Consider the following 113466-nt stretch of genomic DNA (forward strand, 5'->3'; position numbering starts at 1 on the left):
CATGACTAATTTCAAGATGACCGTCAGAGCTGAATGTGTTCTTTCTGCATATAGCCTCCTCCATCGGTCTATATAAAAGCTCGTGGCCACCAATTGTCAGTGGCAGGGAGTCAGCCTTTGGATGGGAGTCTGCCCTTTGCACATGAGTGCGCGCACGTGTGCATGTGCGCGCACACACACACACACACACACACCCCAGGTTACTGGCCTCTGAAATAAAGCAAATTTTCCTTTCCACCAACCTCGTCTCTTTGTTGGCTTTAGAGCAGCCAGGAGCCAGACTCCATTTTTTGTTTCTCTCTCTCTCTCCCTCTCCAACCCCCTCAACTCCTTCTGTTTCTAACTTTATCGTTCTTTTGTATTGGCTTCATTCGCAGGCAGGCGGTTCCCCAAGGAGCAGAGGTGACCATCCCCAGGGTCAGATGTTGCCAGTTTAGCAGTCCAGTGGAAAGTAAGGTCCTTTCCCATCACTGTTTCAATAAAAGTCTGGTGCTGGACCTCTTTGGCGTGGCCAAGTCCCATTTCCAACCCTGAACCAATCACTGGGGCTCTGCCTTGCACCAGTTGCTCCTTGGGGGTGTGATCATCCCCCTTCCAGTCACATGACAGGAGCCAAGAAGAGGATACGTCTCTTACAGGCAAACCCGGTGCTGTAACCAGCAGGAGGGGGGATGGCTGCTGGGTAGACAGAGCCTACAGAAGTCTATTCCATTCACGAGTCTCATCATTCGGTTGAGAAAACTCAAGTACAGAAGCATTGTCTTGACTTGTAGCCAGATCCCAGACTCCAGACGCCATGACCTCTTTGCACATTGGTGGAGACAAATCCATCAACATGCCTTAAAGTGGGTGAACTAATAGTGGAACTTGGTCCATCTGCTGTTTGGCGCAAAGCTCCTGCTCATGGCCAGAAATACGAGCTTATATCCATCCTACTATTCTTCACATTGTTAGCTCATCTTCCACCACCCAGTAAAGCAACCAGCCATTTAGAGAGAATATATTCTCAGGCCCAGACTAAGTCAATGGTCAAGCTTTTTCATGCTCTTCCCTTAGATCTGCTAGGAGACAACAGGAAAGCCAGCCAGGTCCCAGCCTCCATTTCTTCCTGGAGTTGGCCCTGCCTGACTCCTGCTCCCCAGCTAGTAGGAGCTCAGTAGTGTTTATCCTAATCCTCCTGCTTATCTCCTTGTCTCCATCACTCTGCTTGTGGATGTCTAATCAATAAGTGTGTGTGCTACGTTGCTTCAGTCATGACTCTCTGTGACCCTATGGATTGTAACCCACCAGGCAAGGGATTCTCCAGGTAAGAATACTGGAGTGGGTTGTTTTGCCCTCTTCCAGGGGATCTTCCTGACCCAGGGGTCGAACTAGTATCTCTGATGTCTCTTGCATCAGCATGCAGGTGAGTTCTTTACCACTAGTGCCACCTGGGGAGCCCAGATCTATTCAATACATCTCTGATCTATTTAAGGCACTGTTGTGCATGTGTTCTTAAACATATAACCATTTAATGAGCACCAGAGAATTCTTTGGAAGGAATGATGCTAAAGCTGAAACTCCAGTACTTTGGCCACCTCATGTGAAGAGTTGACTCATTGGAAAAGACTCTGATGCTGGGAGGGATTGGGGGCAAGAGGAGAAGGGGACGACAGAGGATGAGATGGCTGGATGGCATCACTGACTCGATGGACGTGAGTCTGAGTGAACTCTGGGAGTTGGTGATGGACAGGGAGGCTTGGCATACTGCGATTCATGGGGTCGCAAAGAGTCAGACACGACTGAGTGACTGATCTGATCTGAGAGAATTGATACTTTCAAATTGTGGTGCTGGAGAAGACTCTTGAGAGTCCCTTGGACTGCAAGGAGATCAAACCAGTCAATTCTAAAGGAAATCAACCCTGAATATTCATTGTAAGGACTGATTCTGAAGGTGAAGCTCCAAAACTTTGGCTCACCTGATGGGAAGAGCCAACTCATTGGAAAAAGACCCTGATGCTGGGAAAGACTGAAGGCAAAAGGAGAAGGGGGCAGCAGAGGATGACATGACTGGATGGCATTACTGACGCAATGGACATGAATTTGAGCAAACTCTGGGGGCCAGTGGAGGACAGGGAAGCCTGGCATTCTGTAGTCCATGGGGTCACAAAGAGTTGGACATGACTTAGCAATGGAACAACAAAAATTTAATGCCAGGGATAGCACCTTATTTCTTTTTTCCCAAGTGACTAGTCTAGCACCCTGCATGTGGTTGCCTTTTCATAAATGATTCTGACTTGCACTAGCCCTACTTCGGGGGTATCTTAAAGATGAACAGTCAGTAGACTAAGAGAAGGAGTAATGATAGGCATTACTCATTTCTCTAAATTTTCTGACCACAGATTATTCCAGAAGCCACAGATTGCTCCAGAGTGGATGGGAACAATTCCATAAGCATTATATGGGGTATGAATTGCTCTTAGAGTTATTTTTCTAATCAAAGCATCTTTCAGTTGCATTACAGTGTATTTTTTAGAAAATAATTTCTCCAAATCATGTCCTTTCTTAGCCTAATTCCTCCCAATAAAAAGCCCCTCTTTCATATTTCTTTCCATTCTTTGAGGCCCTCATTTTTTTCTATAGATAGATATAGATGAATTAAATATATTTCATTTCCCTCAAATTTTAATGTGTCTCCTTTAGATTCTATCCCCTAGTTCAGGCTGAGAATAGGTAGTTAGAATATCCAGAGCATTAAAGATTTATCACCTCCATCGTTCTTTATGGGACTTCTCTTATTTCTAAGGAATATCTCATTTGCTTAGGTTATTTTGCAAACGAAAAAGGAATTAATATTTTCTGAAGCTCTGCATGAGTTTTCAAAAATCTGTTGGATGGTGAGTTTTTAATAACTCCAACTAATTACCCTTTTTAAGATTAGATGTTAGGTAGAAGGTTTTAGGTTTCCCTCCATTGAAAGCTACTAATAAAACCAATTTATTATGAACAAAATGTGGTTTCAATATGAACATACCTCCAGGGGATAGCTATTTGTACAAGAAAGATTTTCTTGCAATTCAGGTTTGAGGAGATCTACAGTAAATCCTTTCAACAAAGGGATGTTGGTCGGAAGTACTAAAATTATGTGAGCAGTTTTCCCCTTGGCTGAGAGCAATGGGCTGAATTAATGTGATATTTGTTTTCTACCCACTGGGTTCTAATGGTAATGAGAATGAGCGGGGCGGGGTGGGGGTGGGGGGGTTGCTGGTGGAAGATGAGAGCTATGGGGATCAGAAAGGCTTCGTTTGCCAGGTCTTGCTTTTATTACCTCTTCCCCACAGTGCCCTGGATCTAAAAAAAAACCAGAATCTAACACCCTAAGCACCATACTATGCTTACTTGAGTGGTAAAATCACCATGTAGGCAGGGTCTTGTAAATTATCCTGACTAATTCCACCCCGGGTCCATTTTACAGATAAATAAACTGAGGATCACAGAGGACCAGAGACTTGGTCAGGGTTCCCGAGAAAGTGACAATACCCATCTTTCCAAATCTCTAGTCAGTGTTCTTCCTGCACTGAGACTCGTTGGTCCTCACTCATCATGCTTTGTCATCCATTTTGGGAGGCCAAGCCGAGGACAAGACCCAAAATACTCACACCAAACCAAATGTACCTATTCTTAAACATGTTGCCTGAAACCACACTTGACATCAGAACTAGTCCAGCCTGTAGCATTGTTCAAGGGCAGTGAATCATATGGTGGAAATGAGGTGGGCCTCGATGGATGGACAGGGTTCCATGCACTGCAAAAGTGGACAAAGGAAGGGCAATGCAAGCCAAGGGCAGTGATGTTTCAGGAGACGCTTCCACGCAGCCTCTCTCCTTCCTGCTCTTTCCTCCTCCTCCCCTCCCCCACCTCCCCTCCCCTGCTGCCTCTCTGCAGCTCCTATGTATAGTGCCCTGAGGATTGCTGACGAAAGGGGAGGTGGGAATTTTCCTGTGACATCCACAAAACTGTCCTTTCGGACTGAGTACTCACTGAGGCAAAAGAAACAAATTAGTGAAATTATAAGCTGAAAACTGGGAAATTTTTCATCTTCAGTGCAGACCGGGGATAGAATCTTCCCTCAGCCATCTGCATAAATGGTTTCACAAAAATGTAGTCATATATTACTCTGCAACTTATTTTTGTCATTTTAATTAATGTAAACATCTTTCCAGATCAGTAGGTATATCAGTGTTGTTGTTGTTCAGTCGCTAAGTCATGTCTGACTCTTTGTGACCCCATGGACTGAAGCATGCCAGGCTACCCTGTCCTTCACTATCTCCTGGAGTTTGCTCAAATTCATGTCCATTGAGTCCAACCATCTCATCCTCTGTCACCCCCTTCTTCTCCTGCTCCCTCATTGATACATTGTTATCAATGTATCAGTCAAAATTATTTTTTTAAATGGTGCTAAATATTCCCTGGTGGCTCAGATGGTAAAGAATCCACCTGCAATGTGGGCGACCTGGGTTTGATCCCTGGGTTGGGAAGATCCCCTGGAGAAGGGAACAGCTACCCACTCCAGTATTCTGGGCTGGAGAATGCCATGGACAGAGGAGTCTGGCAGGCTATAGTCCATGGGGTTGCAAAGAATGGAACACAACTGAGCCACACACACATACACACACACATTCCACAAGCTTCCCTGGTGGTTCAGTGGTAAAGAACCTGCCTGCTAATGCAGGAGAACCGGGTTTGATCCCTGGGTCAGGAAAGATCCTCTGGAGAATGAAATGGCAACCCACCCCAGTATTATTGCCTAGAAAATCCCAGACAGAGGAACCTGACCAGCTACAGTCCACGGGGCTGCAAAAGAGTCAGACACAACTTGGCAACTAAGCAACGGCAAAAAAAAAACATGCCATGGTGTGGGGACCTCCCTGGTGGTCCAGTGGTCCAGAAGGGGAAACGGGTTCGATTCCTGGTTGGGAACCAAGACTCCACAGGCCACAGGGCAGCTGAGCTCTTGCGCTGCAACGGCGGAGCCTGTAGGTTCTGGAGCCGGCGCCACAACTAGAGAGTCCGTTAGCCACAACAAAAGATCCGGCATGACACAGCTAAGACCCCACGTACTGAAACTAAGACCCGATGCAGCCAAATAAATAAATTAAAAAAAAAATTTCACAGTGCAGATACATGGTGATCAACTCAATCTCTCCCTTTTCATGGATGTTCAGTGTTAATCAGATTTGCTATTGCAAAAAACAAAGAATGCAGTGATAAAGCGCTTAGGCCCGTGCCTGTGGTAGACACACCAAATGTCAGGCTCCCTGGCTTCCTTGGCTATTGGTGACTTCACAACCAGAAACGGAATTAGAATGGGAGTCCAAGTTAACAACTCCAAAAACCCACTAATCATTTTGTACAACTTTGCTTCCTGAGTTTGTGGGTATGTCTTACTTTTTGAGTTTGCGTTTGACACTAGTCCTTTCCCTAATTCATTTCAAAGGACATCTTGGGAACAACTCTAACAGCAGCAGAAAAATGCTTCAAAAGTGCTGTGGAAATATTTAGAACAGGGGGACCATCACGTGACCACAGATTAAATGTCAGGTTTAAGACGACCACTGCTTCTATTTTAAAATAGTGATGAGGAAAGACAGTTGAAGTCCTGGGAATAAATGGATCCTGAAGTTTCAACCCAAGGGACAGAGAAACATGGAAGTTTCCTACTCTGAAACACAGGAAATTCCCTTGCCTTGTTTTATTAGTATCTTCACATCCCTTCAGCCCGTACTCCTCTTTCCTTCTTCTTTCACGAAGATCCGTTTTTTGCCATGTTGGGATGGGTCTACAATTGTAAGTCAATCTTTTGAAGCTCTAATCCTAAGTGTAGACTTTGGAATACTTAGAAAATATGGATTCACATCCTGGCCGCAGTTGTTTACTAGTGATTAACACCTGGGAAATTCTTAGCCTGAGTCTTCACTTTGTCCTTGTTAAGTGGGGATAACTTAGATCTGACACCTGCTGCTGCAAGAGTTAAGTAAAAGTAATGATGAGCAAGTGTGTGATACACAGTAAGAGTTAATAATAGTCCTCTTCATTCTGGGTCAGCAGCTCAATGGAAACACAGATCGTTTCTTTCCCTAGTGTATTAAACAGTACTACATACTTTATTGTTATAGCTTATAATTTATTTCTGTTGTCCATCAGTTTTGTAGGATTGCCAAAAGGAGTTAATCCTTTCTGAGCACTTGGGAGCTAAATACTTATATCAACCCCATTTTTCGGGAAACCAAAGTCATGAAATGAAGAACTCACCCAAGACTAAAGCATTGCTGCTTCTAGGAGTGGCTGCTAGAGGCTGATGTCTGTGGGCAAGTTCTGTACAATTGCTCATGTGCTCTTTTTCCCACGGTGACACATATTTTTAATAATTATTAGTTTATAATAAGGTAATGAAGAGAATAAAAGTTCTAACAAATCTTTTAAAAATTTCCTTCTGTCTACCCCAGAATGATCAAGGTCAAATGTGATCTATAAGTTTTGAGAGTGAAACCTTGAGGGTGAAAAAAGCAGCAAGAGAGGAAAGATTGACATAGATAATAACAGGGAAGACGCTGGCACTGGAAGCGAATTCTTGGAACAGTTATGTTTGAGGCTTGGTGGTGGGTATATTACTGACACTCTCACTTAGTTGTTAAATGTTGAAGACTTATTTTGCTTCTCCAAAGAAAGAGAGCTGAATATAAAGCTACTCTCCTCTGGGCCTCATTCAGATAGCAATGTCTTTTAAAAGTGATACTTAGGCTGTTTGTAATTATGTGCTGGTACAAATATCACCATGAAGCATGACTTTATGAATAAATCTGTTTGCATTTCAGATTATGGAGAAAAATTGGAAACCATCCAAAAACTGGGAAGAGCTAAGTAAATAATGATACAGCCATATGATGGAATATTTGCAGCCATGAAAATATGTTTACAAACATAGGAAATTTTTCTCTAGAGACAAATGCAAAATTGTACACATAATTACATAAACATTTTGTTGAGAAGGATGGAAAGGGGCCAAAATGATAAAAGTACTACATTTAGTATGGGCCTTCTTGTTTCTTTATGCTTTTCTATACTCTCTAAATTTCCTATAATGTGCATTTATTACTTATTAGAGGGGAAAGTTTAAAAGGGGAAAGGGGGGAAATGTTTACTGAACTAGGTGTGATTTCAGCAGTAGAATGACATACCAGGCCTATCAGAATCTTTATAGCCCAGCTGGTAAAGAATCCGCCTGCAAGGCAGGAGACCCTGGTTCAATTCCTGGGTCAGGAAGATCCCCTGGAAAAGGGAAATACTTCCCACTCCAGTACTCTGGCCTGGAGAATTCCGTGGACTGTAATAGTCCATGGGGTCACAAAGAGTCAGACACAACTGAGCCACTTTCACTTTCACTTCTTTCAGAGTGTCTTAGTAATTAAAAAGTCCATGAGTCTATTAGTGGTATGGCCCTTAGTCATTACTTCTTCTGGCAGCTATCTTTATACTCAGCTTACTGTCCAGTGAAATGTTTTCTTATAAACCTAGCATTCTAGGCTAGGCTTTTTCTCTCCATTATATATTTGTGCCATTGCTTTGGAAAGACAGATGAGATTTCATTTTCTCAGATTCTACCATAGTCCAAACTTGCCAGGATGCTTTCGGGTATCAAAGTTGTCTTCTCATTCAAGAGCTATTTCGTTGGGTGGCAGGTCATTTGCAATTGTCTTAACCTACCACCAATATCCTCAACCAGAAAATTTATAAAAATGTCATGTAAGGTAAGATGGGGATATGCATGTGTGCTTAAGTTGATTAGTCGCATCTGACTCTTTTCAACCCCATGGACTGTTTTGCAACCCTAGGCTCCTCTGCTCACGGAATTTTTCAAGCAAGAATACTGGAGTGGGTTGCCATTTCCTACTTCAGGGGATCTTCCCCACCCAGGGATCTTCCCCACCGGTGCTTCTGGCATCTCCTACATTGACAGGTGGATTCTTTACCACTGTGCCACCTGGGAAGGCCACCTGGGAAGACGAGGACAGAGCCTGACAATTAAGACCTCCATGAGTCCATCAATGGCCAGCCTTTAGAAATGACCTCGGACAAACCCACTTGACTAAACCTAAACCCAACCCCCATTTCTCTGTCTTATCCATAAAGATCTTATGGGAAAGTGTTAGATGGCTTTTTGAAATCAGTATATAAGCATTTCTAGAAAAATATGTTCCAAGATTCTCAAGCAGCCTGTAATTTTCTCATTTTGACCAAGAGAAGACTTTTCTGTAATTCTATGGGGAATAGCATAAAGTCAGCAGTAAAGACAAAAGATTCCGAATTTAGATTAATGCATTATCACTTTGATCAAATCAGAAAATCTGCTGCATTTAAACTGTCTTAGAAAAGTCTGGAAAGAAAAAAAAAGAAAAGTCTGAAGATAAAAATGTCTTTGATCTACATTAGGTCATATGGTGAAAATTCTACTGTTATTTAAAGTAAACTGTACTACATTCAAAGTTACTTTAAAGGACCCTTATCTAGAAGCTAAAAGGATAAATATTAGAGCACTTTTATAGATCAAGTGGTAAAAGCACCCAGTTCACTATTGATCAGCCATGTGGCTTTGAATAAACCACTTAGACCCCCGAGAGTCAGTTTCCTTTTATGTGAAAATGAGGTGATATCTAGCCTTTGCTGCTGCTGCTGCTGCGTCGCTTCAGTCGTGTCTGACTCTGTGCGACCCCAGAGACAGCAGCCCACCAGGCTCCCCTGTCCCTGGGATTCTCCAGGCAAGAACACTGGAGTGGGTTGCCATTTCCTTCTCCAATGCAGGAAAGTGAAAAGTGAAAGTGAAGTCGCTCAGTCATGTCCCGACTCCTAGCGACCCCATGGACTGCAGCCTACCAGGCTCCTCCGTCCATAGCATTCTCCAGGCAAGAGTACTGGAGTAGGGTGCCACTGCCCTCTCCAATCTTGGGCTAACTAAATACTAATCAACTGGTCAGATGACTGTGTGTGTGAAGTTGCTCAGTCGTGTCCGACTCTTGGCAATCCCGTGGACTGTAGCCTACCAGGCTTCTCCATCCATGGAATTTTCCAGGCAAGAGTACTGGAGTGGGGGTGCCATTGCCTTCTCCAACCCAGCCTTTAGGGTTGTAATAAAGATTGAATGAGGCGATGGATATAAAAGTGGCACTAAATAATTACATAGTGAGGTGCTTACCATGAGCCAGACACTCCATGTGCTTTCAAGGTTCACATCATTTAATCCTCATGCAACCCTAGGTGATGGTACTTTTACCATCCCCATATATTTGAAGTGCTAAGATTTAAAGGACAACAAGGAGATCAAACTAGCCAATCCTAAAGGAAATCAATTCTGAATATTCATTAGAAGAACTGATGCTGAAGCTGAAGCTCCAATACTTTGGCCACCTGATGCGAACAGCCGATTCATTGGAAAACACCCTGATGCTGGAAAAGACTGAGCGAAGGAGAAGGGGGCAACAAAGAATTAGATGGTTGGATGGCATCACCAACTCAATGAGCATGAGTTTGAGCAAATTCCAGGAGGTAGTGAAGGACAGGGAAGCCTGGTGTTCCAGTCCATGGGGTTTCAAAGAGTCAGAGACGACTTAACAACTGAACAAGATTTAAAGGAACAGGCCCAATCCACACAAAGAGGTACCCCAAAACTAAAGAACTCTAATGATGTGTCAAAACCACTATACACTGTAACGCCTATTATATGTGAAAATTGGGAGGCTGACAACAGGCCATAAGCTTCGGTTTCCACATCTGTAAAATGGGGTTAATAACAGTATCTGTTCTGCCCATGATAATTGGGATTGAATGAGACATGCATGCAAAGTAGTAGGTTGGCCAAAATGTTCATTTGGCTTTTCCCATAACATCTTATGGCGGCAAAACCCACACCAACTTTTTGCTGAACTCGATACTTGGTACAATATTTGGTACAAAGAAAATACTGAGTATCAGCTACTAGGCAGGGGCTCAGTTATTATTTTTAGTGAAACAGCACCTAAGCAATGATTCCCATTAGGTGAACCAAATCTCTAAAATGGAAATAATTATGGCCATAATCTCCATTTTCCATGGGTAGGATTAAGTTCTCATAAGTATTATACAGGTTCCCACACTTGTTATGTAACTGTTGGACTCCATCTTGAACCTACTAAGAAATCACTTGTCCAGGGGCATGATATTATTCCTCCCACTCCAAACTGTTAAGAAGGAAGAATAACTGACTGTTTAACAAAAGAACATCTCAGCACTCAATACAGTGAACTCGGTCCTGACACTTCTAAAGCTTAAGAGTTAAGGGGGTGGATGATCCAAATGATGAAGTGACAGGCAAAGTTTTTTGCAAGGACAGTTATAAAATAATATTAACGCAGAACTTAAGATCTTTAATGGCTGTGTTTAGATCAGATGGCACTTTGGACGGTGATCGCCACTATGTGTATCCTCCCGCCATACCTGTCACTCCCTTGAGACTGGGTTTCCACCTTCTTTGTTTTAATATTCTCCACTAACCCCACTCCACAGTGATCATTACTTTGACTTAACCCTAGAAAATAATGAGGAAAATATTGTAGCAAAATAACCAAGACAAATACCCAAAGACTATCAAGTTCCGTGCAAAGTAGAAACCTTTGGAAACTGTGCCATTTCACCATTGCTGGACCATCACGTGAACTGGGACAGAACACCAGTTGAGGCACTGCCATCTGAGCCAATGGGGTTCAGTTGGCAGGGGTTGCCACAGATCGAGGAATGGAAAGAATCCCCCTCGTTGTGACAGCCGTGTGCAGGGGGCTTCAAGCAAAGCAGCCAGCTGTGTGGTCAAAAATTGATTAATCACAGGGACGTGAACAATTGACTGTACTGAAGATTAGGGCTTCCCTGGTAGCTTAGCTGGTAAAAAATCCACGTGCAATGCAGGAGACCCTGGTTCAATTGCTGTGTCGGGAAGATCCCCTGGAGAAGGGATAGGCTACCCACTCCGGTATTCTTCGGCTTCCCTGGTGGCTCAGATGATAAAGAATCCTCCTGCAATGCAGGAGACCTGGGTTCGATCCCTGGGTCAGGAAGATCCTCTGGAGAAGGGAATGGCAACCCAGTCCAATATTGTTGCCTGGAGAACTCCATGGACAGAGGAGCCTGGTAGGCTACAGTCCATGGGGTCACAAAGAGTCAAACACAACTGAAGCGACTGAGCGCAAAGGAGCACAAAAGAGAGGGAAAGCTAGAATGAACCTTTCGGAGTAGAAGTGGAACTGGATGTAGATCAGTGTGAACTTGTGGGTTTTAATACAGAGATGGATGAGGAGGAAACAGGCAGAGAGGGAGGTATTTCCTAACTGTACACTGAGAGGATTTGGCAGGAGTGATGGCACCGTGACAACACATACAACACAGCGCCCGAATCTTGGCTCTAAATGGCATTCTCCATGAGAGTGAACCAGGACACCAGAAAAACGGCTGATGCCAGGACTGCAGTGATGAAAATTCAAGATGGAGCCTGAAACATCTTGTGATGACTCAAAGTAATAAAGTGCTCAAAGAACCATGGGGATGTGCAGCCATTAAGGAAGTAAGTATAGAAATTCCTCAAAAAATTAGAAACACGATTACCACTTGACCCAGCAACGTCCCTGGATATATATCCGAGACTTGAAAGCAGGATCTCAAAAGAGGTATCTGTACACCCACGTTCATGCCAGCATGACTCACAAGAACCCAGGGGTGGAAGCAACCCAAATGTTCAAAGATAAATAAATGAATGCAGAACATGTGGCAAAGCCATACAATGAAATATTATGCGGCCTTTAAAAGGATGGAAATCCTGTCACATGCTACATGGATGAAACTTGAGGATAGTGTGCTGAGTCAAATAAGGACAAAAGGACAAATACTGTATGGTTCCACTCATTAAGTACCTAGAGCAATCAAAATCATAGAAACAGAAAGCAGGGAAGTGATTACCAAAGGCTGGAGGATTGGCAGGGGGAGGCAGGAAACGAAATTAGTGTTCAGTGGGTACAGAGCTTCAGTGTTGCAGGATGAAAATGGTCACTATCTGCTGCTGCACAATCATGTGAATGCACTCAACACTACTGAACCTGAAACTTAAAAAAGGTTAACATACTGAATTTAATGTTTTTTTTAACCACAATTAAAAAAAAAAAAAAAGAACCCGAGACTATGTCAAAAGAGCACAGAAGCCAGCTTGAAAATTAGTGAGAGCACTGCGTAGAATCAAAATGAATCATGATCGTTTATAGATTACAAAAGAGAATCCGTGTTCCACAATGACATAAACAAAGAATAAACAAATGGAGGTGAAGAGAAAATGCTTACACTAGAATGCCAAGTAAACACAGAAGCCACAGTTTAATTAGAAAATCACCATTTTGGCAAGAACTTATTCAGATAAGAATCATCCATAGATGCTAAAGCTAGAGGATAAATATTTATAAAGAACAGGATATTGACAGAGTCTCAAAGTAGCTCCCCACAAAACACTGACTGTGGAGAAACCTTGGAAACATAACCAACTGTGAAAAGCTAACATCACCAGTAATGGGAAAAACTGACTCTTATGTGCTTTCTTATCTTATACAGAGAACACAGCCTCATTTACTTCTCTGGTATTCCTGTCAAAAACCCATAACCTGAATCTAGTCATGAAGAAACATCAGACAAATTCAAAGGAAGGGCTATTTACAAAGCAACTGACCAGCACTCTTCAAATATGTCAAGGTCATAAAACAAAACAAATTTATGAAAAGGAAAAACTGAGGAAGTCCTCCAGATTTGAGGAAGACTGAAGGGAAAACATAACTAAACACATGCATCATCCTGGACTGGGCCCTAGACCATAAAGGAAAGGATTATTATAAAGACATTTTGGACCAATTCGTGACATGTGAATGGGGTTTGCGGATTAAATGGTAGAATTTTATCAATATTGTTTTCCTGACTTTGATTTGAAGTACTGTAGTTAGGTAGAAGAGTCTTTGCTTTAAAGGAAAAAACTTACTATCAAGCAGTTCAAAAAATAGTATACATGTGTGGGGTTTTCCACTAGTCATGTAGGGATGTGACAGTTGGGCCATAAAGAAAGCTAAGCATCAAAAAATTGATGTTTTTGAACTGTGGCATTGGAGAAGACTCTTGAGAGTCTGTCCCTTGGACCGCAAGGAAATCAAACCAGTCAATCCTGAAGGAAATCAACCCACAATACTCATCGGAAGGACTGATGCTGAAGTCGAAACGCCAATACTTTGGCCACCAGGTGCGAACAGCTGACTCATTAGAAAAAGACTGATGCTGGGAGAGACAGAAGGCAGAAGGGGGCAACAGAGGATGAGATGGCATCATTGACTCGATGGACATGAGTTTGAGCAATTTCTGGGAGATAGTGATGGACAGGGAAGCCTGGTGTGCTGCAGTCCATGGGGTTGCAGAGTCAGACACAACTGAACAACTATACATATGTGAGTGTGTGTAGAAAGATAAATATCGCAAAAATGTTAACAGGGGACACTAGCGGAAGGCTATAAAGGCTCTTTTAAACTTTCTGTGTAATTTTTCTGTCAGTTTAAAATTATTTCAAAATAATAAGTGAAAAAATTAGACACACACAAGTGGTCTTTGACCTATTGGGAATTTATTACTCTGGTTTTTATACTACAAAAATCTCTGCTTAATGAGTAAAACTATTCAAAAGAATAGTTGAAATAAATGTGAAGGAAGCTTTTCTTAACGGGCAGTAATGTAGATATAAGATTCTGCTTAATAGTTAAAAGTGCACAATGTTCTGAATCTTTCAAATTGCCAACATCCTCTGGATCACTGAAAAGGCAACAGAGTTCCAGAAAAACATTTGTTTTATTGACTATGCCAAAGCCTCTGACTGTGTGGATCACAACAAACTGTGGAAGATTCTGAGAGATGGGAATATCAGACCACCTGACCTACCTCCTGAGAAATCTGTATGCAGGTCAGGAAGCAATAGTTGGAACTGGACATGGAACAACAGACTGGTTCCAAATAGGAAAAGGAGTACGTCAAAGCTGTATATTGTCACCCTGCTTATTTAACGTCTATGCAGAGTACATCATGAGAAATGCTGGGGTGGAGGAAGCACAAGCTGGAATCAAGATTGCCGGGAGAAATATCAATAACCTCAGATATGCAGATGACATCACCCTTATTGCAGAAAGTGAAGAGGAACTAAAGAGCGTCTTGATGAAAGTGAAAGAGGAGAGTGAAAAAGTTGGCTTAAAGCTCAACATTCAGAAAACAAAGATCATGGCATCCGGTCCCATCACTTCATGGAGAATAGATGGGGAAACAGTGGAAACAGTGGCAGACTTTATTTTGGGGGCTCCAAAATCACTGAAGATGGTGACTGCAGCCATGAAATTAAAAGACGCTTACTCCTTGGAAGGAATGTTATGACCAACCTAGACAGCATATTAAAAAGCAGAGACATTTCTTTGCCAACAAAGGTCTGTCTATTGAAAGCTATGGTTTTTTCAGTGGTCATGTATGGATGTGAGAGTTGGACTGTGAAGAAAGCTGAGTGCTGAAGAATTGATGCTTTCGAACTGTGGTGTTGGAGAAGATTCTTGAGAGTCCTTTGGACTGCAAGGAGATCCAACCAGTCCATCCTAAAGGTAATCAGTCCTGAATGTTCACAGGAAGGACTGATGCTGAAGCGGAAACTCCAATACTTTGGCCACGTGATGTGAAGAGCTGACTCATCTGAAAAGACCCTGATGCTGGGAAAGACTGAGGGCAGGAGGAGAAGGGGACAACAGAGGATGAGATGGTTGAATGGCATCACCAACTCAATGGGCGTGAGTTTGAGTAAAGTCTGGGAGTTGGTGATAGACAGGGAAGCCTGGTTTGCTGCAGTCCATGGGGTCGCAAAGAGTCAGATACAACTGAGTGACTGGACTGAACTGAACTGAACCTTTCTCATTAGACATACTTCTCCCTACAATATGTCTGTCTCCTTTAAAAAAAATTACACATGGGAGATATTGAGAAACCTTGAGAATTTAAATCCTGTACATCTAGGTTTAAGTAATATTTTTCTTATAACAGGATTTCCATAATCTCATCAGAGACATACATCCTTTGATACTTAAGTATGAAATTTAACCCAAACCATGAGTATCTTTATGATTTGTGGTATATTTCACTACTTTTATTTCAATTATAATTTGGTATTTAATAGATAACTCTTTAATATAAAAAATCTTCTATGATAGCAAATGTCTGCCTATAAAAGAAAAGTTTTTAAATATTTGCGGGGGTGGGGGGAATCATTTAGAGTCAAATGGTAATGGCATATGTTGGGCCAAGGCCACAGTGTGTTTCTGAAATAAATTACATCTCTCATAAGCTTGGTACATGAATCTGAAGAGAAATGAGAGGTCCAAAAATAAACAAGGACAGCAGCAGCACCCTTAGAATAAAAACAGCTTCCCAGAGAGATTTGTTTCACGCCTTCACTAGTTTCCAATGAACAATTAATAGTGCCTTTTGCTAGTGGTAAAGAACCCGCCTGCCAAAGCAGGAGAGATATAAGAGATGGCAGGTTCGATCCCTGGGTCGGGAAGACTCCCCTGGAGGAGGGCATGGCAACCCACTCTAGTACTCTTGCCTGGAGAATCCCATGGACAGAGGAGCCTGGCGGGCTACAATCCATGGGGTCCCAAAGAGTCGGACATGACTGAGTGACTTTCACTTTCAAAAAAAATTACAATTGTGACAGGGAGGAAAAAAGGAAATGAATATGATAAATTGGATACTGAACATTAAAAATAACTTCAGAAAGTGATGTAGTACATCCTTATGAATCCTTTGTGTATTCTCCACTTGAAATTATCACTCAGTATCAAGTCTGAGTAGGATCCACGGAATCCAGTAACAATTTCACAAAAGAAGCACATATACTTGCGGTTCTCTTCAACAATGAGGAGAGATGCAAAACTCTCCAAACTTGTACTATTTTGCTCCTCAAAATCACATTTTAACTTCAAGAACTAAAATGAAATGGACTTGAGTAATGAAGGAAAAAGCACCAAAAAACTAGAGCTATGTGGGTGTGTGTGTGGGATGGGGGAGGTGGGCATAGAGATGGATGGGAGAGAGAAACAAAGATACCCTCACTTTCAGCAAAGTCCTCCGTGTTTATTTTGACAATCTGGGGTATTTTCTCATAAACACAATTAAGGTGGTTAGAGTGAGAAAAAGCACAAGAAGGAGAAAAACCTTCCCTTGATCCTCACCCAGGCAGCAGATCTGAAGGTTCCTCCTCTAGTTCCATGTATACATATCCATCCACTCTGTAGATGCCACGTGGCTGGATAAACAAGGGGTTGGGGTCATGGGGAGCAACCACAACCCAAACAAGCAAACAATCGACCTCTCAATCACCAACCACTATTTACACCCTTTGACTTAAGTGGTAATGAGTTCATCAATATTTAAAGGACAATAACCTTATTTTATCTAAACCTCTAGAACCTTGAAACCGAAGAAAAGTACAGGACGTGACATTTACCCTTTCTGTCCCCACCCTATCTGCCCCCCCACCCCCGGCCCCACCTTTACTGGCCATCACACAGGATGGAAGCAGTCCTCTGAGCAGGCTGTTGTTCATGCTGTTCTTACAGCAGATAAAGTGAACATATTCTCCATAAGCAAAGTGAATATAATAAGGAACCAGAGCAGTACAGCAGTGCAGGAAAAAAAAGTAGTTAAAATCTCAGACTGCAGAATTCATCTAGTTCAACACACTTATTTTAGTATTGAATTAGTGGATTCTATAAGGATTCTAGATTCATTTAGTGTCAAATGAATGAACTCTATGAAGGCTAGGTTCCAATTCCACCTCTGTCTCTGACTAGCTACCTATCTTAAGCAAATCCCTTCCCTTCCACAGGCCCATTCATTCAACATTGAAATAAGTGTGTAGAACTAGATGAATTCTACAGTCCCACTCAGCCTTAATGTTTTACGATTTTAAGTGACAAATTCCAACTACCTTTTTTCCCTATTAAAAGTGAGAGGGCTTTTTTTGCAGAGATTGGTAAGTTGATTCTAAAATCCCTAAGAAAATGCTACGGAACCAGAACAGCCTAAATAATCTTGAAAGAGAAAAAAGTTGGAGGATGTACACTTGCTGACTTAAAAACCTGATACAGTTACAGTATTCAAAACAATGTGGTACTGGCATACAGATAGATGTGGGTAGATGAACAGATCAGTGAAACAGAACTAAGACTCTAGGAAGAAAGTCATACATTCACGGGCAACTGATTTCCAACAAAGGTGGCAAGAAAATTTAATGAGGAAATCGTCTTTCAACAAATGATGCCAGCACTACTGGATATTCAAGTGCAAAAGAATGAAATCGGACCCTTAGCTCACATCATATGTAAAAGTTAATTCAAAAATGCATCAAAGACTTAAGAACTATATTTAACCACAAAACTCTTAGGAAAGAAATAGGCATAAATTTTTGTGACAATGGATGAAGCAACGGCTTTCTAAGATACAACACCAATAGTATAAGGAACTAAAAAGTAAAAAGATACATTAGACTTCATCAAAATTTAAAAGTTTTGTGTTTCAAAGGACACAAGAGACGGGAAAAAATGTCTACAAATGGGAAAAAATATTTGCAAGTCACATATGTTAAGGATTTAGTATCCAGAATACATTAAAAAAAATAAAAAACTCTTTAACTCAACAATAAAAAGATAAATAACCCAATTTAAAAATAGGCAAAGGATCTGAACAGATACATACCTACAAAAGATAAATGGCCAATAAGTACAAGAAAAGAAGCTCAAAATCATCAGTCATTAGAGAAATGGAAATCAAAACCACAATGAGATACCTCTTCATACACAGTAAAATGGCTAAAGTAAGATAATGGTTCATCAGTGCTGCCAAGGTCATGGAGAAACTGGAATCCTCATACACTCCTGGGAGGAATGGCAAATGGTGCAGCCACTTTGGAAAACGGTATGGCAATTTTTCAAAAGGTTACACAGAGTTACTATATGATCCAGCCCTTCTACTTTTAGGTATATGCTTCTTTAGACTGAAAACATATGCCCATACAAGAACTTGTACACAAATATTCATTCAGAGCAGCATTATTCATTATAGCCAAACAGCGGAAACAAACCAAATGCCTCTCAACGGATGAATGGACTAAAACAAAATGTGGTGCATCCACATGGAGTATTATTCAGCCACAAAAAGCATACTGATACATGCTACACCACTGATGAATCCTAAAGGTTATGCCAAGAGTCAGACACAGAAAAACACACACTGTATGATTGCATTTTTTTGAACTATCAAGAATAAGTAAATTCATAAAGACAGAAAACAGATTAATGGTTGCCCAGAGTTGAGAAGTGAGAATGGGGAGTGACTGTTAACAAATATGACGTTTCTTTTTGGGGTGATGAAGTATTCTGGAATTAGGCAGTGGCAATGGTTGCACAACTCTGTAAATACACTAAAAAAAAAAAACCAATGAATGTAACTTTAAAAAAGTGAATTTTAAAGGTATGTGAATTGTTATCTAAGAAAATTTTTTAAAGGCAAAGGCCCTCCTTAGAAAATAGATTTCCTCACTTCTGTTTCAGGCCACCTACTGGTTCATGAAAATAAAAAAATCTGTAATATTTGACATTTATAATCCCATTGACACAAATTACAGAATAAAATTTCTTTTTAACCAAATTATTTATAGATATCAACTGACGGTCCACTGTATTTAGTCTGCTTCTGAAAAATGATAATCTGAAAGTTCCTCTGAGCTCATGATTTATCTCAGAGTCCTTTTTAAAATTTACATTTTTCTTAGGCAACTGAGACTGAACAAATATCTTCATTTTAGAGATTTTAGTAATACTGTCATCTAGAAACAGGTGAAAACCTTGCTCCTGCATTGACATTAGTTAGCACAGCATCTTCAAGCAGCGCTTTAACATTTAGTTCCCATTCATAGGACGATAGAAAGGCAAAGCAAGAAATGATTTTTCAGTATCAGTACTGCAATGTAATATGTATAACCTGATGCTTTAAGCCATCAAACAAGTGCAAACTTTCTTTTCCCTGGAATATAAATAGAATTCTAGGCTTACTCTATTCAGCAGTAAGAGCTGAAAAGTGATTCTTTTTCAGAGCTCTACCAAAAAAACATACCCTTTATCTTCATCACCTGTAACATTGTTTTGTGTATCTGGTTTTCAGTACCAGAAGGCTATGAACTTTGCATTAGCAATCTAACCCACAGTAACACCTCTGTAAGCCTTAGAAATAGAATGAACTATTAATTCTTGTCTGATATCACTGGGTTGTACTATGCATAGTTCCATATAAGTTAAACAAGAAGACTGATTCTTCTAAAAATGCTGAAGTGTAGAGAGAGGTGGGGTTAAATAATTAAGAAGTAAACATCAAGGTCTGTCATGATTAAGCTACATTCTAAAAAAGCACCAACAGATTACAACAGGGTGACATGATTTTCATTTTTAAGTTCAATGCAAATTGCATGTACTGTTTTTACTCTTAAGCACAAGTGGTTTACACTGTACCGAGGCTGCTGGCCCCAAGAAAGACATGAACATAGAAAGGATGGTCTTGTCCAACTTCAGTATTATTTTTGTAGCAATATGTATAAAATTCAACCACTGTTTGGGCAACCTTAGGAGAAAGCAAGCCTAAGAGATGAACACATTTACACCTCTTAATTATACTGTTACCTTATAAAAATGTAAAGTTCAACATTTGCTCCTCTGAAAGCAAAGCACTGAACAGTCTCCAATACAGTAACCAAGCTGTGAGTTAAGATGTGTTTAAACGTAGGCAAGACCTTTAAGACTAGGAGTTTTTTTCAATTACATATATCCAAATGACAGTGTTATAATTCAAATTGAACAACATAACAGGAACAAAATCTTGATAAAATAAGAAATGGGGGAAATAAAAACTGACTTCTGAACCAAATGTATCCCATCTCATGGAAGAGTGAATCACTGGGAAGCATGCCACGGAGAAGAGAGGCTCCATGTGAAGAAAACTGCATACAGGAATTCAAGTTACAGCACGTACTCTTGGTTTTTCCGTTTTTTAAATACATAGGCCTCAAAAAACTGTTTTATCAGTTTGTTTTTTTTATAGCACATCTTTTTAAAAGAAATTCCTACTTTTCATTCCAGAAAATATAAGAAACAGTTTGCAAGAATTCATGCAAACATGCTTCTCTAAGGCCATGAACGGGTTTGCTAAGTTGCATTGTTTAATTCAAGTAAAAGCCCTTCTAAAATAAGGGGTCTGTAAAGGAAGCCAGTTACCTTCAACTCCAAGGCCTGTGCACTCGTAAGGATCTCTGACACTCTGAAAGCCAAAAGGCAGCATGCTCATTTGAGCATTAGCAATATGGTTTCTATTTACATTTTTAAAAATCAAATGCATGTTAAGTTTTTCTGGCAGATTCTTTTTATATGTTACAAAACAAAAAAGCAAAAGCTTAGAATAAGAATCCTTTTTTCTTAGAAAGGTCAAACAGATACGTTTTGACATCATGTCCTTTACACAATGGCATACTGTTCATATAAAAGGTCTCTTATCCTATAAAAGTCTTGACAAAGGCAGCCTTCTAATCCAATGCGTCCAGTTTCCGTCTAGAAACCAAGTAGAAAAAAAAAGTTCTTTAGTACATCTTCTACCCATTAATATGCAGACGTGATAACCAAAACATATTAACTAGGTAACTTTATGATTGATTAGGAAGTGACTGTTCTGATTCACAGAATATGAACATAATATTCCAGTCATGAATTTTACATAGACACATAAATGTCAGAAGATTCAAATAATAAAAATCTACAATAAAATTATATATCACATCTTTGACAGTCCCTTTTAAAAGCCTTCAAGGTCATCATTATAAATTTAATTTACTGAGCTCCAGTTTATAAAATTAACTCAATCAAGAATTACAGAATTCAAAATAACAAAATACCAGAAGTATTCGTTCACTCAGTCCTTCTTTACTAAAAACACACTTACTCTACGGACTGCCACTTGATTGTTGCAAACGAGCACACCTCCTACGAATTCAGCTTGGATCCCCTCCCTTAAAAGAACTTGTTTGAAGTCTGACAGTCTTGGTTCATTCATAAAAACCGACTGATGTCCAGGAACCTGAGGTAAGGTTAAAGGGAAAAGAAGAATTTCAAACAGAACACCAGACACAGAGTTGTACTGAATAAAGGGAAGTAACACATGATCTCAAAGATACTTTCTATTATCCCCTGAATTCCTTTGACAGATCATTTCAAGTCTGTAAATCATATTCCCAGTTGTTATTCTGAGTTTTACCTCCTTATTTAACATTACAAAGCCCTTCACATTTTCTGGATGTTTCACAATCAAGTTTATTAGTCATGCCTCATAATAACAGAAAGACGTTTGATAATGTTATGCTCTTCACTCACCCACTTGCCAAAGGGGGTCAACGAGAGTGCCAGTAGGCAGAACTGAACCGAAATTTCATTTTCCAGATCCCAGTCCTTTGTATATAGTTCAGAGGATAATTGTCCCTGATCCCGCTTCCACTGTCCTTCCCCTCTCTCTGTGAATGCGGTGGACACCGTGGGTTTTAGAATCAAAGGCAAGTGGTTCAACGTAATGCCACTACTTTGAAGTTGTTTTGGAGAGTGCCAGCTTTGGCACAGAGAGAAAAGTTCCTAATTCCTTCCTGCAATTTCAAGAGTTGTGCTAGAAGGGATCTGATGAAAGAGGCCATCTCTTCATTCCTTATTGCATAGAAGGGCTAAAGACATCACTGGACAGTCGTTTAAGACTCTCATCATGTGCTTTTAGTATTACCATACGTTAAACTATTTTACAGCTCTGCCAGTTAACTAGATATCTCTTGAGAACACGTGAACAAAATACCAAACTAAAACTATATCTCTACTAAATAAAACATTTCTAACTATATCAAAAACAAAAGCGGTTCAACTGAATAGGCAACATAGAAAAATGGAATTATAAATCTCCTAACTATAATAGAAGTAGACAGGTGACCCTCCCAACCATCAAACTTAACATTTAAAAATCTATTCTGGAAAAAACAAATCATGGAACAAGTATGTGTCTTAGAAGATTTGCCGAAGGGTTCTCTACTATCGTTATTCTTTAGCTGTGGAAGACACACACGCACAAGCACAGGAACGTTATCTTTAGTAATTTTTTTAAAACTTCAAAATGAGTCTACATATGACACATTTTAAATGGTTCAAAACATAGAAGGAAAATTCAAAGGGCAAATTAAGGGAGAGAGGAGAAGCAGCACATGCTTTTTTTACCTCATGAGGTGGTAAGGGTTCCAGAGTAGGAATGATCTCACTTTCTTCACCTGTTTCTTTCTCATCGTCTCCGAACAGACTTTTCATGGCCTTCTGCTGTGCTATGACACTAGAATCTGAAGGCGCATCCACCTGCATTTCGGAGTCTTCTCCATCATCCTTTAGTTCGCCTTCTTCTAAAATAACTCCTGTGTCCACTTTGGAAACTCTCATGTCTAAGACACCGTCTATCCAAGCTAGTTCGGCATCTTTTGCCTTACAAAACTGAAGGGAGCTGACAAGTGAATCTTTTAATCTCACCTAGATATGATGCAAAGGGGAAAAAGAGAAATAAAGCCCACAGAGTATAACTTGACAATTAAATATGACCTATTATTATAATTTTCTAACTTTAGTACTGTGTATTAAAGTTTAAAAATCTCTCACTGTGACTGGTAATGACCCAATGACCCGTAAGATCATTAGGGCCCCATCTACTTTCCTTAGTAAAGGTTCTTAACTTTCATTGCACACTGGGACCACATGGCAAATTTTCTTTTCTACTGATGCCAGGGTCCCACCTGCAGTCATTCTAATGTAACTGGTGAGACTTAAGACGAAAACATTGAACCCCCTTGACTCCCCCAGAGCTCTCCTGATGTGGAGCTGAGGTTGGAAACCACCAATAATCTCGCCCCCTAGGACTTGCTGCTTGAAGGCCAGCATGCTTACCTGGTAGATGTGAGTTTCACTAGTGGCATCGACTGTCTCATGCAGCTTTGGCATGTATACTTTAATATCTTTCCCACCAAATGCACGACAGCACTCTGCAAGATCCTGACTGGCTTCTGGTGGTCCATGGACAATGATTAACTGGCGTGGTTTCATCTGGTTGATGATTTTTTTAATGGAATCCCCATCAGAGCGTCCTTCATAGTCTATGTAAGTAACCCTGGCTCTGTAATTAAATGATTATTCAAGTTTCCTTTTCTGGTAAGTTCATTCTAAAATTAGGTTTTTAATAGCTTTTATCATCAGGAAAGAAATGTATCAACATGTAGCATGAGGATTTGAGGAATATACCTGTGTTATATTGTTAACATGTATTATTAAGCTCTTAGCTCTACTCAAGAATGTATACTAAATGATACTACTAGACAAATAAGCCACTCTGCTCTCTGATAACTTAAAAAATATATATATTCCAAAATGATCATTTGCTGCTGTTAACTACACTAGCAGAAAGGGGGAAAAAGGTTCACAATGGGTATTTTTAAGACACAGTGGTGTTTTTAAGATATTAGTGCCCTAGAGGTAATTGAGTCAAGGTGTTTATTTTACTAAAAAAGCTCTTAGAAAAATTAAACTTGTGAATTACACAAGTTCACCTGCTACTCAACTTACTAAAAACACCAGAATGTTTCTTCATATAAATGTACAATGTGAAGTTTAACCCCCTCACCACCAATTCACTTTGGCATTCCAATATCATTAATAAAGGGAAAAACTCCCATATATCACAAGAAGAAAAAAAAATTAACTAAGCACTTGCTAGTGAATATTCAGAAATATAACCTCTGAAACAATGTCAATTATATAATTCAGGTACTTGAAATTTTACTTTGTAATCTATTTGCAAAATGCAACAAAAGCACTTACTTTATTTCAATAGATTCTGTTGTAGAAATACACTTAGTAGGAACATCAGATAAATCCTGATCCATGGGTTCATCTCCATTTGTCAGGCCAGACTCTAATTTGCTTTTTTCTTCTTCAGTAGCTTGAAGTTCTGGCACTAAGAAATCCTCTGGTCTAAATAATAAGCCTCTAATTAGAAGTAGTAACAAGCAAGCTAGTATTATTTAATATATAGAACTAATTAGTAGATGGCACAATTTTTAGACTCCTTACATTATCTCAAGATTCAAATATACATCTGATCCAAAGTCAGTGCAACTTCATAATTTCAGTAATCGAATAGTTTCAGTAATCGAATGACAGCATATATTAGGTTCTTTAAGTACACTTTAAAACACACCATGTGAGGCGCGAAAAGGCCCTATCTAGACAGGTCATTCAGAGACTTTAGTGGCTGCCACAAGTACTACCGCAACCTGGCCCTTCCTTTGCTCCAGTAATTCATTTTCTCAATTTCTGTGGTTTCTCTTGTCAATTTCCAATCTTACAAATCTCAGATCTCCTTTAGTTTCCCTAAGATGCACCCCCACCCATTATTCCTTCCCTGCCTGATGAAAGCAGAAGACTCTCCATTTTTGCTTATTACAGAGAAGACCAAGACACAAATCATTAGCTCCCTCAAAAGCCCTCACTTTTATCTCAACAAACTACTAGCACATTTATTTTTGAGTATCAGACAGTTCTCTGTTAAAATTAAAAGGCAAACTTTTTTTTTAAAACATTCTCTCTAACCTCAGTATTTATCATGCCCTAGCCCCAAATCCCCTCACAGTCCTCTCTGACAACCCAGCACCTAGACTGCTGCAGGAGCCCAGTATCGTTGACTGCAACCCATGGAGCAACTGTAGCGCGTTGCCCACTGTAATCCACGCAACCAGGGCAGGCAGCAACCACCTAACATGCATTTACTGCGAGTCAGGTGCTATGCTGAGTGCCTTAAAAGCGCAACTTACTTTATTTTTACCTCCATTTTTAAGATAAGAAAATTGAAGCTAAAGAGCACTGTCCATATGCTAAACAGACTGGCGCTAATTAAGTGAAGCTGTGAGCAAACTCTCCAGCACTGTTTAGATTGTTAGCTTTTTTCCCTACTACTTTAGAGGGCCAAATAAACAGTAGAATTTTCCTAATTAAACCCAAGGATGACCTAAGACCATATGCTCAAGATACCATTAAAGGAGAACAAAGAAGGTACAAGAGAGGGAGGTAACTGTGTTGGGGTGGCAGGGGAGAAGAGCAAAGCTTTCCAGGAGTTTGTGAGGCCAGACTCAGCAGCCTGAAAGCCTGGGGTGGGAAGGTGGAACACAGCTGAAGGAAAGAAATGTGTAAATGCATGACAGGAAAAAGCTGAGTAGCCATGAAGACCAAGATGGGTGGGGTTGAAGGGCAGTCGGAGGGAGGCCAGGAGGGAGGAGATATATATTTACATGTAGCGGACTCGCTTCATTATACTGCAGAAACTAACAGAACACTGTAAAGCAATTATACTCCAATTAAGAAAAAAGAAAAGGCTGAGCAGGAGGAAACTGAGAGAAGGCTGGTACCACCAGAATGAAGAACACACACTAATGTAACAGAAATACAGAAAAATATAATAGGTAAGTAGGGAGAGACCAAACTGTGCAAGACGTTGTGCACTATGCTAAGGCATCTGACATTTACTGATCTTTATGCAGGACAATAGTGTTTTCAAGGCTGTGATTCGAACATTTGATTTCAGTTGTTTGTCTAACGGTGTAGATTTTCCATGGTTCCACACATGATATCTCCTATTCCTCTTATAACTGAAACAGGTATGCAATACTTGAAACATAACCCATTTCCCCAACTTAACATAACTCTAGCTGTCAAAAGTTCTTCCTGTCATACATCTTTTTCCAATGCATGTCCCTTGTGCACGTGCTAAATCACTTCAGTCGTATCCAGCTCTTTGCAACCCTATGGATCACAGCCTGCCAGGCTCCTCTGTCCATAGGATTCTCCAGGCAAGAATACTGCAGTGAGTTGCCATGCCCTCCTCCAGAGGTTCTTTCCACCCAGGGATCGTACCCACATCTCTTACGTCTCCTGCATTGGTGTTCTTTGCCCTAGCGCCACCTGGGAAGCCCTGCATGTCCCTTACCTCTCTTTTTAAGTGGGGAGAGGGGAAAGAGTAGTGATCGTCTTTTTAAAACATTTTACATACCTAAGTAATAAAATTATCAGTTCTCCTTTAATAGTAACTTTCTAGATGTTCCTCAACCTATTTTTACATTTTAAATTAAAAGTTTTCTGTATCTTTCAAGCTGAGATACTCAGAAACTACATACATGATAACCAGAAGGACCAAATTCATTAAGCTCAAATGACAACACAGTTACTACCTCCAATCTAGAAGCAAGAAAAGCTTGTTTTGCTCACGTACTTGATAATTTCTCCATATTCATCCCATTTAATTCTTTCTTCTGGGGCAGGAAACATAGGATAAGACTTTTTAGCCTGTTTGAAGAAACTTCCTTTACGACTGCCTTCGCCTTTCATCATCAGGTCATGCTTGGTCTTATGCGCTGATGGCTGGTCAATGTCTTCCTCAGCGTCACTCTCATCACTGGAATCTATGTCTGCCCTAAGGGAGTTTGTGAAAAGGTACAGATCAGCAAGTCCCCAAATGATTTTTAATGAATATTTATAAAATTATTCTTAAATTAACAGTCAATATTAATTCAATGATAATGACAGTATTACTGGACTGCTATTTTCTGAAATATAGTGTAAACGGCCAATTGATAACAGGCCAACTAATAAATACATGCTAATATTAGCACTGAAAAGAATTTAGAATTCTAGCACCACTGGAAAGATGTATCAAAAGCAATAAAGTCAAAAGAAAATTTAAATATTTTCAATTAAACATTTTTGTGTAGAAACACGTTCTCAAATTATAAAAATTTCTAATCTGCCTGAAAACAACTTACTCTTTTGACTGCTCGAGCTTTTTAGCAGCTTCCTTCTTTAGTTTCTCTTTTTCCAAGTATTCTTCAAGTTCTTTCCCTTCAAGTTTCACACGTTTCCTCAACTACAGAAAAATAGCAGATGAAAGGAAGTATTAATACTAGGAGGTTAAGGCAGTGGGGTGTGAGAAATACATTACATCTCTAAATTGATTCATCATCTTTAAACTAAATTTTCCTCTGAAATATTCAAGTTTCTATTACGTGCAATCACAGGTCCTATTTAGATTAGTATTAAAATTGAGCTGTCACATTTTCAGGATGGGTTTAATTTAAATCAAACTGGTTAAAAATCACCAATCAGGCAAAGAAAATACAGAAAAGTATTTTTATAACTTGGTGTAGGTGAGAGCTACAAATGACACAAAACTGAAAAGAAAAGGTGAATAAATATGGTAACGAGGGGAAAAAAACTCTGATATTCTAATCTCATGAAATGAAAAGAAACTGAGAAAATTATCTGCAGCACTATTTGACTATCAGAAGCTACTTTTTCCTAAGAGCTCTTCCAAATATGTTAAGAAAAAGATGGTCAACACATCAAAACAGGACAAAATGATATACAAGCACTTTATAAAATAAGAAAAAAGATTCATAGCCATGAAAACATACTCAATTTTACTAATAATTTTTGTTGTTATTGTTTAGTCGCTAAGTCATGTCCGACTCTTTGCAACCCATGGACTGTAGCCCACCAGGATCCTCTGGCCATGGGATTCTACAGGCAAGAATACTGCAGTGGGTTTCCATTTCCTTCTCCAGGGGATCTTCCCAACCCAAGGATCAAACTTGCATTTCCTGCATTGGCAGGTGGATTCTCTACCACTTGACCCAAATGATATTTGAAAAATGCAAAAATTTTTAATGTAAAACCATCTTTTAATTTATGAAATTGGCTACAGTAATTACTATAGGGAAAAGTTACTTCCATCCACTATGGGAAAATTACAATGACTATGTTAGAAAGCAATTTGTCAACATCTAAAACTGAAAATGTACCTATCCTTTTAACACAGCACTTCTACTTCTAGGAAGTTATCTACTGAAACAATCACACACACGTGAGGGGGGAAAAAGTACATGGCAACAATGTTTACAAGACTGAAAAACCGGACACAGCTTTAAAATCCATCAGCATGGAATGATCTAATCAGTAGTCCTCAAATTTTCTGATCTCTTTTTATTTTTTTTTTCTCTTTAGCCCCAGACCTTATTATTTGAATATTTGGAACACTCATTCTATACATGGGCTTCCCTGGTGGCTCAGAGGGTAAAGAATCCGCTTGCAATGTGGGAGACCTGGGTTCGATCCCTGGGTTGGGAAGATCTCCTGGAGCGGGGCATGGCAACCCACTCCAGTATTCCTGCCTGGAGAATCCCCATGGACAGAGGAGCCTGCTGGGCTACAGTCCATGGGGCTGCAAAGAGTCAGACACGACTGAGCAACTAAGCACAGCACAGCACATTCTATACACACATTTTAATTTCTTGCAAAACTCTGTATTCCATATTGCTATGTCGTATCACTCTCCATTTTATGCCACGATTCCATCAAGAAGTATCTCCCCAAATCACGATCTACCTGACCATGTTGCCGTTGCTGTTGCTGCTAAGTTGTGTCTGACTCTTTGCAACCCTCTGGACTGTAGCCCATCAGGCTCCTCTGACTGTGAGATTTCCCAGGCAAGAATACTGGAAGGGGTTGCCATTTCCTTCTCCACACATCTCTTTTTAAACTCCTAAAAATTACTGAGAACCCTGAAGAACTTATGTTTTTTGTAGGTTATATTTATTCATATTTTACCATATCAGAAATTAAAACTGAGAGATTTTTAAAAATTTATTTGTTCATTAAAAATAAAATCACTCATATCATGTTAATGTTAACATCATTTTTCACAAAAGATGATAGTTTCCAAAGCAAGAAAAAAAGAATAGTAAAAAGTATGGCATTATTTTACATTTTTACAAGTCTCTTTAATATCTAGCTCAATAGAAGACAGTTGGATTCTCACATTCTGCTTCTTGCCATATATCATTTTGGTTAAAGTAAGTATATTTAGAAAATCCAGCCTCACACAGATGAATAGCTGGAAAAATTTTTAAATAGCCTTTTCATGAATATTCTTCTTTGATATTACATTAAAACTCAAAAAGTGGTGGTTTCTTAAAGGCTAGTTGTAATGTGGAATCTTTAATCATACCCATAACTTCTGTACTTTGTTACAGTAAAATTGACTGATTGATCTTACATTTTGACTGGACTTTTTACTTGTACATTACTTTGCAACTTCATGCATTAGATATTTGGAAAATATTAGTTCATTAAGTCACACAGTTAAGTTCATTAACTTATGAATATTAGTTCATAAATTACACAATATTATACAAATTTGACAATATTTTTTAAAATCAACATTTGCAAATAACACTACCATCTCACCAGAAAAGTGATGTTGTCAATCTGACAATGACAGGCTAAGTTTTCCAAAATGCTACTTTTCACTTGAAAGTTTCAGTTTTATCAGACTGAGGCAAGAAATGCTGTCTGTCAATTGTTTTCCTTAGAGTCACAAGCTCAATTATTCTTTTTTGGGAAAATATTTGCCAAATACACAAGTCTGAATAACCACGTCATTTCAAGTAAAACTGGTGTTCCAGGAAATAAAGTAGCTAGTTTAACTCAACAACTCAAGCAATTACCCAAGTGATTTCTTCAAGACAAACATCATATTGGGTTGGCCGAAAAAAGTCATTTGGGTTTTCTGTAAGATGTTAGGGAAAAACTCAAATAAACTCTTGGCCAATCTAGTATGTAACACAAGTGCTTCTGTATACTTCCTATCTTGACACCAAGATTATTTTAAGAAGTTCTTTTAAAAGGATTTAATAAAGTTGTAACTTTATTAAAGTTTAATAAAAGTTTGTAAGTTGAATAAAAGTAAATAACTTTTACTGCTTCATCAAGGATATTCTTCACTGCAACTTTATTTGAACGACAAGTGTATGGTGATGAAAAATGCAGTGATTAACCTAGCTTGATGCCACAGACTTGACTTACGCTAAGGCACCAGCACTCTACCCACCCCCGCTTTCACAGTAAAAGACAAATAACATCTTAATATCACCATGAAAAACAACTGGTGGACTCCATAGAAGGGTCTTGGGTAGCCCCCAGGGGTCCTTGCACCATGCTTTTGGGAACCACTGGGTTAAATAATCAAAGTACGTATACATAATGTATTATTAAAGAATCACTAGAAATAATTCAATCACTTATTCAAGAACATTTTAAAGTTTATTATACCAAGTATTGAATAAGGTAAATCTGTAGCAACCTTCATTATTCAAAAATATATGGAAAATTTGGTCCCATTTCTTTAAAAAAAAAATCATATAGATATTTGTATGTGAATAGAAAAAAAAAATCTAGAACATACATGCTTCAAAAATATCAGGTCTTGACAACAAATGCAATGTGTCATCCTGGATGGGATGCCAAACAAAAAGGAAAGGCCGTAGCTGGAGCAATCACCAAGAGTCAAGTGGGGTCAATGGATGAAATAGTATTAATATCAACAGTATATCAGTGCTTATTTCCTTATTTCAAGTGATGTATCATAAATATACATCTTACAGGAGCGTGTCCTCAATTCTAGGTATTGCGTATTGCTGTGTCTAGAGGTAATGATGGAATATCTGCAGCTTACTTTCAAAAAAGTATCTCATACTGTATGTGTATGAAGAAGTCATAAGGCAAAACCAATAAAATGCTGACAACTGGGAAATCTGGATATAGTATTTTTTACAACTTTTCTGTTAACTTTTAAATTATTTTACAATAAAAAGTAACAAAAAAATTAAACCTAAATCAAGTGATTCTACTATGTAGGATGAAAGAGTGATTTACATGTTACCTCTGGCATCTCACATTTACCTAGCAGTATACTTGAATGTAAGTTCAATTTAGAAAAGTATCATTATTTTCCTGTAGTACACACTAGGCAATTTACACAGTTGTCTGTTTTAACCACAAATAAACTTGAACAAAACATTTACCCCATGATTTAGCTTATGCCTATTGCTATAATAAATTTTACTTTCCATTGTATTTTCACATAAGATAGCTAAAATTAACGGCTAAATTCAAAAGCAGATTTCTAGGATAATCAACCCTAAGCTTTTTTCTTCCTAGTTCTTCATTGCATTGTCTCCAAGTTATTCCTTTTTCTTAATCAAATCTACTTCAATTCGTTAATCCTTATTCATTTACTATTTTTGCTCTTTTTAAATGAGTAAGATTTGACTCTAGAGAAGGATAAATGTAGATGAAAAAAAATACATAGTAAACTCTTATCTAACATGATCAGAAGTCTGGTTTATTACATATTCACTCATCTGGTGTTTCATGAATTTAACCTACACATTTATTGAGGACCTTCCATGTACTAGTGAATATAAAAAAACAAGATCCCTTTCTCATGAAAAAATATCCGATAGTAATGACAGCTAGGGAAAATAATGTGATGGGTTGGCAACTGAGTAGTAGACTGGTAGTCAGAGAAGGCCTACCTGAGGAGGTGGCCTTTCACTGAGACTTGAGTAAAGGAATAAACAAGTGCAAAGCTGTGAAGGAACATGAGAGGCAGAAGGAGCCCCTGATGCAGTGAAGCAGTGTGGAGCATAAAGAAAGCAGAATGAGATACGGTCAGAAAAGTGGAAGATCAGGTCAGTGGGACCTTGCAACCCTGGGAAAGGAGTCTGGATTTTTTTTCAAAGAGAAGGAAGTCACCAGAGGGTTCAAGCAAGGGAGTGACACGAAATGATAAATTTTTAAAAGATGCCTTTGGGGGTTGTTCAATGGTTACAGAGCTTGGGTTTTACAAGTTGAAAAGTTTTAGAGTTCTGTTGCACACCAGTGTTCACACAGTTAACACTCCTGTGCTGGACTCCTACAAGTGGTTCAGATGGTAAATTTCATGTAATGTGGTTTTAAAATGATAAAACAAGAGAGAGAGAGAAACAGAGAGAAAGGAAAAGACATGTCTTTGGCTGCTACGAGAATAAAGCATTAAGGGAGCATAAAAGTAAAAACAGTGACATCAATTAGGAAACCAATGCACAGCCCAGGCAAGACCCTTACCATGACAGGAGTGGAGCTGGAGAAAAGCAGACATATTTAGGATATATCTGGAAGTCAAGTCAATAGGAATTGTTCCTGGATTGGACATGGGTAATGACAGAAAATTCTCAAGTGGCGCCAGTGGTAAAGAAACCACCTGCCAATGCAGGAGACTCAAGAGACACAGGTTCCACCCTTGGGTCGAGGAGATCCACTGGAGGAGGAAATGACAACCCACTCCAGTATTCTCACCTGGAAAATTTCATAGACAGAGGAGCCTGGCAGGCTATACTCTAAGGGGTCGCAAAGAGTCAGACATGACTAAGCAACTAACACACACACAATGAGAGAAAAGGAATTGAAAATAAATTTTAATAGTCTATGTATTGGAAGTCTGGAAAGTGGTTACCCTTGGAAAGATAGGGAGGATGAGGAAGGGGGCATCTGGGAGAATTGGTAATAGTTTATTTCTGATCTGGGTATAAGCTAGAACAGGTGTGTTCAATCTGTGAAAATTTATCATGCTGTTTGCTTACAATACACAAACTTTATATTATATGTATATATTATATGTATGTATTATATGTCAATGAATGTTTTAAAATTATCTATACTTAGAGCTTGAGTAAGTACGTGGAAAGTGCTGCTATTCCATGAGATGAGGAAGACTCAGAAAAGAACAAGCTTGGGAACGGGGGACAAGCAACAGTAAAAATTACTTTGGATGTGATAAAGGAAAGAGGTGATAGATAATGGAGAGAAAAAGGATAACCACAGAAGAAATATCCCTAACAAGGTAAGAGGGCAAAGACCCTAGACGTAAGTATTACTTACCAAAATATTAGAAACCTAAAACATTTTCAAGTTTCAGCTCAGAATGTCATTTTCTTTTTCAAACTTAAATCACTTTTCATAGTCTTTTACTAATTCTTCAAATGGCATACCAGCCATCATTGTATTTCCAGTAATTAATATTTTCAGATTTAGTATTTCATATCTGATGAAACTGTTTCAAGTTTTGAACTTCGTATTTTCTTTTAACTTTGTATTTCTAAGCTATTAAATAGCCCAAAAGATAGTACGCATTTTACTTTGATATGCCTGCTCTGAATCTTTCCTCAACAATTCTGCTTTTATAGTGAATGTATATCAGATTTTAGTTACTATTTATGCTTTTCTTAAGCAGAGTTAGGGACACAACTGAAGCGACTTAGCATGCATGCACTAAGCCGAGTTAAAGACTAAGATACCCTTACCATTTAGCTTTTCACAAACTAAACATTCCTTAAAATGACTGCTATGAAGACAAAATAAACAGTAATCATCTAAAAGTGTGCACAAGAATGGCTGCTATTAACCATTCAGTATCCATTCGCTTCAGTCATGTTCAACTCTTTGCGGCCCCATAGACTATAGCCCGCCAGGGTCCTCTGTCCACGGGATTTTCTAGGCAAGAATACTGGAGTGGGTTGCCATTTCCTTCTCCAGGAATCAAATTAGCGTCTCTTGCATCTCCTGCATTGGTAAGCAGATTCTTTACCACTAGCGCTACCTAGAAAGCCTTACAAATCATATTAGTTTTGAAAAATTGGCAGATTCGATGTGTTGGTTACTAAGCAAAATGATCTCTTGGCTTTTGGGTTGTTTGGCTAAATGTTGCTCCCGTAACAGGAGACAAGGCTGCAATGTGGATGCAGGACAGGTTAGGCTATTTAGTGAGGAGAAGGTAAGAGAATTCCTCCCTGACTGCTTCTACTTCTCAGTTAAGTTTGAAACAAGGTCATGTGCTACAGGTGAGGGCTGAGATGGGCTGTAAGATATTCGTGGAGAAAGAAGGTACTGTCTTCCTGGAGAATGGGAGAAGCATTATCCCACAGAATGTGGAGTGCTGGTGCTGGGTGCCTGTCTGACATGTGAGGTCAATAATGTGAAGGGAAACCTGTCCACACAGTGTATTTAACTCCAGTAACATCAGATTGCTTGAGTATAGGCATGAATTAAGCAAATGGTTTAACTAGAGTCTGCTAGGCAAGTACAATAAACAGAAAGAAGGGTAAAAGAGTTAAATATCTTGTAACAATATCTTGCAACAATCTACAATGGAAAAGAATCTGAGAAAAAAAATATATATACATATGTAAAACTGAATCGCTTTGAATCATTGTAAATCACACTATACTTCAAATAAATAAATAAAAAGAAAGGTGTCTGCAAAATAATGCTGGACCATTGACCAGAAGATACAGCAATGATGACTAAGTAGAAGTGATGAGGTTCATGAATTCAAAGTCCCAGTGGGACCAAAGCATTGTTGGCATGGGAGTACCAGAGACAGTCAGCTATGAGACCACAGTGGTCTGCTTGAAGGGAGAGATCTGTAGATCATAACAAGGTTAAAGGTATGACCATGGGAGTGGACTGCATGATCATGGGAAGAGATGGCTGAGGTGGAGTGGAAGAAAAAAATTAAGAAATAAAGTGTCAGGACTTCCCAGGTGGCTCAGTGGTAAAGAATCCATCCACCAATGTAGGACACAGAGGAGATAGGGGTTTGATCCCTGGGTCAGGAAGATCCCCTGGAGGAGGAAATGGCAATCAACTCTAGTATTCTTGCCTGGGAAATCCCGTGGACAGAGGAGCCTGGGGGGCTACAGTGCATAGGGTCACAAAGATATAAAGTGTTATCAATTTTAAAAAGAAAAGAAATAAAGTGTCAAGGAACTGAGAGGGCCAAGGAACTGGATAAATCATACATATGGATGCTAAAGTCATCATGAATGGAGTCCTGAGCATGAGTGGACAGGAAGGCCGTGAACCAGGGTCTAAAGTCACCAATGAAGGACAATGACCAAGAGAATAGTACGTGTCTGGAACAAGAAGAGGTCAGCTTATTTTCAATTCTGATGGCATGAGCTACAGAGGGAAAGGAAATAGCTTGAAAGCTACAATGCAGAACAAGGACACCTATGCCACTCAAATACATGAAGCAGGAAAGAGAAGGCTACTGGAAAAAGAAATCTTAAGAAATAGCCAGGCAGTTAGAGGAGCAAGGTCATGAGGCAAGGAGCAGTAGGTTTGCAGCCGCCATTTCTTCCGCCTCCGGTCTCTGGATCTTTTGTAGAGTGTCCAACAGCGCTATGTTGGGACAGAGCATCCGGAGGTTCACAAGCTCAGTGGTTCGTCGGAGCCACTATGAGGAGGGTCCAGGGAAGAATATACCATTTTCAGTGGAAAACAAGTGGAGATTACTAGCTCTGATGACTTTGTTCTTTGGGTCTGGATTTGCTGCACCTTTCTTTATAGTAAGACACCAACTGCTTAAAAAGTAATCCATGAGACAGATAGGAAGAGGAGCATATTAAGAGGTGCAGTCTCTTAAAAGGATCAATCCCTTGAATTCAGCATCCTAGATATGTCTGTAAATAAACTTATAGCATAAATCCTTAACAACAAAAAAAAAGAAATAGCCAGATTTCAATTATGGGAAGAATGTGAAAGGAATTTTGCAGAGTGAGAATACAGTATATATGCATACTCTCTGGGTATGGTTCCAGACGGTACCATGGAAGGGTTCGATACTGAGAATTTCCAATAAAGGAGCTCTGAAATATGTGCTGTTAAAGCCCCTCTACTGTCAGCCTGATAAAAATCCTGGAACAACTCCAGGTTTTATTTTTGGTCACTGACTGTTACAAACATCATGCATAACGTATCCCCCAAACAATTTCAAGATAAGGTTCACACACAAGCACTTACCTCTATTTCTGTAACTTTTTCAGAAGGATTATCAATTAGGAAACGTGCTAAAGTCCCAGGAGTAGTTCTGTAAGTCAGAATGATCGAGTTTTTAGGGTCCTGGCACCACTGAATAAAGAGATCCCTTGAAAATCCACATTCCAGGTCAGGTTGGCTGGCAAGTACAACTTTAGGGCTAGGTACTCGAGCCAAGTCAGAAAGACCATGACATAGAGAGAGATGACGAAACTGAAATGGATTATTTCTTTTGTCTTCAAAACACCTCATCAACTTATCACTCATCCATTCTACCTAATAATGGGGGGAAAAGATGGCAATAATTAGAAAATACTGCATTATAACTTGAATGTATTCTACAATAGTTTAGGAGTTCAAGTTCAATCTTAAGTCTTTTTTTCCACCAATGGTTGCTTAAATTTGTACCATGCTGACAAGTAGCTTATTGTCTGTTTCTATTCCCCAACAAATCTTCTCAGCCAAATGTTCATCCCTAAAAATCTGTAATTTTACACGTTTCAGTTATGTCACCTTAAATCTTATTCAGAAGGTACTATATAAGTTCTAAATGAACATCTTACCCAAGACATTGTGATTTCAAGAAAAAGAGCTTATTCAAAAGGAAGAGAAAAATGAATTCTAACATTTATATTCTATGAGGTGGGTTCTATTTCTGTCCCTATTTTACAGATTGTGATACTATGCATTAGAGAAGCAACCTACCCAATCTGTAAAAGGGCAAGAAAAACAGAACCTACTTCCTAGGATATTTAAGGATTAAGTGAAATAATACATGTAAAAAATACATAACAGTAAGTGGTTGATTTTTAGTTTATATCATCATCATTATCATCATCAACCTCAACAGAAAAAGAAAATTCAAACAGCATTTAAGACACTGTTTTCCATAAGTCCAATTTCTGTAGCAAACTTCTTTATTACACATCACATGAGAACAAACCTGGGACTTAGAGAACTCCACCACATTATAGCTGACATTATTGAGGAGCGCCAACGAATAAACACCCAATCCAGCGTCTTTAGTTCTCCAAATCTGATCAAGGAGTTGAGCAAGTTCCAGAACTCTGCCTGCAGTGTCCACAGCTATTAATACGTTTCCATCACCTCGAAGTGTTTCCAGGACATTTGCTAGAAAACAAGAATGTAAAATCCCAATAGGACATACCAATATCCTGCTATAAGAGTAAAGATAACTTTTATCTTCATGTTTTCACTATTAAGACTAAGGTTTATAACAATGCCATTAACTATTTTTTTTAATTGAAAAATTATAAATCATGGTTTCTAACCCTTTCCACCCATAGTACACACAGAAAATGACATTTGTATAATGTATTGGGAAAATTGGGCTAACAAGCCAAATGCAATCAGCTTTGTGTTTCCAGGTCACTCTGGTCTCACCTGCCTCACCTCACCTCTCACGTCCATGAATTTCATTATGAAACATAATTCCCAAGTTTATAAACACACACTTATACTTTAATACATACATGCTTTATATGTATGTGTGCCTATAGAATAAAAGACAAATTAACATTCCTTCTTACAATAAAAGACTTTCTAGATGAAAATCTGCTTGGAACTATTTAGTCAAATCAAACTCTAGCAAAAATAAACAACAACAACAACAACAAAAATCCAAGAATTGAAAATCGTCTTAGAGTAACATAGTATATAAGTCATACTTTTTAAGTAGATAAATGAAGGTGGTGGTTTCAAACATGTTGAAATTGGAATCCGATTTACCCTGTTGAATTCCAATGCAGCTTACAAAAACAGAATAAAAGATAAAAGGGCTCAAGCCAGAGCAGAAGCAACCAGGGATGGCCTGGATGCATCTCTTTAGAACCAACACTACTGTGCTGCTGCTGCTGCTAAGTCGCTTCAGTCGTGTCCGACTCTGTGCGACCCCACAGATGGAAGCCCAACAGGCTCCCCCGTCCCTGGGATTCTCCAGGCAAGAACACTGGAGTGGCTTGCCGTTTCCTTCTCCAATGCATGAAAATGAAAAAATAAAGTGAAGTCTCTCAGTAGTGTCTGACTCCTAGCGACCCCATGGACTGCAGCCCACCAGGCTTCTCCGTCCATGGGATTTTCCAGGCAAGAGTACTGGAGTGGGGTGCCATTGCCTACTGTATTAGCGTATAAAACACCCAAACACCAAGACTATGCACACCCTCATTTATCTCCTTCATTCATTTTTCTGAGTGTAAGTATTTTTCTAGTATTTATATGATATCTTTATACGTTGTGATGTTCGCTAGACATCAAAGTATGTTGTCTGACGTTCAATGAGGACAAGGAAATATGCTGAATAACAGAAAGAAACCAACCTTTATGCCTATCCCAAGAAAGTTAAATTCAAACCAACAAAAGCATCTTTTCGTAAAAATATTGATACGGTTACAAAATATTCTTTCAAAAATACTAGAGTTAGCCAATCTCTTATGACAAGAAAAATGTCCAACAGCCAGTCATACTACCATGCACCTTCACAGCTCTGTACAAAGGATCATAAGCAATACATACTCAGAAGCTGCTCGTCTCTTTGTTTTCTCCTGGGCTGCACATAAGTAGCATTAAATGAGTCTGTGATAAGTAAGGAGGGTCTGCTTAGCATTTCCAGGGAACATCCATTTAAGTGGCTATAAGGAAGTTGAAGAACAGGAATACTTTGTATCACTTCAAATAAACAACAGCTTTTCTTACCAAAAAAACAAACAAACAAACCTTTTTTTAAACAAACCTTACATGCTCACTGATAAGAAAATCTAGTAAATTCAGAAAAGGAAAACTAAGCTCTTCCAGAATACCATCACCCAAAGATAATCGCCACAGTATTTTGGTGTATATCCTTCTAAGTACATATTTCTCTATGCATATATCTGTGTATGTATTTTACTAAAGTGGTATCTCATGTAGACGATTATATATCCAGTTTATACCCTAGTTTTCTCCCATGACATTAAAACCATTTTCTAAATCTAATTTTTAATAATTGTAAAAGCTTTCTGTGTGTTTGTACAATAAATATTTGGTCATTTCCCTTTATTGATATTTAGGTTACTTTTTTTTGTCATTATAAATAATCTCTCAAAGAAAACTTTTGCAAAAAGCTTCTGTTGCATTTCTAATTGTTTCTTCAGGATACATTCCTAGAAATGTTTTTACTAAAATATACAATATTGCTAAATGGCTTTCCAGAAAGGTTTGACCCTTTTGAGAAAGCTCTCCCTTTTCCAGAAAGGTTCAACCAGAAATAATGACCAACTCATGAAATAATTCCCAGAAGAACATTACCATTTAAAAGCAATTTTAATGGTATTTAATTTTAAAAAATCATTATCATTTACATTTTCTCTTTTTTGACTTTATAACTTTTGTCCATTTGCAACTGGTATCTTTCTGATTGATTAATACCTGGTCTTATAAATAAGTCTTGGATCAACTTTATGGAAATATTTTCCCTAGTTTATAGGTCTTTTAATTTAGGTCTTTTTAAAATTATTTATTTATTTATTTTCGGCTCTGCCGGGTCTTCACTGTTGCACGGGCCTTCTTCCTCTAGTTGCGGGGAGTGGGGGCCACTCTAATTGCAGTGCACAGGTTCTCACTGCTATGGCTTCTCCTCGCTGCGGAGCACGGGCTCCAGGGCACATGAGCTTCAGTAGCTGCGAGAAGTGGGCTCAGTAGTTGCAGCTCCTGGGCTCTAGAGCACAGGCTCAACAGTTGTGGTGCACGGGCTTAGTTGCTCCGTGGCCTGTGGGATCTTCCCGAATCAGGGATTGACCCTGTGTCTCCTAATTGGCAGGCGGATTCTTTACACTGAGCCACCAGGGAAGCCCTGACTTAGTTTATTGTTTCAGACATTTTGAACGTATATGTAATCAAATGAAGCAGAGTCTTTCTTTATAACTTGGTCCATTTCCTTTCTGCTTACTGAAGTCTTCCAAATCAAGAGATCAGACTCACCAGTATTGTTTCCTTTTCTATTTAATTCTAATCCACCTGAAATTTATCTTATTAAGTGATAAAAAAGACATAAAATGAGGTTTTTCCCAAAATGTTTGAATATCATTCACTCAAATACCTGTCTTTTCTCATTAACCTGTAATTACAAGAGCCTAAAATTCAACATATTAGTCTTAAATGTTTCTTAATATGATATAAAAGATCTTAAGGATACTATATACTAATACAAAAGTTATGTACTTAATGCACAAAAATTACAAAAGAAACCAAAACAATCTTACAGAAATGCTGTAAGTACAAAATGAAGTTTTCAAATGAAACTATTGTGTCCCCTTTTAAGTTGACTTCCCTGATAGCTCAGTTGATAAAGAATCCACCTGCAATGCAGGAGACTCCAGTTCAATTCCTGGGTCGGGAAGATCCACTGGAGAAGGGATAGGCTACCCACTCTTCTAAAGGAAGTCTGACTTTAAATCATTATATTAGATGGTATTAATGAATTTTATCAAAAATTAAAAAAAAAAACACCTGCAAAGTTCCTCTAAATAACAAGTCAAGAATATATAAAATATAATTTGATGCATAAAAATTAATCTCCTATGCAACATCTCCAGAGAGATACTTCTTTTATAGAGTAGATATTTGCATGTAAATTTCAAAACAGTATCTTTTATCTCATATCAAACTTTTTCCTTACAATGCAAATAATTTAAGTAACTTTGAAAACATTCATTACTTGGTACTTTTAAATTGCTCTAGATTTCTAGTTTAAAGAAAACTGTTTTTAAATTTCCCTCCAAACAATGAAGCAAGACCAGCATTTCCATTAGCTTTTATCTTGATATACCTACATCTCCCTCTTGTGGTTGAAGTCAACTGCATAAACAATTTCTTCTTCTCCATCTTTGACTATTTTCCATATTGTTCCACCTATCATATGACCAGCTGGCAGAGGTGTGATAGACAAGCCATGTCCTTTGCCTAGGTCAACAAGATAATGACAATACTTAGATTTCTTATTATAAGTCTAAAGAAAAGTTATTTATTATTAGCTATTCTTTAATAAGTAACATGTACAATGATACAAAATTCCAAAGTAAAAAGGCATACAGTGAAATGCAAGTCTCACCCTCCAGTCCCCCAGTCATACCTTCATGGAGGCACACTTATAATTTTATTATGCATCCGTGCATAATATTTGTTGAAAAATAAAAGGCTAGAGATTGCCACTACTATTCAATAACTTAGTATGAACTAATAAACTTTACTATTCATATCGCGCACATAAATTATGAAGTGTTTCCATCTTCACTAATCTCTAAATTGACAATTCAAATCTCATTATGGTAAAGAATATATCCTATAGAAAACTAAGTACCAGCCAAACTGCTGTTACTTCCTGGCTAAACTTCAGAGTCCATTTGTGCACCATTTTTTCATATTTATGGTATCATATTTATGAAAATATTTAAATAGTTGTCTCTACAGATGATAAATATATATTTAGGGACATATATATATGTATATATATATATATATATGACTTCCTGTCCTAATTAAATGACAAACTTTTTTCACGTTCAATTCTAGCATTCAGTCATGTTCTACTCTGTGCTGCCCCAGCACTTCATTTACTTCCCTCACTCCATTTAGTCATCTGAGCTACTTTTTCTCCTCAACGTCACTGTGAGCGCTTTGGAAGAGAGTCTGACCATGTTACCTCTGTGCACTATATACAGTAATCACTAAGTAAGTCTTCCTAAATTAAACGTGAAAAGGAGGCCTGAGCTGTTACATTGTATTAGAACTTAGCCTGGAATATTTTAAAATTCAGATGATTTTGGGGAAGTTCACAGTTCCCTCTGAAAAAATGCTAATTTTTTATTCTTCAGACAATAGTGCCTATAATGTTTACTACAAATTTCCCTTGTACTTTTCAGTAGTTCAAACACCATTTGTCCAATTATTTGCTACTGGAAACATGCTTTACCTTTCAAATTCACAATCTGAGAGAATTTTAACTGTTGTATCTTATCAAAGGCTGCATCCACATCATCTAGGGTAAAGAGTGTAAAATCTTCTGTATTGTGTCGGGACTAAAAAAAAAATACAAATAAAAGGTTAAAAATGATCACTGCAAGGGTGTTAAAACAGTTGTTTTTTAATTGTTTAAATTACCTGATAAAGGTCATACATGAACATCTGTCCCATTTTATAAACGGGAATGGTTGCATAGATGGCACAGTTCAGGCCCAACTTTCCAACAGCATAGGGGAGGGCGCCAAGATGGAGAGGGTCGGGATGAGACAACAAGACCGCATCGATCTGGTGAACATGCCTAGAACACAAGCAAGATGACTATTACTGAGTCTTGTTCCTAAAGGAACAGGCAGGATACTCAAAATTAATTTGCCGGTTCTGATTCCTCTCAGTATTCTGAGCTGAAGAGTATGATGGGGTAAAAGAGCGAAAGTGAAAGTGAAATCTCTCAGTCATGTCTGACTCTTTGAGACCCCATGCTCAACTGAGAGCTAAAATTACATTACCTATGAATTTCAATTAGTACTACCCCTGTCCTCATAGAGATCAAAACTGTGGTATGAGTTGCACGTAAATATATAGTGTCTAGACACGTTTTTTAAAAAAAGGAAGGGAAACAGTAGACACCACACATAAACTGATTTCAAGAGGCTATCTGATATACTATTAAAGCTCAAGAACTCAGGATTTAAGAAATTGTTAAGAAAAGGACATTTAAAAGGCCACATATTTATTATGGATTTTTGTCTCAGCTTTTTAGCATAATGACTGACAGTATATTCATGATAGTGTAACTTTAGTCAATGAATAATATATTCTCATTAACAAAAGAAATAAGAAAAAATTTTTTTGCTATAAGTTCTAAGTTTCTTCAATATTTAAGTTCTCGTTCATTCCATAATTAGTACAATACTGCTAACACAACTAAATTTTTCTTTGATGGATTAGATCCTTTTGAATCTCATGGGCTTTATTCTAAGCACCAATTCTCAAATGTCTAAGCATCAAAAGATTAAAAGAAAATAAGCTAATTTGATCTGACTGAAGAACTTTTACAAGTACAGTTTTCCTCTCTTCAAATTCTTATAAACTTAATTTTGCTCTTTTCTAAAATTAGGGTGCAAAAATTTCTACTGAGATCCATTGATCAAGTAACAATTAACTTAAGATTTTGCTGACATTCAATAAACACAGCTTACAAGTCAATCAAAACTACGCAAATAAAAAGTCATTATTTGGTTCTTCAGTTTAAATAAAACTGTTTTACTCTCAACTAAAATTTTAGAGCAAAACAGAAAACACTGTGTAACATCAAAATAGTATTACAGCGTAGAAAAGAGAAGCTGATTTACTCAAAGTGTAGACATATTAACAGTAACTTACTTCCTCAGGGAATCGATAATATCCATAGAAAAGTGCTCATCCCAGCCACAGTCCAATAAAAATCTAAACTCGTCGACTTGGAGAAGATAGCAAAGAGCAGATTCTTCTTGGACCCCAGAAAGGGTAGTTAATTTGATAATAGATGTCATTTTTTCGGTCCAACAACAACAATCCAAAATGTTCTTTCAACAGAAATAAAAACAACAGTTAAACATAAAAGCAGAGTCATTTTAAAGACCTATTTCCATCATTGCTAAGTGTGAAGGTACAAACATAATCTTACACCCTCCTGTATAAGTCCTTCAGTGGCCCACCCCAATGTGGTTTGATGAAAAGTAGCAGGTTTTGGAATCAGACTGACCCGTATTTGAATCTATGCTTATATGGTTCTGAGCAGGTTAGCTAAATTTTCCCTCACTTAGGTATCCTATAAAATATGAATATAAATATATGCATTAAAAGGATGTTGGAAGATTTCAAATAATGTATAAATTACCTAGAATGGAGACTACCAAGTTTCTCAATAAGTAAATGTAGTGTACTAAACTAGTGAGCTTCTTCTTCAAGGTGCGTTTGCTCCTGCTTTGCTTTGCTCTGGGATGGCAGTGAGCACACTGTATTACACTGCCATTAGTTTATGTGTCCTTCTCCACTGCCAAACCATGGTCCGTAAAGAAAGGACCGCTTGACAATGTGATAAAAAGCTATGGATCTTTCCTGCTCCCCTCAGTCCTTAAAAAAACAAAAGGTCCATATACATGTAGCAATTCACATATTTTTCAGGGAATTTTGTTAAGAAGCCTTGCACCGGAATGTGAGCAACTGGAAAACGACTGTAGTACCTTACAGTTTGCACTTCCTGAAGAGAATCTGACACACAGTAGGTGTTCAAAACATATCTGATGGAATGCAGTTGGGATACTTACTACGTATTTCAAGAAGATACAACATGAAAACATCTGTTGGGATTTAGGACCTAGAATTGTGTGCTACTATACAGATGTTATTAAAAACATTCATTAGCAAAGCACAACTCCACAGCAAGATTTCCGATCTTAGGTTCTTAAAATAAATTTGCCTTTTCTGATTAACTATGCAAGTAAGAGAATTATTCATTCACAGTTCTTTATCCTTAGAGTGCTTAGAAGAAAAGGGGACGTTGGAAGACTCAAAAGTTTTCTAAGTTATTAGACTTCCCTCTAATTAATGTGCTTTTTCATTACCGTTAATGTTACTCTATAACATCTATTATTAAAATTATTATTATGTGAAAAAAAGAGACAGAAGGTCATTGCACATCTGATGATCCTTCAACATCTGCCCAAGGTCATATCAACAAATTAAGGTAAAGTGCCCAGCTTTCTTAACAGACTGTCACCACATCTCCCATCCTTTGGTCACAGCCAAAGACCCAAGACTGTGAGGTTGTCCATCATCACCGGAGTCCACCTAGTGGGACCAATTCACTAGCTCTTCTGCCTTCCAAATCCTTTCAGTATTCCCCCTGGAACCATTACAGTCACCGAGAACTTCACCCTCTTCTCTGAAGGTTTTCCTCATCTGCAAATCTTGACAGAAACATAGCTCTTCTCAAATGATACTGTTTCTCCTCCAGCCTTCTCAAGAGGCCTTTTTTCTCCTGGATTCCCTGACCTCAAAAGCAGGAAACATGTGCTCCCTGATCATCACTGCAGCCTCCAGTCCATGTCTTCTCCTTCCTTCTGGAAACACTCGAGTCCCGCTGAACTCATGCTGCCCAGCCTGCTCGCTGTGAGCCTTTCCTGTCTCACATTAATGGAGGACTTTCGTTCCTGACTCAGTCTTCCTCTGAGGCGCTTCATTGCTGACCTCTTCTCTCCTTGACCTTCTCAACTCCAATAGGCTTCTTTTCACTTCAGCCACCCGGCACCAGTCACAACCATGACCTTATCATGACCAGCAAACTGCAGCCCTTTCAACCATCTCCCTGTCTCACTCCCACCATCCCTACTCTAGAATTCCCACTGCAAAAACCCTTTGGCTTCACTGTATTTACTGACTACTTTTTCACTGTCCATGACCACCTCCTGTCTCCACTCATGTTACACCATGTTATATGGATCCACGAGCCATCTTGATTATTTTGCAAATACTCAAGTGTTTTGCAGCTCTAGTCCTTCTTTGTACAAGTCTGGCAAAATCCTAACCCTCTCTCACTCCAATCATGTACCTTGTCTTTTCTAGCAGCTCAATGCTGCCAGAGGGGGAAAAAGCCAATCACACAACTATGCTATTTGCTCTTTAAATTCATGGCCAAAGATCTCAAATAGGCACTATGTCCTACCTACCAATCTGATTTTTCTTAGTAGGTTGACTTTCCATCTGAGACCATCATTTCACATCTCTTCTCTGCTCAAGCATCACGCACCCTTCCCTCTACCCTACTCTGTTGATAATCTCACGTCATTCCTCAATTAGAAGACAAAAATAATTAGACAGTAACTCCACATTTTCCAAATACCATAGCTATTACATTAACCTATCTGCACATACGTTGTTGTGTCTCCCATCATTCAGAACAAATAGCCCAGCTCTCATTCAAGGCAATCCTGTGTGTGTGCTCTGAACCCCACTCCTGTTTATCTTCTCCATAACTTCTTCAGTCATCCCCTCCTTCTGCATCACCAATAAATCACCAATGTACCATTCCCATTAGCATACAAAGATACTCTAGAATTTCTCAACTTAAAAGAACACTCTCTCAATCCTACAGTCCCCTGCAACTGCTTTATCACTTCTACGCTCTCCACTCACAACAAAATTTCTCAGAATATTTGTTCACAGACCTGTCTCTATTTTCTTATCTCCCATTCAAATCACTGAATCTGATGTCTTTCTCCACCATATCACTAGAAGCTTTCATGAAGGTCACTGACAAACCTCTATACAACTGAAGCCAATGGATATTTCTGTGGTCCTAACGTACTAGAAACTGTAGCAGCATTCAACAAAATTAACAGCTCCATCCTCCCAGAAACACCTTCCTCTGCTCCTCTGGGTCAACCCTCTCCTGATTTTCCTTATATCTAACTGGCCATTCCTCACGCTCCTTAATTAATTCCTCCTTCTCCCCCAGTCTCTACATGAGGCAGTGCTTTTCTGCAGGACTTTCTCTTTTCTCTCTAGGTAATCTTACAGTCTTAAGAGCTTTAAGATCATCTGATTTCTGATGGCATCATCCTTGATCTTTTACTTGTTTTTCACATCTAATCCATCAGTAAATCCTGCCTTTTTACCTCTATAATATTTCTCAAGCATAATTTCTCATATATTTCCTTCTATCTCTGCTGTCACCAAGATTTCTAACTAGTCTGAGTTACTGTTTTCCCTACCTCAAATTCATTCTTTCAGAGACATTTTCTGACCACCCTAAAGTCCACCCCCACCTCAGTTATATCCTATAATTTGTATTTTCCTTCTATTTTCTTCAAAATACATAGTATCCACCTGTACTTGCTGCTTATTTGCTCACTTTCTCCAACCCCTTATCTCCTTTTAACCCCTACACCAGAAATAAGGACTCCATGAAACTAGAGACTTTTGTCTATTTTGATTATAATTATATGCCAGCACCCCTACAGTGCCTAACACATAGTGGTGGTCAATAAGTGTTTCTTAAATGCATAAATGAGGATGGCTAGTATTAAATGAGCTTAGTGCTATTTCCACACCATTAACAGCTGCCTTTTCATACTGTTCACGGAGTTCTCAAGGCAAGAACAATGAAGTGGTTTGCCATTCCCTTCTCCAGTGGACCACATTTTGTTAGAACTCTCCACCATGACCCATCCGTCTTGGGTGGCCCTACACAGCATGGCTCATAGTTTTATTGAGTTAGATAAAGCTGTGGTCCATGTGATCAGATAGGTTAGTTGTCTGTGATTGTGGTTTTCATTCTGTCTGCCCTCTGATGGAGAAGGAAAAGAGGCTTATGGAAGCTTCCTGATGGGAGAGACTGACTGAGGGGGAAACTGGGCGAAACAGAGGATGAGATGGTTGGATGGCATCACTGACTCAATGGACAAGAGTTTGAGTAAGCTCTGGGAATTGGTGATGGACAGGGAAGCCTGGCCTGCTGCAGTCCATGGGGTCGCCAAGAGTCGGACACGACTGAGCGACTGAACTGAACAGCTACCTACCTATTTATATGCACTTCCTTTGGTTTGAGGAGAGCTCTCTGAACACAGGACTAGGTTTGATCTATGTTTGTACCCTTACCATATGAGCATGGCTTACACAGTGGATGTTTAACAATCACTGTTGCTAAAACAAACTGAAATTAAAAATACATTGACTTAGTGTGTTCCTATGTTTAAGGTATGAGAAATACAAAGATACTAATTCTCTATTTGAAGAAACGTGTTTATAAATACATTTTTAAATAGGACTTGGATCCTCCCTGTCAAAAAGCTCCGTGTACCACAATTATAATAATGGCCTAAGAGAAACTCTTTTCCAACTTAAATGTACTTTACTCTCCCACTTTCTTTATTTAGATTATGACATGAAAATACAAAGTGTCTTACAGATAGAACCAAATGAGCTCATTTATAACTTTTGCAGACAAACCCAGATTGCATGAAAAGATATTTCATGAAATAGATATTTTCTTTTTCATGAAAAAGAAATTTCATGAAAAGATATTTTTATTATAATTGTTTATAATAAAACTGTATCTTTATTACACAGTCTTTACTCACTGGTATCTCAGTTGTATTTGGGATGAAACACCATGAATTCAAAGGAAGACTTCTTTATATATCTAAAAAATAAAGAAATAAGAGTCTCATGAATGTGGTATAATGATTTACTTCTGTTTTTAATTTTGGTGTTTAACTTCTATGTCTTCTCCTAAGGTAAAGACAGTGAATAGCAGCAAGTACAATAATATATGGTCCTTTAAAAAAAAATCCTGGAAATAAGATTTTTAAAACTGACATTAATTTATGTTATTGAAAATCAAAAAAGAGGTGGGATCTTACATTATTCATTAAGGACTTGTAGGCCATGGGTAAAAAGAGATAAAGAGAAAAGGTATTCAAAACAAGGGAAAAACATGATCAAAAGCACAAAACAAAAACTTTCCAGTAACAATACTAGCCTGGCACAATTTCATGGAAGCAAAAAAATGAAACAGTTTTAATGAATAGAAAAAGGTCAGCTAATGAAAGGCCTTGGAAACTTTGGACCTAATTTTAATTGCTAAAGAGAAGAGGCAACAGAGACATTTTAAGGTCATCACTTTCATGCATTGGAGAAGGAAATGGCAACCCACTCCAGTTTTCTTGCCTGAGAATCCCAGGGGCAGGAGAGCCTGGTGGGCTGACGTCTATGGGGTCACACAGAGTTGGACACGACTGAAGTGACTTAGCAGCAGCAGCAGTAATCAAGTAAGATAACAAACTAGCTGGTATACATGACTGATTAGATAAAGAAGACAGAGAATGCAGGGAGATTTAAAAAAAAAAAAAGGAGAGTATTTAGCAGCCCACTTCCTCCTTTCAAACTTACTGGTTCTATTTTGAGACTAACTTTGTTTAGCCCCACATGTACCTTTTAACTATGACACAGAATTCACTGGTTGTTATTTAAGTAACCAAGACTTGAAACTCTACATGTTCGACTGCTTCCTTTACTTCTTGGACTATTAGACTGTTAGCAACTCCTGATTATTTCCCCCTTGGAATGCTTTTGTACATTTATTCTTCTCTTTCCGTTCATATTGCAAGCACCCTTACACAGGGTCTCACCACCTTAGAGTTTCTCTTTGCCTGCAGCCTTTCCTTCCTTCACCTCAACATAAACCTTACTGCTGATTAATCTTCCAAAACACCCCTGAATAGGATCCCTTGCTGAAAAATCTCTGAAGGCTTCTGTTTAAAAAAACAAAACCTGAATACCTTAACAGGTAACGGAGGGCGCCAGCAAGCTGCCCACTATCTATCATCATCTAAAGGCCCAGCTCAAATCTAACATCCTCACTAATCCCTGTATCATTAGTCTAGACTAGAACAGCTCTGTCCAACAAAAATATCATGCAAGCCACAAGCGTAATTAAAATTTTTTCACAGTCACACTGAAGTTTGTGAAGTTAATTTTATTTCACTTAACCCAATATTTCCAAAATATTATCATTTCAACATGTAGTCATTATTAAGACATTACTGAGTCTTGGTACTAACTCATTGTATTTTATGATTACAACACCTCTCAATTCAAACCAACCACAATTTCAAGTGCACAACAGCTACGGGTAGCTAGTGTCTACTGTAATAGCCCAAGTCTAGACTCAAATCAATGCTTTGGACTGTGCTTTGCCACTCCTAAGGTGCAAGCTCACATCATACTATTTTTACATTCATGTCTTAGACTTGATTTTAATGATATCACCAACCACTTAATCTCCCAGACTAAAAATTAAGTCACCCTCTGACCACCAAATTGGCTTCCATCAGTTAAACCCTATTTGGCATTTCAGAAGTCTCTCTGACATCCTTTACTCTCCTGCCTCAGCAGAGGCACCCATTGCCTTACCTGAATAACTGCAATTTTCTCTCATCTAGTTTTTCTGTTCCAAGTTGATTCTCCACAAAGCAATCAGACCGACCATCCTAAAAAACAAATATCTTTGCGCCTCTTTCTTGTGATTTTCAGCTAAATACTTCCTTGGAAAGTCTGAAGACCTTGCTTTCCAAGCAAGGTCCTTCCCAAGTTTACCTTAATCTCCCTTTTGCTTCACCAACCACCCCTGCACTGCATGCTCAAGGCTGTTTTCTCCTGCTCTCCCTAAGTAAGCCAAAACTTCTCCAGTCTCTGCATCTCTGTACTGTATCCAGGGATGACCTTTTCCTGATTTTAGTACTTTCCTTTTGACCCTTAATGACCCAGTTCAACTGAAAGCTATTTTGGTGTCTCCAGGCGATGTTTTTCATTTTTAGTTAACACAAGTGGGCACAAAGAATATATGTTCAAAGAATATATGTTGAATGGATGTTAAATGAATGGGGAAAGAGTAAAATGAATCTTTTTTTATCGCCAATGCCAAGCACAGGGCTCAAAGCAACACAAATGTGTACTGAACGGAATGAATCCTCACCATATAAATTCCTTCTGGGCGGGGATTGCTGAACATTTCACCTCAAATATCTGTCACAGCTACTCGTTCTCAATAAGGGCTGCATATGCTGAGGGCAACAAAGGGGAACCATGCAAAATCTAAGGGAAAACGAGTCTGGGTTAGCTCTGGAGCTCGAGTGAGAAAAGTCTCCTCTTGGTCAGTTCCGGGAGAGCGCTAGTTTCATAAAAGGCTCCAAGAGGTTCTAAAATTAAAAAAAAAAAAAAAAAAAAAAATCAGAGCAGGGCAATTGATAACGCACGTTTGCCTGGTAACAGGAAGCCAGACCCGCCGGAGTTAAAATTATTCTGACCTCCTGTTTACCGCTGAGAATGTATATAGAGTGATGATGCCGGAAGCGCGCAAAGGCCATGCGGGGATAGGGGGAGGGTTCGGGAGGGGGGTTTCGGAGACTGTTTTCAAAAGCATGGTAACGTCCTCAAGGTCTGTGGAGTCGATTAACTAAAAAGAACACCTATTTTGTGCCCAGTAGCTTCGTGGTCTCTCAGTACGAGACAACGGGAAGACCCAGAGGAAGGGGGCTGAGCAAGTTAGCCAAAAGGCTAAGGAACCGAAGCTGGTGTCGGATTAACTCCTCCAGCATCGAGACTGAAAAGGAGGCGGAAAACGGCAGAAAGGAGGAAAAGAGAGCTTGGGAGTGAATCGTAGGAACTGCCACTAAAGATCGGGAGCTTTGGATCCACGGAGAAGTCACTGTCTTTCCAAGATGAGTATTTCCGCCGGGGACGACCCGGACGGTCGCAGCCGAAGCCCTGGGGGGCACGTCCCCGCGCAGAGACCCGGGCGGAGTCGGAGCCGGGCTCTCCCCGAGGGCCGAGACGCCCCCTCCCCCATCCAAAGGCGCACAGCTTTCTTCCGCCCCCACTTGCCTCATCAGTCCTGCCCCAAAGCGGTCCACTGCCCTTCCCAACCCCCTAATCGAATCCACGTTCAAGAGCGAGAAAAGCTGACGTTGGTTCAGCAGCGCCGGTGACGATCAGCCAGGAGAAGCCCCGCAATGGCCGCCGCCATTTTGAAACTGAGGGCGACCCCGCGGAGGCGGGGAGACACAGGGTGATACCATCTTCCGGGGTCGGGGGGGGCACAAAACTGGAGGAAGAGGGTGGCGCTTACACCGAGTCTTGTCACCTGGGGCCGAAGTTTCACTTCTCAAGGGTTCATAACGTGTTGAAGCTAAAATAAATATGAGAAGAGTCGAGCAGTCAAAGGAAGAAGAAATATTATTTCCCGGAGCCACCCCTCTCACGGACCGGACGCGGCTAATGGTGGGTCCCGAGGCCGCCGCTTCCGCCGGCGCGAGTGGCTCTGCTAGCCGCTGTCCTTGGTCGTGGGGTCGTTGTTGGCTCCGAGGCCGCAGGTGGGTCTGGGGTCCAGAGCGGTCGAAGCGGGGAGACTCGCCGTTGTGCAGGCGGGGAGGGTGTACCTCTAGGAAAGCGCTCGGCGGCGGCGTGTGCACCGGGGTTGGGCTGGTCTGGGCCTCCTCGGGGCTGGGACGGCTTCCTGAGGCTTCTGGGCGAAGACCGAGAAAGGAAAGGAGCAGACTTTCGGGTGGGCGGCTGCGCTCATGCTTCCCGCCTGGCGCTTTTGGGAAAGGGTATTCTGAGGTTGTCCTAACTGGAAAACATCTTTAGATGTTATGGGACTGGAGGCGAACCGGCCGGGATCAAAGCTCCCAGACTGAGGGATCACAGCTCCCGTGCTATACAGCCTGGAAGGGGCAGCTTCGCTGCTGCTGCTGCTGCTAAGTCGCTTCAGTCGTGTCCGTCTCTGTGCGACCCCATAGACGGCAGCCCACCAGGCTCCCCCATCCCTGGGATTCTCCAGGCAAGAACACTGGAGTGGTGGGTTGCCATTTCCTTCTCCAGTGCATGAAAGGGAAAAGGGAAAGTGAAGTCGCTCGGTCGTGTCCGACTCCTAGCGACCCCATGGACTGCAGCCCTCCAGGCTCCTCCGTCCGTGGGATTTTCCAGGCAAGAAGACTGGAGTGGGGTGCTGTTGCCTTCTCCAGCTTCTCCGCTAGCATTTCTGATTCGTCCAAGTTTCAGAGTTCTGTCTTCCTCGTTATTCAGGATTGGAAACTAACCTTACTCTCTTTTAAGCCTCAAACCCTCCTGAGCCGCCAAGCCCCAAATACACACTTTTTTAAAATGTAGTTTTTAAAAAAGTAATTTCGTTCTTGATTTCTAGAGTGTACATGTCATTCAGTCGAGGTTCTGGACCTCAAAGAGTTCAGTTTCTCCTTCCATCCAGAACTGATTTTTTTATAGGTTAGGTCGACCCTTTGGATCAATACACATAAATTGCTGTAAGGACTAATGTCTAACCATCTATATTTTTCCTGTGTGAATTTAGGAGAACTCACAAAAATCACACCATATACAATTTTCTTTATAGATGTTAAGCGGGAAAAATTGGGTTGAAAGAAAAGGTAATAAGGCAAATATTTTATCGTGCTTCACAGATAATGCACTTTTTACAAACTGAAGGTGTGTCGCAACCTTTTATATGCACTGGGAAACCAAAAAATTCTCGTGACTCACTTTATCTCTATATTCGCTTTATTGCAGTGGTCTGGAACGACACTTATAATATCTCAAATTATGCTTTGAGTGGGGAAAATGAGATAAAGCCAAGAGTAAGATTAATATACACGTTGACCTTTATACTTACTGTAAAAGACAGAAAAGCATGAATAAAGAGCATGGACCAAGGAACCAGACTGCCTGGGTATTAATCACAGTTCTGGCACTTACTGCTTCTGTGACCTTAGACAACTTGATTGTCCCTGGACTTCCTCATCTGAAAAAAGTATTCCTGCTTCACTGGGGACATGGCATTAGTTAATACATGTATAGTAATATAAAAATTACATGAAATGGAGATTATGAAAAGCAGTTAAGAACCATGCCTGACAGAGAGTGCTCTAAAAGTCAGCTTTTTTTAAAGTAGGGAGAAAATTTTGGATAATTTTGGCATCAGAGGATACATGATCAGTTATTCAATTCCCTGAGTTAAGAAGATTAAAAACCATTTAGTTTTTTTTTTTTCTTTCTTTCTTTCAAGAATACCATAGCTACTCTCAGTTCTGAAGTAGAAGCAAAATTTTTCTTGAGAGTCTTCATATAAAGAAGACACTAGTAATATGTATAGTGCCTTTGAGGGCACCCATGTGGATGTCACTCTTTATCCAAACCTAGACTTCTCTCATTCGGAGAAGGCAGTGGCGACCCACTCCAGTACTCTTGCCTGGAAAATCCCATGGACGGAGGCGCCTGGTAGGCTGCAGTCCATGGGGTCGCTAACAGTCAGACACGACTGAGCGACTTCACTTTCATGCATTGGAGGAAATGGCAACCCGCTCTAGTGTTCTGGCCTGGAGAATCCCAAGGACAGCGGAGCCTGGTGGGCTGCCGTCTATGGGGTCACACAGAGTCGGACACGACTTAAGCAACTTAGCAGCAGTAGCAGCAGACTTGTCTTATTAGAGACTGTCCCAGATGCTCACTGCCCTTCGTCCATTAAATAGAGCCATCTTATGGTCTTGGGCCTGTGACCATGAACCTGTCTACACTCCTCCTCCTATCCCTTCTCAAGGGGATCACTCGAGCTCACTGTCTTTAAAAAATTATTTTTTAACTGAAGGATAATTGCTTTCCAGAATTATGTTGGTTTCTACCAAACATCTAGCTCACTTTTTATGTTCATCAATCTTTGTCTTTCCAGGTCATCCACTTGCACTGACATATGTAGGACAAATTGTATGTTCAGTGTCGCTGGTCCCAAAGCCCATTATGTAGTAGACTGTGCAATTGCCTCTGGGAGTAAGATTTGCCATTTTTCTCTCAGGGATGGAAATCGCTTCCATCATGGTGAAAGTGGAAGTTTCTCAGTCACGTCCGACTCTTCAACCCCACGGATTTTACAGTCCATGGAATTCTCCAGAATACTGGATTGGGTAGCCTTTCCCTTCTCCAGGGGATCTTCCCAACCCAGGAATCGAACCAGGGTCTCCTACATTGCAGGCGGATTCTTTACCAACTGAGCTATCAGGGAAGTCCATCATGGTGATTGACTCCAACTCTGGGTTCTAAATGTACAGAATCCTTTTATCTGTCACTCTCACTGCCTTATCTGTAGAGTCTCTTTGAGAATCTGTATTAAGCAAGAGCCCGTGGGGCGTGGTTCATCTTTTCTTGTCAGGGTAAAGGCAGAAAGAAATGTCTGCTGGCCCTGTTGCTGCTAAGTCACTTCAGTTGTGTCCGACTCTGTGCGACCCCATAGATGGCAGCCCACCAGGCTCCACCGTCCCTGGGATTCTCAGGCAGGAACACTAGAGTGGGTTGCCATTTCCTTCTCCAATGCATGAAAGTGAAAAGTGAAAGGGAAGTCACTCAGTCGTGTCCGACTGTTAGCAACCCCATGGACTGCAGCCCACCAGGCTCCTCCGTCCATGGGATTTTCCAGGCAAGAGTACTGGAGTGGGGTGCCATTGCTGGCCCTATTAGAAGAGTGCAAACAGTAATGGCATTAGCCCACAGGTGGCCATGGGCTAAAGTCTTGGACCGAGAATCAGCAATTACTTTTTTTGTTGGTTCAGTGTTGTGGTGGTGTTCAGTTGCTAAGTTGTATCCAACTCTTTGCAACCCCCTGGGCTGCAGCACACGGGGGTTCCCCATCCTTCACTATCTCCTGGTTGTTGAGTCACTCAGTCATGTCTGACTCTTTGTGACGCCATGGCCTGCAACCCTCCAGGCTTCCCTGTCCTCACCAACTCCCGGAGCTTGCTCAAACCCACATCCATTGAGTCGGTGATGCCATCCAACCATCTGATCCTCTGTCGTCCCCTTCTCCCACCTTTAGTCTTTCCCAGCATCAGGGTCTTTTCCAGTGAGTCAGTTCTTCACATCAGGTGGCCAAAGTATTGAAGCTTCAGCTTCAGCATCAGTCCTTCCAATGAGTATTCAGGACTGATTTCCTTTAGGATTGACTGGTTGGATTTCCTTGCAGTCCAAGGGACTCTCAAGAGTCTTCTCCAACACCACAGTTCAAAAGTATCAATTCTTAGGTGCTCAGCCTTCTTTATGGTCCAACTCTCACAGCCATACATGACTGCTGGAAAACCATAGCTTTGACTAGTAATGTCAAAGTAATGTCTCTGCCTTTTAATATGCTGTCTAGGTTGGTCAAATTGTTGACATGGTTGGTTAACAGTGGCAACCCACTCCAGTGTTCTTGCCTGGAGAACCCCAGGGATGGCGTAGCCTGGTTGGCTGCCGTCTATGGGGTCGCACAGAGTCAGACATGACTGAAGAGACTTAGCAGCAGCAGTAGCAGATTGGTCATAGCTTTTCTTCCAGGGAGTAAGCATCTTTTAATTTCATGGCTGTAGTCACCATCTGCAGTGATTTTGGAGTCCAAGAAAATAAAGTCTGTCACTGCTTCCATTGTTTCCCCATCTATTTGCCATGAAGTGATGGGACCAGATGCCATGATCTAAGTTTTTTGAATGCTGAGTTTTAAGCCAACTTTTTCACTCCTCTTTCACTTTCATTAAGAGGCTCTTTAACTCCTCTTCACTTTCCTTTCTCCAGGAGATCTTCCCAACCCAGGGATCAAACCCAGGTCTCTCACACTGTAGGCAGATTCTTTACCATCTGAGCCACAAGGGAAGCCACTATCTCCTGGAGTTTGCTCAAATTCCTGTCTGTCCAGTCAGTGATGGTACGGTTATCTAACAGTCAGCTGTGCTGAGGGTTAAAATTGACACCTCTTAAGAAACTTACGACAGGTGGAAGACTAGATGACCCCTGGACTTCTCTAGAGACCTATGTTTTCTAGTATTTTGTAGGTTAGTGCTTTCCAGGTTACATAATTTGATTAAGGTACACATTGTTATTCCCATACTTGACTAGCTCAAGTTTATAAAAAACAAGTGGCTAACTTGATCAGAATCACAAAAAGTTCCTGAGTGTTTTATTAAATGGGTCTTAAAGATCTGAATACAAATAATGTTACTTAGGGGAGGTACAATGCTAAGAAAACCACCGCCTTCTAGGAATAAGGTAATGTTGCTTAGATCTCTGATATTCAGACTGGAATCTGCTGTGTAATATTATACTCTATGAAAGCAGTGCATAATAGTTGTGTGACTTTTAACTTCATGTCTATTTCCTAACCCAGTACCTCTAGTGAGTAAACTTTGAGAAATAATTAGAATGTGTGTGAGAACCAGTTTCTTAGGAGAGGCAGGAATCCAGTCTACATAATCCTAGCACAGTTGAGTGCTAAGATTAGAAAGCACAGATTATTCCCAAACATAGCTAAGCCCTTTTATTAGCAGTAATGTATTCTCTTTCTGGGATATTGCCATGTCTTCTCAGACATTATATAGGATTTATTCATTATAGATTCATGTGCATACATATGTATTTCATCTTTAGATCCAAATTTTTACAGAAAATTGATGATTCAGCTATGTTTCCACTGAATTAGTGCAGATTCATTTTCCATGTGATGACTTCTAGTTCTTCCATAAAGATGTCATCCTCTTCTGCCTTTTGGAAACTCTTTAAACACTGTTTTTAAACCGGGTCTTTGTCGTGCATGTGGGCTTTCTCTAGTTGTGGCAAGCAGAGGCTACTCTTCATTGCGGTATACAGGCTGCTCCGTGTGGTGGCTTCTCTTGTTGCAGAGCACAGGCTCTTGGCACACAGGCTTTAGTAGTTGCAACACATGGGCTCAGTAGTTACGGCACACAGGCTTAGTCCCTCTGCGGCATGTGGGATTTTCCCAAACCAGAGATCGAACCCGTGTACCCTGCATTGGCAAGCAGATTCTTAACCACTAGACCACCAGGGGAGCCCTGGAAACTCTTAAAAACTTAGTAAGTCTTAAGTACCATAAATGTCAATGTCACTTTGGGGAAGGGTCTCTATGAGAGGCATTTCAATATAATAGAAGGATCTAGGCCTTTGGGACAGAGAAGGCAATGGCACCCCACTCCAGTACTCTTGCCTGGAAAATCCCATGGATGGAGAAGCCTGGTGGGCTGCAGTCCGTGGGGTCGAAGAGTTGGACACGGCTGAGCGGCTTTACTTTCACTTTTCACTTTCATGCTTTGGAGAAGGAAATGGCAACCCACTCCAATGTTCTTGCCTGGAGAATCCCAGGGACGGGGGAGCCTGGTGGGCTGCCGTCTGTGGGGTCGCACAGAATCGGACACGACTGAAGTGACTTAGCAGCAGCAGCAGGCCTTTGGGATGAACCTGTGTTTGAATTCCAGCTTTATATGTAATACCTATTTGGGCTAAACTGTTTTCTTATCTGTAAAATAAGAGTAATAATTCTTCATGTTATATATTAGACTATTTGATGGCTCTGGTACCTAGTAGTCATTCTACAAGAGTAAGTTCCCTTCTCTCCATATCTTTTGTAGAGTTATTTAATTGATATTCAGATCTACTGTGACATTATTCAGTATGGTTCTTAAAAAAATTTCTCATGTTTTCATTTCCTTTCTAAAATCGGTTTTGAAAAATAGTGTTCAATAATTATAGCTTTAAAGAATTCTGCTTCTGACAATGTTATTGTTATATCAGTTTTAACATTGTGAGCTCTGCTAAATCTAAAAATATTTTACATGTGTAAAAGTTTTAAATCAATTCTGCTGCTGCTGCTAAGTCGCTTCAGTGGTGTCCGACTCTGTGCGACCCCATAGACGGCAGCCCACCAGGCTCCCCCATCCCTAGGATTCTCTAGGGTGAAAATACTCAGCTTTTGCAGGTAGAATTTTTTAAATACTCTCTCCATTCCTGTGATATATCAGATCACGGGTGGAACTTGAAATAAAATTAATAAATTGACTTCAGTGCAGTGTAATTTTCATACTCATTGTCACCTATGTAATCTTCATTAAGTGGATTTTTAAGTAATATACTACATTCTGAAGAGGCTTATTATGCTTTTAAGATCTATCTCCTATATTTAGAGCTATCTTCCTATTTCAGGTGTGATTTGAAAGATATTTCAAAAGTGGCTATATTTCAGGGGTTTTTTTGTTTGTTTTTTATATAGCGTTCATGATGAACTTACTTCAGGTTGTGCGTGACCACTGGGTACATGTACTTGTCCCTATGGGATTTGTCTTTGGATATTATCTAGACAGGAAGAATGATGAAAAGCTAACTGCCTTCCGGAACAAGAGTCTGTTATATAAAAGGTTAGTTTTTGTATTTTTTTAAACCAACAGTCAGCTTTTGGAAGTACTCTTCTTAATATCATTTGTGCCAAAAATAGACAGAAGGGGTAATTCCCACTCCTCCGAGGATTTACTAATACTATTTTGTAGTCTTGTTTGTTGTTTAGCCCTTACATAAAGCAGTATGATTACTTTTGCAGTGTAAACAAGTCTTTAGTTTCTGAACAGGCTATTTCAGATCTTTGAAAGTCTTTTATTTCAAGGTACATTTTAATGTAGAAACAGTTTTATACCATCTTATCAAAGCCTATTCTGTATGCAGCTTTAACATATATTACCATATACTGTCTTACTTAGTCCACGATGTAGCTGAGATCAACAGCACTAATGGCTTGAGGCACTGGTCTAAGCAACGCTCCTCAGGAGCTTTAGGCAGGATGGTTGGGTGATCACATAGCAACTGGCAGCCGCCTTGTCCCATTGTGTCTCTGGAGATGGCTTATTTGGCAGCAGATTAGAGTTAGCAAGACAGGGTATCCACCACTGGCTGTGATTTCTGGAAGGAGGAGGCTCACAGGACAAGAGAATCGAGCAGCAGCCACAGAAGGTGTATAGAGGAGGTTCACAGTTAGGGATTTCGAGACAGATTAAATGAGCTAGAAAGAGTCTAAAACAGTAAATGAAGTCACTGAGAGGATAATTGCTTTCATATAGACTAATGAGAAATTACAGTTGTTAAAAAAAAAAAGAAACTACAGTTGTTTAATCTGGAAAAATGGAATTGAAGAGGTGGTAAAAGGTTTAAAATCACAAGAGAATAGAATGAATATTCTCAATCTAATAAAAATTTTTGAATGGGTCAGTTTAATACAATATAAAACACCAAATTCATAGTCTCATGACTTTCCCTTTTATTCCTTTCATAAAAGTTTTCTTTACACTTTTGCTTCTCCTTTTTTTTTCTTTCTATGCAGGGAATTGAAACCTAATGAAGAAGTCACCTGGAAGTAATGGCTGCAGCTGAATTACAGAATGTTCACATTTTTTAAATTATAAGAGAAATAAAAACACTCATTATTTAATTTGAAGAATTTAAAGTGTGATCCTTTTTGTGCTGAAATAATCTCTCCCATTTCAATAACAGACGTAGTGATTAAAAAATAGTCACCGAATCATAGCCCAACTATTCAGAAATTTTTTTCAAACCTTGTGCTTCAATGGATCTCTAAAAAGACTATGGTAGGATTTTATTTGCTAAAATCAATAACCAAAAATTTTAGTGACCTTGGGGTTAGCAAAGATTCTTAAATATAACATATAAAGCATGTGCCAGTTTTTAAAACCAAGACATACTTTATCAAAATTAAAAACTTTTGCTCTTTAAAAGACACTATTCAGGGACTTTCCTGGGGGTTCAGTAGTTAAGATTGTTAGGTAGGTAGAATAGGAAACAGGAGTCCAAAATAGCGGTGGCTAAAAGACAAGGAAGGGAAAAGCCTGCAAAAAATAGAACAAAGGAAGGTCCTAGGACCTGAGTGAGGACCTCAGGTAGAACAAACAGCACTCCTGGCTAGCCCAATTTACGTAAGGCAGGCCCAGGGGGAGGAAAAAAACATAAAAAGAGGAGGCAAAGCGTGCTCACTCGCTCACTCTCCCACGCTCTGGTGCACTCCCCCACTCTCTTCTCTTTGCGTCTTTGGGTCAGCATGCCCTTGCACCTCGAGGATGGACTCTCTTGCTATTTTCTAAATAAAATAGAGCTGTAGCATGGAGCTGTATGTGACACTGATTTGTCTAAGAGCTATAACGGTCTGTCCAAGACCCAATAGCTGTGACACACCAAGAGCTTTAAGGTCTGTCACTCCAAATCTTTGGTGTGACGAGACAGAACCAAGGAGCATACACTTGCCTGACAAGATTCTGTGATTCCAATGCAGGAGACACGGGTTCAATCCCTAGTCAGGGAACTAGGACCCCCCCCCATACCATGCAATGTGGCAAAATTTTTTTTAAAAGACACTTAAAGGGAGAAGGAAAGGCTGGGAGGTATGGAGATAGTAACATGGAAACATTCATTCAGTTCAGGTGCTCAGTCGTGTCCGACTGCGAGCCCATGAAGCGCAGCACCCCAGGCCTCCCTGTCCATCACCAACTCCCGGAGTTCACTCAGAATCACGTCCATCGAGTCAGTGATGCCACCCAGTCATCTCATTCTCTGTCGTCCCCTTCTCCTCCTGCCCCCAATCCCTCCCAGCATCAGAGTCTTTTCCAATGAGTCATCTCTTCACATGAGGTGGCCAAAGTACTGGAGTTTCAGCTTTAGCATCATTCCTTCCAAAGAAATCCCAGGGCTGATCTCCTTCAGTATGGACTGGTTGGATCTCCTTGCAGTCCAAAGGACCCTCAAGAGTCTCCTCCAACACCACAGTTCAAAAGCATCAATTCTTCAGCACTCAGCTTTCTTCACAGTCCAATTCTCACATCCATATATGACCACTGGAAAAACCATAGCCTTGACTAGACAGACCTTTGTTGGCAAAATAATGTCTCTGCTTTTCAATATGCTATCTAGGTTGGTCATAACTTTTCTTCCAAGGAGTAAGCGTCTTTTAACTTCATGGCTGCAGTCACCATCTGCAGTGATTTTGGAGCCCAAAAAAAGTCGGACACTGTTTCCACTGTTTCCCCATCTATTTCCCATGAAGTGATGGGACCAGATGCCATGATCTTCGTTTTCTGAATCAACATTCAGAGCTTTAAGCCAACTTTTTCACTCTCCTCTTTCACTATCATCAAGATGCTTTTGAGTTCCTCTTCACTTTCTGCCATAAGGGTGGTGTCATCTGCATATCTGAGGTTATATTGCTCCTGGCAATCTTGATTCCAGCTTGTGCTTCTTCTAGCCCAGCGTTTCTCATGATGTACTCTGCGTATAAGTTAAATAAGCAAGGTGACAATATACAGCCTTGACATACTCCTTTTCCTATTTGGAACCAGTCTGTTGTTCCATGTCCAGTTCTAACTGTTGCTTCCTGACCTGCATACAAATTTCTTAAGAGACAGGTCAGGTGGTCTGGTATTCCCATCTCTTTCAGCATTTTCCACAGTTTATTGTGATCCACACAGTCAAAGGCTTTGGCATAGTCAATAAAGCAGAAATAGATGTTTTTCTGGAATTCTTGCTTTTTCAATGATTCAGTGGATGTTGACAATTTGGTCTCTGGTTCCTCTGCCTTTTCTAAAACCAGCTTGAACATCTGGAAGTTCACGGTTCACGTATTGCTGAAGCCTAGCTTGGAGAATTTTGAGCATTACTTTACTAGCGTGTAAGATGAGTGCAATTGTGCGGTAGTTTGAGCATTCTTTGGCATTGCCTTTCTTTGGGATTGGAATGAAAACTGACCTTTTCCAGTCCTGTGGCCACTGCTGAGTTTTCCAAATTTGCTGGCATATTGAGTGCAGCACTTCCACAGCATCATCTTTCAGGATTTGAAAGAGCTCAACTGGAATTCCATCACCTCCACTAGCTTTGTTCTTAGCCTTATGTAAAATAGATAGCCAATGGGAATTTGCGGTATGACTCAGGTGCCGGGGTCCAGCCCCGGCTGATCCAGGGTATTCGAAGCGGGGACGGCGTCGGCGACCTATTTAATTATTTATTCATCAAAGATATAAAGAGTAATAGAATGAGGAGAGCTCAGTAGGAAAATTCAGTGGAGAAAAGAGGCTGAGTAGCTTGGTTTACGCGGGAGACCAATAAAACTTCAAGACAAGAAGTTTGCACCACTTACATAGGCCGCAGGCGTCCTTCCGTTCTCCCGAAGGAGAGGAGACACTGAGGCCTCCCCGGTCGGATCTTAGAAGCCCAGGCATAATTAGCAAGCATGGTGGGTTCCGCGCTCCAGATGGAGACTCAGCCAGAATTTGAAAGAGAGAGCGACATGGGGAGACCAAGTTTCAGTGAACAAGGCCCGCACTTTATTTTCCAAAGTAGTTTTTATACCTTAAGTTGTGCATAGAGGATAATGGGGGAAGGGGTGGAGTCATGCAAGGACAGCAGTTCCTGGTCCTAATCGAAGCCAGGCTTTCAAACTTATCATATGCAAAAGTTCAGGTGAATTACATCATCTTCTGGCCAGGAGGCCTGTTAACATTTTAAGAAACTTATATTTCTCTAAAGGTGATTATTCCAAAATCAGGCACCAGCCTCCAAAAAAGCATTGGACAAAGCTGCATTCCTATAGGGCAAAGGTGAGGTGGGCTCAATCAAGAAAAGAATTAACTCAAGGGTCCAACGTTACAAACATTGAGGCTACTACTTACATTTCTATACACCCATTATATCAATCAATACACTGCCAAGGACACAGTAGGTACAGAGTATGGAGACTTAGCAGCAAACATTGGCTCAATAAGTGAAAAACCCTTCACCAATACAATTTCTAATCAATCTTTTAACTACTCAAAGGAATCTGTGTTTAGACAGTTTAGAACATCTCCTGTCTCTCACAGTTGGGAGGCTCTGAACAATCACATGTGGCCGGAAAAACCTATTCAGGCAGGCTAGAGGATTTCCAAAGGAGTTTGTAGGTTAAACACTGTCACACCCAGGAATTATTAACTGGAGCTGTAAGCTAACTCTTTTTTCAGAGAGAGGTAGTGGGAGATAGCCCCCTGTAAAGTCAGAGGTGTAGGTGAAAGCACAAAGCAGAAAGTAGGCAGACTCTGGTTTGGGGGGTAGATGCTCGAGAATTTCCAGGGGGACTCCTGAGGCTCGATCCCGCCTTTGCGTATGCCGAGCCTCCTTCCTCATGACCTTTGTCATGGGCGGAATTCCTCACGCTGGCTCCCGGCAGTGATAGAATTCCAGTTGAGCTATTCCAGATCCTGAAAGATGATGCTGTGGAAAGTGCTGCACTCAATATGCAATATGCACTCAATATGCAATATGTCGGCTCCCGGCACTCAGGGAACTCAAACCTGGGCTCAATAACAACCTAGAGAGGTGTGGAAGTGATGTTCAGGTGGGAGGGGACATGGGTAAACCTATGGCTGATTCATGTTGATGTTTAGTAGAAACTGATGCAATACTGCAAAGTAATTATCCTTCAGTTGAAAACACAAGACAGTGAAAATGCAGCCACAGATTAGGAACAACTATTTGCAAAACATACACAACAAAGAACTTATATCTAGAATATGTAAAGAACTCATAATAATAAGATAACCAAATTTTTAAAAAGCAAAAGATTTTTAACAGGTACTTCACTGAAAAAGGAATATGAGAATGGCAGATATGCATGTGAAAAGATGCTCAAAATCAGAAGTCATTAGGGAAATACGAATGAAAACCTCAGCAAGAAATCACTGCACATCTATTAGAATGGTTAGAATTAAGGAGACTGATCTTATCAAGTGTTTGCAAGGGTGTGGAGCAACTGGAACTCACACTGCTGGCAGAAATGGAAAACGTAACTGCTAGGAGTTGTACCACTTTAGAAAACAGTGGAGCAAAAAGAAAAAGAAAACAGTGGAGCAGTTTCAAGATAAACATACACCTACCATCTGATCCAGCCATTCTTTTCTAAGGTATTTACCCAGAAGAAATGCATACATGCCAAAAGAAAGCATATATCCACACAAAGATGTCTACACGAATGTTCATAGCAGCTCAATTTGTAAAAGCCAAAAATCACCGAGAACCCACATGCCCATCAACAAAGGGATAAATTGTATTAATGGAATACTATTCTGCAATAAAAAGGAATGGTCTATTGATACAATATAGATGAATTTCTGAATGAAAAGCTGACCAAAAGCACACATTTGTACATAATGTTAGAAACTGCAGACTAATCTAGAATAACAAAGCAAGTCAGCGGCTGCCAGGGAGTGAGTGGGCTCCAGGAAGGAGCTGGAGAAAAGGATTATGTATGGGCATGAGGAAATGGGTACAGTATGTTCGTAGTCATGACTGTGTTTATGGCTTCTCTGTACACACACACGTCATCTGTTATATTCAACTACCTCTTTTTGGAAAGCAAATTTTGTTTTTGGTAAGACTGGATTTAAGGGAAGTGAAATTACAATGAAATGATAGTCTCGTCACATTCTTTTCAGAACTCAGGAAATTTATGCTGATACATACATTTTAAAATGTCACATATTAAAAATTCTGTTAAACTATTTGGTTGAGGGAACAAAATATCAGATCAGAACAGTCACTCAGTTGTGTCCGACTCTTTGTGACCCCATGAATCGCAGCACGCCAGGCCTCCCTGTCCCTCACCAACTCCCGGAGTTCACTCAGACTCACGTCCATCGAGTCAGTGATGCCATCCAGCCATCTCATTCTCTGTTGTCCCCTTCTCCTCCTGCCCCCAATCCCTCCCAGCATCAGAGTCTTTTCCAATGAGTCAACTCTTCACATGAGGTGGCCAAAGTACTGGAGTTTCAGCTTTAGCATCATTCCTTCCAAAGAAATCTCAGGGCTGATCTCCTTCAGAATGGACTGGTTGGATCTCCTTGCAGTCCAAAGGACTCTAAAGAGTCTTCTCCAACACCACAGTTCAAAAGCATCAATTCTTCGGCGCTCAGCCTTCTTCACAGTCCAACTGTCACATCCATACATGACCACAGGAAAAACCATAGCCTTGACTAGACGGACCTTTGTTGGCAAAGTAATGTCTCTGCTTTTGAATATGCTATCTAGGTTGGTCATAACTTTCCTTCCAAGGAGTAAGCGTCTTTTAATTTCATGGCTGCAGTCACCATCTGTAGTGATTTTGGAGCCCAGAAAAATAAAGTCTGACACTGTTTCCACTGTTTCCCCATCTATTTCCCATGAAGTGGTGGGACCAGATGCCATGATCTTCGTTTTCTGAATGTTGAGCTTTAAGCCCACTTTTTCACTCTCCACTTTCACTTTCATCAAGAGGCTTTTGAGTTCATCTTCACTTTCTGCCATAAGGGTGGTGTCATCTGCATATCTGGGGTTATTGATATTTCTCCCAGCAATCTTGATTCCAGCTTCAAAATATAGGCCAGTTTAAAAGAGTCAGTGCTCAAGAAGATCTATCCTTGTGCAATCTCACTTGTTAACATGATTTCAATGAAGTAGATTTAGAGAAAAGTTGAGCTATCCAAGGTGACAGAGGTTTCCTGGAAGTACATCTGTTCCATCTCCTATGTCTCCAGGAACTCTTTCTTGATTTAACTCAGTAACCTCTCCCTCTTCCTACTGAACTCTTGTTAATACTTTGTGCCCCCCAAAATGCTTTTTATTCACTACTTTGCACCAACCCTGATATAAAGAGTAAGACCCCTCTGACCTTCAAAAGATGATAGTTCAGTAGCATATAAATTAGCCCAGTATGTTGTAATGAGAGTTTTAAAGTAGGCAGGTGCCAGATACAGTGATGGCACAAAGGACTTTTCCTCAGAGGATTTCCAGAAGTCAAGGGAAGCTGGTGTGACTGGAGCAGAGGGAATTCTGGGAGATAAAACCAGACAGGTGTTTGGTCTGGATCATAAAGAACTTTTTAAACCAGCAACAGGAAGCCATTGAAAGATTTCAAATACAGTAACTTTGTGTAATTATGTATGTAGAGATTCCTCCCAATATAAGCTTTTGTGAAAGTGACTGTCTCTTTCATGATTATAGTTCCAGTGCCTGAAACATATTCACATTCCATTTGTTAAGAGAAATACTGGTGAGGTTTGCATTCTTGAAAGATCACTGACAGCACTATGAGTTAACATATTAAAACTGGAATTAGAAGACCGATTCAGAGATCCTGGGACTGCACTACAGAAGAGACTAAGGGCAAAGCAGTAGCAATGAAGACAGGAAAGAGACATAAACACACAGCATTTGAGGACTGATTGGAACAAATGGTGACATGGAAAAATGGGGAGGGGAAAGAATCAGGAATGATTTTCAGATACTAGCTTCATTAGTTCATCTGAAAGACATTGACCACAAGGTACATAAAGTCAAATAAGACATGGATCCTTGCCATTTATGGGCTTCTCAGGTGGTTCAATGGTAAAGAATCCTCCTGCCAATGCAAGGAGATGCAGGAGATGTGGGTTCAATCCCTGGGTGAGGAAGATCCCCTGGAGAAAGAAATGGCAACCCACTCCAGTATTCTTGCCTGGAGAATCCCATGGACAGAGGAGCCTGGTAGGCTACAGGCCATAGTGTTGCAAAGAGTCAGACATAACTAAGCAACTGAGCATGCAATGCACCCGCCATTTACAGGATATTAGTGAAAACATATGGTCAAACCAACTATTATGATACTGTATAAAAGGTACCAGATATGATACAGACACACACAATAGCTCAGAACAGGGACAGGGACTTCTACATTAGTTGAAGAGGAGGGAACACTTCCTGGAGAGTGTGGACTCTCAGTTTTGATGAACAATCTGAGTTATCTTATGAAGGTCAAATTTGGGATATCGAGTGGAGTTATCAGATAGGAAATGCAACAAATCTAATACCCAAATCACACATGGCTTCAGTGGAAAGCCAAACCCACAAGTTGGATTCTGACTTCCAGGCACTGATCTTTTCATTTTATGCTGCTTGCTATTAATCACATGCTCAATATGTAGGGAAAGCCTAATGAAATAATTATTAGTAATTCAACATTACTAAATATTGCCAGGTACTGTTCTACATGCTAAGGATTTGAACAAATCTATACAGTCATTTCGGAGAAGGCAATGGCACCCCACTCCAGTACTCTTGCCTGGAAAATCCCATGGTCAGAGGAGCCTGGTAGGCTGCAGTCCATGGGGTCGCTGAGAGTCGGACACGACTGAGCAACTTTACTTTCAATTTTCACTCTCATGGATTGGAGAAGGAAATGGCAACCCACTCCAGTGTTCTTGCCTGGAGAATCCCAAGGACAGGGGAGCCTGGTGGGCTGCCGTCTATGGGGTCACACAGAGTCGGACACGACTGAAGCGACTTAGCAGCAGCAGCAGCAGCACAGTCATTTGGGAAAGTTTATTAATACATCCCAGTAAGGAATTAATCTGGCTTCCCAGGTGGTGCTAGTGGTAAAGAAACCTCCTCCCAATGCAGGAGACATAAGGGATGTGGGTTTGATCCCTGGGTTGGGAAGATCCTCTGGAGGAGGGCATGGCAACCCACTCCAGTATTCTTGCTGGAGAATCCAGCAAGAGAGTCCATGGAGAATCCCATGGACAGAGCAGCCTGGCGGGCTACAGTCCATAGGGTCACAGAGTCAGACATGACTGAAAGGACTGAGCACACACACAAGCAATTAATTACGGTAGAGTTGCATCATGATCCTCCAAAATTCAAATTCATCAGAACCAAACACATTATTTGGAAATAGAGTCTTTGCCAATATATTTAGTTAAGGATATCAACTCGAAATTACCTTGGATTAGAGTGGAACCTAAATTCAATGACTGGTGTTTTATAAGAGGAGAGGTCACAGAGAGACACAGAAAGAAGAAGGCCATGTAAAGACAGAGGCAGAAATTGGAGTTAGGTTGCCACAAGCTAAGGAACACCAGGAGCTACCAGACGCTGAAGGAAGCAAGAAAGAACTTGCCACTAGAGGCTTCAGAAAGAGCAGGGCCCTGCTGACACCTTGGGTTCAGATTTCTGGCCACAAGGACAATGAGAATAAATTTTTGTTTTAAGTCACCAAGTTTGTGGTAATTTGCTACAAAATAGGAAATGAACACAACCACATATTTTTCTGAATTAGTAATGCATTAACTAACTCAAAAATCAAGACTAGAAACTTCCCTAGTGGTCCATTGGGTAAGACTCTGTGCTCCTAATGCAGGGGGCCCAGGTTTGATCCCTGGTGCGGGAATTAGATCCCACAGGCCACAACCAAGACCAGGTACAGTCAAGTAAACAAATATTTTAAAAAATCAAGACCCAAATTGTATACAGTAAAAAGTCTCCATTCCACTCTTACCACCATTTGCCTAGACCCCTTCCCACCAAACATGTAACCTCTGAGTTTTCTGTATATTCTTCCAGAGTTCTGTAATGCATGTACATGAAAAAATTAAAACAAAACATGTTTCTCTACACAGACACATAGTTTTTTTCAAAAAAACCAAAAACTGGTTTGCCTATTCTTCACTTCCTGAGACCATGATTTGTTTCCCCAGTTAGGCTACAATTTCTTAAGAACACTATTTCCAATACAAGACTGTGGACTGTACATGCAGAGACACTAGACAAATGATAACCAAATTCTTCACTTGAGCACCTGGTCCTCACAGGCAGTTTCATTTCCTTCCCTCCCACTGCCCCTTGGACATGGACTCACCAAGGTCACCAATGGTCTCTGTAGCAACACAATTTAGTGGGCTCTTGTAAGTCCCTATGCTGCTGGACTTCTGGACGGCAAACACTAACTGCTCTTTGAAACATTTCCTTTGCAGGTCCTCCATAACATTACACCCTCCTGCTCTCCTCCCTCCTTAGCTATTCCTTCTCTACCCTCAGGGCTCTGCTAGATCCTCTTCCCAGTTTCTTCCTTTCCCCAAGATGATTATATTCACTTCTGTGGTTTCAGTTCCCTTTTTTTTTTTTGCCAACAACTCCCCATTCCACAGCCAAACAACATATCTATCTATCCACCCATCCACCTCAACATTGAATATCTCATAGATATTTCACATTCAACCAATATCTGCAAAGCATAAATTCTTTGTCTTTTTCTCCTCCCCAAAGCTTCTCCTCCCAATTATTCCCCACCTCAGTGAATATCCTTCCGGCTACAGTGGCTACCTAGGGCAGAAACCCAGAAGTCTGACCCTAACACTTCTCTCCCTCTCATTCCCCACTCTCTCACCAAGTTTGGTTGAGTCTCCCTACTTGGTGGCTTAGATGGTAAAGAATTTGCCTACAATACTGGAGACATGGGGTTCAAGTCCTGGGTCTAGAAGATCTCCTGGAGAAGGGAATGGCTACCCACGCCAATATTCTTGCCTGCAGGATTCCATGGACAGAGGAGCCCGACAGGCTACAGTTTTTGGGTCACAAAGAGTGGGACACTTTCATATTTTCAGTCTCACTTGCTAATTATCTCTCAAAATGGTCTCTCTCCATCACTAAGTTATGATGCTAGTCCAAACACTGTCATCTCTCCCAGGATTCCTCTGACAGTAATGGGTCTCTGCTTGCACCAAACTGATCACTCTAAAACACAAATCTGAGTCTGTCTCACCTCCTTGTAAAATCTTTTTATAGCTCCCCATTGCCTGTAAAAAGCACACCTTCCTAGGGTTTCCTTGGTGGTCTACTGGTTAAGACTCCATGCTTCCAATGTAAGGGACTTGGGTTCAATCCCTCACCTGGGAACTAAGGTCCTACATGCCTGTGGTGCCAAGGAGAAGATTAAAAGAAAAAAAAGAGCACACCTTCCTTAACCTGGTTTCAGGACACAAGACCTGCGCTTATCCTGCTCTTTCAGCTTCCTCCACCACTATACTAGGCTTTTCACCTCCCTCAATTTATGCTTCCACTTCAGGGCCAGAACACTTAAAACTAGTAACAAGGTGTCTGGACTTTCTAGTTGTGCTGTACTACCGTCATGACTCACTTTCCCCGTGTGTAAAATAGGGATAATAATGCCTACATCAAAGTTTGCTGTGTTAAATTTCTTAACATATGCAAAGCACTTCAGGAGTGCCCACCTGCCACTAAGTCCTATGTAAATAATAACTCTCATTTTCACACACGTGGTCAGTGTTGAGAGATGCAATGAAAATTTCTGTGGGGGAGGAGAAAGATACTAAATTACCGTAAGCAAATATGATAAAAAGATAATACAAAGTAAAAGTAGAAAACAAAAAGAACATAGAACCTCAGTGATCCTTATTCAAAACAAATCCCTAGAAGCTTAAGAATCCATCACAATGAGTGGGAAGGGGAGATGATCCTCCATACGGCAGGAGGCGCTGCAGCACTCCCCAGCTTGAGGGGCTAACCCAGGGATGCTAGGATGCGCTACGAAGGTCACGTGCCCCTCATTTACCGCCCCAGCGTTCACGCCTCGTCGCTCCACGTGAGTCGCATTCTCCGGGATTATTGGTCTACGTGAGGCACGTGGGCAGGGCAGACCGCGGTGGGGCGGGGCGGGGGCGGAGGGGTGGGGCCGGGGGCGGAGCTGGAGGGGGGTGGTTCGGCGCGGGGGCCGTTGGCTCCAGACAAATAAACATGGAGTCCATCTTCCACGAAAAAGTGAGTGTCCACGTTCGGTGGGGAGCTGTCCACGGCGCGGTGGCGGGCGTGGGGCGCGGAAACGCCGCCTCCCGGGGAGCTGGGTGGGGCCCGAGAGGCCCCCATCCAGATCTCGCCGGGCGGGAGGAGCTTCCCCGCGAGGGGAGCTTCACCGCTGTCCCCATTGCACCCCAAGGCCCGTGCCCGAGGATCCGGAGGAGACCCGGTCCCGGGATGTTCAGGAAGCCGGGAGGGGATAAGGGCCGGGCCGGGGGCGCCTCCGGGTACGAGAGAAGGGATGGCTTCTGCGCCTCCCCTCCACTTTCCGTGATATTTCTTCTGTCCCCCTCTCTCCGTCTCCCCACATCCTAGCTAGTCACCTCTTGGACATGTCCCTCTATCCTTCCCAACTCCACCCCAGTCTGCCAGTCCTAGTCCTTGGAAGAATTAACTTTTCCTTCTCTGGGCTTCTCAGTTCTATATTGGAATCTCCCATACCCTTAGATCCTTGTCCTGCACTGGGTCTGTAAGCCTCTTGAGGCAGGGACCTTGGCTCGTCCCATGGAGGGCGTGACACTTCAGCGAAGTGAAGTAGGGAACCCGGTGCGCCTCTGCACTGGGAAGTCGTCACAAGAGTTTCTGTTACGAGGTGTTTGGGTTTCGTTTCTTTCGGTAGTGGCATCTTGCCGGATCAGGAGGCCAGCTTTCTTGTTAGGTATTAAGGATGGGCAGGAATAATGTTGTTGTTGTCTGCCTAGCCCATTGTGCTTTGATTCTTCCATGACTATGCACTTGAAGATTAATGTTTGTGGCATGTGGATAAACTCGTCTTTTTTCGCATACAATTACCATTTCATTTGAGTGTGAATGAAACCTTCTTCAGGTCGGCTTAAACACATATCTTATTTCATAATAGTTTCATGTTTGGAATGAGTTGCTGCTGAGGCTGTTATTTAGTAGGAGCAAAGGGGTTTTGTTCTGTTAAATACTTATATATCCATTTTAAAATGCACACACAGAGCAATCAAAGCAATCAGAGACAAAGGAAGTGCAGTATAAATTCAAACAAATTGTTACAGAAAACATTTCAGAAAGTTTTTTTTTTATTTTTGGTGGATGAGGAAGAACTCAGTGTTTGGTTATCACTAATCTTTTCAGTTGGCTGACATATATGAATCCTGGACAAGAGAAATTTAGTTGCTTGGCTAAGGAGATTGGATGAAAAGAACATTGAGTGGACATATTTTTATGACTAATTTCAGAAGCTTTGGTGTAGGACCAGATGTTTCACATTGAAAACTTTACATTTTTCCACATCACTTTTTGAGGACCATGCAATGTATTTTTTTAAAAAAACAATATTCATTGGTACCTAGTTTAGGTAGATTGCAGTGGAGATAACCGCTTAATCATGGGATCAGAAGTTGGACACTAGCCTAATGAAAATTCACTTAACTTAGTACAAACTCTGCCTGGGTTTGAATCCCACTTCTGCTGTTTGTGGTGTCTGGTCACTGTATTAGGTCGCTCTTGAAGTGAAATGGCCTATCTTAATAGAGACTTTGTTGTTGTTATTTGAATTTTTTATTAAGGATAACACGTGTAGGGGCACCCAGATCATAAGAGTACAGCTCAGTGAATTCTCATGAAATGAACACGTGTGTAAATAATACTTACATCAAGTAATAGAACATTTACCTGCATCCTGTAAGCCCCCTCTGTCCTCTTCCAGGATACCAAGTCTCCCTCCACCCCTGCAAGGGTAACCTCTATCCTGATTTCTGACATCATCGATTAATCAGTTTTGTCTGTTTTGAGATTTTGTAAATGGAATCATACAGAGTATACTCTTTTGAGTCGGTCTTGTGTGTGCTGCGATTCATGGGGTCGCAAAGAGTCAAACAGGACTGAGCGACTGAACTGAACTGTGTTTAACAGTGATTGAGTTACCCATTTTGTTGCAGGTAGTTGTAGTTAATTAGTATTGTTATGTTATATAGTTAATTTTCTGTTATATAGTATGTTGTTATATAGTATTTCTTTGTGACTGTAACTGGATTTAGCCATTCTCCTGGGAGGAGCCTTTGAGTGGACTCACTGTTACATAATATGTTGTTATATAGTATTTCTTTGTGACTGTAACACAATTTAGCCATACTCCTGGGAGAAGCCTTTGAGTAGTTTCCAGTTTGGTGGCCAATATAATAGGGCTTCCTTGATGGCTCAGATGGTAAAGAATCTGTCTGCAATGCAGGTAGACCCAGGTTCAATCAGTGGGTCAGGAAGATCCCCTGGAGGAGGAAATGGCAACCCACTCCAGTATTCTTGCCTGGAGAATTCCACAGACCGAGGAGCCTGGGAGGCTATAATCCATGGGGTTACAAAGAATCTGGTGGCAACTGAGCAACTCATTGTTACATAGTATGTTATATAGTATTTCTTTGTGAATATCACACATTTTAGCCTTTGGACTGTGAGGAACATTTGGCTAGTTTCCAGTTTGGGGGCCAGTACAAATAATGCATCTATGAACATTGTTATACATATCTTTTGATGTACATCTGTATGCATTTCTGTTGCTTATGCTATGTACCTAGTGGTGGAATTACTAGATTATAGGGTTGGTATATGTTAAGCTGTAGTAGATACTCCAGATAGCTTTCCAAAGTGGTTATACTAAGTTACACTTTCGTCAGTAATATGGAACAGTTTTGATGTCTCTAATCCTCTCCAACATTTTAGTCATTCTGGAGTGTGTAGTAATAACATACTGTTAATGTTAATATGCATTCCTCTCATAGTTAAATGAAGGTGAGCCCCCTTTTGTGTTTTTTAATCCGTTGGCTATCCTCTTTTGAGTACTTGCTTGTCTTGCCCATTTTTCAATAGAGTATAAGTAGGACATCTGTTCAGTTCAGTTCAGTTCAGTTGCTCGGTCGTGTCCAACTCTTTGCAACCCCATGGACTGCAGCACGCCAGGCCTCCCTGTCCATCACCAACTCCTGGAGTTTAGTCATACTCATGTCCATAAGTCGGTGATGCCATCCAGCCATCTCATCCTCTGTCATCCCCTTCTCCCACCTTCAGTTTTTCCCAGCATCAGGGTCTTTCCCTCCAACTCACATATTATTCGGTGGGAGGTGCTTTCTGGTAGTAGAAATACAGTAGAAGGAAACAGGCGCAGACAAGTCCTCTCTCGCCATTGTAGCCATGAATTGAGGGGTAGGTAGTGCCTTCGTTAAGTTCAAGCTTTGTATTCAGCACCAAAATAAGAAGATAAACTTGTCTCAGCCCCCTAGCTCACACTCAGACTGTCTCAATGCTGCATTCCTGAATTTTGTCCCCAGAAAATTAAATCAGGAAAAAGATGTGTCTTGCATGGTGTTGGTCTTTGGGGTCAGATCTGTTGTGTGACATAGCTCAGAACAAATTGCAGGATGTCAGACAGGCTGGGTTAAAGAATAGACTTTTCTAGGGAAATGGATAACTTAGAGCATCAGGGTTATTAGCAGGAGAAGGTATTCTCCCAACTGTCATCATCCCTTGGCGTCCAGCCCAGTGCTGGGTGCACAGGTAGGGACCTCATCCACCCATGAGTCTCCCTTCTTATAGGGAAACAGGAGAGCAGCATCATTGAGGGGAGAAGGGTGATACTCAGGCTACTTAGTTGAAGGTAGCATGGGTTTAGGTTTGGGTGCCAGTAGCGGGAGAAAGCCAGTTGCCCAGTGCCGGAAGACCCTGGGGCTTGTAGAAGTTGTATTCTTCCCACCCCCGTAACAGGAAGCCAGCGATCCCATGGAGACTTGAGCTTGGATGCTGTCTTCTTGCTGCCTTGTCTAGAAGTGAGCTCCAAGCATGATTTTCTGGACAGTTTTGCTCATTGCACCACAGTGTGTGCCTTATCTTTCTTTAAGAGAACCTCATTTTTGTAGCTACAAGTCTCCATAAACGTGGAACAGAATTTGTCTTACTGTGTCAGTTCTTGAGATTCATCTGTTCATGGATTTGAAATTCCATGAACGAACCTTTAAATGTACTCATTAAATGGAGTACATAAACATCCCATGAATGAACATTTAAATCTTGTTGAAAGAACAAATGTCCTAGGGATTAAATGTTCTTTTCAGTGTTAGTAATTTACCATGGAATCTCCAAAAGTGAATTTATTTTAGCTACTGAAAATGAGGGAGGCTAAATGTTTATTGTCGGAGAAGGCGATGGCACCCCACTCCAGTACTCTTGCCTGGAAAATCCCATAGACGGAGGAACCTGGTGGGCTGCAGTCCATGGGGTTGAGAAGAGTCGGACATGACTGAGTGACTTCACTTTCACTTTTCACTTTCATGCATTGGAGAAGGAAATGGCAACCCACTCCAGTGTTCTTGCCTGGAGAATCCCAGGGACTGGTGGCTGCCATTTGTGGGGTTGCACAGAGTCGGACACGACTGAAGTGACTTAGCAGCAGCAGCAGCAAATGTTTATTGTAGAGTAATTTTTAGTAAAATATGAGATTTTATATAGATGATGTTTGTTTAATATAAATCATTAAGTTTTTGACCATATAACTGATCATATAATTATAGTTTCATTAGTGGTAGAATTATAAAATAAATGTTAGCAAATGAAAATGCCCATACCTGGGATATTCATGCTTTCTAAAGCTAAAAATGTTTGTGGTTTGGCTGTGTTAAGAAGTTAATGATTACATATCTCTTTGGAGAAGATACTGTACAAATCTGTTTTACAAATCACATTTGAATTTTTTCTTTTGGAAATATTAGCAAGAAGGCTCACTTTGTGCTCAACATTGCTTGAATAACCTACTGCAAGGAGAATACTTCAGCCCTGTGGAATTATCTTCAATTGCACATCAGCTAGATGAGGAAGAGAGGATGAGAATGGCAGAAGGAGGAGTTACTAGTGAAGACTATCGCACATTTTTGCAGGTACCGATTTTAAACTTACTAAATCACGCTTCTCAAAAAATGTGGGTACTGTTTAGAAAAGGATGAGCTGCTCTTCTAATGGGAATCTGACTTGTTAATTATAACTCAGCTCTCAGCTTTGTAGATGGGAATGCACAAGATGTTATTTTAAATACACACACTAATGACACTTTACCCTTCTCTCCCCACCCTCAATCTCCGCCCCAACCATCTCTCCAAATTCAACAGCAGCCTTCTGGAAATATGGATGACAGTGGCTTTTTCTCTATTCAAGTAAGTAGTCACAAGCATGTGCTAAGTGTTGTTTATATCCCAGGCACTAAACTCAGCGTATGCTTTTCACAGCCTTTCATAGTCACTGTATTGATGTGACCTTCAAAAGTTCTTCCAGTAGGTTGAGTGTAAGAGTATAAGATTATCCTTTAGAATACTAGTTTTCTATATAGATAAACATGAAAATTAGGACAGTAGATTCTTCATTTTAGAGAAAGCCTTTTTCAAAGAAGGTTGTTAATTTGAATCTGTGTGCTAATAACTGTAATTCCAGTAATTCACAGTATTTCAAAGGCTTCCCTCATGGATCAGCAGTAGAGAATCTTCCTGCCAATGAAGGAGACCTCGAAGGTTTGCTCTGGGTCAGGAATATCTCCTGGAGAAGGAAATGACAACCCACTCCAGTATTCTTGCCTGGGAAATCCCATGGACAGAGGGGAACCCTTTGCTAACTTTGCATTTAAATCAGCCTACCAGGCTTGGATTCCTTCATTACGGTCTGTGGCTTTCGTCTTTTCCCTTTTTGTGAACTTATCACTCCCCTTGAATTCTGTGGGTGAATATATATATGACACTCGTGAGATTGATTCTTTCATCTGTGGCTCTTTCATTCCATTCCTAACACCTGTGAGGTGGATCCAGAGTTCTTTAGAACCTCTCTTGGAGGACCTGCAGATATCTCTGTATGTGTTCCCTTGTTCAGTCCTCCTGGACTCCTCGGTCACCAGCATTTGCAGCCAGGGCTTTACTGTGGGTGGTTACAGGTGATGGCTGCTGCCGGGCCCAGAGCGGGGGCCTGAATGGGCTCAGCGCTGGCCATTTCCTGTTTCTGCAGTGCTGCTCTGGGCGCCAGTCCCCACTTGCCCACTGCAGATCGTTCACTTTTTGTCTATACTCATGCCTGGCTCACTTGCTGCTTTGTTGGGTACCTTGGAGGGTAGGTCGTAAATTTTCAAAATTTTTCCTTGTTTTTTCCTCACTTTGAAATAATGAGGTTTATCTTTTGGTTTCCTACAGATCACAAACCCACAATAAAAGAAGTTTACAACTGATGAAAACTTCAGTTTAAATCCTCAGAAATAACTCATTTTGATAGATGTAAAGTTATCATTATTCTGTATAGTAAGTTGACTGTCAGTTTTCTAAAGCAGGACTCATAGTAGCCAAATGACTGCAATGGACTTGTTTTAGGAGTAGCACTTACTGGATAGAATATACATCTAGATTTTGGAGGCAGTTCTATCTAGGAATTGTATGGTTCTCATACAATTCCAGAAACTTAGTGTAAAAGGTACTCTGTGTTGTTATTTATGGATATTTGATGCATATAGTGATATACCCACATGCACACACACACATACACACACACACATGCACTTTAAAACCCGTAGCCTACTGGGGAAATTTATCTATGAACTAAAACTGTTTCTATAACTAACGTGGCTTAACACTACTTATTTGGAATTTAAAAAAAAAAACAAATTTTTTTTAACAGGTTATAAGCAATGCCTTGAAAGTTTGGGGTTTAGAACTAATCCTGTTTAACAGTCCAGAGTACCAGAGGCTCAGGATTGATCCCATGTAAGATTATTTTACTTTTCCTATATTTGATTTTTAAATTTATACTTTCTTAGAGGGGAAAAATAAGTCTGGCCTGCTTTGGTTGTGATATTTCCCATTTTACGCCCTCAGGTTTTCCTGGTTTGCCTTTTGGGGCTGTCTATGAACATGTGTCCCCCAAGCCTCCCTGATCCCCCCATGTGTGGCAGTGCAGAGCTGATCCTTGAATGGGGTGTGGTGCTGTTGTTTGTGTATGGCATCACCGATCTCTACAGAGATTTATACTGTTTTGTAATTTTTTAAAAATCAGTGATTCTTAAAACTGTAAATATAATCCTAAGTCATTGTAGGTTTTGTATAGTATTTTCTAATTGACAAACTAAATGAATATGATTCTAATATTTCAACTTAATATTGCATATGTGCTTTTTCCTGTTTCTAGAAATGAAAGATCATTTATATGCAACTATAAAGAACACTGGTTTACAGTTAGAAAATTAGGAAAACAGGTAATGCTTCTCCTCCTTGCCTGTCTTTTTTCTCATTCTGTACCTCATTTGCAACTAAAGTGTAAGGGATTGGTGCCTTAAAGATGAAGAAACACACCAGTAATGTGTACTTGTGGCCTGGTTACAATCTAGATAGATAGGACATAAGTAAAATTCTATATTTAAGACAAAACAGCCATATTTAGACATAAGTAAGTTTTTATGTGAGAAAGATGTCCTGCCAGCTAAATTCTGTTTTTCGTGGGTTTGCATTAAGCATAGCAGTGTCACAAAGCCTGAAATAGTGTCCGGTATGAATAAAAATTTTCAGCCATGTTTGCTTTAGCTTAACAAGGTTATTCACATTCCAAATGCCATGTAATACATGTGTCTACATAAATCATTTCTATTAAAAAAAAATGGAATGTGTCTTGAGCATTGAGCAAGGCTTTTATAAGATCAAGAAAAGTACCAAAAGTGTTATTTTTAAAAATAATTACCGGTGATCTTGGTATCAGATCAGATCAGATCAGTCACTCAGTCGTGTCCGACTCTTTGCGACCCCATGAATCGCAGCACGCCAGACCTCCCTGTCCATCACCCAGTACCATTTTTGAGACAACTTTTAATGTCCTTTTTCTCAGAATTTTGATTCTTTGAAAGAGGGTTACTGAAAACAGATTAATGAAAAAGAATGAATTATTGGTACATGCAACAATGTGGATGAATCTCAAAGTAATTATGCTGAGTCAAAGAAACTAGACACAAAATACTATATTCCATAGAAAAGAAAAGAAGAAAGTGAAGTTGCTCAGTTGTATCTGACTCTTTGCAGCCTCATGGACTGTGTGGCCTGCCAGGCTCCTCCATCCATGAGATTCTCCAGGCAAGAATACTGGAGTGGGTTGCCATTTCCTTCTCCAGGGGATCTCCCAACACAGGGATCGAACCTGAGTCTCCCATACTGCAGGCAGACTCTTTAACATCTGAGCCACCAGGGGCTCACTATAGTGTTCCATTTATATAAAAGCATAGAAAATGTAAACTAATCTATAATGACAGTGATTGCCTGGATGATGGAGGCAAGGAGCAATGGATGAGGATTACAAGGGGCACAGGAGACTTGGCAGTGACAAAAATGTTCACTCTCTTGGTGGTGGTGATGGTTTCATGGGTATATACATATGTTAAAACTTCAAATTGTACATTTAATATATGTGCAGTTTACTACATTTCAAGTACACTTAAATACAGCTTTTTTTTTTTTTTTTTAACAAGCTAATATGAAACAGAAAAGGAAATCAGGAAAGAGTACATTGAGTTAAATCAATACAAGATAATTCTAAAATGAAAGCCCTACTATTTTAAGTTTGCTGCTTAGAAGCAGCTTCATCTTAAATGGTCCTTCCTGGGTGGCAAAGGGCTAGTAAGTAAGTGTGGTTTGGTGCAGGAGAGACACACCCAGGTAGGAATCAACTCTGGGAAAAACCAAGGCAGGACTCTCCCAGGTGTGTTTAACCTAGGGGTTTTATTTAAATATTAAAAAATGTGATCAGCTGTTCTTCACTTTCAAGATCTGAAGTCTTAAACTCTGAAATTCCTTTGTATTGATTTGCATGTAAACTTACATTATTATTTTGAGAAATTTTGTAAATTTTATTTCTTCAAAATTGAACTTCTGCATTTCACATTATCTTAGACAAACTCAGCTTCCCTGGTAGCTCAGATGGTAAAGAATCTACCTGCCATGCAAGAGACCTGGGTTCGATCCCTGGGTTGGGAACATCCCCTGGAGAAGGGAATGGTGTGCTGGAAATGCCAAATTCTGGCTTATCATCTTTGGTTCTAATTTATATTTTTGATTAAAATTGTATTTTTCACTATAGACTCTTGTCTTGAGGCCCCTGTATAAAGAAGAAGATGAGAAAAATATTATCATCTCTGGTAAAATCCACAAAAAGCATTTGGTGGTGATGCTGACAGTCACTTCTGAAACTGCTGTGTCTTGTGGGTTAAATGAGGATCCGCGTGAAACAGTGAACAAATGATGTCAGTTCCGTGCAGTAGTGGTCTAGTGGTCTCTTAAAAATGAGTTGGTGATTAAAACTTCTCTTCCTGGAATGTCTAGCTTTCTCACAATTAAAATATTTTAACCAAAATTATCGGCAGTGGGAAAACTTGGTAGTTGTCATTTTTCTTCCACATCAGTATAATGTGATTAGGGTTTTGTTGGGCTGTTCCTTTGGAAAAGATTTAATTATGGCTACAATAAGGATACTTCAAAATACTATCTGTTTCTTTTCTTTTTTGAAGGGGGGATTTAAAGTTTATGGCTTAAAGCAAACTTTTAAAACATTTAATAGTGATAAAATTGCAACATTTTATTTCAGTTTTTAAAAATTGTATGATTTAATTACTTTTTAAAAATCTTAATTTGACATGTTTTCAGTTACTAAGTTTAGATGGAGTATATCAATTCATAGCATGCTAAACTTATTACTTACAATGTGCACTAACTTAAATATTGACAATTTGTTTTCCAGTGGTTCAACTTGAATTCTCTTTTGACGGGTCCAGAATTAATATCAGACACATACCTTGCACTTTTCTTGGCTCAGTTACAACAGGAAGGTAAGTAAAGACTGAACATCTTTTGAAGTAGCTAAATGACACTGTCTCACTAGAAGTGAGTATAGCATCTGTGTAGCAACTGTCTCAATAGCAGTGTGTGTGGCTAAATCAAACCTTCTCTTTAGAAGTAAGTGTAACAATAATGCTTTTGTGGCAGAGGCAGGGAAATAAGCTTTGTTTTACATGGTGAGCTTTAGGCTGTGATTTGAATCATCCTGCTCTTTTGGCATTCTTGCTGACACCTGGCCCTCCTCTGATAAGGCTGATTCCTTTGCAGACCTTCTATGTTCTAGCTTTTTTGTCTTCTAGACGCCACATACCACAGAGCCAAGGGGGGGCTTAGGTATTCTTCTTGTTCATCCTTACCCTTTCTAGGTCACTCTTCTTTCCTAAAAACTGCAGCTCCTTTGAAATACATATCACTAGAGTAAAGTCTACCCCTCGCTCTTTTGCAGTGTTTTGAAGTCTGATCTTCCTCCTTTTCCATTGAAGATTTAGGATCTGACTCAGTATCATGGCTCTGTTTCAACTCTTTTCATCATTCTTGGTGATTTCTACATAAAAAATCAGTCCAATCCAATCTCTTGCTTCTTACTTTCAAAGATCATTTTTTTTTTCACTCTTACTTGCCTTTACTAATAACTGTACCACCTTCAAATTCTAATTATAAGCATCCTATTCTTAGACTTTTGTCTCCTATCTTTATACCATATTCTCTCTGTTTTTCTCCTTTGTAACAATTCTTTGAACCCTATTACAAGCCTAAACATTCCTCTTAGGTCCTTACTTGTTTACACCTATTTTCTGTAATCATCATTATAATTCATTATCATTCAGTGATTATCGCTATAACACACTGTTGTGCTTCTCAGCTCCTTTCTCTTTCTCCCTCCATCATACTTTTATGACAAAAATCCAAACCCTGGTTAAACTCCAATCTTGGGCTTGTCTAGTCCTCCTCCATCAGAACAGTTGAGCATGGTTAAAGATGCAGCATAAAATATGATCAATTTTGCTTTAAATTTAGGATCACAAATTTCAAATGAGCCTTCAGTGCTACTTGATATCCCTACACCATCCCCTCCTCTTTCCTGACTTGTAGCTTATGGCTGTCCTTTATATTCTACTATGAAAACAAGAGCAATTAAAAGAGAACATCCTTGTTCTTCTATCAGCAGATCATCACCCTGATTCTCTCTCTTCCTGTGCTTTCAGCCTATGAGAGTAGATGAGCTGTTTCCTGCTCTTAACCAAGTCCAGTGTCGCCACTCTGGGGCTAGATCTCAGCTCCGCCCACGTACTCAGGATCTTTGTTTCTGCTTTTGTTGCTCTACTCTCCTATGTGGGTTCCCTCTTTTATCTTATTATTCCTACTGTAGAGAAATAAGCTCTTTCTCTCCATTGATTAAAAAGAAAAAACTTCTTTTAATGCCAGGAAACTCCAGCCGTCTCCCATTTTTACTTTCTCCTTAGAATCATCTCTAGTGTATTGTCTCCTGTGCATGAACTCGTTGCAGTAACACTTTGATAACCAACATGTCACTGAAAACCCTCTTCTCAGTGTCTCCGGTGACCTCCACTTTGCCAATGCCAGTATTCAGTTCTCAGTCTTCCTTGACATCATCTTTTTTGAGAGTATAGTTTAGTATACCCTCCTTTAAAGAGAATGAAACAAAATTTTCTTATCAAAAGTTTCAAACAGGTATAAAAGTATAGAAAACAAATGTGATGGACCCGCATGTACCCTTCGCCCAACCTCAACAAATATCTCATGGCCAGTCTTGTTTTACCTATACCCTACCCACTTCTCTTTCCAGTTTATTCTAAGAAAATACTCATCATCTTATCATCATCTTTGTAGATTTTTTAAATTAAAATCTTTAAAAGCAAAGACTCTTTAAAAATATACGTATAACCACAATACTCTAATGACATATAAACATTTAATTACAATTCTTTAATAGCACCAACTAGCCAACTCAAATCTCTCATTGCCTGTTTTTTTTTTTTTTTTTTTTTTTTTTTAAGAGCAGTGATAGCTTAGGTGAACAGTATTTCCTGTTCGTTATCTCCAAAGAAGATAATTTAGCATCAGGACCACAGATGAGGCTTTAGGCACTCAGAGCTTCCTGTGGTAAAAGTTTTATGACCGTGGAAAAGGGATAGGGAAAGCTTCTGGCACAGACAGCAGAAGAGGGCAGAGAGTGCCCCATTGTTAGTCTTTAGTCAGTTCAGTTGCTCAGTGGTGTCTGACTCTTTGCAACCCCATGGCCTGCGGCACACCAGGCTTCCCTGTCCATCACCAACTCTCGGAGTTTGCTCAAACTCATGTCCATCGAGTCAGTGATGCCATCCAACTATCTCATACTCTGTTGTCCCCTTCTCCTCCCGCCTTCAATCTTTCCCAGCATCAAGGGTCTTTTCCAGTGAGTCAGTTATTCACGTCAGGTGGCCAAAGTATTGGAGTTTCAGCTTCAGCATCAGTCCTTTCAATGAATATTCAGGACTGATTTCCTTTAGGACTGACTGGTTGGATCTCTTTGCAGTCCAAGGGACTCGCAAGAGTCTTCTCCAACACCACCATAGTTCAAAAGCATCAATTCTTTGGCACTCAGCTTTCTTTATAGTCCAACTCTCACATCCATTCATGACTACTGGAAACACCATAGCTTTGACTAGATGGACCTTTGTTGGCAAAGTAATGTCTCTGCCTTTTAATATGCTGTCTAGGTTGGTCATAGCTTTTCTTCCAAGGAGCAGGCATCTTTTAATTTCATGGCTACAGTCACCGTCTGCAGTGATTTTGGAGCCAAAAAAAATAAAGACCGTCACTGTTTCCACTATTTCTCCAATTGCCATGAAGTAATGGGACTGGATGCCATGATCTTGGTTTTTTGGATGCTGTTTTAAGTCAGCTTTTTCATTCTTCTCTTTCACTTTCATCAAGAGGCTCTGTAGTTCCTCTTCACTTTCTGCCATAAGAGTGGTGTCATCTGCATATCTGAGGTTATTGATATTTCTCCCAGGAATCTTGATTCCAGCTTGTGCTTCATCCAGCCCAGCTTTTCACATGATGTACTCTGCATATAAGTTAAATAAGCAGGGTGGCAATATACAGCCTTGATGTACTCCTTTCCCAATTTGGAACCAGTCTGTTGTTCCATGTCCAGTTCTAACCTTTGCTTCTTACTTGCATACAGATTTCTCAGGAATCTGAGAAACCGTGCATACAGGTCAGGTGGTCTGGTATTCCCATCTCTTTAAGAATTGTCCACAGTTTGTTGTGATCCACACAGTCAAAAGCTTTGGCATAGTCAATAAAGCAGAAGTAGATGTTTTTCTGGAGCTCTCTTGCTTTTTCGATGATCCAATGGATGTTGGCAATTTGATCTCTGGTTCCTCTGCCTTTTCTAAAACCAGCTTGAGCATCTGGAAGTTCACAGTTCACATACTGTTGAAACCTGGCTTGGAGAATTTTGAGCATTACTTTGCTAGCGTGTGAAATGAGTGCAAATGAGACTAAAGAAAGTTAGTCTTAGGCAAAATAGATTGTTGTCATAACAACTCAGAGTTTAAGAGGGAAAAATAAGTCTTATGTGACTAAGACAAAGGAATATAGGAAAAAATGTTTGTCCCTTTCACCTCCTTGAGCGCCTCAGACCCCTTTCTCCTCCTTGGGAGGAGACTCCTTGTCATCCTACCTAAGAATTAAATTTCTCAGTAGTCTTTTAAAATGTATTCATTTATTTGCTTTTGGATGTGCTGGGCTCACTGCTACTTACAGGCTTTCGCTTTGTGGTGAGCGGGGGCTGCTCTCTAGTTACATTGCGCACCGTTCTCATTGCGGTGGCTTCCCTTGTTGCAGAGCACAGGCCCTAGGGCATGTGGGCACAGGAGTTGTGGCACATGGGCTCAGTTGCCCCATGGCATGCAGAATCTTCCTGGACCAGAGAGTGAACCTATGTCGCCTGCATTGGCAGGTGAATTCTTTAGCCCTGGGCCACCAGGGAAGTCCTCTAATCTCCTTTTTGATTCTTCTTCTTTTTTTTAATATAGTTAAACCAGGTTGAAATAAGGGTCTTTGATTGCATTGGATTGCTATGTCTCTAAAACCTATCTATTGGTTTCTTCTCTTTATTTTTTAACTTATTCTTTTGAAGAAAATGGGTCATTTGTTCTGTTTCTCACATTCTGGATTTTGCTTGTTGCATCCTTTTTTTTTCCTCTGAGCCCTTGATGAGCAATAGACTGGTCCTTAGATCTAGAGACTTGATCAGATGTAAGTTGATTTTGGGAGGATAGACGACTTCATGGATGGTGTGGCACTTATGTCCAGTTGTCTCTCTTTTTGTGATTTGAGTAGCTTCTAATAATAAATGCCTAGTCTGTTATTTCATTAATTAGATTTCCATCATTTCTTCATTTATTAGCTGGAGGACTTCTATACAAATAGACTTTCCTTCATCAACTGTTTGGTTATCTTGAAGTATATAGTTCATATAGAAAAAGCAGGATAAATATTTCTTGCCTTTTATCAGTTTTAAATATTTGGTCGTAGTATCTTGTCTCCAGAGGTAACCAGTTGGTTTGTTTCTGTAGTGTCATTGTAAACTAATCTATTAAAATCATAGTTCAGGGCTTCCCTGGTGGCTCAGTCATAAAGAATCTACCTGTCAGTGCAGGAGACACGGGTTCCATCCCTGGTCCGGGAAGGTCCCACATGCCATGGGATAGCTAAGCCTGTGTACCACAACTATAGAGTCTATGGTCTAGACTTGGAACCGCAACTACTGAGCCCATGAGCTGCAGCTACTTTACAGCCCATGCTCTAGAGCTGGTTCTCCAGAACAAAAGAAGCCACTGCAATGAGAAGTGTGCACACCACAACTAGAGAGTAGCCTCCCCGCCCCCAAACTAGAGAAAAGGCCAAGCAGCGATGAAGACCCAGCACAGCCGAAATAAAATAAACCATAGTTCATATGTTTTAGTCTCTTGTAATTACTATTGATACCCAATATTGTCACATCTTGGATGAGTGGGAACCTTTTGAACTTGACTCTCAAGCTTTTGAAATGACCACTCTAGCCTTTTGAAGCCCTTTTTAGGTCATTTATAAGAATTTTCAGTCTTGTGTGTTTCCTTCCCCTTCAGTAATGGTGATTCGAGACCACAGCCTGTGCACTGGTGTGGTTATCGCTACTAGGTTGGTTGTCATGTAAGTCTCTCCAGTTTACATGTAGAATCATTATGTTGTAACGTCTTTGATTTTATATATTCTATCTGTTTTCTTTTATGCCTAAAACCTTTATTCCTAACTATATTTTCCCTTTTTGAAATACTGTCAGTACTACTCTTCCAAACCACTGTGCTCTAGTTTGCTTCATATCATATTGGCTGCTTCTTTCAGATGCCTTTTATGGATCCTACTCTTAAATCTCTAACTAATGAAGTGACCCAGAGTCAGTCTTGGACAACTTCTTGACTGTGTGCTGCCCCATTATTTTAAATATCATCTCTAAATAAAGTCCATCCTCCAGTCATTCCTTAGACTTCTATCTTTTGCTGAGACATCTACCCTGAACACCAAACCCCTAACTTTCGCATCTCCACTCAGAAGTCCAGAAAGCATTTCAATCTGAATATGTTTACAAAAGACTCATTTTTTTTTTCTCCCCATACTTGCTGTCCTCAGACTTTCCATTTTCGTAAGCCCCACTCTTCTTGCACGTTGGTTCCTGTATGTTACATTGAGAGGCAGCCTAGAGTGCTCTTTTTAAAGCATAATGCACACTGTGGCATACTTTCACTCTTCAGCCCTTCAGTGGCTTCCTAGCACACTTAGAATGGAATCTCATCTTGCATAAAACCCAAGATCCTCGCAATGACACCTCTGTAAAGCAGTTTCTGCCCTTCATGATGCTCTTCATGGAATAGCATGGGGAGCTAGCATCGTGTATCCACAACCTAGGAAACAGTTTTACTGGCATAAAGCCTGTTCAACCATCTGAATTCTGAGTATACTTGTCCTTGTGAAAAAGAGTGTTACATGTATTATGATTTACTCTTGAGTTTTTCCATTAATAGGGCTTTTAATCTTTTTTTAATTTCATTTTCTATTAATGCTCATGAAGAATATCTATAATAAGCACCAAAGTTGAAGAAAATTTATGATAGAAAAACAAAAATTGACCAAAATGACTTAGGTATAGCCCACCCTTATTCGGCTGTTGTATGGAGTATCCAGCTGGGAAAACCTTGGCTTTCCAGAATTGTATTAATTAAAAAATTACATGAACCACATCTTCAGCACCTTGACTAGAATTTAGGGTATTGGCTTTCCAGGTCCTGTTTTCAGTTAGGAAGGGTGTGTGTCAGGGTCAGCTATTTCCACAGATGACTCATTTTACCCGTATTGCAGATTTTTACACACATCCTCTGATTGTGTCCTCAAACAGCAGAAGGTACAGCAAAATCTGTTTAACAGTTGAAGAAATCAAGACATAGAGGGGTAAAGTGATCAACAGAGGCATTTAGGAAACAGAAGAGCCAGGGCACTAAAACCCGGGCTGTCTGAGTGCACACTCCTTGCTCTTTCTCAGTCCTTTCCTTGCCTTTCTGTTGTCACTTAGGGAGTAAGCTACTTGGTCAAGCACTGTTTTAGTATGTTTTAAGTATATTTCCATGAAAAGTGAAAGTAAAGTTGCTCAGTTGTGTCCGACTCTTTGCGACCCCCATGGACTATACAGTCTATGGAATTCTCCAGGCCAGAATACTGGACTGGGTAGTCGTTCCCTTCTCGAGAGGATCTTCCCAATCCAGGGATTGAACCCAGGTTTCCCACATTGCAGGCAGATTCTTTACCAGCTGAGCCACCAGGGAAGCCTCATACTTAATTATTTCCCCAGTCAGATTCTGCACAAATTATTAAGCATAAATTAGGTATGTTTCCATGTTCTTACTTAATTAGAGCCCTTTTCAGATTCAAATACTTCTCATAGTCACTCTGTGAGATGGATATTCCCATTTTACAGGTGAAGAGGCTTAGAGGGACTTCCTAGTTGTCCAGTGGTTAAGAATTTGCCTTGCAATGAAGGGGACATGGGTTTGATTCCTGGTTGGGAAACTATTAATAAGATCCCACATGCCACCGAGCAGCTAAGCCCACATGCCACAACGGAAGATCCAACTAAGACCAATTGAAGAAATTTATATATATGGCAGTGAGGCGTAAAGACCTTAAGTAATTTGTCCTGGACCACCCCACTGGTAAGTGTAAGAATCATGATTTGGACCCAGGTCTTCCTCACTCCTTGGTTTGTGGTCTTCCTGCTGTTTTGCTGCCTCTCTATCTGCTATCATTTTCAATCAATTTTGAATCACTTGCTAGCTGTTGTAGATAATTTTTGCCTTTTTTTTTAGGTTACTCTATATTTGTTGTTAAGGGTGATCTGCCAGATTGTGAAGCTGACCAACTTCTACAGATGATCAGGGTCCAACAGATGCATCGACCAAAACTTATTGGGGAAGAATTAGCACAACTTAAAGAACAGAGGTAAAGCTGAGCCTGCAGTGTGGGGTATATGATAGTATTTCATTACAAGAATTACATTTACATGCTTACATTGAAGATATGGTCCTTTTATTGTTGGTGGGGTTTTTTTAGACCTTTCTGTTTAAGTGTAGCTTATTGGTTTAACCTTGGATCAACTCTCTGAATTATTTAAGTATACTTACCAACACAAATTCATATCACAATAGGACCTTTGTATTATTAGACATTATCTGTAAAAAAAAAAAAGTGTAAGTTTTCAACTTACATAAACATCTTTGGTTTATAAATGTCTCTATGTTATAGCTAAAATAGAAGAATGGTCTGTAGTTATTACTTGTGCTTTTATTCTTTAGAGTCCAGAAAACAGATCTAGAACGCGTCTTAGAATTAAATGATGGGACAGGAATGTTAGATGAGGATGAGGAGGAATTGCAGAGGGCTCTGGCACTAAGTCGCCAAGAAATTGACATGGAAGATGAAGAAGCCGATCTCCGCAGGGCCATTCAGCTCAGTATGCAAGGTATGGACATTCCAACACTTACTTTATTTGTTGTTGAAGCAATTGATTTAGATCATTTTTAGTTCTTCTGGAAATTAATATACTATTGGTAGAAGTTCTTTGACAGTCACTGCAGAAGCAGTAGCTATGTATAATCAGTTATTTTTTAGATGTTATTTAATACAAATAACTTTTGGATATTATTTAATACATATAACTTTTTATGACTTGTGTTATATTAGGACTAGTTATATTTTTATTTCTGGTCATTCAGTTTGGTTATAATACTGTGCAAACACAGTACTAAACGGAGCTAATCATTGTGAGGTCAGTGGACCCTTGCTCAGACCAGCTATTTAAATGCATTCTAGTGGGTATGAAGAAAGGTCTGGACAGAGACTATAAATTGATTTTACAAAACTCTAAAACTTAATGGCTGTGGAACTTTTAGCTTAAGCTCACTTTGGTGGGCTTACTCTTTTAGCCCACCACACCTCTTCCCCCACCCACTCCCACCCCAGGGAATCCAAGTGGAGGGAAAGTCTGGGACGTTGCTCAAAGGGGCTTACTTAAAAAGTGTGACGGGTTTTCTTTTTTGGGGCGGTTGTTTTGTTTTTGTCTAATGTGAATTTGCCTTCTACTTTCTAATGAAATTACTCATCAATTGAATTCCTTAAGTATCTAAATACAATTGAGTTTCTGTTAATATGAAGTTATCCTTTTAATGCTGTATTTTATCCTGAACTGCTCATGCCTCCTGGCCACGTCTGAGTACCCTGGATGGTGCCCAGCCCCATTTTGGATTAGCAGAGTCCTGCTAGGTTAGCCTAGTGGTGGACAGGCACAGCCTTATTAGTTCTAGATGTTTTTGTGTACTTTATTCTTCTTCCCATGTTATTTCACAATTTGTGCAGAATCTGATTGGAGCAATAATTTAGTAAGAACATGGAAACATACCTAAGTTATGTCAGTACCCAGATGTTTGAAGATAGAGGAATATACAGAGTGGGTTTATTTTACAATCATCCACTTTAAGTTACTTCTAGGAATTCTGTGCCTTTGAAAATGTAGATTGATTTCTGGGACTTCCCTGGTGGTACATTGGTTAAGAATCCTCCTTGCAAAGCAGGGGACATGGGTTCGATCCTTGGTCAAGGAACTGAAATCCCACATGTCTCAGAGCAACTAAGCCCGCAAGCGCTACAACTAGAGGGTCTGTGTGCCTCAAGCAAAGATCCCCCAGGGTGCAAGGACGATCCCACGTGCCGTAGCTGACTCAATGCAGCCAAATAAATAAATTAATTTATTTTTAAAAAGTGTAGATTCATTTCTAATAAGTAAAGAGCAAGCGAGTGTGGTGCGAGTTATTTCTCCTACCAGATGGTCATTGAACACGTCATGTCCACTGTGTCACAAATGGTAGTGGGTTTGGTCGCAGTGGACACAGGTTCGACTGAACTACCTTATTCTGATTTTCCCTGAACCTTTCAGAGCCTTTCTTACATTTACAGAATGGTGCAGAGTAGTTTTGAGAAGAAAACTTTTTGAAAACTCCTTCAAAAAAGCTTTGAAAGCTCCTAAGTATAAACACATCATGACTTGGTAAATAAAACTGCTTTTTGTTGTGTTTTATTCGGTTTTCAGGTACTTCCAGAAATAGATGTCAAGATATCCCACAGACATCGGGTTCACATCCTACTTCAGAAGAGCTACGGAAGAGAAGAGAAGCCTACTTTGAAAAGTAAAGTACTTGGTACCATATTAAAACTGCATATTTTATATTTACTTTGGCTGTTTTGTCTATTTGTAGACATATAGCTTTGACCTAACCATTTATTTAGAATTCTCTCCTTTTTTAAAAGACTGGCAGGTACTAACCTTGCCCCTATGAACATTTGAATGTAGTTTTAAAAAATTTATAGCTAGTTAACTGAAATCAAATATAGTTTTAGGAGAAAACTTTGCCTCAGTACTAATTAAATTTTCATGAAATAGGGTGAAGGAAGCCTTGTAAAATTTCAGTCATCAAAAGAAAAATGGAATTGGATCAAGGCAAGAACAAAGCCCTGTGGTCCTTTGAATATACTTCTTGGTTACCTGACTAACCCCACAAAGTTCTGTCAATTACTAGGAAAAACACCATTTATCATAAGAGAACACACTCTCAAATAGAGCTGGTGCTTAACCGCTCTGCTCGTTACCGCACCCGGGGAGGAGGGAGGCTACCACAGGCCTGTCAGCACTGGGGGCATGAGAGTAACCGTAAATCTCAACCATCAGCTTCTAGGACCTAACTTTGTGCTCAGCTGTATAAGTGCTCTCAAAATAGAAATTTCATCCATATCGTTATCCTTGCCAGTAACCATCATTCACAGGTCTTCATCCCCTTTTCTCTTTTTTAAAGATAAAACTCCATCTTACCATCACAAGATCTCTAATAGATATTCAGATCCTCTGATCCCAGCTCAGAGAACTAAGGCAGTGGCTGAGTCTGGCCTGTTATTTACTATATTTTATCAATTCTAAGATGCACATATTTTCACTTTTCAACATCTCTGCAATTTGGAAGACTCTTATACATCATAATTGGTAGTACTTCAGCTATATCTAAAATGTTGGCGCATTTTACATTGGATGGTGTAATGAAGATAATATTTACCTTGTTTTCTGTTTTTTTTTAAGTCACAACTCAGAAGTATATGAAGGAAAGTTCTGATCAACTGACATCCTTTTAATGTGAGATATTTCTAGTCTTTATTCAGTGGTAGATTAATGGATTTAATTCTGTATAAAAATCTCAAAATAGTACTTATTAGTGCTTGTCACTCCCTTTACAATTTTAAAATTAACTTTTTTATTTTTTAAATATGATAAACTTCAAATTTATGTGCAAGTAGAGAAACTAGCATAAAGAACCCTGATACATCTGTTGCCCACATATAACAAATATCAGCACATTGGCCATTTTGGTTTTTATGCCCCTGTCTCCCATCCTATTTACTCTTGTTCCCATCCCCACCCCCACCCCCGGCAGGGTGGGGATATTTTGTAATAAATCTAAATCATAATATTTCATCTGTATTGATTTTCATGTCTGTCTCTAAAATACATGGTTTTTTCTTAATATCACCAAATGCTTTTGTCACACAATAATAGAATAAAGATCAGATGATAATTATTAATTGTAGTTCTGTAATATCATCAACTAACTAGTCAGTGCTAAAAACAGCTTTCAGTGTTTAACTAGATAAAAAATAATATTTTGGAAAATTTATCTTATGATAAATTTATCGTAAGATATCTAAATCTAAAAAAACACAATCCTACCATTAATAACTAATGATATTGTTTTGACAGTCACACTTCTACTCACACAAATGCACGTATATTGTATATCACATGTTCCCATGATTGTGAATATTTTTTGCAAGAGGCTATGTTGTAGTTCATAAAATGTATGTATCACAATTTATGAACCTATTGATTTTTGCTATTATAATTAATAATGCAGTGAGCAATCCTTGTATTAACTTTATGCCTCACATCTCTCATCATTTCTTCTACTTATCCTGAAAATTTCAGATTACTAAGTTAAAGCGCAGGAACATTTTTAAAGCCTTGGTAAAGATTTCTAAACTGCTCTCCAAAACAGTTTCCAAGTGATACCTCTACCATGCTTCTTTGAGACTTTAGTTTTTTCCAGAATAAACATAGACATACTTTATAGAGAAACTGTTAAATTCACAAGTACATCCAAGAAAAGGAAACCATCTTTAAAGTATACCAACAAATCCCTCTTTTATTAAAGAAAGTCTTTAAGATTTTTGGATTAAAAATGTAGAACTTCCAGTAAATTAAAATTTTTATAGCACAAAGGATAATGCAGTAACTAACATTTCATAATGACTAAGTTATAACAAGCAGAATGCTAGCTATAACTATTGCAGATGTTTTATTCAGTGTTGTGCCCTTTTAAAAATGTCTGAGTCTCCTTTCTGATTGGGGTTAGTTGATTGGGTAAGAAAGTACAGTGATGGTTCCAGCTTCAGCTTCCTATCCCCTACCTCCTAGTTTGACTTTGAAAATACTGGTAGTAACTTGAGTAGACCTAGAGAATGTTTTACACGGTTAGTTGTTGCTGAGAAGAGTTAAGCCCTAACTTCTTGGGGTTGCTTTTTAACTTTGGTTAGCGTTCAGAATCTTGTAGGACTCATGATTGAAGGAGCTGAGAAACTAATTTTTGCCTTTCACTAGAATTCCTGATTACTAAACCTAGATGGGTCCTTGTCACAATAGCTTGTATTGTGGAGAACTTGGCTGTAAGGCTGTGGAGCCATTTCTTCCTTCTGATCTTTTCCAAACTTACCCTGGTGCTAATTTCTTATTCATTGAAATTTATAGGTTTTTTTTTTTTTTCCTGTAGAGTATTTGAAGCTTCATACTTAATGTAGTAGCCACAGTTTAGCCATGGTGTTCATGGATTAAGTGTGAAAATACTGTTGAATGTCTACCTGTTACAAATTTATAGTTTATGAGTAGGCGTTCTTAGCTGATACTTTCATAGCTGTGATATTTTTTCCCAGTGGTAATCTCCAAATCCATGGTACATATAGAACCCTGAACAAAATTCTACTTTATCGGCTATATCATTGTAAAACCTTTGTAACTCCCATATTATGAACATCAAATGAGGCAATGTGTATAAAACTGTTTTGTAAACTGTGAAGTAGCCTACAGATACACTTAGCATTATTAATGCCTTCTCCAGATGTAACTCTGAAATGATGCTGGTTCTTTCTTTCTGTCACTAAAAAAGTGATTCTTAACCAGGAGAGAAACAAGGGACCCATTCCCTTCTCCAGGGGAATCTTCCTGACTCAGGGATTGAACCTGGATCTCCTGCATTGCAGGCAGATTCTTTACCATCTGAGCCACCAGGAAAACCCAATGTTTTCATAGTCATGGGTTACTGTGATTTTTTGATTACCTAATACTTGAACTACCACTTCAGTGGCGTGATGTAATTTATCAGAGTCCACCTTAAAAAACAGAAACTACTTAGAGATTTTTTAAAATGTTTAACTGGAGGATAATTGCTTTATAGTGTTGTGTTGGTTTCTGCTATACAACAGTGTGAATCAGCCATAAATATACATATATCCCCTCCCTCTCAAGCTTCCTTTGGACAAAGCGGAATCAGGATATCGAGTTTAAAAACACACTGCTTTAGCTGTGACCCTAGGACCAGGAAGCTGCCACCACAGTTGCCTAGACATGGGAACCTGCAGTCTGGCCCCCGCTGCAGCTGCCATGAAGCAGGATTGTGGAACTGGTGTCTCCATGGCTTTACTTGCCAGCAGAGACCCACCAAAGCTGCAGGAAGATGACTGTACCTCCTCTGCCATGTAAGTCTCAGGCATGTGTTTAACTGGTAGCCAGACTCCTAGCTCAAAAATGGTCTTAAGACATGTAGTTTTCAGTTTTCCCGTCTTTCTCATGCTGAAGGCATGTTAGAAGGCACAGGGGGAAAGGATGCTGATTTACTGTTTAAACATGTTCCATCTTACAGTGTCCCCACATAGGAAAGGTGTCAAAATACTCTCAAGGCTGGCAGTTGATTTACTTCTCACTTTGAAGTAGAATGAAAGTTATCTCTCCAAAGGTGCTGTCTCACCTATCACTCCCTTGCATTCTGAAATACTTTCTTGAATGGAGGGGGAGGAGGGCGTGGAGACGATGCTCCAGGAATTCCTCGTACCTCACAGCCTTTTTCGTGTCACATTCCAGAATCAGAGTATGCTTGTGGGAGCCCACTGCCTATGTGTCCCTTGTTAGCCATGCTCACCAGAACTTGTGCATACATCAGTGTCTGGCTCAGAGGCCAGCAGGGAAAAACTGCAAGTCCCACTGGCTGAATTTGCCTCGTTGCTTATATTTAAAACACAAGATTAAGAGGGGCCCTAGAAAAAAGCATGCTATTCTATTCTATTTTATAGTGTTGTATGTGTTAGTTGCTCAGTCATGTCTGACTCTTTGTGACCCCATGGATTGTAGCCCACCAGGCTCCCCTGTCCATGGGATTTTCCAAGTAAGAATACTGGAGTGGGTAGCCATTTCCTTCTCCAGGGGATCTTCCCGACCCAGGTATTGAACCCAGGTGTCCTGCATTGCAGGCAAATGCTTTACCATCTGAGCTACAAGGGAAGCCTTATTGTGTTACTGGGCGTTTAGAAATTCTGCTTCTTCCTGACTTCAGATTATACTACAAAGCTACAGTCATCAAGACAGTATGGTACTGGCACAAAAATAGAAGTATAGACCAATGGGACAAGGTAGAAAGCCCAGAAATAAACCCATGCACCTATGGGTACCTTATTTTTGACAAAAGAGGCAAGAATATACAATGGGTCAAAGACAGCCTGTTCAATAAATGGTGCTGGGAAAACTGGACAGCTACATGTAAAAGAAAGAAATTAGAATACTTCCTAACACCATACACAAACATAAAGTCAAAATGGATTAAAGACCTAAATGGAAGACCAGAAACTATAAAACTCTTACAGTAAAACATAGGCAGAACACTGGATGACATAAATCAAAGCAAGATCCTCTATGACCCACCTCCTAGAATAATGGAAATAAAAACAAAAGTGAAGAAGTGGGACCTGAATAAACTTAAAAGCTTTTGCACAGCAAAGGAAACTGTAAGTAAGGTGAAAAGACAACCCTCAGAATGAGAGAAAATAATAGCAAATCAAACAACTGACAAAGGATTAATTTCCAAAATATACAAGCAGCTCATACAACTCAATACCAGAAAAACAACCCAATCAAAAAGTGGGAAAGAGACCTAAACAGACATTTCTCCAAAGAAGACATACAGTTGGCTAACAAACACATGAAAAGATGCTCAACATCACTCATTATCAGAGAAATGCAAATCAAAACCACAATGAGGTACCATTTCACGCCAGTCAGAATGGCTGCGATCCAAAAGTCTACAAGCAATAAATGCTGGAGAGGGTGTGGAGAAAAGGGAACCCTCTTACACTGTTGGTGGGAATGCAAACTAGGACAGCCACTATGGAGAACAGTGTGGCGATTCCTTAAAAAACTGGAAATAGAACTGCCATACGACCCAGCAATTCCACTACTGGGCATACACACCGAGGAAACCAGAATAGAAAGAGACACGTGTATCCCAATATTCATCGCAGCACTGTTTATAATAACCAGGACATGGAAGCAACCTAGATGTCCATCAGCAGATGAATGGATAAGAAAGCTTTGGTACATATACACAATGGAGTATTACTCAGCCATTAAAAAGAATACATTTGAATCAGTTCTAATGAGGTGGATGAAACTGGAGCCTATTATACAGAGTGAAGTAAGCCAGAAAGAAAAACACCAATACAGTATACTAACGCATATATATGGAATTTAGAAAGATGGTAACAATAACCCTGTATACGAGACAGAAAAAGAGACACAGATGTATAGAACAGTCTTTTGGACTCTGTGAGGGCGGGGGGTGGGGGGATGATTTGGGAGAATGGCATTAAAACATGTATAATATCATATAAGAAATGAATCGCCAGTCCAGGTTCGATGCAGGATACAGGAAGCTTGGGGATGGTGCACTGGGATGACCCAGAGGGATGGTATGGGGAGGGAGGTGGGAGGGGGGTTCAGGATAGGGAACACGTGTACACCCATGGCAGATGCATGTTGATGTATGGCAAAACCAATACAATATTGTAAAGTAAAAAAATAATAATATAAATAAATAAAAAAGGGAAGGGATATATGTAAACCTATGGCTGATTCATGTTGAGGTTTGACAAAAAACAACAAAATTCTGTAAAGCAGTTAACCTTCAATAAAAAAATAAACAGTAAAAAAAAAGAGAAATACAAAGGGTGAGGTTGATAAAAAGCCAGAAAGTATCATTCATTATCCCATTAAAGAATTTTGTATTCATAAAAAAATTCGGCTTCCTTTAAAAATCCTTTTATGCATTTTTTTTGAAACTATAGCTTCTTACTTAGATTGTCGGCTGTTTATAAGTTTTGTTTCTTAAAAACTTTTAGCATATATATATATATATGTATGTATATGAAGTAATTTTAAACTGACGTAAAAGCAGAAATAGTTCAGAGTTCCTTATACCCTCCACCTAGATTTCCCAATTGTTGATATTTCTGAACCACTTTAGAATAACTTAAAAGCACAATTTCCCATTATATTTCTCAAAAAGTGTGTATTTTCTGAGTATAAGGACACCGTCCTACCTATTTACATCATAACCATCATGTTTAAATGTTTTAATGTGTGATTTGTTATGACATGGATTTTCCTTTTGAAAAAAAATACAGGGAGAATTTACTTTAATGCAGCAGGTATTACTGAAACTTGATGCAGTTTAAATGATTGTTTTCATTTCTGTCATTCATAAAGTATTTGGTGGCAAGCACAGGTTTAGGTACTGGAGAAACAAGCAGGATAAGCTTTGTGCTCTCGTTAGTTTATGATTCTGCAGGGGGAGAGAGGCAAAAGAATATCAGATGATGATAGTTTATAATGAAAATTAAATGAGTGTGAGAATGGAAGGTGGCTGCTTTAGCTCAAACAGTCAGGAAATACCCTGTGTCCATGGGATTCACCAGGCAAAAATACTGGAGTGGGTTGCCATTTCCTCTTTCAAGGGATCTTCCTGACCTGGGGATCAAATCTGGGTCTCCTGCATTGCCAGGCAGATTCTTCAGCATCAGAGCCACCAGGGAAGCCTCTGAGGAGACACTGAAGCCTAGATATGAATGATAGGAAGGAGCCAGCCATGGAAGGATCATTTTAATCTGCCCATAATTTGAGATGCTTTATCTTTTCAAAGGTGCTTATTTTCAGTGACTTCTAACAATATTAAGGACCTGTAAACCAACACATTTGCATAAAAATAGTGACTCCATTGGTACAATGTGTTATTTTTATGGTGAAAATACCTATCTGTTAATTTGTCTGATAAATGTGAATTTTCTATCTAGGTTTCCTAAAATCAGCACTGTGATGCTTTTCAGTAATTTATGTCAGACTGATTGCTCTTTCTTTTAAAAATTGAAGTGAAGTTGATTTATAATGTGTTAACTTCAGGTGTACAGCAAAATTGTTGAGATATATGTATATATATATTCTTTTATATATATTTTTTCAGATTCTTTTCCATTATAGATTATTATAAGGTATTGAATATAGTTCACTATGCTATACAGTAGGACCTTGTTATATATTTTATATATAGTAGTATATATCTATTAATCCCAAACTCCTCATTTATTCCCCCGCCTTTACCCTTTGGTAATCATAAGTTTGTTTTCATCAGAATGATTGCTCTTGCCTTCTTTGGGGGTGTTCAAGCCAGTGACACTTTTGTTCTGTGGAACCATTTATTTTCCATGGGAATGGTTTTTCTCATGGCATATTTATTCTTAGGTTTTGTTTTTTAAATGTACATTCACTCTTGAATGTTTCAGGCAGCAGCAGCAACAACCAGCTCCGCCAGGACAGCTTACACACCTGTGTGAAAAGTCGAGCACAAGTTCTGAAGCACCCGACAGTGATCTAGGTAGGCCTCCCGACCACACATTGTGTTTGTTACCTGCATGCTCTCTTTGACACACAGGCTCCATGGGATTTTTGGCTTTGTAGGCTGTTTTCTCCTCTTTCATTATACTGAAATTCTTGAATGAATTTGTGATCTACTAAACTTTCTTGGATTAAGGAGCCGGCTGACTCCTTAATGTACTTGTGTCCTTAAAACAGTCAATGAATGTTTTGCTTTAAAATTATAAATAGTACTTGCAATGTCACAGTAATTGGTACATTTTCCAAAAGTTTCTCAAAGATAATGAATAATAGTAGGTGGAAAATAAGTTCATTTTACTCCTTGGAAAACTAAAAACACTTGAGTGTAGTCTGCATTACAACGTAGAAGTCTAGAATTACTTATTAGACCTTGGTTTAATAAATAGGTCTTGAATGTTGGCCAGTTATTGGTAGTAGAAACTGAGTGAAAAAGAAACTGTATCCAACAAAGAACTTGTAAGTAGGACATAAAAAGAGCTCTCAAAACTAAGAAAATAACTCAAAAAGATGCGCAAAGGATTTGAACACTTTACCAGGTATATGGATGAAAATTGGGCATGAAAATACACTCAACATCACTAGTCATTAGGGAAATGCAAACTAATCCCACAATGAGATGCCGTTACACACTTGCAAGAAAGACTTAAGAAGATAATTAAATTGACAATACCAAACGCAGGCAAGAATCAGAGCAACTGGGACTCTCATACATTGTTAGTAGGAGTGTAAAATGGTGCAACAACTCTGGAAAAGAGTTTAGTATTTTCTTACAAACTTATATGTATACTTAACCATGGAATCCAGTAGTCCGACTCCTAGTATCTAACCAAGAGAAAAGAAAATTAGATTCACACAAAAACTTACTGTGAATGCTCTAGCTGATTTGTTCATAATAGCCCCAAACAGGAAGCTGCTTAAAGGTTGTTCTTCAGATGGTGAATAGACACATAAACTGTTACATCCAAACAAAGGACTACTATTAGCAATAAAAAGGAGTGAATTGGTACTTTTTCTTACACATTCTGCTAAGTACAGCTAACAACCCTGGGCTTTTGTATAAAGCAAATATAAGCCGAATCTGAAAGGCAGAGAGAAGACAAACTGGCTGGGAAGCTCAGTGGTTAGTAGCCTCAATTTTCTTTTTGCCCCAAGAAAAGCCCACTCTATGGAGTCATTGATCATAGAGAAAGCAAAGAAATCCATAAAAACATCTGCTTGATTGACTGTGCTAAAGTCTTTGACTGTGGGGATCACAGCAAATTGTGGATAAGTATTAAAAAGATGGGGATACCAGATCACATTACCTGTCTCTTGAGAAACCTATAAGGAGGCAAAAATATACAATGGAGAAAAGACAATCTCTTTAACAAGTGGTGCTGGGAAAACTGGTCAACCACCTGTGAAAGAATGAAACTAAAACACTTTCTAACACCATAGACAAAAATAAACTCAAAATGAATTAAAGATCTAAATGTAAGACTGGAAACTATAAAACTCTTAGAGGGAAACATAGGCAGGACACTCTCTGACATAAATCACAGCAAGATCCTCTATGACCCACCTTCCAGAGGAATGGAAATAAAAACAAAAATAAACAAATGGGACCTAATTAAACTAAAAGCTTTTGCACAAATAAGGAAACTATAAGCAAGGTGAAAAGGAGGCCTTCAGAATGGGAGAAGATAATAGCAAACAAAACAACTGACAAAGAATTAATCTCAAAAATGTACAAGCAGCTGATGCAGCTCAGTACCAGAAAAATGAATGACCCAATCAAAAAGTGGGCCAAAGAACTAAACAGACATTTCTCCAAAGAAGACATACAGAGGGCTAACAAACACATGAAAAGATGCTCAACATCACTCATTATCAGAGAAATGCAAATCAAAACCACAATATACCATCTCATGCCAGTCAGGATGGCTGCCATTAAAAAGACTACAATGAATGCTGAGGAGGTTGTGGAGAAAAGGGAACCCTCTTACACTGTTGGTGGGAGTGCAAACTGGTACACCTACTATGGAGAACAGTATGCTAAGTCACTTTAGTCGTGTCCGACTCTGTGCGACCCCATAGACGGCAGCCCACCAGGCTCCACCATCCCTGGGATTCTCCAGGCAAGAACACTGGAGTGGGTTGCCATTTCCTTCTCCAATGCATGAAACTGAAAAGTGAAAGTGAAGTCGCTCAGTCGTGTCTGACTCTTCGCAACCCCATGGACTGCAGCCTACCAGGCTTCTCTGTCCATGGGATTTTCCATGCAAGAGTACTAAAGTGGGTTGCCATTGCCTTCTCCAGGAGAACAGTATGGATATTCCTTAAAAAACTGGAAATAGAACTGCCATATGACCCAGCAATTCCACTGTTAGGCATACACAATGAGGAAACCAGAATTGAAAGAGACACATAAACCCCAGTGTTCATTGCAGCACTGTTTACAATAGCTAGAACATGGAAGCAACCTAGATGTCCATCAGCAGATGAACGGATAAGGAAGTTGAGGTACATATACACAATGGGATGTTACTCAGCTATAAAAAAAGAATGCATTTGAGTCAGTTGTAATGAGTTGGATGAAACTGGAGCCTATTATACAGAGTGAAGTAAGTCAGAAAGAGAAACACCAGTACAGTATATTAATGCATATATATGGAATTTAGAAAGACAGTAATGACGATCCTGTATACAAGGCAGTGAAAGAGACACATGTAAAGAACAGACTTTTGGACTATGTGGGAGAAGGCAAGAGTGGGGTGATTTTGAGAGAACAGCATTGAAGTATGTATATTACCATCTGCTAAGTCACTTCAGTTGTGTCTGACTCTGTGCAACCCCATAGATGGCAGCCCACCAGGCTCCCCTGTCCCCGGGATTCTCCAGGCAAGGACACTGGAGTGGGTTGCCATTTCCTTCTCCAATGCATGAAAGTGAAAAGTGAAAGTGAAGTCGCTCAGTCATATCTGACTCTTAGCGACTCCATGAACTGCAGCCCACCAGGCTCCTCCATCCATGGGATTTTCCAGGCAAGAGTACTGGAGTGGGGTGCCATTGCTTTCTCCGTATATTGCCATAGGTAAAAATAGATGACCAGTGCAAGTTTGATGCATGAAACAGGGCACTCAAAACTGGTGCTCTGGGACAACCCAGAGGGGTGGGATGGGGAGGGGGTTCAGGATGAGAGGACACACGTGCACCCGTCCCTGATTCATGTCAATGTGTGGCAAAAACCACCACAATATTGTAAAATAATTATCCTCCAACTAAAATAAATTAATTTAAAAAAACCTAGACAGTGTATTAAAAAGTAGAGATATTACTTTGCTTACAAAGGTCTGTATAATCAAAGCTATGGTTTTTCCAGTAGTCATGTATAGATGTGAGAACTGGACAATAAAAAAAGCTGAGCACTGAAAAATTGATGCCTTCGAACTGTGGTGTTGGAGAAGACTCTTGAAAGTCCCTTGTACAACAAGGAGATCAAACCAGTCAATCCTAAAGGAAATCAACCCTGAATATTCATTGGAAGGACAGATGCTGAAGCTGAAGCTCCAATACTTTGGCCACTTGATGCGAAGAGCTGACTCACTGGAGAAGACCCTGGTGCTGAGAAAGATTGAAGGCAGAAAGAATAGAGGATGACAGAGAATGAGATGGTTGGATGGCCTCACTGACTCATTGGGCATGACTTTGACTGGACTCCAGGAGATGGTGAAGGACAGGGAAGCCTGGTGTGGTGCAATCCATGGCGTGGCAGAGTCGGACACAACTGAGTGACTGAACAACAATGGGGAACTGGATCCCACCTGCCACAACTAAGAGTTTCCATGCTGCAAGTAAAAGATACCCCCTGTGCCACCAAAAAAAAAAAAGATCCTGCGTGCTGCAACTAAAACACAGCATAGCCAAATAAATCTTAAAAAGAACACTAGGAGGAATAAAAATATGTGTAAACACAATAGACTTGCCTCTCCTGTTCAGTTTTCTAAATTATATTTTACAATTACAGGAAGAATTATAACTGATTTGGTTTTTACTGTAAAATATAGGAAATACTTAAGGCAATTATAATCAGAGGAAAGTAAAGGGAGGTAAGATTTTTAACTTTCATTTGAACTGGTGCAGCCACTCTGGAAAATAGTTTGGTAATTTCTATAAAACCTGAATATACAGTGACAATAAAGCCGTTGGTTATATTCCCATTTAATCCTAGAGAAGTTAAAACTTGTGTCCATGCAAAAACCTGTACTTGAATGCTCATAGCATCTTTGTCATGATAAAAACATGATAAAAACAAGTGTGTTACAGTAGGTGAATGGTTAAACCAACTACGGTACATCCATCCCATGGATACGTCTCAGTATTAAAAAGAAACCAGGAACTTCCCTGCTGGTTCAGTGGTTAAGACTTCTGTGCTCCCACTCCTAGGGGCACAGGTTAGATCATTGGTCAGGGAACTGAGATCCTGCATGGCATGTGGTGTGGCCAAAAGAATTTAAAAAAAAATTTTTTTTTTAACTTTTAAAAAAAGAAACCAGTTGTGGATACATGCAGCAGCTTAGATGTATCTCAAGGGCATTATGCTGAGTACAAAAAAATAAATCTCAAAAGATCTCATATGTAGGATTCTAAGTGTGTGGCATTCTAAAAATGACAAATTGATAGAGATGGAAAGCCAATGAGCGGTTGCCTGCAGTTAAGGAATGTAGGGGGCCAGGGAAGAGAAGTGAGTGTGGATAAAAAGGGATGGCAGGAGGGGGACTTTGGTGGTACCTAACAGTTCTCCGTCTGGACTGTGGGGGTGGTGGTGGTTACACAGATCTTCACATACGACAAAATACCATAGAACTAGCACAACATTGTAAATACCAATGTCAGTATTCAGGTTGAGGTTTGAGCTGTAGTTACGTAAGATTTAATTATTAGGTGAAATTTAGCCAGTGTACACAGGACCTCTTTGAACTATCTTTGCACCTTCCTGTGCATCAATAATTATTTCTCAAAACAAACTTTCCAGTAATGTATGTATCATTGACAGACACAAAGTTAAATTTTCTTTCCCTTAGCATAATGTTTTTGTTGAAGATGCCATATTCAAAGGTTGCATACACAATGCATGATTGCATTTGTGTTGACTTGCAGGAAAAGGCAGAACTGTAGGGCAGAAACCATGTCAGTGGTTGCCTAGACCTAGGGGTTGGGAACTGGCTACAAAGACAGCATGAGGGAGTATTCTGGGTGCATGGGATGGTTCTGTCTGTGTCTGGGTGGTGCTGATGGTTATACCACTTGGTATTTGTCAAAACTTGAGGAACTGTCAAAGAGTGGATTTTACTGTCTATAAACTTTCAGAATCAACAAAGGAAACTATAGTAGTCAAGTAAACAGTTTCTGAGCGCTTACCTTTTGATGACTTTGGAAATTTTCCAGAACTTTCTAAGAAATATGTGTTTTATCCCCAACAGGTGATTCTATGAGTGAAGAAGACATGCTTCAGGCAGCTGTGACCATGTCTTTAGAAACTGTTAGAAGTAAAACAGAAGGAAAAAAGTAATACCTTTCACAAATCATTTAGATATTCAATCTTTCCAATATTGTCCTGTGTGATTACAGCATAGGGTCCATTTTGGTAATGTGTCAAAGAGAACAGTTTTCAACAGAGGAAAAAAGACTTAGGTGGTTTGCAAACAAAACAATGAGATGGTGGAGAAATACATCAGTTGTAGGACTAAAAAATGATCCTCCAAACACTAGCCAAAAAGGCATTCAGCAATTAAAGAAATTTAAAATAGTTTTCTAAATGTTCTTTTTTTCTTTTTTGAGTGTGCAATATCATATCTAAAATTAGGGCATTTTTCTTGGATCTTTTTGCAGACCAACTAATTATAACTAGCTCTGGCCACAGAACTTTCCCCACACACCTGGTCTTTTCCTCCTTTTTGCATAGGGAATCGGGCTCACTTTTATCATCTAATAGTTGCTCTTATTTCTCTTTAACCAAATTAACCTTGTAGGACAGTGTCTTCTCCATTTTGATAATAGCAGCGGTTCCAGGATAAGCTGTTTTCCTTCTGACTGTATCGTGCACTTGGGTGGTTTCTCCTCTTTATTTTCTCTGATCACAGTTTCTCTGTTACCTGGTTTTCATTATTTTCTACTACTCTGTTGAAAGACGGTAATGTTTCTTGAGGTTTTTAAGCCCTCGGAGAAGGGATCATTATTTCATGACTCCAGTGCATTCCTGTACTCTGAAATCAGCTCTACACAAGTATTTGAGAGTAAAAGAGAATTCTGTCATGTGTGAGCACATCCATTGTCAGATGCTTTGTGGCTGTCTCCTCAGTTAGGTCAGAACTTTAAGGCGTGTTGTAACCCTCTTTCCTGCACCCTGTTATTTCCTTTTCTTTTGAAATTGAGAAAAATAGGAGGAGCATAGTGTGCAAGCTTCCTTCTGTTACATACAGTGTGTGTAAAACAACATACAGGGCCCACTGTGAACGACAGATGAAATGTGGCCTTCGATTTTAGTAGCAGTTTAATTTTATTTTTCCTCTTGTGACCGGAGCTGTTTACAGTTGAGTTATGAATGTGGATGTCTGCTTCTGCTGTACATCTTTTAGTAGGTAGATCTTGCCAGAGATAACCATTTAGAACATGGAAATAATTTACCAACAAAACTGCATTGAAATTTGTACTGTGACTTGACACTTGCATCATGTTTAAATAGCTTCGAATTACAGAAGGCACAGTACTGAATGGATTTGTAAATAAGAAAGTCTTTAGTTTTGATAAACATTCTTTAATTGGGATGCAGAGTTTCCTGCTGGGTCATTGCGGTGGGATGATTTTCATGAAAGTTAACCATGTCTCTCTGAAATGGGCCTTTTAGATTCTCCCCTTCCCTCATTCTCTATCCCCCTTTGAAGCCCTTTTGAATGTTGAATTGTTCATTAGCTAAAATTTAAGAAGATTCAGCTGACAACTTAGAAAATTAAAGTATGATATATTGCCATACCCTGGTGTATGGCTACACACATTTTATCAGGGAATTTTTTGATGTAGGATTTATTGCTAACTGAAAAGAGATGACAAAATACCTTTTATTTATGATTATGAAATAGCTTTTACTTGGATAGAGACAGACTTTTTTTAAGTCATTATTTTGTGCCAAGTTAAGTTTTATGAAGTTCCCCTTACATAAAATTAAACAGTTTTATTTTAAAATCTAAAGGTTTCTTTTGACCATTGAAAATGTTTCAGAAGAATTATAAACTTTTAGAAGTGCAAGGGATGTTGGAGTTTGGTACTACTCCCTGAGATTTACAAACCAAAATATTTTAAGACTGGACATTTCTGTAGTTAACGCAAGTATGCTAGTCATATTTTCCATGGATATTTGACCTGTATCTTTTCTCATTGAAAAAAAATACATTAATTCTTACATTTGAATTGATGAACTACCTAATACAAAAGTGAAAAAGCGAATATACATTAAAAAGTTTTAACCTTGAAAATTTATAAAGTTCTTATATTACACACCCTTGCTAAAGCACTTAAAGGAATATAGGACGTTGACCTTCTTTTGTTAGGGTATTTTTTTAAAGCAGGGCTGAGCACACACTGGATATATTTGAATGTGTTTATTTAGTTTGTTGTGAAATTGTTCCATTTGGCAGGCAGACTCAGAATCACTAGAAAACTGCCATCTTGTGTGGATTGGCATAAATATTATTGAACATTTATATTCCATTTCTTAATTGATTGGCCAGTATGTAAAGATGCCAGTGCTCATAACCACAGTAAGAAAATTATGAAGTTACACAAAGTTATAGTTTACACAGGTTGTACGGTTTACTTTAAACCACCTGCAAGTCAGAAACAATGAAATTCACCGTAACTGTCCTGCTAAGAACTTTTATTTATAGAAAGATTTCCATTCTGTTTTACCAATTGGGAACACCTTGATGTTTAATATTTAAACTATTGGTATCATTTTTCTAATGTATAATTTGTATTACTGGGATAAAATAAGTACCATGGCAATGCTAGTGTTATAAGTGAAGTTTAAACAAGCTTTGGAAATAACACTTTCACACTGATAGATGTCATGGATTTAATAAGTAGTTATTTATGTTTCAAAAATTCAGAGTAGTTAACATCTAATCTAAACCATCATTAAACATTTTTACCATAATTAACATACAAATATTTCAGTAATGCAAGTAGTTTGAAAAGGCTGCTGCAGGTAAACTGTATTTCACCTCTAAGATCTTGGCCAAATAATTTACGATTCACAGAATATTTAAGGTGCTTTCTTTCTTTAAAACTTAATTTTTCTTAATTGAGGCTTTATTCATGCCATAGTTAATGAAGAAAAACTCCAAACTAGTTGAGGAGCAAAACTACCCATACTCTACATTGTTTCATTTGATGTTAAGTCAAATAAAGTAAGTTTTATGCCAGTAAGAGCCTAAGACATTTTCAATGTCTGCATGTTTGATACTGTTTTCAAATAGTATCACACTAGTGCCAAGATTTACTAAATGTCTTAAAATTGGCCCATTTGGAGGTGTACAAATGCAAAAAAGATGGATTCTCAGTGCACAGGCAAAAATGTAATGATGATAATTGAAATTGCCTAGATTGAAAAATAAATCTTAATGTTTTAAATTCTTAAGAGGATTCAATCTTTAACATTGATGACTTCCTATTAGAAACTTTATCTGTAATTGGAGCAACCTATGGCCACTACTTTCAAAGTTAATTGTTGCAGCTGGGCCCTGACAAGTATGGAGATATTACAGATGTGATCTTAATGAAGAAAAATCAGGTTGGATTAATTATTTCAGCAGTATAAGTAAGTTTTCATATTTTCAAAATAAAAACTTTGCTTCATTTCTGGTCCCTTTGTAACCAGCATCTTTTGTTAAAGAAATGAATGAACTTGTATTGTTTTTTAAATACACAACATATTTTTGTTTCATTTTGCTTTCATGAATGAAAATATTGACATGGTTGTTTAATTCTTGAATTTTGATTTTTTGTTGTTGTTCAAGAAAATGTCTGCTATTTTAATTTTTTTGCAAAATGGTCTGGCATTTTAAAAAATTAATGCTACTAATCACATCTAAATTATTGCAATTGGCATGTTTAATTATCATAGTATGTCAATAAATGTTTTAAGACTATGGATTCATAAGACAGGGAGTAGAAAGCATTTGTGAAACATATTTGGAAATTCCTGATTTGTTTAGGAAGCACTTGACTTGTCTCTTGCATAGTTCAAAAGTGAATATTTTCAGGAATTTTTTAAAGAGGAAAACATACATTTGAATGTGATTATCTAATTTCTACAACACTGGATAAGTAGGAATGCATTTTTAAAAATTACTGTTCTGTATAAGTAACCTTTGAAACTCAAGTAAAGAATTAAAAGCATCCTTTTGGCCACGACACAGGTGCACTGTGGCAGCGCCATTTGCTCAGGACCCAGCTCTGCAGCCCTTGTGTGTGCGCTCTTCTCTCTGAGCTGCCTTGCCGTTAATACACACACAGGCCTTCCTGTCTGGTCCTTAGAAAAGCCGGGCTTCCAAAGCACTGTTGAACACTGAGGATACTGTTGTTAATGTGGATGGTCGATGAGTTGTATTTTAAATATCAAAGATTATTAAATAAAGATAATGTTTGCTTTTTTTTACTTCTGTTTGTATTTATTGTTAAGTTCATAGCTTTGCCTTCAAAGTGTGGTTGGAGCATTTACACCACTGAGAGCTTTTCAGAAATGCTAAGTTTCAGGCCACACTCCCACCTACAGAAACAGAACCTGCATTTTTAACAAGATCCCCAGGAGATTCCCACACAGAGTGAATGTGAGAAGCATTGTTTTATGGACGTGGTAATAAATGAAGCTGGCTAGGGCCCACTGATAACTCCGTTCCAACTAACGGCTACCAGAGGGACCACTGTTATTGGATCCTCTGATCTTTTCTGAGAGGCCAAGAATTCCATATTTTTATTTGAAATCTGATTTTTAAATGTTGGCTTGATTTTTTTTTTTTCCCCACCCTGAGAGCCAAACAAAGCATACTAGTAACAGTTTTTAAGAGTGCTATTCTTCCTCACTGAACTCCGGACACCAGCCTCTAACAGTTGGAATCCACCTGGTTCAGGGTTATAGGATCCTCAGGTTTTATAATGACGGCTATCCATTTTAGCTTTAATTAGGGCTGGGCAAACAAAAATTTCCACTTGATGACATGCGATCGTCTTTTTAGTGTAACTCGGTAGCCAAATGGCTCTGATCTCATCAACATCACCTATGGGCCCTATGAAACTTACTTGTTGATTTAAAGGCACATTTTATGTCAGCTAAAAGCTTTTCAAAGGTTAGGGAAATTTGGGGTTGTCCTTATTCTGAAGATTTGCATGTTTGGGGATCCTTTTAACCATTTTGTGCCTGCCAGGCTCAATGCTCATCATTCTATAGGTAATTTGAGCCCAGCTGACCTTTTCAGCCTGTACTCTTGACAGTTCCCCGTAAGGCGCAGTGGAGCTAGCAGGCCTCATTTTAGGTCTTCAAAGAAACCAGGTTCTTTCTCACCGCCAGGCATCCTCACACTCCCCTTGCTCTTTCACCTTTGCCCTTTTGACATCCTTGTCCCGCAAGATCATTGGCCACCTCTGCTATGAGGACTTTCTATTTCAATTGACCACCACTCTTCATTGGACCTTGTTCTCTCAAGATTGTTCCTGTTCTCCCTGGATCAGAACCTCCCCCCGCTCCCCCCCGCCCCCCAAAAAAAAACCCTTTGTCTCGTGAATTATAAGAGAAAAGCAATTCTGTATCATTCATTCACTTAACTCAAGAAGACCTGTGTGCATTCCTGGCATGATTCTGGGTGCTTGGAACAGAGCCATGAACCAGACACTTTGCTCCGCTGCTGCTTGCATTCTGATTGGCCATGAGGCAGAGGAAACATTTAAATGACTGACTGTGACTTCATAACATGTTAAAGGCTGTGCTTGTTCTGTGAGATACAAAGACAAAACAGGATGATGTGAGAGTGTGTGACTGGGATGGAGGGCCTTTTCAGACTGGGTTCAAGGAAGGCCTCTGTGGAGGTGCCTTTTAGACACCAGGAAAATGAGGCAGCCGTGCAAGGGTGTGGTGCCACTCTACCTGCCTGAGGAAAGCAAGCACAGCAACTGAGGTGGGGGTGGCCGCTTGTCTCTGAAGAACACAGAAGGCTGGAGAGACAGGCAGGTAGTGCCCAAAAGCTGGAGTGTGTAACATGTTAAGAGAAGTCTAGAAAGCGTAGCCAGATTGTTCAGTGTAACGTAAATACAATCCAAACTTATCTTTGTAAAGCTGTACATAAGATTTTTGTTATGAAATGCAGTATTGCCTCACGAATCGATTGCTTCTCTGAGGTGCCCACCAGTGTTTTTGGGGAGAAGCTTCGAGAACAAGTTGAGGAGCGGCTGTCCTTCTATGAGACTGGAGAGATTCCCCGAAAGAATCTGGATATCATGAAGGAGGCAATGGTTCAGGCAGAGGAAGCGGCTGCTGAGATTACTAGGAAGCTCGAGAAACAGGAGAAGAAACGCTTGAAGAAGGAAAAGAAAAGGCTGGCTGCGATTGCCCTGGCTTCAGAAAATAGCAGTGCCCCGGAGGAGTGTGAGGAGACAAGTGAAAGACCCAAAAAGAAGAAAAAGCAAAAGCCCCAAGAGGTTCTTCAGGAGAATGGAACGAAGACCCTTCTGTCTCTTTTTCCAAACCCAAGAAAAAGAAATCTTTTTCCAAGGAAGAGCTAGTTAGTAGTGATCTTGAAGATACAGCTGGTACTGGAAGTCTTCCCAAGAGGAAGAAATCTTTTCCCAAAGAGGAACCAGTTACTGACCCTGATGAGTCAGAAAACAAGAGGGTCCCCAAGAAAAAGCGGAAATTGTCTTCCAAGGAGGAGCCACTCAGCAGTGGACCTGAAGAGGCTGCTGCCAGTAAGAGCAGCAGCTCCAAGAAAAAGAAAAAGCTCCGAAAGCTATCCCAGGAAAGTTAGAATGGACATCTTGCTAGTGGGGCATAACTTAACACAGGTATTCCCCATCCCATCCCCTAGAGCCCAGTAAAAATAAAAACAAACAAACAAAAAAGATTTTTGTTAGGTACAAAAGCCAGCCCTCCCTCCCAGTCACACATTACCATATTATCCTGTTTTGTCTTCGTATCTCACAGAGCAAGCATAGCCCTTAACATCTTATGAAGTCATGGTCAGTAATTTAAATGTTTCCTCTGCCTCATGGCCAATCAGAATGGAAGCAGCAGCGGAGCAGAGTGTCTGATTCATGGCTCTGTTCCAAACACCCAGAATCATGCCAGGAATGCACACAGGTCTTCTTGAGTGAGTGAATAAATGATACTGTATTGTTTTTCTCTCATAGTTGTTGAGACAAAGGCTTTATTTTTGGTGGGGGTGGGGAGCATTCTGACCTAGGGAGAATAGGAATGTAGTCTAGCTTTTGTACATAACAAAAATCTTACGTACAGCCTTACAAAGTAAGTTTGGATTGTATTTACATTTTATTACACCAAACAATCTGGCTCTGCTTTCTAGACTTCTCTAGAATATCTCAAGCCTCTTTAAAAAAAAATTTTTTTTTAAACACCATTAACTACATCTTTGACTAAAGAGCATCCCATGCCAGTGTCCACCTTGTTATTGTTATTGCTGTTCAGTTGCTAAGTTGTGTCCAACTCTTTGGGACTGCAACATGCCAGGCTTCCCTCTCCTTCACTGTCTCCTGGGGTTTCTTCAAATTCATGTCTATTGAGTCAGTGATGCTATCTAACCATCTCATCCTCTGCTGTCCCCTTCTTCTGCTTTCAGTCTTCCCCAGCAGCAGGGTCTTTTCCAATGAGTCAGCTCTTCATGTTGGGTGGCCAAAGTATTGGAGCTTCAGCATCGGTCTGTCAAATGAGGATTGACCGTTTGGATCTTCTTGCAGTCCAAGGGACTTTCAAGAGCCTTCTCCAGCACAATTTGAAAGCATCCATTCTTTGGCACTCAGCCTTCTTTATCCAACTCGCATATCTGTACAAGACTACTGGAAAAACCATATCTTTGACTATATGAACCTTTGTAGGCAAAGTGATGTCTCTGCTTTTTAATACACTGCATAGGTTTGTCATAGCTTTCCTTCCAAGTGTCCACCTTAAGCAACCCAAAAAACTGAATTTTTAATACCACAAGTATACTGCTATCTCAGATCAGAATTTCTGGCAAGGCTCCCATTTACCACTTGTGCATTTTGTTTTTCTTCGCATCTTACATTTATGCAATATTTTTCATCAATATCAGAACTACATTTCAGTTTAGAAAACTTAGCCTGGTATTTTGTTTCTGAATCCACATTGTCAATTGTAGTGATTCATATCTGAGTAGTTCCTTTTTGTCTTTCTCAGCCACTTACTTCTAGTCCAGGACACCATCATATCACATATAAGCATGTGCCATAACATCGTACCTATTCACCTGGCCTTTGGCTGCTCTGATTTGGAACTAGTCTTCCCAAAGCTGCTTAGTTTTGTCACTCCAATTGCCTTTAAGTGAGCCTTCATTAATTTCTGTCAACATGTTGTAGGGAATGATGATGTGTAAATATTGGAAAGGATGATGCCTAATTAATTATTTGCTGATATGACTGTATGCCTACAGAACATAAGAAAATTAATTGAAAAGCTACTGAAACTGATGAAGGAGGTCAATAAGTCAACAAAAAACCTATAGCTTGTTTGTATACCAGCAATAGCATGTTAGAAAACAACATGCAGCAGTACCAAGCCTAACAATGTCTAATCCCTGAAACACCAGATGAGTCGCAGGTTCCAAGCCAAGGTAAGTGGAACGGCCCTTTTTTCAGCCTTCAGCAAATATCGTCACACAGGCTCCGGACAGCTCTGCTGGTGACCAGAGTCCTGCTGAGTCTCTCAGAAAATAGATCAGAGGGATCTGATCCCATGTTGTCTCTGTCTCCGTTGCATTCCTGCCCTCTCAAAATAAGATACAGTTTCTCCAAAAGCTGTATTTCTATTCTGCACAGGGAGAGCTCTGTCTCCAACATGGAAACCTTCTCAGGGCCAAGGCAGATTTAGTTTTTTTTTTTTTTTTTGACCAATCATCTCAAACGTCTTCCAGGGGCTTCTAGTTAAGTACAGAGGATTTCTGTGTGATTCCACATATATGAAGTACTTAGGCTGATCAAATCCATAGAGACAGGAAATAGGATGGTGGTTGCCAAGGGCTGGGTGGAGCAATAAGGAATAAGGACTTACTGTTTAATGGGTACAGAGTTTGAATTTAGGAAGATGAAAAAAGTCCTGGAGATGGATGGTGATGTCTGCCCAACAATGTGCATGAACTTAAAGCAACCAGATTGTATACTGTAAGATGGTAAATTTTATGTAAATTTTATCACAAAAAATACATAGGATGGACTTCCCTAGTGGTGCCGTGGGTAAGAATCTGCCTGCCAATGCAGGGGACACAGGCTCAATCCCTGGTCTGGGAAGATTCCACATGCAGCAGAGCAACAAAGTCCACACACCACAGCTACCGCGCCAACATGCTGCATCTACCAAAGCCCAAGCACCTAGAGCCTGTGCTCTGCAACAAAAGAAGCCAGGGCAATGAGAAGCCCAAGTGTCACAGTGAAGAGTAGGCCCCACTCCCACAACTAGAAGAAGCCCTTGCAAAGCAGTGAAGATCCAGTGCAGCCAAAAAACAAACAAAAATTACATGTGATTGATTACTGTATTTACTTCCTTCCAAAATCCCACCTAAATTAAAGGAAAAAAAAAAAAAAAAAACCC

At 39.8% G+C, this 113466-nt stretch overlaps 3 protein-coding genes and 1 long non-coding RNA gene across 13 annotated transcripts; 3 read left to right on the forward strand and 1 right to left on the reverse strand.

Annotated features, from left to right (window-relative positions):
* Positions 1-19579: 19579 nt before the first annotated feature.
* On the reverse strand, positions 19580-51605 carry CPSF2 (cleavage and polyadenylation specific factor 2). Of its 6 annotated transcripts, none has more exons than XM_006071248.4 (17): positions 50545-50767; positions 49983-50059; positions 48155-48210; positions 43410-43591; positions 42165-42324; positions 41977-42082; positions 40838-40967; positions 38544-38659; positions 36955-37142; positions 35997-36287; positions 27083-27183; positions 26533-26733; positions 24090-24242; positions 23163-23388; positions 22452-22751; positions 21148-21282; positions 19580-20759 (listed from the first exon to the last, which is right to left on the reverse strand). In XM_006071248.4, the coding sequence occupies exons 4-17, from the start codon at positions 43556-43558 to the stop codon at positions 20667-20669; spliced, it is 2349 nt and encodes a 782-aa protein (XP_006071310.1). In that variant the 5' UTR covers positions 43559-43591; positions 48155-48210; positions 49983-50059; positions 50545-50767; the 3' UTR covers positions 19580-20666. The 6 variants fall into 6 exon arrangements, with proteins under 6 accessions (XP_006071310.1, XP_006071306.1, XP_006071308.1 ...); XM_006071244.4 differs by having other exon boundaries at positions 48149-48210; XM_006071246.4 differs by lacking the exons at positions 49983-50059; positions 50545-50767 and adding an exon at positions 51453-51605.
* Positions 35329-35680, forward strand: LOC102408049 (cytochrome c oxidase subunit 7C, mitochondrial). Its single transcript, XM_044933362.2, has one exon. It carries the CDS (start codon positions 35378-35380, stop codon positions 35567-35569), a length of 192 nt encoding a protein of 63 aa, XP_044789297.2. The 5' UTR covers positions 35329-35377; the 3' UTR covers positions 35570-35680.
* Positions 51606-51800: 195 nt separating the features above from the next.
* NDUFB1 lies at positions 51801-59868 on the forward strand. Its single transcript, XR_328696.4, has 3 exons — positions 51801-51940; positions 58657-58801; positions 59755-59868. It is a non-coding gene; the product is annotated as an NADH:ubiquinone oxidoreductase subunit B1 (long non-coding RNA).
* Positions 59869-70779: 10911 nt separating this feature from the next.
* On the forward strand, positions 70780-108297 carry ATXN3 (ataxin 3). Of its 5 annotated transcripts, none has more exons than XR_006547165.2 (12): positions 70780-70857; positions 75794-75958; positions 76187-76231; positions 77727-77812; positions 78234-78300; positions 80823-80910; positions 88330-88462; positions 88816-88982; positions 90606-90702; positions 91644-91697; positions 98492-98583; positions 104066-104143. XR_006547165.2 is itself a non-coding variant. In XM_025271791.3 (11 exons), the coding sequence occupies exons 1-11, from the start codon at positions 70795-70797 to the stop codon at positions 104152-104154; spliced, it is 1092 nt and encodes a 363-aa protein (XP_025127576.1). In that variant the 5' UTR covers positions 70780-70794; the 3' UTR covers positions 104155-108297. The 5 variants fall into 5 exon arrangements, 3 of the variants coding, with proteins under 3 accessions (XP_025127576.1, XP_006071294.1, XP_044789328.1); XR_006547166.2 differs by lacking the exon at positions 70780-70857 and adding an exon at positions 70913-71033; XM_025271791.3 differs by lacking the exon at positions 91644-91697 and having other exon boundaries at positions 104066-108297.
* Positions 108298-113466: the final 5169 nt, after the last annotated feature.

This window comes from Bubalus bubalis, chromosome 20 (genome assembly GCF_019923935.1).
Source record: "Bubalus bubalis isolate 160015118507 breed Murrah chromosome 20, NDDB_SH_1, whole genome shotgun sequence".
NCBI lineage: Eukaryota > Metazoa > Chordata > Mammalia > Artiodactyla > Bovidae > Bubalus > Bubalus bubalis.

Bases quoted from the DNA above. Each gene is read 5' to 3' on its own strand.
- CPSF2 (XM_006071246.4), bottom strand. From the start codon at position 43,558: ATGACATCTATTATCAAATTAACTACCCTTTCTGGGGTCCAAGAAGAA. The intron at 40,968-41,976 runs GTAAAGCATGTT...TTGTTGACCTAG, and splicing joins TCAGATTGTGAATTTGAAAG to GCAAAGGACATGGCTTGTCT. The intron at 26,734-27,082 runs GTAAGTTGTTTT...AAACTCCCTTAG, and splicing joins AAGCTCGAGCAGTCAAAAGA to GGCAGACATAGATTCCAGTG.
- LOC102408049 (XM_044933362.2), top strand. From the start codon at position 35,378: ATGTTGGGACAGAGCATCCGGAGGTTCACAAGCTCAGTGGTTCGTCGG.
- ATXN3 (XM_025271791.3), top strand. From the start codon at position 70,795: ATGCGCTACGAAGGTCACGTGCCCCTCATTTACCGCCCCAGCGTTCAC. The intron at 70,858-75,793 runs GTGAGTCGCATT...TGGAAATATTAG, and splicing joins TTCACGCCTCGTCGCTCCAC to CAAGAAGGCTCACTTTGTGC. The intron at 78,301-80,822 runs GTAATGCTTCTC...TTTGTTTTCCAG, and splicing joins TTAGAAAATTAGGAAAACAG to TGGTTCAACTTGAATTCTCT.